This window comes from Phyllostomus hastatus, unplaced genomic scaffold, assembly GCF_019186645.2.
Source record: "Phyllostomus hastatus isolate PE091 unplaced genomic scaffold, TTU_PhHast_1.1 phas_contig_17, whole genome shotgun sequence".
Taxonomy (NCBI): domain Eukaryota; kingdom Metazoa; phylum Chordata; class Mammalia; order Chiroptera; family Phyllostomidae; genus Phyllostomus; species Phyllostomus hastatus.
Genome location: NW_025333664.1, coordinates 6918860 through 7040755, shown reverse-complemented (window position 1 = coordinate 7040755; position 121896 = coordinate 6918860). Strand labels below are relative to the sequence as shown.

The window sequence follows — 121896 nt, the reverse complement described above, 5'->3', positions numbered from 1 at the left end:
GCGGAATCCCAGCCCCGGCTGCCCTGGCTGCCGTGAACAGGTGTGTCTGCGAACAGGTGTGTCCGCTCCAACGTCAGGCTGTTCCCGGGACGCCCTTGGCTGCTTTGTGGCCGCGTCCTCAGCCCCAAGCAGCCCGAGTCAGTGCAACGAGCCTCAGCCAGCGGCACAGGCAACACACAAGGGCACACCACTGCACACGAGAGCACGCTCTCAAAGTTATGCACCTCTCAGGCATGAGAAATCACTTGAGAAGCAGAAGCCTGTCTGGCCATTTTCTCAGAGAAAAGGAGGGAGGGAAGGAGGAGGGGAAAGAAGAGAAACCAAACAGAACCCTCTCTTCCCCTGCACATGCACTGCTCACCAAAAGATACAACAAAAACAATCATGAATAACACACGTGCTTGCTTGCTCCGACACAAATACCTAGTGTGGTCGGAGGGCAGAGGGGGTGGAAAGCTTCATGTCAAGAAAGTGTTTAAACAGCTGACTGTGGCCACGGGGCCTCTGGCCTCAGGCACAAGGGGCTGGTGGAGACTGAGGTCCCGCTGAGTTCCAAGGCGAAGGGAAGACATTTCTGGACTCGAGAACCAAGGGAACCATCAAAAGAAGCCTTCTGGTCAAGGTTTATGTATGACCTTGGGAGTTTCCCCTCAAAATAGCTCGGGGGTTGTGTTTGTTTCTCGGTCCCCCTCCCCCACCCCAGACCACTCAGCTAGCCCCTGGGACGCCTGCACTGGTTCTCTGCTGGGATTCACGCTCGGACACAGTCTGAGAAGCTCATGCATGTGTGTGTGCGTGCATGCGTGCCTAGACACCCGAGGACCCCAGCGGGGGGGGGGGGGCGGGTGAGCAGGCTGCCCACTGCCGGGGTGGCTTTCACCGTGGTGGTCTCCACGTGGGTTTCAGTCGCTCTCGCCCGACTGCCTCCACCAGAGAGCAGCTCAGAAGACAGAACGAACAAGGACAGTTTTGGTGGCCCTGACGAGCAAACTTCGCCTCCCAGGGAAGGCTTCTTGAGCCCCTCCCAGGAGCTTCCTCCCTTTGCAACGTTATGGCACCATCTGCTGAGTCAACTCACGCACTGTGGTCAAAATTGGGAATTAAGGAAAAGACCGAAGAGACCACCTTCACTCCCAGTATTTGTTGGGAACGTCTAAAATCTCCTAACAAGGAATGCAGGAGACCCGCCTGCGGGGGCCATCCCCTGGCTGTGGGCAGGCCAGGCCCAGGGTTTGCCAGCGCAGAGCGGGGGTGACGGAAGTCGAACTTCCCATTGTTCCTCCTGACTCCCAAGGACAGGCCGCGGTGCAGACCCTCGGAGCCCAGCGCTCTCCTCCTCCTCCACCTTCCCCACGGCGCAAAACAACGCCGGGACGCACACAGCCAGACCGGCTCTCCCTTTCCGGAAGTTCTGGACCAAGGTCCTCTTCCAAAATCCCCATCCCTTCATTGCCAGATAGGGCGGGGTAAAAGTAGGTTCACACGGTTGTGAGTACGTGAAGTGGAGGTTATTACTTTATTATTGATGAACTGTCATGTGAACTTCCATACGGACCCCTGTAACCCTGCTCTTGCCCCACCCTGCATGCGTCTCTGTAGATCTTTGGGCGGGGGGTGGGGCTGGGCGGGGGGGGGCAGAAATGGCTGCCACAGAGAGGGGCCAGGACTGCAAAGGGGCAGCGTCTTACGACAAAACAGAAGGGAGGCCAATCGCCCGTTCCCCAGAGCCTGCACCTTGCTGTCATTTTACAGATGTAGAAGGGCGACAGAAACCCCAGGGCACACCAGGATGCCACGAAGGCAGGGAACGGTGGGCTCCTCGTGTCCCCAGCTCCCCAAGAGCAGGGCTGCCCTCTGCCAGTGGGTGTCAGCACCCAGGAGGGTACTTCCCTTGTGCAAGCACACACGGGAGGCGCCGTGCTGACGGGCGGAAGGGGGTGCACTCACAAGGAATGAATCGGGAGTCTAAGATCTCGAATGCAGTCGGCGCTTGAAGGTCAACCAAGACCCTGAACCCTTCCTCATGGCATGCACGTGTGGCTGCTGCAAGCAGGGACTGGGAAAACCAAGAACGCCCAGCCCTGTCACGTCCGGTGCTTGCAAACTCCCTTGTTGCCCTGAACCGAGAAGCTGCAGCTTCCTTCTCTCTCTCTCTCACACACTCTCTTACACACACACACACACACACACACACACACCATCCCAGTGGGGGAGGGGTCTCTACCGCTGGCTGCCTGTCAGAAGTTCCCCTCGAAATCCGTAGGCTGTGGACGGAGCCCGGGCCCCAGCGCTGCAGCCGGGCCTCCTTGCTTGAAGCTGCCGCCGTGCCCGGCCGCGTGGTAAGAGGCCCCTGCCCCTGTCCACTCATCCTCTATCGCTCCTCCTGATGGGATGCCCTGTGCGGGAGTAAAGAGCCCCCACCCCTGACCTTTCCCCTTGGACCCAGCGTCCGAGCCGCATGAGCTACGCTGTCTATGGAATTAGTTGCCTCTCTCATCACCCCGTCGACACACTTCAGGGCTGTCCAGGGGCCCAGTTCCTGCGAGAACAGCTCAGAAGGTGTCTGAGGGGCCCCTCAGACAGCCACGGGCTTGGTAATGGTTACCAGGTCCGAACAAAGCAGAAGAACCCCTTTGAAATTCGTTTACGAGGTGGCGGGTGACCTTAACTCCAGGGTCGTGGGTGTCGAATCGGACGCAGGATGACGTGGCCTTCGGGCCCCTGGCGTCTACCGGGCCCGGTGGAAGCCCAGGGCGCCCGTGCAGCTCAGGACTCGGGGCCGCCTGACAGAGCACGCCTGGCATTCCCACATCGAGACTGGCATCCGGACAGCTTTGTACCAGGTGCCACTGTCTCGTCCTCGAAACCTCCGCCGAGAGCTTTCCACTTCTCTACAGCCAGGTTTCAGGAGCGAGACAGACGTCGTCGAGAGTACAACAAACATTAGGACAGTTGCGGGGGGAAAGAAAAGCAAACCCAAAAATCCTCTACAATCTTCAACTACACAGAAACTTTTATCACAGGACAACAAAATTCAAGTCATAAGGGAGCTGGCACGGCGACCCTCAGAGAAGTCTCCTGGCCGGCCGCCTGGAAGGACGAATTCACGTTCACCCCAAGGGGCGCTGCGGGGAGTCCACCGGGCCTGCGCCGGCCCCTCCGAGCCGCCCTCCGGTCCCGTCCGTCCGTGCAGGGCTCCGGGCGGAGCCTCGCCACGTCCCCACGGCACGCGTCCGCAGCTCCGGCCAAGTCCTCGGCGGCGGTTCCAAGACACGGAACTCGCACTCTGTCCGTCTGTCCGTCAGGAGAGCAGGGGCCAGCGCCCCCTCCAGCGAGCGCGCCGCCTACGACGTGAGCTTCGAGTAGCTGGGGGGCGAGAACCGCCTGCGCAGATACTTGAGGATGTAGAGGGGGAGACAGCTGACCAGGGTGATCACAGAGACTTTCCACAGGAAGGACAGAGAGGCGATGAAGTACACGTCTGCGGCAAACGGGAAGACAGTGTGAGCGGGCGAGGGCGCGCCGGAGGGCGCGTGCGGTCCCCAGCCCAGGCGGCCGGCCGTGGCAGCTGCCTCCCGTCCCCAGCACGCAGGGCCCCCCCACCCCGGGCCTCGGCTCCCGGCCTCCGCTCGGCCTCTAAGGGGACGGCCGTGCCACCAGCTTGGTCTCCCTGCCCCCTGCCCTGCTTCTGGACTCCTACCACTCGACAAACCGCTCCTTTCCACAACCAGCAAAAGAAAACTGCAGAGAAACGACAGGTGTTTGTGATTTGGGATCTGACGGTTGGAGACTGACTTCTTAAACACGGCCGCCAGAGAGCAGAAAGTGGCCCTCCATGCACGTTTCTGCTTCCCAGCAGCTTTCCCCTCCACCTGAGTGCTGGTCAGAGCAGCCCACCAGGCAGACCCGAGGGTGGTATGAGGCGGGCTGAGCACCCCCCACCCCAGACAGGCACGCCCCCTCCTGTGACTTAGGATGTAAACCCTGCACTTACATGGTCTTAGAGAGAGAGAGAGAGAGAGACCTTCCCCAGCCTCAAGCCATTGAGCACATAGTAGGTGCTCACAAAACCCATTCTGAGAGACTTTTGGGGACAACGGTCAAACTATGCTAAGACTTCACTGTCCACAAGGATGCTCCTTTATCTTGACCAAAACCGTCTTAAGGAGTGCTCGCTGATACACAAGAGTTGTCATCAAAGACGGTTTCGTGGTACAGCAGCTTCTCAGCTGAGTAAGGGCTAAGTCCCTCCAGACTGCCGTGCACTCACGAGCAAGAACTGGAGGCTCACATCGCCACAGCTCCGCAGAGTGCGGCACAGTGGTCGGCTCCCGGAGAAACCCACCAGGTTGCCGTTCGCTTAGAAAGCATCCTCTCCTGAGCCACTTGGCGTAGCCCGGTTCTAAAGGAAAACACGCTACACAGAGACCACGCCTGCCAGCCTCGGTTCCGGGTGGCTGGGTCACAACTGCCACTTGTCCCAAGGGCACCAGTAAGACAACTCGGGCAGCAGAGTCCTGCCGGACAAAGGGCCCAGGACCCGAGGGCTGGGGAGGCCTCTGACCCCCCAGGACAGGCTCCCCCAGCAGAGGGGGGGGTCTCACCGATGAACTCGTGCAGGAACACCAGGGAGGCGATGTAGCAGGCCAGGCTGAGCAGCTCGGCCACGGTCATGAGCCAGTGCCAGGTCTGGATGGTCAGGGCCACCATCAGCAGCTCGGTGAGGATCAGCGACGTGAAGGAAATCGCCACGATGTGGACGAACTCCGACTCGAACAGCAGCAGCGCGCCGTACATGATGGTGCTGCCTGGGGGCGCGGAGAGACGTCCGGGTGGGGGGGGAGGCCGCGGCTCCCCCTGCAGCCCCCCCCCCGGGGCGCCGACCCTCCACGCGTCCCCACCCGAGGCTCACTCTGCTCATGCACACGGGACCCCCTTGTTGATTCCCCCCCCAATGTAAATATGAAAGACACCACTTGTTACATGAGTGGCGCTTTACGGAAGTTCTGAAGAGGCATCACGTTCTAGTTTCCTGATTTCCCCCTTAGATCTGGTAGAACAGTCTACAACTGCACGGGGCTTGGGGGAGGGGGAGGAGGGGGAGAGAGGAGGAGAGGGTCTGAACCCTAACTGTCTGAAGTGGATGGAAGAGGAAATACATTATTTAAAGTGGTAGAGGTGGGAAGTCAGGAAAAGATAAACACGTATGATCCCCCTAGACCCGGTTCTGCAGAGCCACGGTCAGACGCAGACAGCCGGTCGCCGCGGTTTCCAGGGGCGGCCAGGAGGGGAGAGGAGGGGTCTGGGGTCGAGTGGGCACAGTTTCAGTTCTGCCAGATGGAAAAGTCCTAGAGACCTGTCCCACGGACGTGTCAGTATACCAGACACTGCTGAACTGGACACCCCAAGAGCTCAGGTGGTAAACTTTATACGAAACGACAGAGGTGCCCTGGCTGGCGTAGCTCAGTGGATTGAGCTCGGGCTGCGAACCAAAGTGTCGCAGGTTCGATTCCCAGTCAGGGCACATGCCTGGGTTGTAGGTCATGACCCCCAGCAACCGCACACTGATGTTTCTCTCTCCCTGTCTATCTCCTTCCCTTCCCTCTCTAAAAACAAATAGATAAAATCTTAAAAAAAAATGACAGAGGTGACCCAGAGGGACACTCAAAGAACTGTGCACGGCGGAGACCGGACGGAGAGTGCCTCGCGCTGAGCAAAAACACTCTGGCACAAGAGCAGCACTCAGAGGCAGGGCCGGCAGGAAACCCCCAGGCGCCCCGGGTGCCTGCCTGTCACAACCTGTCACAACCTGTCAGTCATGACCGGCTGGAGATGCAGGGGGCGGGATGCAGCACCACTGCCCACTATCATGCACTTTCATCCAGGGTTTGCTTTCTTTAATGAGATGTGTACCTTGTGCCTTGATACACTCCTTAAAAATACCCCCTTTCGCTTTTACTAAAGGTTTTATTTTTATTTATTTTTAAAGGCAGGGGAAGGGAGGGAGGGAGAGAGGGAGAGAAACGCTGGCTGCCTCTTGTACACGCCCCACCCAGGACCGAACCCATAACCCAGGCATGTGGCTGGACCGGGAATCGAACCGGCAACTTTTCACTTTGCAGGACGATGCCGCACCGACTGAGCCACACTGGCCAGGGCTCCCCCTTTCACTGTTTAATGACGACTTAACCACCTGCCAGCACACTCAACGGTCTCTGCATGCTTTGTGCACCCGTCAGCAGAAAACACCAACAGTGACCCCGAACGTGTGTATTTACACGGTGTACACACACGTGCCGGCGTAGACCGGCATCAGGACCACGGTACACAACGCACACTGTAAAACATACAGAAAACACAGACATCTAAAAAGAGGGAGGAAAAATGACAACAAAACCAAGGGAAGCTTTGATATTTTCTTCTCAAACTCCAATAAATTGTCTTACAGCCTGAGCGGCGGACCCCTCCCTGGAGGCCGCTGAAATAAACATTCTTCAAAAACGACAACCTGACCTCAGAAAAAGGGATCGCCTTTTGTTGCCGAGGCTCAAACACCTCAGCAGGTTTGGATGAGGACTGAGCACATTTTTCCCCTGACTTCATCTCATTACGCCGACAGCACCGTCTCACACAGGGGACCCCCCCCCCACGGGGCGCACGCTGTCACGCTCCGCTCTGCTGTTTTGGGGGCCTGGCTGCTCCTCGTCCGACACACAGCAGGGCAGCGAGGCTGGCCCTGGGGTCGAGCCCAGAGCAGAAGACGGGCGGTGGTCTCGCCCTTCCTTACCTTGATAGATGCTGATCAAAACCCATATCAAGAACGTCTTGTAGGACAACGGCCGCCCCTGGATGGGAGGAAGACAGGACAGGTTACAGAGCGAGGCGCACCTGGGGTGCCCAGGCGGGGGGAGGCCGCCTGCCTGTCTCCACCGACGGAAGTTTTTTTAAAGAGAACTGATATCACACAGAAATAAACCTGCCCTTCAGTATAAAAACCCCTTGAGAACAAAGAAATGAAGCCGCGCACACACACACACACACACTTTTTAGCAGTGTGTGTACAAACACTTCTAGCGGCAGACTCAAGTGGCAGGTGCAAAATGGGGCTGTCAGGGGCTCTGCGGACGCTGTTGGAGGGTCTGTGTCCAGGTCACGTATCGCTGTGCCGTTTGACATTCTTCACGTGAGCCCACACGACTTTCTTAAGGACCCCACACCTTCCCACACCCTCCTCCCCAAAGCCATCGATCCAAGTGTGTTCGAATCACAAACCTTACACAGGAAACACAGCAGGAGGGATGGAAGAAGGGAAGGGGGAGGGGCAGGGAGAGGAGGGGGGAGGGGCTCGGCAGACCTTGAGGAGATCCTTGTAGAGCTCGGGATACAGCATGGCGACCTCCGACTTGACGTCTTTGTCCAAGACCAGCGAGAAGACGGGGAACATGGTGTAGATGGTGGAGTACCTGGACGAGAAAGCCGCCGCAGGTGAGGCGCGGCCCTGCAACGGGACCCGTGTGCCCGCCCAGCCTGTGGAGCCCGACTCCCACTCGGCCACCGACGGCGGCGTGCGCAGTGTCCGTGGCGAGCCAGGGCCAGTTCTGAGCACGGGAGGGTCAAGGTGAAGAGCAGACAGGAACATCTGCCCTCCGCGAGCCAGTGAGGGAGTGGGTCGCCAACCCCGGGAAACTGTGCCACGTGCTGGAGGTCAATGCTGAGGAGGACGGTATACGGGGGGGGAGGCGCAGGGGGCAACTTCAGAGAAGCGGCCAAGGCTGGCGACACTGGTGAACACCCAGAGGGTGGGGTGGGGGCCACGCAGACGTCGGCGGGAAGAGCGTCCCAGGCAGAGGGCACAGAGAGTGCAAAGGCCCTGGGGCGGGAACGTGTCTGTCCGGTCTGTAGGACAGACAGTGAGGCGGCCGGCGGGGGGCGGGGCGGGGGGCTGGAGCTGAGGGGCACAGGGAGGAGGAGATGAGGGTCTGGAGGGAACGGGGCCCAGGCCACAGGATGCCTCGTGGGGCAGAGAGGCCCTGGCTATACGCAGGCATGTTTTTCTTTTTCTTTTTTTGATTCTTCCAGAACTTAACGAAAGACATCCTCTTTTTTTTTTTTTTTTAATCCTCACCCAAGGACACTGTTCTCATTGCTTAATTTTTTGAGAGAGAGGAAGGGAGAGGGAGAGAGGAATGCCATGGTGAGAGAGAAACAGGGAACGGTTGCCTCCTGCACACACCCCAACCGGGGATCAAACCCACCACCTGGGTGTGTGCCCCAAATGGGGGTCAAATCCGTGAGCTTGTGGTCTACGGGATGACGCTCCCGCCGGCTGAGCCACACCGGCCGGGCAGAAGAGTCCATTTCTCTGATGGACCCACTCGCGGGCTGACTCTCAGAACAGAGGAGGGCGGAAGGCGCACTCGGTCGGAGTGTCCCCTGGGGCCGCGGGCCTCTCCGTGCCTCTTCGGGACCGGAAGTGCGCCCTGAGCCTCCCCACCTTGGGCACGTGGTAACCGACTCCACCGACCTGGGCACCTTCTCTGCACCAGGCAGAAGGAATGTCACGAATTCCAGGCCAGGGGTCGGTGGCAGCAAACGCCCAGGCGACACCCTTCTGACAGGTCAGCGGCACGGCACGCAGGGGCCGAGCCCCTCGGCATGCCCACGGGAGAGAGCGAGCGAGGCTCTGCCCGCCTCGCCCACCCAGCAGCGGGATGTCCCGCCAGGGTCAGCCCGCTCCAGGCCCGGCTTTTCTCTTTCTCCAGGGCGTCTGCGAACCCACGACCAGGCTCTGGTTGCCGGCCGGCCAGTCACCGCGGCCTGCTGTGGGCGCAAGCTGTCCCTCGCCAGCCCCACCCAACCCGGCACGCAGGCCCCAAGCCTGCCAGACCCGACCTCCTCGGTCTGGCGACGGCTCGGCCGTGCCAAAGCACAGCTATCCCGATGGATTTCCCAACAGCGCTGCTGGGCCCAGCCTGCCTGGCCACGTGGGGGCTGTTTACACGACGTTTCTCCTCTCTGTTGCGGCCCTTCTGGGTGGTTTCACGAACAGGTTCCTGCCTGCCTGGGTTTCCTTACCCAATGATGAGGAATCCTTGGTACAGGGGGACGGAGGCGAAGTAGAACACCGAGGAAAAGACGGCCTGTGCGGAGCAGAGAGGGGACAGGTCAGCAGACATCATGATGGAAGGAAGGCCTGGCTCGTGCTCCTAAAGTCAACGCCCAGCTCCTACCGAGAGGGCTCACTCCACACCGGAGTACGTCAGCGCATTTAGCGCTCACGACAACCTTGTGCCGTAGGTACCATTGCCATTGTCCCCATGTGACCAGTGAGAAAAGGCACAGAGCGGTTACGTGACTTGCCCAAGATCACACAGCTCACGACAGAGCCAGGACTCGCACCAGGGAGCTCCACACTCAGCCCCGCTGCGAGCACGTAATTAAGTTCCGTGAGCTCAGGGGGTCTCCAGAAGCACACGTGGGATTGAGTGCTAGTATCACCTGAACTGGGCGGAAGGGCAAACGGAGCAGGTAAAAGGCACGTTAGGACTCTGCCCCCCTCCCCACCCCCGTCTCCAGAGCCCACACCCCCAACAGCTCAGAAACCCGCCTCTCCGGACGTGCAGCCGATAAACACACGTGCAGCCGATAAACACACGTGCAGCCAATAAACGAGCTGACGTGGAACCTGATACGGAAAACCACCCTCCACCCTGAGAGTATCCACCCACCAGTTACCCTGGAGGCGAGAGTGGAAGAGAAGTCTTTACTTTTTTCCCTACGTGTTTTAATATTTTTGAAAATGTTACAAACCGCCACTAGACAAAAGCAATAAAGATATTCACAAACCCTTCCTGAAACCTCTGCTTCCTGATTCAGGAACTATTACCTACCGGTGGCGAAACCCTAGAGGGGAGATCGAATCAGGCCCGACGCCCTGCTACCGCCCCCTCCGCACCTCTCCATGTTCTCCAGGCTTGCAGAGGGGAAGCGGCCCCAAGCTCATTTCTATCAGTAAAAACCAAAGGGAAGCAGTGGGGGGTGGGGGGGGGGAGGGGAGGCGGGGACTGTTGCCTGAAGACTTGCCGAAAATGGAACACCGAGAGAAAGGCTGAGCCAGCCCAGTGATCAGAAAGAGTGTCTAACCTGAGACGTCTCCCCCTGTATCACCTGCTACAGGTGTCCGCTTGGCACAGAACCCAGACCCTAGGGCCATGGTCCCTGGCAGCCCTGGCCGCACCCTGGTCGTGACTTCAGACCTGAAAGGTGAAAGCCACTTTTCAAATAACTCCTCAGCCAGGCTGGGCCACTGCAGACAAGGGGCGGCTGTAAGGAGCTCAAAAACCTGGTGTTTGGTTTTGCAAATCACCACTGAGAGCCCTTCTCCAAAAGCACGGGGCTGACCACAAAGACGCCGTCTCGAAAAGAGCACTTCGGGGGGAGTGGGCGGGGAAAACCAATCCGCTCTGTCTGTATCTATCAAAGAGACCAAGGCCAAGGTCTAATTCTAACAGGTGCTTGCTCTTGGCCAGCCACTTTCAGCACAGTGGACAGGGGTTAAGGGCATTTTTCTAGCACAGAGGACGATCTCTCCCCGTGCAGTATTTTTTTCTGAACCGCTGTTCCCAGTTAACATGCGAGCCTCACAGAAGTCAGCTCACCCAGGCCGGCGGCTGTGTGCCGGCCCGGGGACGAGCTGGTTGATCTCCCAGGGATTAAACCACGGTACTATCCAGTTCAACTGCCGAGCCACATAAATTAGAAGCACAGGTGTGGTCGGACGAACCACACCAGCTGTTTGGGTTCAGAGCACGGGGAAGAAAGTCACTTTAAGGCCCCCACACGCACAGACGCAGCAGACATTAAACGCACCCAGTCGCCCCAAAGGGCAGGCGCGGACGAGGCCGCGAAGAGCGAACGCTAGCCAACGGAGCAGCACCGCCTGACTCACTCCGGAAGGCGGGAGCCTCGTGCCCTTTGTGTCTGACTCGTCACCTCTCCTACAAATGGAGATGTCGCCTTGTTTTACACGTGGTCCCACTTTGTTTTTATTAGTAATAGTAAAAATGCCTTCAGCACTTGGTCCCTGATAAAATTCTCTGCTTCTCAAAGGAACCCATCTGAGAGGCGAGGCTGGTCTTATCCCCGTGTCACAGGTGGAGAGACTGAGGCCCAGAGGGGCAAAGGGGTTTGCTCATGGCACCACAGACACAGTTAAGTCCTCCCTTAACTTCGGGGATAGGTTCTGTGCCTTTAATTGAAACGATACATAATGAAACAAGTTTTTACCATAGGCTGGGTTAAAAAGGAGTTAAGTTCTTATGACATTCAGTTCCTAATGTTATAATGAAACAATGTTGAACAAATGGACATTATACAAGGACCTGCTGTACTTAGTGATTTGGTCAGAAAATGATTTGAGTTCCAAGATACCTCACCTCTATGTTCTCACCATTTAACCAGGGGTATTTTCACCTAAATGCCTGTGGAGGAAAATCAGTAAGTTTGTCAACACCCCAAATGTTTTCTTTCCTCTGCTTTGGCCCTCTGCCTAGGACACAGCTAGCTGCCATGGCCACTCTGCACCGAGGGCTCCGAGGAGGAGACCCCGGTGAGGGCGCAGGCCTGGGGTCCCCCTGTCTGAGTAGACTGCACCCCTGAGCCTCAGACTCCCCCCATCTGTGGAGTGGACGCAGGCTACTGTGAACACGGAGTCCGATGCCCGGCGTACAGGAAGCTCTCGAGAACACACGGTTTTCTTCTTTTGTGGTTATTCGCTGTCGGCCCTTATTTCTGCCTGAGAAAAACTCAGCATCCACTCAGCATTTAACTGCTTTTTCCCCCCACTGGCAAACCAGTTACAATTCACTTCAAATTCTAACAACCGAGGTCATTGACACGACACCCCAAGAAATGAGGAGCCCGGGGCAATCCGAGGTCGACCAGCTGCCCGGAGCGGGCAACCGCTCCGAGACACCGCCTCCTCCTCGCCCCCAGGCTTTTCCCAGGAGAGCCACGCGCACCTGGGCAGAGGGGCCGGCCGCCCACCCACCTGCATGGTGCTGATGCACAGGCTCCGGTGGATGACGAACTGACTGAGGGCGGCAGACCGCTTGTAGCTGTTGCGCCCGTGCACCATGAGCAGCCGGCCGAGGTGCTTGAACTGCGTGATGGAGAAGTCTGCCGCCAGCGAGGCCTGCTTGCCCTCCTGCAATCCGATGAGATGGGGCGCCGTCAGAGGCACGCGAGGTCAAGGCAAACACACTTGTTTTAATTGAAAAGGCAAGACCCGGGAAGGAGATCTGTGAGGCACTTCTCGAAAGGGGCTCTTTGGTTTCCAGCTACACACAGCTGGCGGTCCACGTCTAAGTTTGATTTAAGAAGAGGAATTTATTTAAACGAGAAACATTCGGAATCTCAGGGAGTTGTAAGTTGGAGGTCAAACGGGTCTAGTCTGAGGCCCCGGGGGTACGGCCCGCTCCACCAGAATGTGCATCAGAAGCACAGGCTCGTCCAGAGACGGGCGATTCAGGGCGCTCGGTCCCCTAGGGGCTGCGCACACCGGGGAGCCGGGTGCCGCCAGCACTGTTAAACGGAACACCGAAGGGCGTGTTCATGGACATACAGCGCTGCACACTCACAGAAGCTGAAGCAATGCACGGTGCAGCCATACGACGGAGCTTTTTAAATCTTGTAGCTTTAAAAAGTGCACGACAGACGCCCCTCACGGGACAGGTGGACATCAGAGCCTCCTCGTTTCAGGCCCCAGGAAGACGAAGATTCCCCTCAGGAGGTACCCACGCCCGAAGCACAGACCGTGAATCGAACCAACCTGACGACCCACGGCAGCTGGGGGGCTGGCCCCACGGATCGTGGGGCTGACTCTACAGCTGGCCCGAATGCTTCCAAGAGAGCAATGTCACGAACACCGACCCCCCAAACAAGACAGAGAAAGCGCACAAAACACTAGAGAAAGAATTAAAGAGACATGAGGGCGTGCTGGTCACTGCAATGTGTGGCCTGTACATACTGCAGCTGGTTCCTGCAGATGTTTTTATCAGACGTTTGGAGGACAACGGGAGAAACTGAACGGTGAGAACTATGTGATATTCTATGACCGTGGCGTTTGGTGCGGGGAGAGAACGTGGTCTCGCACACGTAGGTGCCTGTGCTCTTACGAGGTCCACGCTGAAGCATCTGGGGTCACACACGACACCTGCACCTGACTTTCAGTGGGGTCAGGGCACGGGGTCGGGGGAGACAGAGATTGTGGCGATCGCTAGCGATCGGTAAACCGGATCGAAGAGGGTAGAGGTGCTCGCTGTCCCATTGCAACTTCCCCGAAGGGCTGACATTTTCAAAATGAAAGGTTTGAGAGAAGGTGAAAACGGATGGAGCTACACGTGCTGATGCGGAAAGAAATCCAAGGTGTAACAGATTTCAGGAAGCTGCATTAAAAGTGCATAATGTTTCCCATGTAAAACAGTACACACAAATAACACTTGTATCTGCAGGTACATATGTAAATGTGCCTGTATGTACATATGTAAATGTGTATATAGACTATATACAGAGGTGGACACCTACTCTGAAGGTTTAATGGGATTAAAAGTGGGAGTAAACCCACTTCTGTAGGTTTACAGTTGTTCTTATGGAAAACACTACAACAATCAACGAGCAATAACACAAGGATCGGCTCTGTTTCACATGCTCACTACTCCAAGCCTGCATTTGCTCACGCCGGCACATACACACTCATACCCAGTAACCCCACACACAGACACAAATTCTGAAGAACAACAGTGTCACCAGTTAGATGAAGTGACCTAGAAAAGGACACTAAATCCATGTCTCGATTGTTTTAATTTTTTACAGTGACCACTTCTTCCTTTTATACTCCCCCCCCCAAAAAAAAACAACAAAGGCATCGGAGTTTAATTTTAAAGGGAAATGCTTTAGTTCTACACAGACACATGCAAAGAATCCCACCTACTGATTAAATGAGCACGTGCTTCCTCAAACCTGCATGAAAGGCGCCTGCAGAACCCCCCCTTCAAGGGGCACTTACCTCCGCACCTTCAAACCACCGCCGCCGCGGACGAGGACGCAAAACCCGGGAAGGGTGAAGGAGGAAAGAAAGGGCTACAGGCCGGCCAAACGCACGGACACCCGGACCAAAAGGCACAGGGGAGCCTTGTGGGCCCTCGTGCACGGCCTCTGCCCTCTTACTTCAAACCCAGTTCTGGCAAAGTTCACGGCCAATAATATCTCTGCCAGCAGCGCAGGGCACTCATGAGAGGGGGAGGGTGAACCATGGGCAGCAAGCACGTGGTCAACGGGGAAGGAAATGGAAAAACCATCGCAACTGCGTGCGCGCCTGAGATCACTGCAGCCACCCACGTCTCTCGGTACGGGCCAGCCCTGTCGCGGGGCTCCACGGTCCCAAGGGAGCAGCGCACGGGGCGCTGGCTCGTGCCTCCTCTCAGCAAGGCCACTGCCAAGGAGAAGTCTGAAGGACATTCACCGTGCCCTAAGAGTATGGCAAAAACCTCTCTGTTTTAAACTGAGGTTTATGACAAGCAAAAAAAAAACCAAAAAACAAAAACCAGCATGTGTCTGTAACACACAGTGATGTGGGCTCTGGCTCCTGGGTAATGAGACCAGGTCATCAGGATACGCGGTTCCTTACAAGGTACAATTTCTAACGTGCAATTTCCAGAAGCACCAAAGCTGTGCCTTGGAGGGAAAGAGAGACCCCAGCTCGTGGGGCAGAGCAGGTCCCAGCCGAGGCCACGCCACCAGACCCTTCCACCCCGCGCCCGTGGCACCCCGTCCCGGCTCACCTTCCCCTCGACGCCCACGCCGCAGTCGGATTCCTGGATCATGCTGACGTCGTTGCCGCCGTCCCCTGCGGGCCGCGCAGAGCGGGGAGAGAAGCCGGGGAATTGGGGAGAGGCGAGAAACTTGGTTACTTGCAACAATCACACCTGATTATGAGACTTTGCCTTTTCACGGAGCGCTTACTCCACACTGCCGTTTCTGCACGGCTCCACCGGACCACACCAACAGCCTGCGGTGTGGGCCCTTACTGTACGTGAGGAGGAGCCAGAGGGACCGGGCGACGGGCACTGATTGTTGGACACTGACTGTGAAGAGTACTGTTTAAAAGGTACTCCGTTTCATCTCTTGAGGACCCGGGGGAAAAGGCCCTGGAATGATCCCACTCCTCCAACGAGCAGACCGAGGCTCAGACGGGTGAGGGGGCCCACCCGGGCACCCAGCCAGTAAAAACCAGCAGCGAGTGGGACCCACGTCCAGCTCCCGGGTGTGTGGTCCCCGCCCCACCCCCACCCCGGCTGCATCCCACGTCGCTGGCAAAGGCAGTGCAAGCTCGAGCTCGGGAGAGAGGCCCTCAGGCAAGCGTATCCGCTCTTTCTCCAAGGGAAACAGTAAAAATAGTAACTACGGCAAAAATAGAGCCGAGTCCCTGGGGAAAAATACAATGACCTAATAAACTAAGTGGCCCAGGGCAGTCTAAAGAACACGGCAGCGGGATCCCATTATCCTGCCCGAAAACAGACCCCACGTCCCAGCGGGGCAGGCCCGGGCCGCCGCCCACCTACCCACTGCACAGGTGAGCTTGCCAGTGCGCTCCTGCAGCAGCCGCACGATCTGGGCCTTCTGGGTGGGGGCGCAGCGGCAGCAGACCACGGCCGGGCACTGGCAGGCCAGCTCCATGAACTCGTACTCGTAATACTTGAGGCAGACCTGCAGGGGGAGGGAGGGGCCGGGTCAGCCCAGGTCACCTCCCCCAGGGCCGCAGGCAGGCGGGGGTGGGAGGCAGCCTACCTCCAGGGAGTCCCCAGAGATGACCAGGGCGCAGTCGTGTTTCCTGCGGAAGGCGTTCAGCTCGAGGTGCGCCTCACCACGGTTGGTCACCTGAGGGGGACAGAGGGGGGCGGAGGAGGCCTTGCTCTCTGGGGACCACAGCACGACAAACAGCAGTTTCCTGGAGCCGGAGCAAAGACAATGGCTGCCCGGCCAAGGGCTCCCGCCCCTGCCCTGCCTCTGGACTCGGAGCCAAATGAAATCCTGTTTGTGGTGATTCCGTGGGAATCGGGAGAGGCTGTGCACGGACCGTCCCCTTGCATTTCCCCACGACGGCTGTGACCCACATCGTAAATTAAGAGCGAAAAGCGACGGCGCTTTCATCCTGTGCCAGGCCCTTGCTCAGCACTCTGCACGGACTTTCCCTGTGCGTGTCTCACAGGGACGCCGGGGGTGCCAGGCATGACGGCTCTCCCCTGCACGTGAGGAAACCCAAGCAGGGCGAGATCGCCGGCCTGCCTGAAGAAACACAGCTGCGACCCCGGGGGCGGGCGCCTGGCGGCAGGGGCCAGCGTCCCGGCCAAGGACCTGACCTCAACCAACCGCTGCGGGCTCCGAGGGCCTGTGGCACCCGCGCTCAGCCCTGCCGCTGCCCCACCACTGCCCCGCCACGGCAGCCTCGGCCAACTGTGTGAGCACGTGGGCGTACCTGCGTTCAAGTTGAACGTCATTTGCCAGAAAGCGGGGGGGGGGGGGGGGGGGGGCGGCACGAGAGCCAGCAACCTGAGTTCTAGAACATGCAGGGCAATGCTCATGGTCTTAACTGTTCGTTCTCTACAGGGGTGTCTAACCTGTGGCCTGACACAAAATCGTAAATTTACTTAGAACATTATCAGTGGGTTTTTTTGTGTGTGATTCTATGTCACAGTGGATTTGATGGGTGGCCCAAGACAACTCTCCTTCCGGCGCAGCACAGAGACGCCCAAAGGCCGGACACCCCGTTACCGTGGACACAGAGCCAGCAAACACAGAGGCCCTGCTCCTGGGGACACACGGGCCAGGGGCCCACGAGCCTCTGCTCACTGTGTTTTTGTCAAGCGACCAGTGCCGAACCTCACTTTACGTGCGTTGCTGCCTGAAGACATCTTTCAAAACACGTATCTGCGGATGCATCAGCACCCAACGGCCGGCCAGAACTCACGCCCAGAAGCAGCCGATCGGACCCCTGTGCTCTCTCCGTGAGGCCCACCCCAGCCTCCCGGTGCTCGGGGACAGCAGCCAGCCCCTGGCCTCTGCGCTGGGGGCCACCGATATACACAGTGAAATCGCTAATAAGAAGCACAACAGTGCAAAATGGTGGCACTGAATCAACCGTGAAAAGGTCGCTTGTGCACAGAGTGAGAACTGAGACAGGGCAGCAGGGCGTCGCCCTGTCTGGCCTCGGCTGGGAACATGCACGCCGGGCGACTCCCACTTCGAGCCCCTGCCACCTGTCCACAGGTGACTCTGAAAGCACCTAGAGTATGGATTTCGGGGGACAGATATATTTTGGTGAGTAGGCGAATCTGCAGACATGGACACCATGACCATGAGGATCAACCCTATCTGCCCCTGAACGCCACTTGTGCTGCTCCCCAAACAGCTGGATTTCTAGAACCATCTATGTGCGATGGACCAAAGGCAGGGTGAAGGGGAGACCCCCAAAACACTTACAGTCCCTGCAGTTGCTTGGCATGGTGGCTCTGATCTCAGTAAGTGGGACATCCTGCCGCAGAGGGGACCCAGTGCTCCTCACTTCCCAACTCCATAAAGCCAACCCCAGTCCATGGCTTCCAGCCTTGGAGTAGCCACTGATACCTGAACTGCTTGGGTCAAGTGCCTGCCACAACAGCAGGACATTTCTCCTGAGCTCACCCAACACACTCCTTCTACAGTCTCCTAAAGCTCTGGCTGGTGTGGCTCAGTGGATTGAGCGCTGGCCAAAAGGTTGCAGGCTCAATTCCCAGTCAGGGCACTTGTCTGGGTTTGGGGCCAGGTTCCCAGTTGGGGGCGCTCAAGAGGCAACTGAGCAAAGTATCTCTTACACCACAGATGGCAAACACAAGGCCCTCCACCTTGTTTTATCCGGCCCAGCACCTTATTTCTACCCGGCAGCAGTGCTGAGCTCTCACTTAACTGTTAAGGAGCAGTTACATTTATGCAGTCCTAAAATTACATCCGGCCCCTTGAAGGCAACCATGAAGCTGATGTGGCCCCTGGTGAAAATGAGTTTGACACCTCTGTGTTACACATTGATGTTTATCTCCCTCTGTTTCTTCCCTCCCTTTCCCCTTCTCTAAAAATAAACAAATAAAATCTTTTAAAAATCATAAAATAAAATAAAGGCTCCTAAAGATATTCCTTCAAGAGGGCAGACGGGCCAGGATCTGAAAGCTGGAATTCATTTCTTGTCCCAGGACGGGACCTGCAAAGGCTCGGTGACATCCTGGACTCACACGGACAATGTCACGTGTACGAGCTCATCTGCATGCTTCACGCAGATCGGGCCCAACTGCATCGGCTTCTCGAAGGGGCCGCGACCCCCACCAGGTCAAGAATGCAACGCCAGCACACTGGGCTGGAGCGAGGTGCGCCTGAACCACCGGAAGGAGCCCTCCAGCTTCTCCTGGGTCTCTCGGTGGCTCCTCCCACACCGACGAGTGAGGCCCGCCCAGGCGGTTACTGCGCTCCCCTGCCCCTCCCTGAGGGGCCCACTGGGGGTCATGAGGTTACGGGGCAAACGGCTGCCACACTCCCACGAGGCCCCAGTGCAGAGGGCGCTTTACCAGCCGGAACACGTGGATGTCCTGGTTTCTGGTCACCAGATGTGCGTTCTTCGCCGTGCACGTGGCCGTCTCCAACTTGTCCCCCGTCAGCATCCAGACCTGGAATGACAGCGGGAGAGCGGTCCTCGCTGTGGACCTCAGGGCGTGAGGCCAGCCTGTCGCCTGCGTCGGCCGAGTTTCTGAGAACATCGAGCTGAACTTGCTACGTGTCCCTTTTACTCCTCAAGGCTCGTGGTGTCCCCCCCCCACACCACGGGAAGTGCCTGGGTCAAGGGCTTCCGGACGCTGAGTGACCGCGTCTGGCGGCAGCCAACACTGTGTGACACTTTCAGAGAACCTCGGGGCCACACGCTTCAGAAGATGTCACAAACCTTGGCCTCTGACCTCATAGTCACCTTTTGGGAATCTTTCTTTTGGAGTAAAGAAAAATTGGAGTAAGCCCTGGCTGGCGTAGCTCAGTGGATTGACCTCGGGCTGCGAACCAAAGCATCGCAGGTTCGATTCCCAGTCAGGGCACATGCCTGGGTTGCAGGCCACGGCCCCCAGCAACTGCACATTGATGTTTCTCTCTCTTTTTCTCCCTCCTTTTCCTCTCTAAAAATAAATAAATAAATCTTTTTTAAAAAGAAGAAAAATTGGAGTGAAATATCTTTTGGACAGAATGGTTTTGAATAGGAAAACAAACAAACCAACCTCAGGATGAAGCCAGCAGCAGAAACTAGAATCCTCAAACCTCCAAGAGGGCAGTGGCCCAGTGACAAACTGTAAACACCCCAATGCAGTGGAAACAGGCCTCTCTGACCCCAGACCAGTCTCCCAAAGGGGGCTCTCGAGGGCAATTCCCTGGGCACCAAGGGTACAGGACAGACGGCATGCAGCTAACAAAAATCCACACCCACGCGCAGGAGAGCTCTGCAGGCATGGACGTGCCCAGAGCCCCTTCACTGCGGGCCTAACCACAAGCTCCCACGGCCCCGCTCACGCTCGCCTTTACCAAACGCAGGCCCAGGGACCCGGCCGGAGCTGCTCTGGGGTGGAGGCAGGCGGCTACGCCCACAGGATTTCAGGTGCTTGGAGTCAGTGAGGTGGCCGCTCCTTTGCTAGGGTCCACTGAGGTGCCGCCTGCTCCTCAGGCGCCCCCTACTGGCCTCTCCCGATTGAACTACTGGACCAGTTTTTTGTTTTGTTTTGTTTTGTTTTGTTTGGGGGAGGGGGGATTAGCTCCAAACAGCAGAGTACAAACTATAAAAACAGCAGTTTGCTGGGGCAGGCTGGTGGTCACTCTGCTGGGTGGTCACCCATTCGCCCAGACTAAAAGAGAGATGGCTATCTGGCCGGTCACTTGACAAAAACATAAGGAACATACTGGACAGAGGGATGAAGGGACACAGGAGGCCCTGCCTTCCCGGAACCCAGCGTGGTTGGCGGCCGGGGGCAGGGGTGGGGGACAGCCCTGAAAAGCAGACACAAGCCACCTTCCAAACCAGGGCCGTCCGGGGGGAAGGGCTGACAGTGGAACCATGTGCGACAGGCTAGAGGCCCCTGCGTGCCCGGCTCCGTTACCACGTCCACCCTCTCCCGTCTGTCTGTCCTTTCACACCCTGCTCAGGGGACGACGGGTATAACCCCGGGGCTCCTCTCCCCGGGGGGCGGTCACGCAGGCAGCCCACCGCCCTCGGGCCCGCCCACCTTGATGCCGGCGTTCCGCAGCGTCTCCAGGGTGGGCCGCACGTCCGCCTGCAGCTGGTCCTCCACCCCCGTCAGGCACAGCAGCTCCATCTCCATCTCCAGGCTCTCGATCACGGTGGCCACTTTGAGGGAGCGGTCGTGCACGCTCAGCTTGGCCTGGACGTAGCGGGCCTGGGACACAGCGGGGACACAGTCGCCACTCAGCAAGGCTGTCTGACACGGAGAGTGGAGCAGGCCCTGCCCGGTGCCAGCACAGCCCGTGGTGCAGGCCTCAGAGAGATAAAACCGAGGCTTCCCGGTCCCCTTCCAAGTTCATCAGTCCAGGCTCTGCAGCTGGACCGACCTGAATTTGCACCCTTGGCTCTGCACTCACCTGCCGTGCAACCTCCAGCAAGTTGCTTAACCTCTCTGAGCCCCTATTGTTTTTATCCATGCATAGGTTCTCCCACACAAAACACATGCTTCGTAACCCAGGTCCTTGGCAAAGTCCCACTTCCAAAGACCATCGACCCAACCCTTCTCTTCCTCCTGTCTTCACAGTGTTGGCAAAGATCTGGAAGGAAGTCACACCCCCCACCCTCAATGGGCCGACCTAAGGCTGAGACCTGTAAAACTGGAAGGAAGGCAGAACAGACCAGGGCTACAACGCTTGTTAATAAAACTTCAGGAAGCACTCAAACACGTGAAAGAGACAGAGCCAAGCACAGCTCCCCGGGGCGGGACAGGACAAGGGTCCCAGAGCCTGCCCCCCAGCCTGTCCCTTCTCCTCCTGTGCGTGCGCATTTGGCTTTATGCTGGACTGGGGGTAGGAGGAGGGCCTTCCCTTCAAGGGGACCGTCTACGGGACAAGATAGTAAACAAGACCCATGTATGCTGGGACTCTTGGCCGTAAAAGTCAATGATCTAGTTCAACCCTAACATTTTCTATAGTTTAAAAAAAAACAACAGGGCCATAAGAGGGTAATTTATTCCCAATTTTCCAGGAGGTATACTATGTGCCAATGGCTATGCTACATGTTAGGGATGTAAGAGCCAAGCAGACTAGCCAAGTGCCTGTGCTCAAAAAGATTTTTTTCCAGAAAGGGGATATCAGGAATGTTAATATATATATGCAAGGTTATTACAGATTGTGGCAAGTGCAATGAAGAAAGTTAAATGGGGTGATGGGTGGAGAGGGATGAAACCGGGCTGCCTTGGGTGGGGAGCCCAGGAAGGCTTCTTGGAGGAGGCGGCATTTGAGCTGAGAGCTGAAGGAAACAAGAGTGTGGGCCATGGGGCAAGCAGTGTGAGGAAGGAGAGTCCCAGGCAGAGAGGAGAGGGAGTGCGAAGGCCTGGGGGCAGAAGTGAGCCTGTCTGTGCTCAGAATGACCTGAGGACGGCCGGAGCAGCGGGGGCCAGGGGGCGCTGGGAGGGGGTAGGGCTGGGAAGCGGGCGGGGCTGGAGAAAGAACACCAAGGTCGGAGAAGCACTTACTTCAAAGTCTTGGTACTGCTCCTCGGCTAGAGACTTCTTGGCCACCACGAGCACCCGCAGCCCCTCTCGGGCCATGTTCCCACACTGGAAAGCAGACGGCGGTCAGCGGAGAGTCGTGCCCAGGGCCCTGCCCCGAGCCCCCTGCCCCGAGTCCCCGACTCTTGCTGAGGGGGGCTGGTCGCTGAAGGGGACCCGGCCCTTCCCGAGGGGACAGGCAGACAGCAAATCAGAACACTGCCTTCCCCGAAGCAGTGTCCCCTGGGCAGCCCTTCTAAAGGGGAGGCCACCTTTGCTGTGACCGCCCGCGGGCCCCACACGGTTTCCTCTGGCACCACGCGTGTTCTGAAACCTAAGTCAATGCTGTACAGTTCCACAGACAAAGCTGAACCTCTGACAACGCCAACGCACTCTCCCGAAAAACTACAGTCGAGGCTGGTGAGATACGACACAACCACTTCTGTGGGCGCCCAAAAAACAGGTGTCAGTGGGGGCAAGAGGGCTCTGCCAATGCATTCGACGTGCGGAGTGTGGCCCTGCCAGGAATACTCGTCCCAGCCCGCTCCGTCCATCCGCGTCACCGGCCTGGCCCGTCGGCATCTGGGCTTGCAACCCACCTCCCCAGCTGAAGGTATAACGTTACTGAACGCAGCACGTGAACCCCCCGCCTGGGGCGGAGAGGCAGAGACAAAGGCGGCCCCCGGAACCTGAGAGCCCCGTCCCTCTCTGCGGCTGCCGATTCCGCGTCCCAACCTGGGACAGGAGCCTGTGACGCTGCCCCCAGGATCCCGCCTCCTGGTACCCACACCTTGTGCACCCGCCCCCCTCGAGTGTGCCCGGGACCCAGGGGCTTGCTCCCATCACACAATGTGGCACAAGTGAGCGGAGAACAAGTGACATCGTGTCTTCACCCTGCCCCGCTCCCGCACTTGGCCCCTCTGACAGAGCCAGCTGCCGCACCGGACCCTGTCCTGTGGGAGGGTCCTCGTGGCAAGGAACGTGGCAGCCCCCAACCACCAGCCACCAGCCACCAAGGAGCCGGACCCTGCCCACGACCACAGAGTGGGTCTGGAAGTGGGTCCTGCCCCAGTTGAGGCTTCTGATGAGACCCCAACTCCAGCCGAATGCTCACCCGCAGCCTGTGAGAGACCCTGGGCAGACACACGCTGTGCCCAGGCCCCCAGACCCACAGAATCTACGGCAAAGAGATGGGTCATCTCTAGCGGCAACGTTTTGGGGTGGCGTGTGACCAGCCACGGGTAAGGACTCCAGAGATGGTGTTCCTGCTCCTCGCAAGGACGGCCTCCAGGACAGGCTGCCCAGGCCGCTGCCCAGCCCCCGCCACGCTCACCTCCTCCTCCAGCCAGTCGTTGTACTGCACGATGCCGGCCATGACCACATCGGCGCCCTTGATGTAGAACGTGATTTCCCCCGTCGATTCATCCTAGGGGGCCGGAAGGGGAGAATGAGGGAGAGAACGCCCACTCCGGGCTGCAGTGCCCGCTTCCCACGACAGGGGGCGCAAGAGGGCACCCAGCAGACGCGGCTGTTTTTCACTTGGCCGGAGATAAAACACCGGTGGGGGGACTCACTTTGGGGCAAAGGCCACGGAACAGAGAAGAAAACTCAAAGCATTTGAGAAATTATTGCCTGATGAAAGCGAGATCAAAAGGATGTAAGAACTCTGTGTTTTTAAGTTACTGCCATCCCACCAGGAACAACGCCCACACTGTAAGACAACATTGAATTCGCACTCTGGACCGCCAAGTGTCACTAGACAGGGGCCCAGCCGCACGGCTGGGGAAGGTGACTCCCCAGCTCAGGCACCATGAGCACTGGGGCTGGAGAATTCCTTACCGGGGCAGGGGTGGGAGGGCAGCCCGTGCGTGGTGGGATTATGGCAGCATCCCTGGCCCTCTCACTTGATGCTGACATCGCCCGCCCCCCACCCCCCGCCCCAGGGTGACTGAGAAAATGTCTCCAGACATTAGCACATGTCCCCTGGGAGGCAAGACGCCTCTGCTGAGAACCACTGATCTAGACAACTCTGAGGCCCTGTGTGTCCCTGAGCACTCAGCTAGAGGTCTTGCAGTCTGACCAGCTTTTCTGGGGAGCAGGGAGCCCCCTGTATAGGCATCACAGGCTCCGTCGGACCTGGTGCCAGCTCCCAGCTGATCCCCACCCCACCCCCCAACTGAACAAGGTACTCCTTTCTTTTCTCTAACCCTGTTTCCTCGCCTGTGAAATGGGGATGCAGACAACTCCTCCAGCACGGGTTTTTGTGGCTTAGACAACATCATCCACACAGGGCACGCAGCGAAGGCCAGACACGCCGCAGATCAGATGCCCACTCTGTCTGGGTGACACTAACCCCCCAAGTCCCTCCGTCACACTGTGTATGGAGAACAAGCCTTATTAGCCCAGTAGGTTCTCAACGGGGTCAATTCCTCCCCCCCAGGGGGGCATGTGGCAGTGTCTGGAGACGTTTTTAGTTGTCACAGCGGTGCGGGGGGGTGCTGGCATGTAGTGGACAGAGGCCAAGGGTGCCGCTGAACAGCCCCCCTCCACCGGACAGCCCCCCACATCCAAGAATCATCCAGCCTCTGATGTCCGCAGCACCAGGGCCGAGAACCCCTGATTTGGGGAACGATGGGGAAACGGCTGGTTCTTGCCCCATGCAGGACTCTTTTCCCAATGATGCCACCGCGGGGAGTCTGGGGGCAGTGAGCCAGGCGGGGGACTGAGCGTGGCTCTCACCAGGATGGCATGCCTGAACTTCACTACCCCCGGGTGCCCAGACAGCACACACCTATAAACTCTTCCTACAAAATAAGGACACGCAGCCAAGTCAGGGGTCCAGTTTCCTCTTTTAAAACAACTTTCAAATGCCCTCTGATGACTGACAGCCCTCTGGAACAATGTGCTTACTCGTGAAAAGCCCTGCGCTTCCAGAGCTGCAGAGGGCGCGCCGCACCTCGGGGAGCTGGCGCCTGTGCTTACTTGCGCCTCGGGCCAAGCGGAGCCTCGGGGTGCGAACATGAAAGCATCCGAGGTGTTTTTTTCCCTTCCCCTTCACCCGAGAGGTGCTTCCCAACTCCGCTGTAGGAAACAAGGTCCCCTCCCCAGCTTCCTCCGCCCCCGAGGGACCCAGGGGAGCGGGGACAGCTCATCCAAGGCAAACACCGTGCCGACCGCCTCCTCCCGTTAGTCACTTCCTCCTGCCGAGTTCACCGCAAGGCTACTCCGTTCCCACATCACGGGGAGAGGACGCCGTGAATTCACAGCGACCCGCTGCCTGGGCGGCACCGTCTGGGGGGGCCTCATCTTTTCCCGCTGCGGCCCGGCGCTGGCACCTGTTCAAAGGCCTCCTCCGTTCAAACGATGACGAGGCCATCATCATCTGGACCAGGGCCCGACATCGCCGCGCCGCGCGGGGAGGGCCGTGGGGCATCGTGCGCACAGAACGAACAGAACAGGCGACCCTGCCTCCCTTCCGAAGGGGGAGCACCGGAGCCCCGAAGGAAGTGGCTTCTTCTCGGAGCCTCGCCGAGCTGCTCCCGCGGAGCCAGACGGCGAGGCGCAGGCCTGGCCTCGCTGCGTGAGCGCGAGAAGGCGCGGCCTCGTCCTGCCCGGGAGCCCGCGCGTGTTTAAGAGGGTTGACGACGAACCAGGAAACAGCAAAACCCTAACTGTCTCCAGTCACTGGACAAGCCAAGAGCCTTCATCACCGAGCTACCACTTCCTCCCACAGGTAGCCGGCAGTTACTGTCGGCCACCAAAAAAAAAAAATTGTCAGAACACAATCTCTACGACAGGTCAGGACTGAGGGTTCTCAGCCCCCACCACCCCCCCCCCCAGGGAACCCTGGCGGGGGGTGCTCCTAGGTCAGGAGGCCGCCCTGGCCTCTGCCCTCTGAGCTGGGACAACCAACGAAGCCTCCAGGTATCGTCAGGGGTCCCCTGCAGGGACGATGGCCCCAGGGTGACAGCCCCTTCGGCCGAGGGGCAGGCTGAGATCTGAGCAAAATGCAAAGCTGGTCCCAACGCCCTGGATGCCGACTCCCACCCGTCAGAGCAGAGACAAAGAGGAAGACGGGTCAGCCACCCAGAGACGTCAGCAAAACAACAGGCATTTCATCCAAGACGGCCTGGCACAGGGCTCCCCGGTGATGGGTCTCCGGCAGTGGAAAACGAGAGACGTGAGCACCCCAAAATATATACATTTAGTTAAGTAACGGTCCTTGTTTTTTTCCCCAACAAAACACCATGCACGCGTTAAAGTCACTAAAAACTCGTATTTAACACTGTGAGCGAATTTTCACCGTGTGTATCGTTCACTGGAGAGAGAGAAAGCCATACGTGGCGCTCAATGCCAACTTCAGAAACGTGTTTCTGGCTGTCTGCACTCACGCATGCTTAGGACAAAACTGAAGGGAAATTCCCCCAAAACCTAACAGTGGCTGTCTCTGGTGGGAAAAATAGAGATGAACAGTTTCGGTCTTCTTTACAGATTTATTTGCTCCAAATGTCTTAACCGAACGCTGATCATCTGTATAACCCGGGAAGGGTGGGGGGCTATTTTAAGATGGTCTATTTGCCCACCCAACAAACAGCACCCACACTTCCAGACACAAGTCCTGTGCTTGCCAGGGGAAGACACGGGGCCACCTCTGACGAAACAGGACGTGCGTCTGGGAACGGGAGACCTGTACCCCTGGAGGAAGGGTGGGGTGCCCTCGGCCCACTCACTCAAGGAGGGCTGGTACCAGGGACTCTTCGCTGATGACTCAGTCCTGACATGACTCTAGCAGAGCCCACAGCCCCCCAACTTGCCAAAACAAAGGCTGGAACACAATTAAAGGAACCACGGGAGGCGATGACGCTCACTCCCCAGGATACACCCACCCGCAGGAGGACTTCTGCAGCCGCTGCTCCCACGCCACGGGTGTGCCTGGTGTCAAGTGTGCACCAAAGACACAGAGGCCCCCAGCCAGGCCAGCGGAGGACCCAGGTGAAGGTGGCAGGTGCATGGGAGAAAGGCTCCCTCCGAGCCCCAGAGCTGTCAGGGATACACGAGCCTGCAGGTGCCTAAGGGCATCAGGGCCAGGCCAGTCCCCTAACGTGTGTCGCGGTCAGAGCGCGTTCACACGGTTGCCACCCGGTCACCAGGGAACTGTTTCTGTCCACACGGATAAAGCTCCCTCGGCCACCTCTGACGACCAGCAGGTTTAAGAACAAGGCGGCCCTGGGGGACCAGGCCTCCCGGGGTGGAGCGTGTGGTCTGAGTGAAAGAGCAGGTGGGAGAACGAGACGCGAATTCAGACTCTTCGGGCAGGCAAAACGTTTCGAGTCTGACGCCATCCAGTGTGGGCGAGCGTGGGGGGAGACCGAGACCAGCGCAGCCCTGCGGAGGAGGAGCTGGCGGTGCCCGGCAGAGGTCAAGACGGGCATGTCCTACAACCCGGCCACTCTCCCGCTGGGAAGGCTGCCGGGCAAACACTGACGTCCCGACGCCGGAGCCTCGCACGGAGGGCTCCTGCCAGGGGTGGCTGACCACGCCTATCGACAGAGACGCGCGGCAGCAGACCGAAGGGAGAGCGTCTGCGCGCCCAGCGCAGCACCAAAACCCAGCCAAGGCTGAGGGTGGGTGTACATGTGTGACGTTAAGTGTATTTAGTGTTAAGCAAAAAAAAACGGGAAGTAAAAAAAATGAAACATACACTACAGTGCCACTGAGGTAGAGAATGAAAACATGTAACACCACAGTGCACGCTATTTATCCTCAAACACGTCTGATGACGGCATTTTAAAACTCCTGAGAGCAAAGAGCCTGGTGTCGGAAGGACATCAAGGAGGGCCAGAGGGGGGACTTCGACGGAATGCACGCTGTATTTCTTTAAGAAATGTTTGGAGCTACAATCCATGCAAAAATATAGAGGAATCTTAGAAATGTACATTTTAGCAAATGGATTCAAATACAAAAGGGGTACCTACTGTACAATTCCTTCTACACAAAGTTCAACAAGAGACCAAATGAATCAGCGGTAGAAAGGGGGACAGAGGTTACATCCTGGTTGCGGGGTGGGGGTGGGGGGATGTAGTGCCCAGAAATGGGGTGCGAGGGAGCGGAAGGGTGCTGCTGGGTGGGCTTCGGTGCCTTGCTCTGGCTGCTGGCTGGTTACGTGGGTGTGCTCACTGTGCAAACACTTGGGGTGCATGCACTTATAATGTCAGTGCTTCCCTCTGTGTATGCTGTAGTTCAACAAAAGTTTCAAAAGTATAAAAAGAAATTCTGAAATAAATGTGGCACAATGACGACACTGAGCGAACGGTCTGACTTTAAAAGTAATTTCGTGGTTGTGCGAATGAACACTCACAGAAAATACTCACAAGAAGGGTGTCAGGACTGTTCAGTGGGGAAACAACAGTCTCTTCAACGAAGGCGCTGAGACAACCGGGTGTTCACGTGCGAACGATGAACTCCTACCGACACCGTGTACACAAATGAACTCAAAAGGGATCGGTGACCCAAACCCCCAAACTACCCAACTCTTAAAAGGAAATACAGGTGCAAATTCATGACCTTGGATGTAGCAACAAACTCTTACACGTGATACCTAGTCAAGATCAACAAAAGAAAAAAAAACAGACAAACTGGACTGAGTCGAAATTAGTGACTTCTGTGCACCAAAGAAATTTTATCAATAAGCTAAAAAGACAACCTACAGGATGAGAAAAAACTTTTCATTATAATACCTCTGATAAAGCTCTAGTGACCAGACTACATAAAAAACTCTCACAACCCAACAACGACAACAACAACGAAAAAGACGTCCCCGTGAGGAAGTGGGCACAGGACTTGAACAGACATCTCTCTCTCTCTCTCTCTCTCCGGGGAAGACACACCGGCGGCCACTCAGCCCACGCCGGTGTCCAGCAGCACGAGTCATTAGGGGGACACAACCCGAAACCCCAGTGCAATGCCGCTCCGCCACCGCTGGGGTGGCTGCCACTTGAAACGTGGAAAGTCACACGTGCTGAGGAGCACGTGCAGAAACCAGGACCTTCGTGTGCTGCAGGCTGGGTCGGCAGGTCGGACGGCAGTGCAGAAGGAGCGTGGAGGTGCCGCACGAGTTTGACAGACAGAACCACCCAGCACCTGAGGAACTGGTGGGCACGTCCCACTCCCGGGTGTGCCCCCGACAGAACTGGGAAAGGGTATTCGAGTTTTCGCGCATGCATGTGCACAGCAGCGCCGCTCATGACGACCAAAGGGCGGGGCCACCCCGAAAGCCCGCTGGCGGAGGAACAGATCAGCAGCATGGAATGTTACGTGGCCATGAAAAATAACGAAGTGCTGGCACCTGTCACAACATGGACAGACCCTGAAAACGTCACGCTAAGTGAAAAGAACCAGACACGAAAGGTCATTTGTACGAGAGGCCAATCCGCAGAGACAGGAAGCGGACTGGAGATTGCCAGGGGCGAGGAGGAAGGAAGGCTGGGCAACAGACTGCTTAATGGGCACCAGGTTTCCGTCTGGGGTGACAAAACTGTTGTGACACTTGACAGAAGGGTGCACATCATTGTGAATATACTAAATGGCACTGAGATGTACATTTAAAATGGTTAATTTATATCCTGTGAACTTCACCTCCATAAGAAATACACAATTAGCCCTGACTGCTGTGGCTCAGTAGATGGAGTGCCAGCCTGCAAACTAAAGGGTTGCTGGTTCGATTCCCAGTCAGGGCACAAGCCTGGGTTGGGGGCCAGGTCCCCAGCAGGGGGTGTGTGAGAGGCAACCACACATTGATGTTTCTGTCACTCTCTTTCTCCCTCCTTTTCCCTCTCTAAAAATAAGTAAAATCTTTTTAAAAAATACACAGTTAAACAAAAGAGCATACAATGGGAAATGTATGCGTGCCGACAAGGGCCCCGTCCACGCTCCTGAGACCTTGCCCTCTAGAACAACGGGGTCAACCAGAAGCCGGTCTGCTCCCGGAGGTTCTGTCCGACGGAGGAACTAAGGCCCCTTCTGCTTGGGGAATTCTGTTCCCTTGTGAGTTGGGCAACAGACGATGCGACAAAGGCGCTCGGAAAGGGGCGAGAAAGCGTGGCACGCCCCAGGGACGCCCGAGCACCCCCGGGCTCCGAACCTGCCGAGGCGCGCGCAGCGCAGCAGGGCACTCACCCGCACGATGATGCCCATGCGCTTGCTCTCGTAGGTGAAGGGGAAGATCTGCAAGATGGTGAAGTTCAGGATCTGGTCGCCAGGGGTCCTCAGCTGCATGGAAGACTGGTCTCGGCCCACCAGGGTTAGGCCCACGCTTTCGGTCCACTGAACCAGGGCCACCTGCATGTAACACAGGGTCGAAGGTCAGGCACAGGGCGGAGGGTCCCGGTTCACAGGGCAGGCGAACGAACGCCATGGCGGAAGGGGGAGCAGACCGGTGAAAGGCAAGCAGTCGCTGTGTGTCTGGGGAAGAAGACCCTGCCCCCCCAGTGCTGGCGTCTGCTCCTCTGGGTGCTGGGGGCCCTGCCCTCACGGCCGCCCTTTGTTTTAGGTACAGCTCACCTTCTCTTCCAGGGCCCACGGCAGGCCGAACGCCAGGGCCCAGGCAGAGAAAACTGCATGGGACTGAAGGTGGTTAGGGCGCCCACGGGTCCTTTCTGTTCCAGGCCAATTGGCGGGGCCATCTGACCTTCAGCCTCCGGCCTCCGTCTCACAGACACCCCGCCGGGTGGCACACACAGTAGTTCTCACCTGGGCCGTTCTGTGCTCGCCCCCCAAGGGGCATTCGGCAACGTCTGCGGACATTTGTGGTTGTCGCCACTGGGGCAGGGGTGCGTGCTGCTGGCCTCGGGGCAGGGGTGGGGGGGCGGTGGAGGCCCGGGACGTGGCTCAGCACAGCAGAGAACCGGCCCAGCCCAAACATCAGCCCTGCCGAGGCTGAGCACCCCAGCCGCACAGGGGAGGAGGCCCGGACTCGGGGAAGGGGAGTTGCCCCAGCGGTGCTGGTGGGAAGTGACAGAGGCCAGGCCAGGAGTGGACCCAGCCACCACTGTACTCCTGGAGGCGTGGTGTGTCAGGGATCCACCCAGACACACTGTCACCATCAGAAAGTTGAGGGGAGGTACGGTAGGCAGAGTCACAACAGCTCCCAAAGGTGCCCCTGTCCCAGGCCCCGGCACCTGTGACTGCATTACCTTCCACGGCAAAATGGACTTTGCAGACAGAATCAAGATGCAGGGCCTTGAAACGGGAGAACCGCCCTGGCTGTGGCCAGAAAGGTAGGTCAGGACAGGAGCAGGGTCAGAGGCAGGTGACACTGCTGCCTCGGAGGGTGGAGGAAGGGACCACGGACCCAGGAACGCGGGCAGCCCCTGGGAGCTGGGCACGGCAAGGACAGACTGTCCCTGGGGCCTCGGGGAGGGACACAGCCCTGCCCGCACCCTAACCACACCCCAGGAGACCCCTGGGACCTCTGACCTGCAGGACTAGAGCGCAACCAGTCCGTGTCGTGGGGAAACCCCCGATTACAGCACTGTGCTGCCACCGCAGCAGCAGGAAGCAAACAGAGGAGGCGTCCGGGTTCAGTGCCAAATAAGCTGCCACTTTATTCTGATCCAAGTTCGGGGGCATGGAGTCTACCCACCCCCCTTTCTTCTTATAGAACAATCTTTCAGAAAGAAAAGGGGGTGGGTTTTAGGAGAGTGCCCAGAGGAGTGAGGGGAGCCGGCAAAGGGGTACACAGGCGGCGTCCGCTCTACCTGGAATGTCTTTGGTATCTTTACGCCTGGAGGTGGGGGTAGGGCGTGCCTTGTGTGACTCGCTCGGTCTGCCTTTCTGAGACGTTTCCTAATGGCTGTTGTTTCATTGAGGGGCTGGCAGGTCAAGGTCACTTTTCCAGGAAATCGGGTAGCAGCCGCTGCCTTCGATGCCTCTGTTTTATTGGGGTTCACCCTGAGTCCCCATTCCTTCCACCAAGACACTGCAAGAGCCGCCCACAGCCTGACACCCCAAGCATCACCTCGGCTGAGATGCCACGCCCTATGGGGGCGGACGGGGGATCGAACCGGAGCCCAAACCTGGGGCTCCGACCCCGCTCCACCACCCACCCCACCCCCTCGCAGGCCCCTGAAATTCGGGGCCAGAAGTGGATTCTTTCTCCTTTCTGTCCCAGGTCTAAACATTGTGTTTATATATCCTGAGTTGGCGCTGTGCTCACAGATCTAATTAGGTTTCTGTTGCTGATATTAACTGAATTTACATTAGAAAAGAAGTTCTTCTTCGAGAATGGGAAACTCGACCCCGTTTTAATTATGTCACAGCCCGACGACCAGGTGAACAGGAACCAGCTTTGCAGCCCCACCAACGGCAGAAGCTGCCACACTGACCTCCCCCGGAGAAAGGGCTAATCGAGTAATGACGGGTTTTCTTTCCTCCTTTCCTATTTTTTTTTGCTGTTAGCCTGTGCAAGTCTTTGTAAACCCATCTGTTTGTTTAATTCAATATCCCCTCTTACCTCCTAACAATCTTTTTTCGAAGTTTAAAATTAACAGGCCAGTAAAGATCCATATATACAAAATAGTCCCATCTGTATATAAAATGTTTCTAGAATGATACCCATGAAGAGAAATACTTCTAGCTTTTACTTTTATCTGTCTATGCTGCTAAAGTATTTTAGCATATATATATATATATATGCATTTCTTTTATTTTTAATTAACTAGATAAATATCCCAACACCATACAAATACCTAGGTATACAAAAGCCCCAAAAAAGCTTAGCTAAATTTACATTCCTCTGCAAACCAGTTCGATGTAAAAAGAAAAAGAAAAATTCTTCTTTGCATGTTTTCAAGCAGCTGTTACTTCACCCCTAAAAACCTAACTTCACTGTTCGGGAAAGACGCAGACAGTCTGTGAATGTGGGCTTCGAGGGGACCTATTAGGTCCCCAGGGCCTGCCCGTGACCTCCCTGGAGAAGGGGTCTCCAACTCCAGAACGGGCAGGGGCCTTCCGCACAGGCGCCCCCGCCACAGCCCCCCAGGACTGTGTTGGAGAAGGAGCTGAACTGTCGCTCTGGACCGCGCAACGGCAAATGTTCCTGGCGGTGGGAGAGCCAAGGACTGTGAGTAAACCTCGTTTAACCCAGTTTTATTCCACAGAGAGCCTCTCAGTAGAGTTAAGGGGCCTACAGGAGACCATGCTTGTCTCAACACAACACGATAACGATTACATTGGCTGCCCTTCCCCCCACAGCCTGGGGTCCCACGTCCTAACCAAAACCTCATCACCTCCTCGGGGGCTGATTCCAACAGGATATAAGCCTTGCGGGGGGCTGTCCATTTCCACCTTCCACTCTCCTGCTGCGACTCGGTCAGCGTTCATTCCAAGCTGCTTCCTAACGGGGCACAGGAAACCGCGCCCCCCCCCCAGGTCCGACTGAGAAGAGACGGGCTGAGGATCGGGGTGCCCACCACCCTTCTGGGCTGCGCAGGCACACACACCCCGGGGCAAGGCGAGGAACCCCCCCCTTCACACAGCGAGGGGCCAGCAAACCAGGCTGCTTCTCTCGCTGACGGGTCTGCGCTTCCCCTCAGGGGCGTCACGCCCCGCCGCCGCTGAAGCACCAAGGGGTTCAGGCTCTCGAGTCTGGCTGCCCTCCACAGCCCGAGCTGGGGTCTCCGGGGACCTCGGGTCCGATCAGCAGGTCATCAGAGCAGCAGCAGGGAAAGAAACCTCGTTCAGGTAAGTGAATGAACAAACGGACAGTGAGACCCGAAGTTGATCAAATGCTAGACACCGGGAAGGGGACAGAGGGGCCGGTCCCAGCTCAGGGGCTGGCTTCGTGTTCCGCACTCGTCGGGAAATCCCTCCCTGGAACGCCCGTGGGAAGGGTCCCTGCAGGCGAACTGTCCCTGGCCACCCCTTTCCAGCGTGGGAGGGTCCGCCGTAAGCCACCTGTGACAAGAAGCTCCAGTGGTTTCCCTTTGTCCCTGGGAATGTGCGCCTGGGAGACGCGCCAGGCCAGGCTGAGGAAGGAGCCCTGAATTCTCGTCGGAAGCAAGGCCGCGCTATCGTGGGAACACGCGTGTGTCTGACCTCTGCTGGAGGGCGTTCTCTGGTGGCAGACAGGACACACTCGACAGCATCAACACGCCTGCCCACAAACCCAGCCTTTCGAGACTGCAGATCTACCCAGACCTGAGATACTCTTCACCCGAGTAGGGGATTCCACGATGCCCCACAGGGTGGTTACAGGTTCGAGTGCCGACAGGGGTTGGGCAGGTGGCGGACAGGAGAAGGGCGGGCCCTGCAGGGGCCAAGGGTAAACTGAGGCAGCGGCCACCCTTTTTGAACTGTTCTGAAACACAGCACGGAGCAAACGAGTCAGCATTCCGTGTTTAAGAACCAGAGGATCAGATGGTGGAATGAAGGCCACTGGTGTTCCCGATGTCCTTGATCCCGCGTTTGGATTTCAGGCCCCCGTCACTGAACTCTGATGAAAATTAGTATCTGAGAAGGAAGAAGGGCAGCATCGACAGAGGAATGTAGCCATTTCGAAAGGACTATTCACCAAGTGCGTGCGGGGCCAGCACTGACCCTCGGGGCGGAGCTCTGCGGCCCAGGGACGGGCTGTGTCCCCGGCTCATCCGACAGTGCTCTACGGTGTCCCCAAACCGCTCTGTCCTGCCTCCCGCAGCCCCCCCCCCACCCCCCTTCGGAGCAGCCACATCCCTGCTCTCAGACCCTGCCCCCTCAGTTAGTCAACAACACCAATGGAGGCATTTCTCCTTCCGTCCCCCTCTGGGCTCCAACCTCACCCTGGGGTCCCAGGCCATGGTGGGCGTAGGGGGCAAGCCCCACCGGCCACCTAAACCTTTCTGAGTCCACGCAGGTGGGCTTCCGGGGTCCAGCAGATGAAGGTTTATTACCGACAAGCCTGGAAGCTTCCCATGATGAGGAAAGAGGGAAGCTCCACTGAGCTTGGGAGAGCCCGGACTCTGAACGCGGGCCCAGAGCAGGGCACGCAAGGGGACCAGACAGGCAGGAGTCACCAGACACTCCGGAACCTCACCCAGTATCCGCCTGAGTCCCCCAAATGCAGGTGCTTAGCTCTTTGCTGCACTCAGGTGTCTAGAACGCACTTTCAAGCCACTCTCCGTGGGTGGAAAGGCAGTACTGCAGGGCTGGGAGCTGCCTGGGTTTCATCCTGCCGGCCACGTGGCTTTCGCCAACCACGTCATTGGCAAAATGGCACAGCCAGGAAACCGGGGGGGTGAGGGGTGCTGAAGTCCCGGTGCCCGGCACAGAGCAGGTGTGCCGCCGGTGCCGGTTCCTCGCCGCTGCCGGGACCACCGCTGTCCCTGCCGTCTCTTCTCTAAGGACCTGTGAGCTTCACGGTGTCGGCCCCTCTCCCCCTTCAGGAGGCCAAGTGCAGCGAAGGTTGACCCAAAGTCACGCCGCTCATCGAGCTGGACCCGGGAAGTCCACCACGGCCAGCTCCGCACGAGGAAGGCGAGGTGGGGCAACTCGGCGCCCTTGTCGTTTGGGAGAGTTACGGGGGGGGGGGGGGGGGGGGGTCCTGAAAGGCGGACTCTCACCCGCGCCCTTGGCCGAGGACAGGCACACGCGGCGGCCCGGGGTTGGCTGAAACCCGGCTCTCTGCTGCGGCCGGCACGGCGCCACGGCGCTCCACCGCTGAGACGCTTTAGAAAGACGAGGTACTAAAAGCGAGGGGCCAAGCTGTATCTATCGTGTATAATTGGGCTTTTAAGTTTTTTTAAATATTAATAATCAAAGGGCGAGGAAGACTGCCGTAGACACGAAGAATTCTCCCTGCCAGGCCGCTCAGGCACCGCTCACAGTGGGCGGCTCGGGGGAAGAGGCTGGGAGAGGGGGACCCACATGGAGACCTCGGGGACTGAGGTCTCGGGGCGGGAGAGAGACGGACGTCCCCCTCGTCGCCATGAGCACAGGGTGGCACCCAGGACATTCTAGACTTTACGGAGAATGTGTAGTTGGTGTCTCTGAAATGACTGAGCGAAGCAAGGTGTAGCCAATTACATCGAGAAACTTTTATTGACCCTCTCACGCACAAAGACCCACGTGCAAACACCCAGGCACGCCCCACCCATGCACACGCTCACGTGTGCACATGTGTGCACACCGCACATACATGTCTGCACCACATGCACACACGTGCGTGCATTGTGCGTGTGAACACACATGACATAACCATGTGACTTTCTAAAAGATGTTACTCAACTCACTTTACCTTCCCTCGGCAGTACAATTCTGTAGTACAGAAACATAAAATTATGTTTCTACACGTAAGTTTGGGAAAACCTATACCAGAACATAAGTAGTTGTCACCGCTAAGAATTACAGGTTATGTTTATCAACTTCTTTTTGGATCTACGGCATCTACTTTTCCTAGGGAGAACATTACTGCTTGCGATTTTTAAAGTTGGGGAATTTTTTTTTTTAATATGGAAGGGTTCATGGGAAAAACAAATCAGTGAGTCACAGGGTGGCCCTGCCTGCACCGCCTCGGCCGCTCACGCCAAGAAACGGATCCATTAGAAGCCCCACCGCCGCCACGATCTCTCCCGTCCCTACCACCGCCCGCCCCGGGGCGCCCCCGTATGCTGCCAGTGACAGGGTGTCACCAGGACTGCAGCCGGCCTGCCCGAGGAGACCCCCTCCCTCCCTCCCCCGGGAGCTACTGTACCGAGGGCCCCGAGGGCTGCAATCAACAGCTGAATGAAGACCCTTCAGGCTTCCCCGGCGGAAAGTGCACAGGAAACAAGTTTAGGAAACGCCGCTTTCTGTTACAGGAAATGAGCGCTGCCCCAGCCGGCAGAGATCACTCCGGCCGCTCCGCAGTAAAACGAGCCCCGGCCCCTCGATGTACTTCATAAACAGACCTTGCCTGGACCTGCGATGCTTTTATTGATACAGAATTTCAAAGCTGGGATTCCAGGCGCAGCCAGGTCTGCGGGAATCCCGCGGGGACCTGGAACCAGCACAGCCTTGCGACAGGCCGGGCTGTCACGGCAGAGGTTTCGCCTGCTCTCGGTCACGGGGTCTGTCTACAGTGGTTTGGTTTGCCTCGAGTGCTCCAGCGCTTCTGAAACCGTCTAGAAGGCTGGTCAGTCACTTACCAACAGCGGCTGTATACCTTCTGTTAGTAGGATTGTGGCTGACTTTTTTTTCTCACCTACGATCTTCACTGCATTCTGTCATAAACACGCAATAACTGCGCACCACGAAATAATCAAGTTGTGGGGGGCGGGGGGAGTACCATGAGGTAACACTGCGCCCTGTGAAGACACCGAAGGCCAAGAGAAAACACGCACCTCCTTTTTTCCCCCCAGATGTCACTCAGAAGCTCAGAGAAGCGAGACCCACCTGAAAACCCCAGCCCAACGGAAGGACAGAAGCACAACGGAAGGACAGAAGCGGTGAAGGCCTGTCACTGCAGCCGGAGGGGGCTGAGAAGCGCGGAGCAGTCATTCCGTGCAAGACTCGCCCTCGTGGGGACCGCCACGCACGGCCCTACAGCAAGCCTCTCGCAGCTCGGCGGGGCCGAGGGCGTGGGACGGGCCCGGCGGAGCTCCGCGCCTGCGCCGCAAGAGCTGACCAGGGCAGCGAAGCTCAGGGGCCGGAGGAGGACCGATCAGACCCCCAACATCGGGGGCTCGTCCAAATGCCACAGGTCCCCAGAGGCTGCTGGTTCCCCGCCGGTCAGCACCAAGGACCCGGCCCTTTCTCACATTTACTCTTCAGCAGTACCAGTGGTATCGTCCTCCCATTCCCAAACGGAAAATCGAGATCGAACTGGCTAAACCCGGTGAAGAAACAACACCCAACCTCCAGTCGCGGTGACTCGAGCCAGCCCGAGGAGATGGGCGGGAGCATCCGTGCACCCACTGTCCCTCCGTCCCCCCTCCTTCTGCACGCAGTCCCCACCCTGGCATTCGGCCCAGGGTCGCCACACTCTTCGCCCCCACAGAGCCCGGTTCAACTGTCCGTGGTCACGGGTGAAATGGGCGTCCCAGCTGGAGCAGTTCCACGAACACCAAGCAGGCTGCACGGAGGAGTCTCCTGGGGGATACATTCCACCGCCCACCCCCCACCCCCCGAAAAAGGGAGAGGAGTGACAACAGGCAAAGGCACATTCAAGAGGCGTTTCGTCTCCTGAGCTTCGGGAGGGCTCTGTGCCGCCCCCCTCCCGCTACCACTAGCGGGGGCTCGAGGACCTCTCTCTCAGAGGAGTCCAGACCTCTGACACGCTTCGTGCGCCAGAGAAGCCCCTTCCCTCTCACCGAGAACCAGGACGTAACGGGGAGCCCTGGAATACCGGTGGGAGAGCACGATGGTTTCATTTTTTTTCTGGGAAGCACTCTGGACGTTTAGATCACAGACATGAAAAAGACCCATTGGGTTTGACCCACGGGCTTTAATGCCTGCCTGGCAAGGCTTCGAGGCGCCCCGCCGTGGCCACTCCCCCCCCCCCCAGTCCCACCCACGGGAACCACCCCACGGCCCAGCCGCATGGAGGCACGAAGACGGGGACGGCGGCCGGCCCAGGTGCGGGGCTGAAACTCAAGGCTCGGGTGCTGGCTGTCTCCCTCCTGCCACCCGCTCGCCTCGGGGACACCCGCCGCAGGCACCCACACGTGCCGGCTGAGTTCGTGAACCCAAGCACACCACTGCCAGAGGCACTAGGTTTAAGGGTGCCCACTGCAACGTCTGTGAGTGTCACAGCTGCACGTCAGAAACGCCCTGCGTTCCAGTCACGTGAGAGCAGTTAAAGGTGTCAGGATACACATACATGTGCAGTAAATCTGAAAAACTGGGTTTTTTGAAATAATATGCAAGAGCCCTGACCGATGTGGCTCGGGTGGTGGGGTGATGCCCCCAAAGGAAAGGGCTCCCATTCGACGCCCCCGTCAGGGCACGTGCCTGGGTTGCTGACTTGGTGTCTGGTCTGAGGACACACGAGAAGCAACTGAATGATGATTCTCTCCCTCTCTTTCTCCCTCTCTTCCTCTCTCTCTAAATACAGATAAACGAAACCTTTTTAAAAATCACAATAGTCCAGAGACTTGGGAAACAGCCATGATAAGGTGTTAACTGAAAAAAGATGCTACGAAAGCACACCTGCATTAAAATCCCCACTTCTTATGAAAAAAAAAATAAGAAATTGGAAGGCTATCTACCCAAATGCTCTCAGGGGCTTCTGAAAAAGAAAACGGTTTAGTAAAAGGACTGAACTTGGGCTCTGAAATCAAACTCCCCAGGTCAGAACCCTGGCCCGGCTGCCTGACAAGGCAGGGGAGCCAGGAAGGGGGCGGAAGTCGTAAGATGAGCTAGAAGGAAAACGGCAACTTTACCAGGAAGAAACTCTGGGGACCCCATCCTGGCCCCGTGACCGAAGTTGGCATCTCCAAGAGCGGGGCACGCCGACCTCCTGTGTCTCCTGCTGACAACACGCAGGGAGGCCAGGGCCGCGGATGCACGCACCCCGCACGCACCAGAGAAACGCCGGGCGGACCCAAACCGGGGGGTGTGCTACTGCACAGGGTCACTGGCCCGAGACCCGGACAAGTGTCAAGGCGGAGGGAGAGAATCCAGGCAGGCGGAGCAACTGCCCCCCCCCCCCCCGGGCTGGAAGAGACTCCAGGGGCGTGGCAACTGAGTGCAGTCTGCGCTCCCGCAGGGGACCCTGCTCTGGGGGACCGCTTTGCCAGGGTTGGGGGGAGGGGGCGGCGGGAGGAGAGTAGAAATGTAAGCTGGCAGCACAGTTGTTGAAATCTGAGTGAGAGCAGCGGGTTAGATAACAGGACTGCGTCAACGTTCATTTCTCAATCTGGATAAATCTCAGTTTTTAGGTAAAAAAGGAAACATTTTCACAAGTAAATGAGGATCATGTCTGCGGCTGACTCTTCAAAGACAAAACGGGAGGATGATACAGAAAAGGTGCAAAAAATGTTAACATTGGAAGAATCCGAGTGAAGTTTGGGTGAATGGGAATTCTTTGTCCAAATTTCACAACTTTTCTGTAAGTCCGAAATTATTTCGAAACAAGAAAGTTTAAAAAATATCCTGGTGACTCCAGGCTAAAACCTATCTTGCTACCCTCTGAATTTTCTTTTCTGAAAATAGCAACAGTAACGGTGGCACTTAGGTGCTGGGGGATTACATAATACACTGAAAAAAAATGGCAACAGTAACAGTGCCACTTAGGTGCTGGGGCAATTACATAATACACCGAAAAAAATGGCAACAGTAACAGTGCCACTTAGGTGCTGGGGCAATTACATAATACACAGGAACGCACGTCAGATGGGACCAAACGCTCTGGGAAAGTTGCCTATTGTTGCCCTTTATGGGTAAGATTGCAATCAACCCGTTTTCCTCTTTATTGTCTTCCGAAATGTCCAAGTTTTCTATGCTAAAAAAAATAAAATGCTCCCTGACTGGTACAGCTCAGTGGATTGAGCACCAGCTTGCAAACCAAAAGGTCGCTGGTTTGACTCCCAGTCAGGACATGCGCCTGGGCTGCAGGCCAGATCCCCAGTGGGGGGCACGCGACAGAGGCAACCACACATTGATGTTTCTCTCCCTCTCTTTCTCCTTCCCTTCCCCTCTAAAAATAAATAAATAAAACCTAAAAAAAAAAAGGTTAAACATAGAGTTACCAGGTGACCCAGCAATCCCATTCCTAGATACACACCAAGAGATAAAACACGTGTCCCCTCACACACGTGTACCCAAATGTTCACAGCAGCATCACCCGTTATAGCACACACACACACACACACACACACACACACACACACAGTCCCAACGGCACCACCCAGTGGACGGATAAAGGGAACGCAGTGTCCCCGCACAACAGAATACCTCTCACCCATGCAGAGTCACGAAGTCTGACGCGCGGGACAACATGGAGAAGCCAGACAAAAAGGGTCCCCAACACGGAACGCCGTACGGAACGTCCAGAGAAGGCAATTCTGCACAGACAGGGAGTGGGTGTGGGGGCTGGGGGCTGGAGGGGGCTGGGGGAAAATGGGCACGGGGCACTTCCTGTTGGGGTGATGAAAAGGTACCCAGGCTGAGTGTGGTCGTGGTTACCTAACTCTGTGACTGTGCTTAAAAAACCTCTCACCTATGCAGGTTCGATGGACGGCTGTGTGGTGTGTGAGTTTTATCTCAATAACGCTGTTTGTTTTTAAAGGGGACGTGGTTTCAATGGGACCCTGTGCCCCCCGTAGGGGCTGGCCACCGGGATCACAAACAAGACCCCGTGCGATTTCCTCTGCCCTCGCCTCCTAGATGCCAGCAGCACCTCCCTTCCCTAGATGTATCAGCAGACGTTGCCCATGTCCCAGGAGACCGACACCACCCCTGGTTCAGAGCCGAGGAGAGCTCTCAAGTGCGTGACTCCTGCTTCTAGGAAAGACCAAGTCCTGCACGCACTTGAACATGCATTTGCCCGGCAGCCCTGCAGCTCCCTGGCTCCGGTCTGCCGGTCTCTCTGGCTCCCCTGCCCAGGGAACCCCTTGGGGGCCACACCTGTGGCCTGGCCCGTGGGGGTCGGGCAGGGCGTCTCTCTCAAACCACACCTGCCCCGGGCTCACCTCATCCGGGCTGGAGGCCTGGTACACGCGGCACGAGTCCTCGTACTGCTTCTCGGCCTCGGCCTGGTCGGTCACGCCGTTGGACTCGTACACGGGCGTCACGTTGTGGCAGAGCGCGATGGCCTTCACGGCTTCGTGCACGCGGCTGCTCATGGTCCGCCGCACCTTGGTGGTGATCGTGGGGCCCTTCTGAGCCGGCGGGTCCTGGGGTTGCTGCAGGGGGGAGAGACGAACACGGGAGGTGACCAGAGGCCCCAAAGCGCCTGGAGGGTGTGGAAGAAAAGCCAGGCGGGGGGACCTGCTTTCCCCATTGCGGGTCTAACAGGGAGCTCAGGCATGTCTGTGGCCATGCTGTGGTAAAGGGCATGAACTGCCAAGGATGCGATCATTTATGCTCAGGAAAAAGAAAACATGCAAAGTTAAGAGAAAGATAATTACAATGTAGTGAACAATGTAGTGTTCACGGGTGAACCAGTTCTACCCGTGAACAGGTGACTCTGTCTATCTTTGGGTGGGGCTGAGGGGCCCCCCACAGGGAGGGTCCCACCGTGCTATGAGCAATCCCGCTGTTTCGAACCAGGGTCTTCGGCCTCGGCACTCGGGACAGACTTTCTCCGTGCTGGCCCAGCCCTGTGCGCTGGAGGCTGTCTACCCACACCCCTGGCCTCGCCTCCTAGAGGCCAGGAGCACCTCTCTTCCCTGGATGGACCAGCGGATGTGGCCCAACGTCCCAGGGGGGCCCAGACCACCCCTGGTTCAGAATCGCCGTTTTAAAGGTACGCTCTTTGGTTTCAAATGAAAAGACAGCAGCGCTGGCGGGTGCTCCCAGGGGTACCAGCCGTCAGTCACAAGCAACTCGGGGCAGGGGCGGGGACAGTGACAACAGGAATGACACCTGCCCAGATGAACGCACCTCAGAATGGTACCCAGCCCTGCCCTCCAGGCAGGCTTTTCAGGAGTACCTTTTTTTGAAAGAGTCCTGCTGTGCACACGCTCAGTGTCTGCTTTCCACGCAGACATCAGACCCTTACGTAACCTGCCCAGGCAGCTGCTTCGCTGCTCCCACGGCCCTCGCCGTGCCCTCGTTCCAACGCCTCAGCACGTGCCTGAGCCTCCTTCACGGGGTGAGGCTTGGGGAAAACGGCTTCACGCGACACGGGGAAAAGCGTACTGCAGGTTCACGACTCTGAGCTTTACTCCTGGATGAGCCGTGAAAAGTCACATCGGCTCCCTGGGCCTCTCAGCGCCTGCCAATGACAGGAGTGGGCTCCGGGGTGGGGTTCAACCCAGGCTCCACGCTCGAGGAGCAGGGATTCCCGGGCACCCCCACACGGCATCCCCAGCGTGGAAGGCAAGCAGCCCAGTCCTCTCTACGTCACACATCGGGTACCATGAAGGCCTTCCTTAGAAAAAGGGTTTCTGATCTGACTGGGGTGGCCCAGTGGCTTGGGCATCGTCCTGCAAACCAAGAGGTCGCTGGTTCGATTCCCGGTCAGGGCACATGCCTGGGTTGCAGGCCAGGACCCCAGTTGGGAGTGTGCAAGAGGTAGCCGATTGATGTTTCTCTCCCTACCTTCCCCTCACTCTAAAAATTAATAAAATCTTAAAAGAAAAAAATATGGTTTCTGTTGCCTTGAAATATAATAAAAACTTAAGACCACTGAAAAATGACCACTGAGCTTACGGTGCAGTGCTCAACCAAACTGAGAGGCCTTCCCGTGGCCCACAGGGCCACTCGGGTCAGCCCCCGCCCACTCTGCAGCCGCCTTTCAAGACGCCGTCCTCCTTACTCCCTGCTCCGGCCATGCGGCCTCCTCCGCTCCTTGGACTGGGCCACGCCGCGCCCTGCCACGGGGCCTTTGCACTCGCTGCGCCCTCCGCCCAGGACACCACTTCCCAGACCTCCGTGGGGCTGGCTCGCCCTGCCTCACCAAGGAGGTCTAAGTTCAAATGTCCGCTCCTGAAAGAGGGCTTCTCTGAGCTCCCTGGTGCGCGTTACCCGCCTTGCCCTCCCCCACGGAAGTCAAAATTCCTGCGGGTTACTGTCCCCTCTGTCTACAAGTGACTCGTCTACCTGACGACTGTCCTCTTAGGCCACGAGAGCAGACAGCCTGTTTGCTGCGCCCCTGGTAAATAAACCATCTCCTGTCCCCCGAGGAGACGGCGGGGGCCCTCACTTTTCCATCTCCAAGAAGAAACGCACATCAAATGGACCAGCGGCAGGTCCAGACTTTAAATCGCGGTCTCGGACGAGGGACCTGCAGGCGTCTCCCTGCCTCCACAGCTGCGTCCCGGGGGCTCGGGAAGGTCACGGGCGCGCTGGGCGCTCCGTCCCATTAGAAACACATTGCGTCCGACGGGGGAGAGGCGGTCCGGTCTTGGAGAATGAATCGCGTTTTATACCCGTGAACACGCTGGTCGCCCGAAATAGAGAACAGATGGGTTACGGGAAACGGGAAAATGGCTTGCGTTTAATTTTTTAATACTATTTTTAGCAGTGGCATTCGACTCCTCGGGTAATTAGACAATTACTAAATTATTCTTGTCATGCAGGCACCCACACTGCTCCGGCTTCCTGCTCCGTTAACCTCTGGTGTCAAGAGGACACGGGTTTCACTTCCAGGCCAAAGGGCACTGCATGGCAACCATAATTAGAGTAATGAATCAGAACTACAGTTTAAATGAATCGTTATTGGCCAAGTGCTTCTGGTTATGAAGAATTTCACTCCCACATTACGAAGAGGACCGGGAAGTCTCTCTCGACCGGGGAGGCTAAATCCAGCATGCTTTTCCCTGAGTTCCGTCCTACCTAGGCACCCACGCGAGCCTTCGCTTTCGCCCACGTTCCTCAGCACCTGGACCAAATTAGGACCCAACAGGAGGGGCAGTAACGGGGCCTCTGACGAAGTCATTGCTCCGGCTGGCGAGGTTTCGCTCTAACCGTGCGCCGGAAGGCAAGGCCGCCTGCAGGGCGCCCTTCGCAAACCTTCGGCTTTTACACGCAGTCTGACTTCACGTCTGCGGAAGGCAAACGCTCCCACTGATGCTCCAAATGTGGGGTCGCACAGAGAGCCCCGATTTGTGCGAGGACCTCCCTTCCCTTTCGGAGCAGGGGGCCGTCTGACAACCGGTCAGAAGATGGGGTGACCGGCCCCGACCCACAGGCCGCTGGTTCCATGTCCCAGATTCATTTGTTTCCCTCTTAAATGAACGCGGATCCCCTCTCCCACTAAGTTGCTTCGGGGAGGAGGGGGTCGTAACCACTGATTCTGAAATTCTCTCTTAATTGCCGAGTAAAAGGCTCATTCGCACGCCAAATGGCCATCCGCACGTATCATTAAGGCCCTGGTAATTACCGGGGGCGCTGCCAGTATCGGCCGCAGGGCCCCATCCGCCAACATCCTCGCATTCCCCATATGGAAGAGTTTCACGTTGTACAGTGTTTATCTGTGGCCTCCTCCCCACGGGCCCTTTAACCTGCGCACATTTCTTCTTGCTTAAAAAATACCAGGGGAAAATCAAAACAGATGTGGCGTCCACAGAGGCAGGTTACGAGCCTTTCTGCCCTGGGGGAAGCAACCGCTGGCCCTCTGGGGCGGGGGTGGGGGAGGAGGGTGGCAGAGCCCCGCACGGGGTCAGGAGCGGGCAGGGGAAGCAAGGCCTCCGTGCACAAAGGCCCCCGACTCGGGCCCTCCCTGGGGCGGGCACCTCATGCCACCCAATGCTTCCAAGTCGTCCTGCGGCGTCCCGGCCACCCAGAGAGACCCAGGGAACCAATGAAAAACAGTCCCCGGCTCCTCATTAGTGACCCAGGGCAGGGGCAATCCCCACCGGGGGCTCCCTCCTGTGGAACAGGAAAGATCAACACAAAAACTAAATATAGAGTCACCACGGAGATCAATTTTCTTTCTAAATGCAACTGAAACGGCACCACCACCGCTGCACGCAGTATTCATGGACATCACAGGTGGGGGCGATGGGCAGGCACACACCGCTGAAGGGGAGGATTCCTGTTTCGATGGCCCCACCTCACTCCCCAAAGGACGCCCGGAGCTGGGGCCTCGCTAACCTCCGAGGGGCGCTTCCGCGCGGGCAGGCTCACAGCGGCTGGTTCCAAATGAGTCAGCTGAGCTACAGGCCGTTGGAGTGACTGCACAAACACAGTGCTCACTACTGAACAGTAGACATCTCAGGGCACGACCAAGGCAACACATTTCAATGCCTTGAAATGGAGCCCCAAGGGTCACAGGTTCAATTCCCAGGCAGGGCACAGGCCTGGGGCTGCCGGCCAGGTTCCCCAATAGGGGGCGCGTGAGAGGCAACCACACACTGATGTTTCTCTGCCTCTCTTTCTCCCTCCCTTCCTCTCTAAAAATAAAGAAATAAAATCTTTAAAGAATTTAAAAAAGACTTTAAAAAAAAAGAAATTGAACCCTAAATAACACAGGGGTTTTCCCCTTGGGTGATTCTGCCCCACCACTGATGGGCGAGGCTGCTACAAACATCTAGACAGTAGAGGGCAAGGACGATGCTAAAACCCTAACATGGCCCCGACTGCTATATAGCTCAGTGAGTTGGGCGTCCTCCCGCAAACTAGAAGGTCACCGGTTCAATTCCCGGTCAGGGCACATGCCTGGGTTGTGGGCCAGGTCCCAGCTGGGGGCGAGCCAGAGGTGACGGATTCTCCTGCACGTTGGTGTCTCTGCCTCTCTTTCCCCTAGAAGGCATAGGACGGCCCTCACAACAAAGAACTGTCCATCCTGCTACATCATGTGCCAAAGCAAAAAAACCACGACACAAAGCCACGGACACCACAAAACCGAGGCCAGGAAGTCTCGGGGGAGGCCCAACTGCATGGGTTGGATCCTGTCAATTTAAGATTTCACTATTGTGTTCATTGTGGATTTTCACATGAATTTTGAGTTTTGAAAATGTTGCATAAAGACTATGATTTATTTTGATTACTATGATTTTGGGGGGAGTCATTCCCATCAAATTTTGCTCTCAAGGTGGATACCCCCACTTTTCTAACCCTAGTTAGTCCGGGCCCTGTTATAAAACCATTAAAAATGATCGGAATCGCCGACATGAGTGAAAAAAGGAAGTTGGACGGTATTATTTTAACAGTGGTTCTTAAACCAGAAATGCTTCTCAAAATGAACAATAAATATGTTAAGAACTTGAAGAAATACAGGCATTGGATTCCCCTGCACTTAAGGAATGCAAGAGGGTCCAGCTCAACTCTAGTTAAAGAGGACTGCGGGAATATGATGCCTTCTTATTGGAAAGAAACCCAGCCCTGGTCGGGTGGCTCAGCTGGTTGGGGTGTCGTCGTGTGCACCGAAAAGCTATGGGTTCAATCCCCAGTCGGGACGCGGCCCAGAGGCAACCAACTGGTGTTTCTCTCTTCACGACGATGTTTCTCTCTCTCTCCCTTCCTCTCTCGCTCAAATCAATAAACATATATCCACGAGTGAGGATTAAAAAGAGAAAAACACACACACACACACATATCCAAAGAAACAAAGTAAACCATCATCTCTCTTGACACACAAAGGCAGAGAGAAAGTTTGGCATTTTAAACACGCAGGTGTTAACATTGGTATTTCTGCGTGATGTTAATACAGGTGATTTCAATGTTTTTTTTTCCTTTGTACTTACATATCATATGTCTTTTGTCTCCAGCCAAAAATAAATGCATCATAAAGGAACAATAGAAACTTTTTAAATGAGTGAAAAACAAAGCAAGCTGTGTCCCAGGGAAAAACGCACAGGTAAGAATATCTACGTCTCCGACGGAGGCAGGGAGCGGAAGGAGCACAGTCCGGGACGCAGGAAGGGGTCCCGGCGACCCGACGCCATCGTAGGCAGAAAAGAAACCAGAAACTCACAGTTTCACCACCAACAGATTCGTTAAAAAGGAACAGGGAAAAAGAGCTCAGTGAGTTCCAGTTCTAACAAGAATCCCGAAACAATACCGAGACAAGATATTAAGTGAAAACTGACAGTTCGAAGATCAAAGTGTGTGGCATTGTATCCATTGTGATTCCTGGAAAATGGGAATCTCCGAGCACAAACAGCTTCGCGGCGTTCACAGAAAAGCCCTGGTCTGGGCCTTCCGTGGGGACACGTATAGTAACAACAATCAAAGACGCTCCCACTGGCTGGGGGGAGTAAGATACAATAGATGACTCCGTCTTCCGGGTAGTACAGACCAGCCGTCTCCAAATATTTTGATCATGTAACACAGTGGGGGGAGAATGTTTGGGTGCCTCCATACACATACGTTTCACTTCGCGTAATGTATTTTGTCTTGCAAAACAATTAAAAGGTGAAATTCTAAAAAGATACGATAAAAATAAAAATAAAAAACTTCTCACAGTATTAGCTAATATCAAAGAAACCAACATCTAGTCAGGGAAAGGGAGGCTGGGAATTATAATCGGTTGAAAATTATAATTCAAGTTGTCACACCTGCTACTTAAGGACAACGGGGAATGAAGTTCCGGCGCACGCCACCCCCTGGAAGGGCCCCGCAGACACTCTGCTAAGCGAGGTGAGCCAGCCGCCAAACACACTGTGTGGTCTCCTCTCCGAGAAACGCCCGGCACTGGCCCATCTACGGAGGCAGAAGGTGGCTGGGGGGTTGCCAGCAGCTAAGGGAACAGGGAGTGGTGGGGGTGGGGATCCTTCTGGGGTGAGGGAACTGTTTGGCAATCACATAGTAGTGATGGAAGCACAATGTTGAGAATATACTGAAAAACGCTCAGAACTGCACACTTTGAAGGAGTACATTTTATGGTTGGGAGATTATACTCTCTCTCTCAAATTGTGGTTGAAAGGTAGCAATAAGTAAATAAGCCGGAGGGGAAAAATGGCCACATCGAAAGGCTGTCCTGGTTTGATCTCGTAAGGTGTTGGCCCTTTTCCCGAGGTTTACTGGGGCTTGTAGTAATACACTGAGCTTTTCCTGCCGGAATCTTTTCAAACCCCCTGCCTTCTTTCTGAGGTTACTTCCGTTAAATAACCTCCCTCAAGCCCGTCACCTGGACACTCCCTAACCTGCAAGCCACATTTCAACGTTCTGGAAAAACCCTGTAGAATTCCCACTCCTTCCACAGGGCACCCCAAGGGCCAGAGCCGACAAGACGCTGCTCTGATATGTGGGTGAAGGGGGGTGCAGTGGCGGGGGGGGTCCCTGGGTCAGTCTCAAGACCATGAATGAGTAAGATTTAAATGCTGCTGTAATTTTGAAAATGAAGCTAAAATGTGAATTCTGGAGCCCACAGAGGCAGACACTGATGTTCTGGAAAACGAGGGTGCGCCTCAGGTTCCTGGCAGGTACTCCCAGACTGTTGTACCTGGGGGCCACCTGGTTCACCTGTTGAAACCAGGTCTGGGGGTTCTGACCAGCCCTGGGGATCTGACCCCAGGGAGCCGAGCACCGTGCTCCACACAACACTTACAAAAGTAACACTGTTACCGACCCAGTGACACATTCTACAGGTCCGGTGAATGACGCTAATGGGCTGGAGGGACCCTCTGTGGGGTGGTGGGTGTGTCCTGACACGGACTTGTGCCGATGGCTCCGTAACTCTCTAGTTTACTAAAAAGTCACTGAACTGTGTGTACACTTACCACAGCTGACTTTCACAGTATGCAAGTTATACCCCAAGGAAGGTGGAAATCAAAACCCCACGGGGAAGCCTCCATACCTCTCATCGCGAAAACACTCATGTGTCCACTGCAGGGTTTTACACGTCCCGAGAGAACACGTCGGTGGGAGGGGTGCAATAATTCTGGGCTCACACCAACCTCGAGATGGCCTCACCCCGGGACACTGAGCTCTTTCAAACCCACAGCCAGGATGGGCAAATCGATTTATGAGCTTCGCTAAGCAAGATCAGAAGTTCAAGTTCACAGTAAGCAATGGCGTTTTCCAGCTTTGAGCACTTTACAAACAGCGTGGCCTGTGCTGAACCAAAAACGGACCACAAGCGCCGCACCACACAAACGTCCTGAGAAGGAACGGCTTCTGCAAACACCACGAGCTCTTAACACCACCATCCACACGGGCAAGGGCGTGTCCCCTGCCGGGGGGACACACCACGACGGCGAGACTGTCCGGTATGGTCATAGGCGGGCCAGCGGTGCTGCGAAGGGGGTGGAGGGGGCTCAGCCGAGAGCCAGCGAGCGTGACAAGCCACACGGTGGGCCCTCGGGACACACGTCTCAGTCCCCGTGAGGACAGCACCCGGGGGGGGGCGGGTCACAGGGCATGCTGAGCTGTATCCCGATGGAGGTGTGCGTGCACAGCGAGGACTGGCGTGGGCGGCGGGACCGAGGACGGCAGGTACCTGGGTGTACACGCTGAAGATGTGGCTCTGCACCTCGTCCATGGAGTCCAGGCCGTAGGCCACGGTGCCCAGGTGCAGCCGCTTGAACACCATCTCGTTCTGGGTCAGGGTTCCTGCAACGCAAAGCAGACGGGTGACGGGGCCGCATCCTGGAGCTGCTACTGGCCTTAGCGGCAGCGACAGATTGGTTTTGTTTCGTGGTTTGTTTGGAGCGTGTACTGTACGTCACACACTGGTTTTAGCCCCGCCCCTGCTTCTGCTGTGGGGTTTTGCTGGCCTGCAACCCTGATTCCCTGTCTTTTGAACTCGGCATCCGAGGGTTTCCTCGGGGGGCGGGGGGAATTACCCCTCCCCTCATTTCCTGGGATGGTCTGGAGGGAGTGTCAATCAGGGCGCCTGACCATTCCATTGGCCAAGAGGGTGGCCCGTGACACACACTAGTCCAATCACGTTCTATCTTGAAGGAGCCTGACCCCTGAGCAGACAGAGACCTGCACCCTACAGAGACCACCCGGGGTCCTGACCCTGCCACGCGGAACTTTCCTGAATCTCTCCTTCCTGACACCGGTTTTTCTCTGCTCTGGTGAGCCACTCCAATCTTTGCAACAGGTTCCCTTTCATCCCGTGGACACTGAATGGTAGAGACGGAGCTGGGACTCAGGCCTCCCCACCCCCCCGGTTCCCCAGTCCTGGCCCTTCACCCCTGTGACACTGAGCTGTGGCGCGGTAATTTGGGGTGCGAGGTCAGGACTTGAAGCCGATCTGCCTGAGTTCAACGGTGGCTTCTAAACAAACCAGTCAGCTTTTGTTTCGTTTCTCCGCCTTTAAACACACCAGGCTGGGATGAGGAATAACTAAGTGACTACACGTGAGCACTCCAGAACGGTGCTGTGCACAAAGGTGTTACGTAAAGCTTCACTGCTGTCATCATCATCATCGTCACCAAACAACTGCTCTCCATCAAAAGCTGGGGAAAGCGAAAGAGCAGCAGCAGCAGACATCTCTGTCACCTTGAAAAAGGATCCACGCACCTTCTCTCCCGTTGGGTCCTGGGGGTGTTGCGGGGGCAGGAGGAGGGGGGCAGGAAGCTCACCTGTCTTGTCAGTGAGCAGGTACGAGATCCGCCCCAGCTGCTCAGGGATCGTGCTGGACCGAACCACCGTCCCCGGGATTTTTGAATCCCTCCGGATCACCCAGCTGTACACGATCTTGCCCATGTCCAGGTTCACGCGCAAACTGGAGAGGAAACCAGAGCAAACCAGTTAACAGGGTCTACGTGGGGCTCCTCGCGTCTTTTTCTGTGACCAACAAGCACTCTGCATACACGTCACTGGGGCCACGGCACCTGGAGTCACTCCCCGGAGAGGCCCCAGCCGGGGCTGAGTCCCCAGACGCAGCCAGAGTCAACTCCGCTGTCCGGTCACCCGAGGGCCACTCGCCGTGCCCATGACACTGCTCTGGCGTGGACCACGGTCACTCACCATGCGGAAGGGGTGGTTGTGTGTCTCCCTGCTTCTTAACTCCTAAGCCCTCTGAGCTAATATGTTTTTGATACTACGCTCATTTTTTAAAAAATTTTTAATCCTCACCCAAGGTTAAGTTTATTGATTTTAGGAAGAGAGACAGAGGAACATCAATGTAAGAGAGAAACAGGGACCAGTTGCCTCCCATCCGCACCCTGGCTGGGGATCAAACCCACAACCTTTTGGTGCATGGGACGATGTTCCAGCCAACTGAGCCACCCAGCCAGCGCTACACTCATTGTTTTTTAAAGATTTTATTTATCTAGCCCTGGCTGGCGTAGCTCAGTGGATTGAGCTCGGGCTGCGAACCAAAGTATGGCAGGTTCCATTCCCAGTCAGGGCACATGCCTGGGTTGCAGGCCACGGCCCCCAGCAACCGCACATTGATGTTTCTCTCTTGCTCTCTTTCTCCCTCCCTTCCCTCTCTAAAAATAAATAAATAAATAAATCTTTAAAAAAAATTATTTATCTATTTTCGGGAGAGGGGTAGGGGAGGAGAAAGAAAGGGAGAGAAACACCAATACGTTCCCTCTCGTGTGTGCCCCAACCGGGGACCAGGGCACCCACGCATGTGCCCAGACCGGGAATCGAACAGGTGACCTTTGGCTTTGTGGGACGATGCTCCACCCACCGAGCCACGCACCAGGGCTACACTCATTTTTTTTTTAATTGAGGTAAAATATACACAACATAAAGTTTACTACCTAAAGCGGGCGGTTCAGGGGCGTTCGGGACGTTGACACTGCCGTGCGACCGTTCCCGTTGTCCGTCTCCACGAGTGTTCCATCTTTTCCGAACGGACCTACTGCAGTCCTCTGCGACTCTGAACCTCTGGCTTTTTTCCATGATGACCTATTGCTTTTATCATTTTCAAACTACTTATGCGGCCTCCAAACGAGGCAGACAATCTGTACCATGTTTCCATTGCTCACCGGTCACCATATTTTTCAAACTGTAAGATATACTCCCCCCACCCCACCCCCAAAAAAAATTTGGGAGGAAAGGGAGGGGGTGCATCTTGTTATCCAAATGTAGGTTTAGATTTACATTGGTGAAATATTATGTTATTTATGTCATTAAATATTTTAACACATTTTTTGCTTCAAAACTTTTTTTCCTATTTCCCCCTCTAAAACCTAGGTGCGTCTGATGGTCCGAAAAATACGGTGTTTCCTGTTGAGCCCAGACTGGGGCTCGGGATCCTTCTCAACACACGCTCCCCACGGCCACCACCACCAACCCCTGGGGGCTGGCCGACGAGATGCACTCCACTGGCATCCCTACTGTGGACTGGGCGAGGCACGGCACGGCCTTCCGAGCACAGAGTCCCTCAGGAAAGGATGGACCATGAAGCCACGTGCTTTTCAGACACTGCAGCCCCAGCGCGGCTCGCCCTCCCGCCCGGGACTGTCCCTGGTCCTCGCTCAGCCCAGGGGCCGGCTGGCGAGGAGAAGACACCGTCCCGGCGCCCAGACACAAGCTCGTCCCCTGCTCACCTGATGGGGATGATGTTGGAGAACAGGAGGAGGAAGCGGATGATCTGCAGGTACCAGCGGCCGGCGAAGTGCTGCAGGGCCACCATGACCAGGGACACCACCACCAGAGCGCCGAAGAGGATCTTCGTGAGGCAGTTCACTTCCAGGTCGAACAGGCCAATCTGGGGGGCGGGGCGCAAAGGGGGGCTCGGGATCCGCCGGTGCAACCCGCAGCCTGGCTGGAGAACGGCCCTTCGCCCGTGAGCACCTCCACCCAGGCGAGACCTCCACCCAGGTGAGACGGCGGGACCCATCGGTCCCTGCAGCTTTGGTCGAGGGCACTCAGCAAGGGGGGGGGGGGGGGGCGGGGCTGGGGTCCCTAACAGACATCCAGTCCAAGGGACCTCAGAGAATCTGCTATCGGGTTTTTCTTGGTGACTTAAGAAGACCTGGGCTTGGAAACCCACAAGCAGGTTCCGGCTGTGCCTGCTGGGGCCGCCTCACTGCTTGGTCGCTGCCCTGCACATTTTATTGGTCGCTGTCCTGCAGAGTGACCAGTAAAGTGGCTCAGCCCTCCACCTCGGCACTGCCCCACACCTTGATGCAGCCGACCCCGGAAGGTCAGGGCCCACGCTGCTGGCGGCTCCCGATTTTTAGGTGCTGCACAAATTAACATCATCAGTTTAATAATTACCTATTTATTTTAGCGTGTGTTTTTTAAAAATGTAACTAGCACAGCAAACCCGAAACTTCACAGACATATGGCCTAAGATAAGGCAAAGGCATGGAATAAATGACATCTCATTCATCATTTATTCGGGGTGGGGTGAAAATGACCGGAGTTTGGGAAACGCAGCACCTGTCGGAGGGAAATCGTCCTGCGATGCTCTGACCTAAAAACTGGAGGAGGGGCGGGGCTGGGAGGGAGGGCTGCAGTGCGAAATGGGCATCACGGAGCCGCTCGGCAGACTGACTGAAGACCTGGCCCCGCAGAGGGTGGAACCCAGGCTGGTCTGCCCCCGCCCCCCCGGCCCGACCGCCCCACCACACACTCAGGAAGCTCCTGCTCACGGGCGGGGGTAAGGGTTCGATGAGATGCGGGCAAAGGACCCCGCAAACAACGGTTTGCTTTCACGTAAAAGCTTGTAAAATGTTATGTGTTCAAAAATGTTTTGGTCGTAAATTTTTTTTTAATTTCAAAAAATAAAATAAAATTTAAAAAATACATTTTTTTAAATTGTGTGTATTCATATACATACATGAACACCTACTTGTGTATTACAGGTGTCACATGTGCGTAGCTGTGTCAAACTGTACACACGTGCAAGTGTGCAGAGAGACAGACAGTCGGTTTGCGAAAGCGAAACAACACTGTCAGGTGCCCCCCATTTCCAATCTGGCCCCTGGGCCCCGCCCGGCACGGCCGTCACAGCACATCAGCTCGCGAGGGCTGCCGAGCAGGGGCAGCGTCCAGGGCCGCGCACGCACCTTGCTCCGGGGGTTCGAGGTGTTCATGACGCTCCGCAGCTCTCTGCCCGTGTACAGAACGACGCCCACGACGGTCCCTGAAACGAGAGCAGCGCGGTCAACGCAGACCGGCGGGCTCAGAGCCCGCGCCCCCGGCAGGGCGTCCTCCGAATCCAGCGCCCGCGCCGGGTGCGTGTCGGCGTGCTCGCGCCAGGGCCCACCCTCGACCTACGGCCACACGGACCAGGGAGGTAGTGGCCGGCCGTGTGCAGCAACTTCAGCTTAAATCTGATGAAAACGGGATCCGATGCAGCCCCCCACCTTCCCCGGCCACACGGGGCAGGTGTCCGGCGCCACACAGGGCTGGCCGGTTAAGGCCCAGAACACTGCTATCCGCAGAAACTGCTGTGGGAACTTATGGGCACGCCACCCGTCTTCGACGTTTTTTGAAAATTCTTTATTTATTTTTAGAAGGAGGGGAACGGAAGGAGTAAGAGGAGAGAAACGTCCATGTGTGGCTGTCTCTCACGCGCTCCCCACTGAAGACCTGGCCTGGCCCGCAACCCAGGCTTGTGCCCGGACCGGGAATCCAACCAGCGACCCTTTGGTTCGCAGGCCCGCGCTCAACCCCCTGAGCCACTCCAGCCAGGGCTCACCCACCTTCTTACAGCTCATTCCTGCCGCTGAGTCCGGCTCCCGTCAGATTCTGTGTCTGACTAGCATGTCTGTGGGGAGTCTGTCCGTCCAGGTGACAAGTCCTTCCTGAGAACCACACCCACCCCCTGGCACAACACAACGTGGCGACGAATCAAAGAACTGCAGAACAAGCCATTTTTAGCCCCGTCATAATAAAGAAAATTCCAAAGACTGACATCCAGTGTTAGCCAACAGATGGGGTTTGGACCCTGTCGTACCTGCTGTTGGCGGGAGCATAAACTGGAACTACCTACTGGGGGGGCAGGGTGGGATTGAAATATCTATCAAAGATGTTCCTTTGTTTCCCTGTTCAGTATGTGCCAAGAGAATGCTCGACACCACAGCGGGGAAGGGAGACAGACCGTCAAGGAGGGAAGCGAGAAACACGGTGACCGTGGAAGGGCTGGGTGCTACGGTGGAGACAAGCAGAAGAGGAGACGGGAGAGGAGGGCGGGGCTGCGGTGGGTCCTGGGTGTCTGAGGAGCCGGCTCTGAGGTGAGGACATCTGAGCTGAAACTCGAAACACGAGGAGGGAGGGGCCGTCCCTGCTGAGCTCTCAGGGCAGGCCCCGGGGATACAAACAGACAGCCGGTCTCCGCTGGAAAACGCAAACCCCCGACCTCCCCCCCTAGAGCAGTGCTGGCGGGAGAACAGACAGAAACTCCGAGAGGCACACGCCCGGCCTCAGTAACCCCAGATGAAGGGCTGGCTGGGCCTGTGTCCCCTGGACAAAGAGCCCCCAGGTCCCTCGAGTGGAATGTTTAGTGCACGCAGCACTCTGCGCCCGGCAGATGGCAGGCCGGGGCGCGCGCCGGCCGCTCCCAGGCAGGTGGCCGGCTCCGGTGCACGCTGGCCTGTCGCCACGGCAGATGGTGGGACAGGGGGAGCCGAGCCTGGGCTGAGCTCCCTCACTGCACGTACTCTTGGTCTCGATGCCCGATGCCCAGGGTTCGAGAGGTTTCACGGGAAACTCACGGAACTCTCTCCTGGTTGCTCCTGTTCTCCTGAGACCTGTGTTACTACCGAGAGCTCCCGAAGGGGGGGGGGGGGTTCCCTCACTGGCACCAGCCAACCTCACCGCCTTTAATGCTGAAGGTGGCCTTCCCCTCAACATCTCCCTGCTCTCAAGGCTGAAACGGCCACCAGGAGATGTGACCCCGGCCTCGCCCCACAGAGAGAGCACAGGCCAGCACAGCGCTTTCAAGGGGCTGAATTCATTGGCAACTTTCAAAGACAGGGGCTTTCATGAAAATAATGGAGGTTTCTGGCTTCTCCTGGAAAACTAGAAGATCTGGTGACACTGGGCCCACGTGCCTCGTGGGACCCCAGCCTCTCCAGCCCAGCCCTCTGACCCCTGCCTCCTACGCTGTCACCTCTGCGGCCCCTCCTCGCGCTGCCGTCCACGTCCCTCTCACCCTCCGCAGCCTGCAGACCTGCCAGCCGGCCCCCGGCCAGTTCCTCCAAGGCCGTCATGGTCGGCATCTCACGAAGTTCTCCCTAATACTGCACAACGGTGTGGTCCCGGGGTCAGGCCTCACCGTGATCCCTTTGTTCCTGGTCAGCAACAAGAGAAACGCTGGACCCCGGAGAGTGAGCATTTGGCAGCGTTTAAGGCAACTAGGCACTGCTGTGACTCCCGAGCTGAGCAGGGGACGGATCAGCCGGGCATTACCCAACTCAGACCTCGAGGTAAGCAAGGGACGACCTGCACGCTGGTTGTACACAGCAGGGCCTGGACCCACCCGCTACGATTTGGGGGGAAGGGTTGGGGGAACCCAACAAATTGGTCCCTCACCACTGAGAGTCTCAGAAGAGCTGGACAGGAACACCTGGCCCCCGTCACCTCCAGGCCACCTTTCCTACCAAGCCTCCCCACCCCTTCCCTACCACCGCCCTGGTGACTCCTCAGCCGAGCAGCACGGTGTGGGGTTACCATGGCAACTGCATCCCTTACAGGTTGATGCTGAACCTCAGTAACCTACCCTGGCAAGCGTTATGATAGTTTAAACTTCCAACTAATACAAGCAGAGTGACCAAGACACAAGAGTTAGATTCTACAGGAAACACTGATGCAAAATGTCATATAATTAAGATTATCCTTGGCGGACATTTCTTGAGTGGAGCACCAGAAGGAAATGGCTCACGTTCAACTCCGTGTTTGCGTTAGAATCAGGCTGCAGCGAGAAGCCAGGGGGACCGAGGCCAGCTCCGGAAGTGCTAACCGCCCAGCTCCACAGCCTCCCTCCGAAACATGCTCCCGCTGAAGCGGACGGCAGGCAACGCCGGCAGATCAGGGGAATCCCTGCTCTCTCTCCCCCCATGTCGCCGAGAAGAAAGAGATTATTAATTCAAACAAGCGAAAAGAAAATGCCTGTTTTAACTCTACCACGCATGTCGAATGAACTGTCTCAAAGTCTTTTCCCCCCTCTTCAAGATTCCAACTTGCCTTCCACTCGCCTCCTGCCAGGAGACGACGGCTCCAAGGCTGTGTGACTTTGGGCAAGTTGCTTAACCTCTCTGAGTGTCCATTCTGCATCCCACTGAACGTCCTCATTTAATGTTGTGAGACCGACGTGAGAGAATGGCAGCAAGGCACTCAGTAAGTAAAAAGTGCCTGATAAACAGGATGGCTGTTCATCCCCGGGAGCAAAGCTGGCAACAAGCCTCTCCCCCTCACTCCCTCCGCCCCAGAATTCTCTGCCTCTGCCCCTCCATCCCTCGCCGTTTTACTGGCTTCAGAGGAAATTCACAGAGTTCGCTCCCGTTTCCTCTCCCCCCATACCTTTAGCGTGCATTGTTGGGAACCGCCCTGACTGGTATCAGAAGCTGAAACCCCCACCTAGGCTAAGGCTAAGGGAACGACCTTGGAACCGTAAGCCAGCAAGGAGACAAAAGCTTATCTCCCTGGCAGGAATGCTGCTTCTGCTGCTTCATTCATAACTGAACCCCAAAAAGCTTGGTCGGTTAGCCAAAGACAGGTAAGATTCCCCAAGGGGGGAATGACCTAAGACAGGCACGATCACTTTGGGAGGCCCCCCAAAAGAAGGACTTTGGGGGCTGCAGCAAAAGGGGATGATGGACCCTCGCTCCTCGGCTTTGACATAGCCTGAGTTCTCAGCGTCTGGGAGAAAACCTCCTTGTCTCTTGGCTGCCTTAGTTCCCTTGCTCCACCTAAGCCTGAAACAATGACAGAGTGATGCAGCTCTGTGCTGAAAAGGGCGGATTCCTTGGGTGATAAGGCCTAAGAAAGAATATGTAAATTACTGTGAAACCTTCTTTGTTTAGAATGCTCTCAGTGGAATGAGAAGGGTCCAAGGAGGAAGTTAGTTTGTTCCTCAGTCTTACAGCTCTTTGACCCCGACTCAATAGACCTGCAGAGTTCCTTGTTTTCTATAGTTCCTTACTTCCCCCTAATGAGGACTGTACTTTACCTGAATTATTATGCAGAATGAGCCCAATAAAAGCAGGTACTGTAAATCGGGCGCACTCACCACTGGGGGGGGTGGCCATTTCGTCCCTACTTCTCCACAGAAACTAGTCTGTCTCTGTGCATGTGTTTTTCTCGCGCGTGTTTTCATCGAGCCATCCGCAGCGTTCCGTGGTCACTGCTGGCCGGTGACCCACGCATCAGTGCATTACACTTACAGGAAACTACAAGCCCCAGGAGAGTGGAGACCAGGGTTTCCTGGCACATGGCATGGCACCGGGACCTAGCGAAGGAGACTGGCATCGTTAGATACAAGGGTTCGGTCAGGGTTTGCTTCATGGAAAGAGGGAAGGCAGGAAGGAAGGAGAGGAGGAAATCGCCAGAATGAAACCAGATGGGCGTCTACGCACACAGGTCCTGATTACTGAAACGTTTAGTTAACACGATGAGAACAAGGGCCGAACTAAACACATCGAGGCCATCAGAGGCCGGGCAGTGGCCGGGCAGCGGCCGTGCAGAATCTTAAGGACCAACTCCTCACGTCCGACGTCACCAGGGGAACCGAGAGACGGCCCAGACGACGCGGCCAGTGCAGGCGGGCGGGAGAAGAGCACCCCGGCGAGAGCCACAGGCAGAGCGCGTCTCTGTCCATCTGCGTTAACCGGTGCGTCTGTGGACGGTGACACCCGGCGGCCTGGGCCCTCCCTCGTGCTGGTCGTTCCCTCCCCTTGTCATACGGTGCCCGGGCTGCGTGTCTGTTGCACTGAGGGCCACAAAGAGCCATCAAACAGAGGCAAACGGGTTCACAGCAGGGAGATGCTAAAAGGGGAAAGATGGATTCCTCCCATAGTAAAGGCAGAAGGTTCGCGGCGGTGGAATTACGTTAACGATAGCCTGTGTTATTATGTATTACATACTATATGCTGGTAGCTGCACAATGAGTTCTGCTTCAGGAGTTCAAGTCCCAGCGCACCTTTCACCTGCTGTGTGGCCCTGGGTGAGGTACTCAACCTCACTGAGCCTCGGTTTCCTCATCCACAGAATGGGGACAATGCTGGCACCCACCCTCACGGCACCTTTGGGAGGGCTGAGTGAAAGGTGTGACACACAGGGAGGGTGTGCCGCACTGCTGACACCAACCAGGGCTGCTGCCCCCTGTGCCCGACCCCCGGGGCCCCTCCTCCTCAGTCTCACCCCAGTGCTCAAAACCGAAAGGCCCCGACCCGGTGCCACCCTGGCGTCTCCCGCATCGAGGCTCCAGCTCAGGCCCACGGCCCCTTTCGGCGCACGGAGCCCCTCGCACCAGGAGGCGCAGCCCGGCGGCCCTCACAGCCACGACTCGCAGCCAGAACGCCCGGGCGGACCCCATTTCTGGGACAGATTAGAACGTCAATCTGCAGGGGCAATTAAGGGCTATTCCCGGAGCGGACGCTGCTGAGAGGTCCCCGGGCCGGCGCGGCCGCTCCTCGCGGCGTCTCCGAGTGTCGGGGGGCAATTAGGTGTCGGCCGGATTCCCTGGAGGTGCCGGAACAAGTGGAAAACGCCGTTTGACCGACGCCTAATTGTCCCCACTGACAGATGATTGTTCTAATTGCACGAGAGGACTTTCCTCCCCTCGCAAATTGCTACCACGTTCCTCGGCACGGGCGCCCCCTCACCTGACGCGATGACGGTGCCGGCCCAGAGCGCGTTCTCGATGCTCAGGCTCTCGCTGATGGGCGGGTCGCTGTCCTCCTGGAAGAGGCCAAATGGACACGCGAGTGTCAGGCCGGGTTCGGACAACAGCGCATGCGCCGTCTCTACCCCGTTCTTCTCCCGACGGGCAGAGGAGGAGGATGAGCCCCGGGCAGACGCCCACGGTTCGGCCGGGACGGCGGGGACCACTGACCTTGGGCGCCCCCCCCCCCCAAGGGAAAAACCTGAAAAGGCTGGCTCGGGATTTAAGGAGGACAAGCCTCTGACCCGGAAGAAGTCTGATCAGGCAAGAACTAAAACGCAGAAGCAGATCAAGCAGGGACAGTGTCACACCTTATAAAAAGACATCGCGAACCGTTTACTGTGGGTCCCATAAATCTCCTGCCCCTGGTTCCTGAAGTGTCTCAACCCCAAATTTAATTCCCACTCCAAATGGTTGACAAGTGGCTTAGAAAGCGCGACAACAACGGCACGCAGGGCTCGTAGAGGCAACTGAGGGTGGGGGCCCGTCCGACGGAGACGGGGACTTCCGGACATGCGCGTTAATGCGAATCGTAACCACGCATGCGTCTACGCTGTCGGTCGTTCCGGCTGCGCAAAGGCCGAAGGAAACCTCGGGGGTGTGGACCCCGCTGAGCAACAACGTGTTAGCTGGCTGGGCGGGATTTCCTTCCCAGGGAGTCCCACCCCGGCCCCCGCCAGAAGCTCCTTCACGGCGACGGCCCGCGCCCGCTGGTCTGCGGGCTTCCACGGCGAACGCACACCCTAAGGCTGCAGAGTCCACAGCACGCCGCGCTCACTTACCCTGGTGAACGTCCCCACAAAATTGTGGATGTCGATGTTCGGCTCCTCTGCGTAGATGTACGATCGAATCTGAAGCAGATCCTGTTCCACGGAGGTGAGAACAAACTCAGTTTAGGATGAGAGAGACTGCAGGAGACAGCCAGCCGCTCTTTTTCAAAAGCGGCTGTATTTCCTGAACCGAGCAAATAGATAGGTGCTTAACTTTATGGGGCAGGTGGAAAAAAGAGGGGAAACCTTGCATTAGGTTAGTTTATGAAGTGCCGAATGCTATAACCCAGGGCGCTGAGAGGCGCGACGGTGAATATGCTGGTCCCCCAACTGCCCAACCACACGGAACCTCTTTGCCACACTCTGGGCCAGGGCCTTGCTCGTGGCCACCACAGTGCCCACCCACTCAACAGACGGCTGTTGGGCACCTGCCCCGTGCAAAGCCCTGGAAAGGGCAGAGATGGGAAAGTGAGCAAGGACGCCTCACACCCTTTAGGATGGCTGCTGTCAGAAAAAGGGAGAAGTGGGTGCTGGAGAGGGTGCGGTGAACGGGAAGCCTTGCGCGCTGTTGATGGGAGTGTAGAATGCTGCCACCGTGGAAAGCGGTGTGGCAGTTCCTCAAAAACATTAAACACAGAATTCCTGTGTGAGCAGCAATTCCATTTGCCGGAAATAGAAAGCGAAGTCTCAAAGAGGTTAGTTGGGTTCAAGATTCTGCGCTTCCCTCGGACCAGCCCCTTCCTGCATGCTGAGTCCGAGCTTCACGTGGCCACGGTACTTGGAACCGACCAGCGCTTAAGGCTCCCCAGGACCCCAAAACACCCCGGCAGCCCCACCTCACCTCGGACCTCCCATGCCTGGCCCCGGAGGATGCCCGAGTTTGAGAGCCCGGCCATGGCCGTGGCCAGTCTGTGCCTGGGCAGGGAAAGCTACTCACAGCAGCTGTGGGGAGCCTCTGCGTGCAGGCCACCGGGAGCCGCAGCTTCCAGTCCGTCTCCCCGTCCAGCTGGTCCGTCCGCAGAAAGCAAGACCCTGTGGAAGGAAGGTGGGGGCCATCCACTCGCCGGCAGTTCAAGAAGCCTTCCCTAGGCGGCTCTGGGGCCTTGTACAAACAGCCAACAAATGGCCGACCACCAAAAGGGAGAGTAAACATGTGCCTGATTTCCCACTCCCTCCATAAACTCTAGGGCCAGAGAGCTCTGGGCTCAAATCGTCGCTCCCCCACTCACTCACAGTGGGAGCCTGGGGTTGCTTCTCAACCTCGCTAACCCTCCGTGTAACCTCTCTGTAAAAAATGGGGAGAAACGCAGACCTCACGAGCCTGCTGTCAGGACTCAGTAGATGACAGCGGCTGGCATGCGATAACCAGCATTCGAGTCCGTTCTGGGCAGGGGTCAGGAGCACCCTCTCAGGGACCCAGCCTCCTGGGTTCAAGTCTGGGCTCCACCGCTTACTGCTAGCCACACGCCCTCTCGGAGCCTCGGTTTCCTCCAGTGTGAAAACGGAGATGACCAGCAGCAACCTCCCGCGGTGAGCACCAGAGGGCTGGTCCGCATAATGTGGAGAGGACTGCGGAAACCTGCTGTTAGGCCGGCCGGCACACCGCGAGGGCGCATGTTTGGGCCTCACTCCCGGGTCCCAGCTGCCGCTCAGCTGTGTGCTTCACCAGAAAATGCAATGACTTCGCCAGCGCTGCACTTAAGACTCTGAGGACTCTCCAGGAAGAACGCTTCTAATCTTTTTGGGGGGGATTTGTTTTTTTTTTTTTTTGAAGGGGAGAGAAGTTCAGGGACCCTAATCCACAACACCCCATTTCCATGGACCAAGACACAAGAACCCATCGGGTTGGAGGACAAAGCTGCAGTTTCTAAAAGACTGCTTTCACCCAGCGCCTCCCACCGCCCTCTCTGCATCACTTCGTGAGTTATTAGTGTAACGTTTCACCCATACTTTTATTCAATTTGTAATAAAATAGGCTGCAAGAACCTCAAAGGAATATAAACGTGCATTTTTTTTCTCCAGGGGTTCAAAGGTCTCTGATTGTGCCTGATAGGCAGGAGAAAAACCACTCTGTTCCCTCTGAGCAGCTTAAATAACAAAAAATAAAGAGAAAGGGGATGTGAGCCAGCTGATGGGGTGGGCGGGCTGGGGTGGCAGCTCCACGGTGGGGGAGGGGCCTGCAGGGAGAAGGGTCCTGTAAAGCCGTGAGCAGTGCCCACGCTCCCACGGGCTGTAACAGTAAACACACAGGTGGGCAAGGGCGGGCACCGCCCCGCCAGTCCTGCTGCAAGGGCTCGAAGGGCCACCTACCTCTCTGCCCCGTTCCTCCACCGCCCCATCTCATCACACACCTCCTGGCACCGTCTCGGAGTGCAGAGGATTTCTGTGTGCTCCCATTGGCCAGACACACTTCCACCTCCCGCCAGCTGCTGATGCGGAGCTGGACGCAGCCCAGAGAGGCAAAGCCAGGCGCGCGTGCGTGCGTGTGTGTGCGTGTGTGTGTGTGTGTGTGTGTGTGTGAGAGAGAGAGAGAGAGAGCGCTTCACCAGCTGGGACTCAGCAAAGGCCCCACTCACTGTACCTTTGTAATGCTCAACATCTACTTACTGACCTGTGAGCACGGGGAAAAAAAAATTTTTTTTGAAGACCGCTCTATTAAAAAGGCTGTTTGGATTCGCCTCCGTGGCTCCAAAATGATCATCTACTTCTGTTACATTTTCAAATGATTATTTTGCCAAATTACCACTGAAAGGTTAATGGTTATTTTCAAAATTGATCCCAGATGTTTACCGTTTTTTTCTGATGTCCTCAGGAAGATCATGTCAGCAGGCACCCGCTGGTTCTGTGTTAGGAAAAGAAAGACTCACTGTGAATGCCCATGGGGGGCGGGAGGTTCCGTCCCCTGGCCCCCTGGCCCCTCCAGGCCCCCCAGCCCCCTCGGTGGGGAGGGGGCCTCCGAAACCCACCGCCTCTTTTCAGAATCTGCCTTTGTCAAAGACAGACTGGGGGATTTAATTTGTTTTGAATCTGAAAAAAATCGTGCATGCTGCTGTTCCGTTTCTAATCCCCTACTGAAAGCTTATCTCGGAAAGAGAGCTTCTAGTTTTCTGGTAAATGCAACCATCGCCTCCCGAGATTCCAGCCCCGGAGACCCAGGGCCGAACGCCACGGCTCCTCTCGCTGGCTTCGGTCCAGGCTGTGTGCCGAAACGAAGGACACACACACACACACACGCCCTGCTCACGCTTCGGCTTCTGCCGATTTTTCTGGCTGGACGTTTGGCTTCCAGTGGGATTTGCATAAGGCAGTCAAGTCATGAGAGGCAACAAAAGCCATGTTCAAAAAGAGAGAGAGAGAGAGAGAGAGAAGCCCACAGCCGCCAGCGTTTAATTGTGAACAGAGGGAACTCTGTGCAAACACACGGGTGTGCGTTGTTCATCCGCGCTGCCACCCAGGAGAGGCTCACTTCACTGCAAATCGACTTTGAGTTCTTGGATTTAATCCTTTTAAAGGAGCACAGTTCACTTCCTACAGACACCGGTTTAAGACCCAGTCTTTTTCTAATCAAATATTATTCCAACACGTTCCAGGACCACCCCCAAAACCCAATTCCTTCCAAATGTACCCGGTAGGGAGAGATGGACGTTTGCTGAAGCAACGAGCAAATTCGTGGTGCTGCTTTTAAAGATGCAGTTTTTGGACCTTTTTACTGTTCTCACGTGAGCCCCTCCTCCCCATAAAAAATGGCTTTTTTAAAAAAGCACAAATATGATGTTTTAAAGTAAAAAAAAATGCAAGCTAAAACGGCTCAAAAGTAAGGAACGAACATTTTTCCATACTTACGTCATTAACAGACTTCTAGCAGACTTTTGCACGTTAAAAGAACAAGCACCCCCAAACAACCACACACACTTCAAACAGGAAATCAGAACTTGTGTTTGTCAGCAGGATTTCTGGCTAACCCTCCCACAGGCACTTCGAAACATATTTTGTGCGTGTGTCTCATGAGAAAAAAAGACGACCCTCCCCAGGCAGAGCTGCTGAACCGAAGTGCCAGCCACACACCATTGGTGAGTGTTGCCAGAGCCACAAATTACAGGTCGGGGTCCTGAAGCGGCGGTGGGGATGGCGGCAGGGACTGCCCACAGGCACATGCACGACCACGAGACCCCGCTCACCTTTTCCACGATGATCAGATCTCCAACTTGGATGCTGGCGCTCTTCACCTTCACGGTCCCTGCAAGGGAACGGGCCCGAGACACATCACAACTGAACTCCCTGCGACTCCGCATGTCTTTACGGAGCACCCCCCAGCCTCCCAAGTCCACGCAGCGCGCCAGATGTGCGCCCCGCCCCCTGCATCGCCGCCTCCTGCCTCTCTGAGAAGGGGCACACCTGTGGCAGGGACGGCTCCAGACACTACCCCCCGGCCCACACAGCACAGAGCTCCAGGGAGTGCTCGTGCCCTTCCAGTGAGACCTTCTGTCTCAGTGGTGCCTTAGAAACTCCAAGTCCACACCGTACGAGGTTCATCCAGCCTCAAACACACACACACACACACACACACACACACAGAAATGGGGAAGAAAATGAAGAGTTAGCTCCAAGGACAGAAGGACAACTCTTCATTTTCAATACCACCAAAAAGAAAGCAGCTAATCCAAAATGACTTTTTCTTTTTTGCATTTATTAGTATTTCTTTTATGTTGAATTTACCCTCCGGGCCATATAAGTTTCTTTCATTTCTTCTGGAATATCTTTTTCTCCTGTGCAACCTCCTCTTCTGGGTTAGGAACAACTTGCTTTTTTTGTCGGGAAGGACCGCGTCCACGTGGCAGAGAGAACGGAGAGGGGGCGGACCTGCCCGTGGCCCCGCCCTGCGCCGCCTCTTGGGGGCCGTGTTCTCCTGGATGCGCTCAGTGAGCAGAGATGCTGCATCTGAACCCTTCAGCGCAGCATCGCCCTCCGCATTTTTAAGCCCGTGCAGCAAAAATTCAAGCCCCCCTTTAGGAGCCACCGACCCCGTGTCCCACCCCACTGTTGGGCCTGGGCACACCTACCAGCTCCACCCTTGTAACTAAGGACAGAAGGGCACACTTTGCTTCTGTAAAGTGACACCCTTCAGATGCTTGGTGGCTCTTCCAATACGCACACCCTTGATGGCCTGGGCAGTTTCACGGGTGGTCGCAAGGCGCACATGGAGATTTGAACCTCTTGATTTGCATGATTTTGTGGGTCAAACGAATAAGGAATCGTTTTCAGAGGTCACCTCTGGCCATTTTCAGGAAGAGCAACTGATTTTTTTTTAATTTACAACTGGCATATAGTTTGGTTTATACGATGAATCGTTTATACGATTTGGTTTATAGATTCCTTTTGCTGGATGTCTACCTGGACACAAATGAAGGCTAACATTAGGCGCTGATTCTGTGCTCAGCACGGGCTCAGTAACGGACGTGTGGATGGCTCCGTCTCCTCCTCCTCCTCCTCCTCCTCCTCCTCGGAAGAAGGTGCAATCATCTTGTCTCAGATGAGAACAGGCTCCGAGACGCCCTATCTCAGCCTCACAGTTACAACAGATCAGCACCCGGATTCAAGCCACATCTGACTCCAGAGGAAGGAGTAAGAAACAGTAAGCTCAGTTCAACCTGCAGAACGTTTGTTGAGCGCGGCATCCTCAGAACTCAGGCATGAAAGTCTCGGGCAGGAGCCGACAGACGTGGCTACAAGAGGCCCCAGCAACAGCAGTTCGGGTGTGACAGGCCAAGAGACCATGTCTGCAGTTCTCCCAGGGTCTCCCTGACGAAGACGACCAGTTTTTGTCTATTTCCTACTTTAAAACGTTAAGAGCCATCCTCAGCTCCCAGGCCATGTTAAAAAAGAAAAAATAAAAAGGTGGTGGGCGGACTTGCGCCCACCAGCTGTAGTGTGCAAACCCACGAGCTTGTGAGGAAGACAGCCAGACAGATGCTGTTAGTGCAAAACAGTGTGTGAACTGATGGGCGTGCGTCCAGGGGGCTGGGGGAGGGGGGCAGACAGGAGGGAAAGCCCCGCCTTTGGAGAAGGGCAAGAACGGAGCCCTGATGACTCACTCACTCGGCATCCGAGCATCATCGTGCCTGCTGAATGCCAGGCGCAGCCTAAGGGCGGGGACCGTGCCGCTCACCTTCCGGGGGAGGCACGACTCCAATGAGGAGGGAATGGGGTGAGGGCTGTGCAGGGAGCCGCATCTACATGCTGGACCGGAGAGGCGGGGCCAGAATGAACCAGACGAAGGGGCTACCAGGAACAGAAGAAAGGGAGGCCCGGAGGTGAGGAAGCACGTGAGTAGCACAGGCGGGTGCGTGGCCGCAGGCTGGAGCGCCCTTGGCGAGACCGAGAACGTCACCGGAAGGCAGGGAGCAGAGAGAGGTGACGGTGGCACTGGCTGGTCAGGGCCAGGTGCCCAGCACCACACTCTGGTAATGGGTTGAAATCTTGCCCAAGGGAGCCACGCCATAAAGCATTTATGTTACTGGCGTCTCGCAATAGGCCCACTTCACGCACAAATGTTCAGCCGAGATAGAAAAGAAATAGTAATAATAACTCAATCACTTATTCAACAAATACCCAGCATTAAGGATGAGGATGTCAAGCTTTTGTCTCTTCAGCATTAAGAAGAACTTAAAAACACTAACGGAATAACCTGAGTGCACAACTCTCGATTTTTACAATTTTCACATAACTGAACGCCACCTGTCTCCTTCATAATTCTGCACCGTTGACACTTTTCAAAGCATTCCAGTATTTCTACGGAAACAGCTGTGAGAGGTTCCATTTGGGTTGTTTTCACTCATGTTTGTCTTTAATTCAAGTTTACCCCAGTAAGTAGAACTGGCACTGAAAGAACCGTCCATGGACCCTCCTGACTTCTGGAAAGCACGCAGCGGATGGTGGTGACTGGGGGGACCGACCCTCAGTTCCTCCCCAGGAATGAGCATCTCACCCCACGACGTGAGCCTTTAACAGTGTCTCGTTTTCATAAAACCCTGCGCTAGAACTGAGTCCAATGCCCTGGGCCCTGCTGTGCAGGAGGCTCAAGCGTTCATCTGTCTCGGGCTTTGGTCAATGCATTTACAGAGGGGATAAAGGACCCCCACTGATCCAGACAGTCAGAGCGTTGGAAGTGGGCGGAGACAGGGTCCAAGGTGCCGGATTCTTTTCCTGCCCGAACAATTCTCCTCGAACCACTAGGGGGCAACAGGACGGCCAGGCGCAGACCCGGGGTTCTTTCTGGGGAGCTGCTCAGGAAGGCGGTCCTGGGAGGGAGGCCGTAAATTCACCTCGGCCTCCGCGCCAGTGAACTTGCCTTCCCTGGAGCTGGGCCCAACTTTCCCTAACATAAATTTACATGTTGTCTTTCGTTTTATGACTAAAACGTATGCTGGCGGCCTGACCCAAACGATCACGCTTGGTGTTGGATCTCCGAGACCCAGTTACGTCTTTTACTATCTAACTGAAAGAGTGGCATGTGTTTTAGTCTTATGAAACAATAATTCTGTGTGTGTGTGTGTGTGTGTGTGTGTGTGTGTGTGGGTGTGTGTTGGTGGGACACAGGACAAAATCGAAGGATCATACTGAAAGGTGTGAGAGCAATTGCTTTCTGGGGATGCGGAGGTTTATCTTTTGGTCTGGCACACATACTTTCTAAGTTCTTCACGTTGATTTTTTTTTTTTTAAATAAGCACGAGGGGCTTTTCTAATCAGGAAAAAAAATAGTACATTCAGTGAGCGCAAACGTTTCAGGGAGCAGGCTCAGATTCTTCCCTGCTTATAATAGCGTCCTGATTTATGACGGGCTAGCGTGAACTCGGCCTCTCTCCGTCCATCTGCTCTGCCTCAGCAAACCCCTCCAATCCGCCGTGTTTGCAGAGCGGGCTGCGGCGGACCCAGCAGGCGGCCGACCTGCACACCGGCCCTCCTGCTGCAGGACCGGCAGTCACAGGCCCGGGCTCCCTCGCAGGAGGGGGGTGCCTGGGAGCCACGCCACCAGTGTGTTTCTCCAGCGAGGCTCCCTCACTGGCATGTACTAGGGGGTGTGGGGGGCCAACCTCGGCTTTGCAGCTTCAAAAAAGGGAGACCCCGTTCGCAACCACTCCAGCAAGCTCACACACAGTCCTGACCATAAACGTGGACTTCCCACCCCTCATCGTCCCTTTTTGGTGACCAAACCATGAGCGGTTCAGGCTTGGATGGAGGGCCCGTGTTTAGTGGGTGTCTGTGTACGCGTGTGTTCTGACGGAGGAAAGACAAATAAAAGCAAAAGAAAGAAAAGGAGAAACAACAGCAGGGAGAGGAGAGAAGGTGGAGCAGATACTGGTACTAATCTTCTAACGTTTACTGGGCTTTTTTTCCCAGCTCGGCTGAATGACATGTCCCTACCTGGGGCTCCCAAGTGGGTAGGAAAGAGTAGCTCGGGGGTGGGGGGAGGGCCGGTCAGACCAAGAGCCAAGCACCCAGTGGCTGGGACTGACAGAAGGAAGACACGCTTCAGTTATGGCAAGGACCCAGAACACAGCACTTCTAACCTTAATTTAACCACTGTTTCGAGTTTTCTGCCATGGTTCCTGCAACAACAACAACAAAAAAGGAAGAACAAGATACAGCTGCCCTCTGGCGGAGCTCCCTGTCTCCCTAACAAAGAAACGGGAGAAATAAAAAAACAGCACGTGTACAAGTGATTACACGGATCTCCCCACACACTCCCCCGACGCCTGCTGAGGAGTTAGCAGACACACTTTCCAAGTTTCATTTTCTCCCTCACCCACCCTAGAGATTCCTAAAACAGGAGTGCCACCCGCCAACCCTTGGGCTGATGACTGGCTGTTGCCATCTTACAATTCCTAGTCATTTCTGAACAGGGGGTCCCACCTTTTCCCTTGCGTGGGGCCCCAAGAGTGACGCAGCTGTCCTGGACAGATGTAGGAACTCCCAGGACATCGCCACCTTTGTAACGTGCACAGGAAGGCCTGGCCCGGTTCTAAGACCCAAAGCCACAGAACTCTTTCTTCCCTTCCCCCCTCCCCCCCAGTAAATCTCTCTTCTCCTTTGCACCCTGTAACCCCCCACTCCAACCTCTAGACGCCGGATGTTTTAAATGCATTTGCAGAAACTGGACAGAAGTTGACAGAGGGACTTGCACGAAGGTTAAGTGGACAATTCTCCGCCGGCCACATCCTCAATCATTAAATGCTCTCCACAAAATAAATTTATTCCTTTCAGCTTTCGCCACTTCACCCAAGCCCGCCTCTGAGCCGGGGCTTATCGCGGGGAACAAACTTTCAATTAGGAGAGCTGTTTATTTCTGTAGAGATGGACCCCAGGCCTTTCATAAGCAAGCCTATTGAGCCCAAACTACGCTTTTCATGGATGACAGCTTCAGAATAAGAGAGGTCTGTCCACACTGGGGGCAGAAACCAGATGTTTCCCTTGAGTGGAAACAAGCAAATGACAATTCAGTCAAAATGCAGACCAGCCTGCAAAAAGAAAAAAAAATTTTTTTTAAATAAATCCTGGGCACTCGTCTGTGTGGGCCTGTGTTTTGACCCCGAACCCCGCCGGCTTCACTCTGTTTCTCCCTGTGCGTGCAGGACACAGCTCGCTCCTGAAGACAGAGCTACAGCGGCAACCCGCATGCGCAGACCCTGGTTAATGGTTTACTTCGTCAGCTCATGCTCTGATCTGTGATGAGTTGTAAACTCGGCAGCATGTAGACACTTCCTGGCGGGTGACGTGCAAACGTCTCTGCAGGCCCAGCAGCCGTGTGCGCAGGGTCTAAAGTTGAACATAGCATATTCCCTGTGTCTGCACGCCCCAAAGCCTAAGGAAACACTGTTATCGGGGAAACAGGCAGAAGGGCTGAAAAACATTGCTGGAAACTCCATGGCCGCGTCCTGGGGCTTTTGTTTAAAACAGTGGGAACTTACAAAAGAAAAGCTGGGGTTTCGATGTGACAAGTTTATACCCAACAGAGGCTTTTAAAATAAATACATAAATGGTCCTCCTTGCTTCTCCTGCTCAGTGATGATGAAATAGACCAACATCCCCAGCAGGGGGGAAATACCTTCCGGGAAAGATAACGTTGCAATTTGCACGTGAGGTTTTTTTTCAGGATCTTTTTTTTTTTTTTGAACAAACAATAGATCAGTTCACCAATATTTGTAATAAAGCGAAATTGAGCACTTTGGAAGGGGGAAAAAAAACCTTAGGGTCTGAAAGAACAACCTTAAAGGTGCCAGAGAATGTGTAAGAAAGTGTTCGGCCAGATCTGTCTTCAATAAGACCCGTAAAAGCAGAGGCTCTGAATCTTAATGAGGGAAGCTCAGGAAGGGGAGTTCTTTGCTTACTGAACAGTGTTTGCGATCCTTAGTAAAGGACTTGTGCTAAAATAATATAAAAAAGACCATCCCTGTCATTCTCTTCTCTAAAGAATGCACAAAGCCTGTCTTCGCGTTCTCCCATGTCAGAACAGAGTTTATACTTGGAAAACATAAATGTGTTTATGCACATAGAGAATATAAACTCATGTTTAGAAATATAGAGTTTTGATGTTAATTCATTAACCAGTGGCTAAACGACTCCTCATTAATGAACACATCTCCCTTACGCTACCTTACCTTCTGATGGACTCTGAGAAAACACAACACCCCAAAAGGAACCCACCTGTGTCCTTTGCCCTCAAAATGCAGTCACATTACTTGCCATCCTGCACACAAGGGTCCCAAGTGGATTCTGAATTGAATTGGAAAAGATACCACTCTCAAATGGAGGCGAGAGATCCCTGAGATCCGTCTGTGGCTGGGGAACTATCTGGACAGAACTGGGAGGAGGAAAGGCTATCTCTGGTTTCGATGCCACGTGTATACTAAAAAGCTCAAGACCTTCCTTTCTGCAGAGACCTTTGGCTTCTGCCTTATGGCTCATGGCGTGCCCAGGTGTCCCCAGCAGGAAAGACACATCGGGGATTGTGTTAATTATGCTTCTGTTTGCAGTTTCTCGCCAGGCTAATGAGCCGCCTGCTTCATTTAGCCCTCGACTGCAAGTCGGTCTGGGGAAACATTCCTGGTATGAAGACCCTGGAATGCGTCCTGTGAAAATGCAAATCCAGCCGCCCTGGCCACCTGTGATACTCGAGGCAGACCCCACTCGGGAGTCGGAGTCGGAGTCGGAGTTAGACGTTTGGTTTGGGGAAGACGAGGATAAAGAGAAACCATTCATTTCCTCATGCTGCCTTCCTAACCCAACCCAAACCTTTCCAGTAACTAGGCTAAGTTTGGCTGCGTCAGCTCCGACTGCAAGACCCTCTCTCTTCGCTCGCTGCCTTTGGGGTGTCCAGTACCACTGCACGCTGTTAGTTTGGGGAGACAGCTCTATAGCTAGAGCCGCAAACCCCATAAAGGTCTAGGGGTTTCTCTTAAGCCTCTGACAATGCTGAAATGAGGATTTCCAGCAGGAGAAAAGGGGAGGCTTACACTGATCGGAGAGCATTATCCTGAAACAGCTTTCAAGTTTCTCCCCGTTAGAATGAGAAAGTTGAATTGATAGGTGTCTCTGAACTCAGAAATGTGTTTTAAAATCACTTCAATCGTAAAAGTCCTGCCCTGGCAGCTAGCTCACTTGGTTGGAGAATCATCCCAAGGCTGTGGGTTCAACCCCCGGTCAGGGCACATATAAGAATCAACCAATGCATGGATGGGTGGAGCAACAGATCCTCTCCCCACCCATCACCACCTTCCTCTTTCTCTCTAAAAATCAATCAATAAGAGAAGTGTTTGTTGTTTTTTTTTTCTTAACCTTGAAAGTCCTGCCCTGGCTGATGTGGCTCAGTAGATTGAGTGCCAGCCTACAAACCAAAGGGTCGCCGGTTCGATTCCCAGTCAGGCCACATGCCTGGGTTGTGGGCCAGGTCCCCACTAGCGGGCGCAAGAGAGGCAACCACACACTGATGTTTCCCTCTCTTTCTCCTTCCCTTCCCCTCTCTCTAAAAAGAAATAAAATCTTTTAAAAAAAATTAAAGTCTTAAAAGTCCCTCTGCAGCATATGTATTAAGGCTGAACACTACAGCAACGGGCTGAGCTCAGCTCCTGGCACACAGTAGGTGCCTGGACTTACAGGCGAAGGTTGCACATTCAGACCAGCCAGGGTCCCAGGCACTAACGAGCTACCTCACAGCCGAAGCTCTTTCCTTCTCTGAGCCCCAGTTCCTTGGAAAAGCTCCCCCTACAGGGCTGTTTGAGAATGACAGCCTAAGCCGCCTCCAGCCCCTGGCTGGTTCATGATCCGTAAACTTTCTCCATTTTTCCTTGCCTCCTGCTTGCCAATGTGGACAGCATTTCTTCAAACAGCTCCAGGGTCACACAGTCCCCACAGCATGCCTTGTATACAGATGCCTGGACCCCAGGGTCTCAGGTCCTCCCTGGCCGACATGGTCTTCTGTGTCCCCAGGACAGAGAGGCTCCCACAAGACCGACTCATTGGGAACAACAAGGTGGAGCCAGAACCTGGGGTTCCAACCCCCGCCCCAAACTTGGCCATCACGACCTGGGGCCTTTGGGGAACTCTTCATCAGGGCAACTTCGTGGGCGCGTGACCCCAGTGCTGACCAGAAGGGTCCCTCGCTTGGTTTCATGCCCTGCAATTATCATCTTGAAAATCGTAACAGTTTTGTAGCAAGGGCCCCCCCCACACCTGTTCATTTTGCAATGGACTCCACAAATCTCACAGGCAGTCAGTCCTGCTCTCTCCCATCCCGTGAGACTCGGGATGAAGGTCAGCTCTTCTGGGAGACATCATCAGCATCTCCCTGCTGGGCTCCCATAACCTCCAATACCCCCTGGCTAACACCTCTATTTATCTGCCCACCGACATGTAATGAACCCCCGGTGTGACGCATACACCAGCAGTGCCTCTCTCGAGCACACAGCACAGCCAGGCACAGCCCTGTGTTCTCCCCACGAAAGACTTCCATTTAAGCAGCTCCCTTAGGCAGGTGCTACGATAATGCCCAATGACTGACCAGTTGGGGGATCTACCCGCACAGGTGGGAGGGGCAGGCGCAGGAGGCTCACATCCAGGCATAGCACCGCCCAGAACCGGGAACCCGGGGGTCAGGAAAGGGGACCTTCCTCGTAAGGACCTCCCCACACTCACGCCCATACGGGACAACTGTTAGGTAGGTTTTTTAAATGATCCGCTTACATGCCCGGATGCCTCACTGGACCCTGAATTCCCTAAGCCCCGCCCCTTGTGTTTCCCTCTTTCCAACAGAAAACTATCACCCTGGCCGGTGTGGCTCAGCTGAGTGGAGCATTTCGTCCTGTGAACCAAAAGGTCACAGGTTTGATTCCCAGTCAGGGCACATGCCTAAGTTGTGGGTTTGGCCCCAGGTTGGGGCACACGAAAGAGGCAGTTGATTGGTGTTCAATAAGCATGTCCTTGGGCAGGGGGGGAAGAAAAACAGAAAAACAAAATGATCGTAGATTTGGGACAAAATGGAGTCTCAAACATTCTTAAAAGAATGACTAAAAAGTCATTCCCGTGCATATGACTAATTATGTTAATGAAATACTTCAAATCCTTATTAGACCATGACAATTAAATTAAAAATTAATCCCACTGGCCTGTTGTTTTAGATACACATTGAAGGAAGTAAAATGATCTAAAAATGTTGGGAGAAACCTAAGATCTCTTCACATGTATTTTCAGCATTTGTGTGTTTTTTTCTGTGGATTTTCATACACTCTGGGCATTGCTGCTATCTTGTTATTGTTTTACAGAAATTAAAAAATACATATACAACCTGGAAAAAAAAGGTTGGAAGCAGCTATTAAAAGAAACAAAATAGCTGTCATCTGGTCAGTTGTTCAAAATTGAATTCTTTTTTTCTCGAAGTTTGAAACATTTTCAATTTGATTAACACCATGCCTCCAACACCGGCAACACCCCGACAAAAATCCGTGCCTCCAACACTCTTACAGCTGCATTAACTCCTGCTGAAAATGCATGCCACACGTCTAACTGGGAGACAGCAGGCAGATGCAAATTGAGGGGGGCAAACCAAGAGGTAACTGACCTCAGACCAGCCTGTCCTCCCCAAAAATGGCAGCGTGGTGGCAACACACACCCAGGAGCCAGGCCAGGCTGGAAGGCCCGGAAGAAAGGACAACCGAGTGCAACTGGCAAACCTGGGCTGGTCCCCAGACCTCGGGGGGTGGGGGGGTGGGGATGCTACTAAAGGCCATGCGAGGGACAAACGGCAAATTCCGAGTCAGGACTCTAGAAGAGATTAATAGCGATGCCCCAACGTTAAACTTCCTGCTTTGGCCAACTGCACTGTGTTAGGTAAGAGAAGCGTCCTCTTAGGGATCAAACACAGAAGCATTCAGGGGCAAAACAGCACGCTGTCTGCACCTTCACTATCCCTCTGCTCACCCGGGGGGACCGGTGCAGCCGGAGTGTGAAAATGCCAGCAACTGCGGAAGCTGGCTGACAGGCATGAGCTCTCCGCGTGAGTTCTGCAACTCTCCGGTTAGAAATGATTACCAAAAAAAAAACAAAAATTCATTTTCACTCTGAGTACAAGTACTGTATTATTCATCAGGAAATGACCCAGAGTGGGAGATACATCTCATGGCCTGGAAGCTAGTGGTCAAGGACGTGATATTCTGGGTTCTAAACACTTCTAACTGCAAAAAGAGGGTTGAAAAGTCCACTTTAAGATATCATGTGACCCCCCCCAAGGAAACAGCCCCGCACAGAGCCACACAGACCCAGACTTATTTCATGTTGCTTTTGAACTTCACTAAATGAAACGTTCGGGGAAACGCCTCGCTCAGGCAAATATGATTAAGTCGTTAAAACAGTGACATGCAGGTCAGAGAAGGCCTCCTTTCTCTTCCTCTCTCTGCCGGTCTTCCAGCTTCGGCTTCTTTCTCTGGCCCTTCCCCCAAAGTGTATCAAATAACTAAACTCACCCCCCCACCCCATCACTTTCCAAGCTGACAGTTTCTTCAGTGCCCCCTTTGGGGGGCTTTCCAAACACACGGCAGGGCCCGGGGCTGGGGGCTGGGTCCCTATTCAGTGCCCTGCCCTGTCTGCCCCCGCTGTCCCATGGGCACGACAATGGAAACCGAGGGCCGCCCAAGGAGACCAAGAAAGGGAGACCCGTTTTTACGGCCAGAGCCATCTGCCAGTTCTCCTTTGGACCTCTTCAGGGACAGAGTGGAGTTCCAGCGGCCGCTGAGGAGGGGCCTGTGGGGAGGGCACAGGCATCGCTCCCCAGAAAAGCAGTCACCATGCGAAAAGCACCACAGGAAGGGAGGCGCCCGGAGACACCAATGGAGGGCACCCTGAGCCCCTCCTCCGGGCTCTACACCCACCCCTCCGGTGGGCCTTTTGTCCGCTGCCAAGCGTTCTAAATGTTACAGTCAGAACACGTCACTAAGAAAGGGTTTACCAGACACGGCCACAGAGAACACCCCCCGGAGAGGGCCTCTGATTACCCGCGTGCCAAGGCCAAGCCACCTGCCTTTGCAAAGATCACACTGAGTTTTTATTCTTAGGTGCGCAAAATGCTCTAAAATACGGTGGTTTGGCAATAACAGAGCACCTATTTCTATATCAATTCTCAATTCCCCTTCTCCCAGAGACTGGCAGATTTTTAAGACCACCAACTACAAAAGTCTATTCAATGCACTAAAACAAACATTTTCACGCCCTTAAGGAAATTTTGTTCAAAGAAAGAAAAAAATTTTTTGGAGCCCCAAACACAATTCTCTGACATTTTCCCCAAAAGGAAAGTTCTACTCAGAACCCTGAAACCGTGGATGGCCAGCTTCTCCAGAAGGCTCCCCACTCAGCAAAAGCAGTTCCTGCCCTGGATCAGGGACCAGCGCCCCCCCCAGTCCCCCCCCCACCCTGAACCCCACCTCTCTGTCCTTCAGAACCCCCCATTTCCTGCAGGCAAGGCCCTGCTCCAATTTCCTCCGCCTCCCCCGGACCATCACTAAGCCCTGAATGGCATCAGTGATCTCAGGGAACCGAAGGTCCCGTTCTCTCCTTCCGGAACACGGCCTCACAGGAGATCTCCTGCAGAACTGGAAGCTGGAAGCCCAAGTCAACTTCGGCTGGGTTGTTTGGCGGGGTTTTGGGTGGGTTTCCAAGGTCCGCCATTTAACACAATGGCGGCTCTCGAGGAGTTCAGCGGGGAAAGGCTATCAGGTCCCTTCCCTTTGGGTCAGGCCCTCTCCGCTCCCCAGTTCTGAGGATGTACGAGATGCCACCATGGAAATCGTCACAGATGCAGTATTGATGTAAGTCCGGTGCCTCTTTAAGGACAAATGTGTCTAATATTGCATGCCAACTGTAATTGGATGTTAAAGTAGATAAATAGATTCAGAGAAACTGCTGTTGTAACGTTGTCACATTAAGGGAGCCGTAACAAAGGGGAGGGCAGCTTTGTAACGTTGAAAGAGCATCTGTTGAAGCTGCGCTCCCTGGAAAGGGATGTAGGGCGGAGTTCGCAGCCTCCCACGTGAAGGGGGCCCGGGCGGACTCCCTCCCTCCCGGCCTGACCAGGTCAGGTAAGGAATTAGCGAGCAGAGCATCCCTAAAGCAGAGAATTCAGTTCCAGGTTGATGAGGCGCAGCCGACAGGCCCATTTCTCAGAGGACCCGGCAGCCTGGGGGTGCAGCCTGCGGCTCCCCAACATGTTAGCTCCCCAAGCCCCGGGGAACACGTTAGCCTCCCCAGTACCGGCAACTGAGTGACGGTCCCACCACGCAGCGCCCGCACCCACGCTGGCCCGAGGCCTTGAACTCTGCTCCCTGACTGTCAGCGACCCGTGATGGAGCTGCAACCCCGCAGCCCGGGCCGGGCGGCCGGAGGCTGACCTCTCACTGTGAGCCGGCTGTAGATCTGGGAGTTGACTTCCTTGTCCCGCAGGTAACAGCGGATCTCCTCCACAGCCTCTCGGATGATGGTGACGGCCAGCACGAAGCCCTGCGGAGAGAGGGGCCGGGGTGAGCCCTGCTGAAGCCCCCCTTCCCCTCCTGCGGCCGGGGACAGGGAAGGCCAGAGGGCGGCAGGGCGGGACCGGCTCGTTGTCCCAAGTGCACACGCCCCAGCTAGCCTCCTCCTTCACCAGCCTCCGACACACACACACACACACACACACACCCTGGCGGAACTCTCACTGACACACCCACACCAGGACGCCCCATTGACCACCTCCGCGGGGCTTCTGAGAGTGGAAAACGCACACGCACCTGAGCTGCCCATCCACAGACGGTGGCTGAGGCGTGGTGACGGCTAACGTGTGCATCTCGTCGCCACGTCTCTCACCCTCCCAACGACCCCACGCGACCCGCCACACCGGGTCCCCAGCCCCGAGATCGCCGTGCGGCAGAGGAGGACACGGAGGCACAGGGAGGGTGAGTGACGAGGCTCCTAGGTGAGATCAGCAGGAACTTCGAACTCAGGAAATGAGGCTCCAGAGCCCTTGCTCTGAAGAGTCACACTGTTGCCCTGGCTGGTGTAGCTCAATGGATCGAGTGCGAGCTGTGAACCAAAGTGTCGCAGGTTCGATTCCCAGTCAGGGTACATGCCTGGGTTGCAGGCCATAACCCCCAGCAACTGCACATTGATGTTTAAAAAAAAAAAAAAAGAGTCACACTGTTCTGCCTCAGGAGAACCCCGGGGGCGGGGGTGGGGAGCGGGGGACACCAGCAGACAGCTAGAATGAGACGACGCACACTGTTTGCGAGGCAGGGCCGAGGGGGGAATGGACCTTTCAGAACATATGATGTCACGCGGCTCTCAGAAACAACAAAGATTCCAACCCTGGTAAGGGCTTCCTTACCTGCCGGTTACACTCCTCTGCCAGGAAGGGACAAGGGTGGAGGGGGGCAGGGGCTGAAAGAGACTTCGGTCTACCTGTAATGTCCTAAACTTGTACACGGAAACCATTATGAAGTTTTCGCCGCGTGATGACCGACTAGTAAAAAAATTTAAAACGGCTTCATCTTCCCGAGTCAGGTACCCCAGCTCATGAACTATTCCCAGCTGGATTTTCCTCCTCTATCCACCCATGGAGGCGAGAACATGCATTCATTCATTCCTTTTTCTTATAAAACGCCCTTGCCATTCCTCCTTTTAAAAATATAAAGAACACGCCCTCACTGGTGTGGCTCAGTGGACTGAGCGCAGGCCTGCAAACCAAAGGGTTGCTGGTTCAATTCCCGGTCAGGGTACATGCCTGGGTTGTGGGCTATGACCCCCAGCAACCACACATTGATGTTTCTCTCTCTCTTTCTCCCTCCCTTCCCTCTCTAAAAGTGAATAAATAAAATCTTTAAAAAAAAAAGGAAAAAAAATATAAAGAACACACCCTGACTGATGTGGCTCAGTAGATTGAGCACAGGCCTGCAAACCAAAGGGTCGCTGGTTCAATTCCTGGTTAGGGCACATGCCTGGGTTTCGCATCAGGTCCCCAGTAGGGGGCGCATGAGAGGCAACCACACATTGAAGTTGCTCTCCCTCTCTTTCTCCCTCCCCTCCCCTCTCTAAAAATAAATAAATAGAATCTTAAAAGAGAGAGAGAGAGAGAGAGTCTCCGCCTTTGTGAGGCCCAAACACTTCCCATCCTAGTGGGATCTCAAGCACCTTCCTTGTCCTCCTTGGGTCCCCTGGTTCTTGCTTATCACAGGAAAAATCCTCTTCCCGCCCCGCATGTCTGGCCTCTCGTCCCCAGGACCCTCCGATGACCGCTCTGGAAGAATCCAACCGGACGGACCTCATTTCCTACCCAACTTTCTCAGGCACGCGAATTCCTGCGTGCACCCATCTCTCCTCAGTCGTATCTGCATGAATCTGGTTGAGAGAGTGAAAAACTTATGCCCCGTGTGGCCCGAGTCCCCTCCCCACCACAGGTGCCAGTGGTAAGGTGAATGAGGTTGTAGGGGGGCGAACAGGTCTGTACCCCAAGGTCCTTTCGGTTGACGGGTTTATGCCACAGGCCGGGCAGCTGGATACCGTGAGGGGAGACAGCACACACCTGATCCCAGGTACCACACCTGAGATGCAAGCGTCAGGAAAGAGCGGGAGACACACAGCCAGCTGCCTTTGTGGGCATCTCGGGATCCCAACTTAACGAAGCATGTACATTTACTATATATATATGTGTGTGTATATACACACACACACACTTATTCATATATATATATAATTCACTACACTGTATGCTAGAGTGCGTATGAAACACAGGCACATGGAAGAGGAGACTAAAAGGAAACCAGAAGTATAAATGGGGTAATGTCGGCGGTGGGCAGCAGGGGGCGCTGCACAGGCGATTTTTGTTTCTGTTTTTGTTTTTGTTTTTTTCCCCTTGGGTTGTTCTTCAAATTTTTCTCCAATTATAAAAAGCCCCTTTGTCACTGGAAAAAACAAAGAAAAGAAAAGAAAACTGAACAGGAGCCACCTGGGAGGCAGCAGAGAGCAGCAGGCCTGGTTTTGGGGAGGATGGAATACAGAAGCAGGTGAGGTGGGGGCAGGCCCACTCTGCGGCGCCCCAAGCACAAAGCCGCCCACCGGAGGGACGGAGGGACAGAGGGACGGAGGAACTCCCCGCCGCGCTGAGCGGAGCGCCAGGCGGAGTGTGATGGATTCGCTCGGTGCTTTACAAAATGAGCCGTCAATGTTTAAAAAGCAAGAAAAAGGGATGCTGGGAATCAGAAAGAAAGCTTACTCAGAACTGTAGATACCTTGTTACTTTTTTCTAAAAGGAGCAAAGGGGAGCAGGAACAGACTGTTGACTCACTGTCCTTTTTCATAATCTCCAGAAAGATAAACAAACAAAAAATGACAAGTGTTTTGGGGGTAGAACTGGATGGAAGGGAGATTGTTTTACTAGGAACATGTTTTTTTTTGTTTCTTGAATCACATGAATGCATCACCTTTCAAATAACTACACTTTAAACAGGTGATCAAGAAATGGTATTTTAGCTCTGGCTGGTGTGGCTCAGCGGGTTGAGTGTCGTCCCACAAACCCTATGGTCTGCGGTTCGATTCCCAGTCAGGGCACGTGCCTGGGTCGCGTGGGCCAGGTCCCTGGTTGGGGGTATGTGAGAGGCAACTGATTGATGTTTCTCTCTCTCTCAAAAATAAATAAATATAAATAAATAAATAAAATCTTTAAAAATGATTATTTTATATTTGGTATGGACTAACTTTTTAAAAATAAGTAAGGTAGGGTGGTTTTGACTTTATGTAACAAACAGGTGGAGAACTAAAAACCTAAATAAAATTAGGGCACTTCATATAAAACCCTGAAGTTTCTAACTCTCGGGGGGCCAGGCAACTCCAGGTCCACGTTTGCACCCCAGGGAACAGAGTGGCGCCTTCCACCTCTGGCCGGGGCAGGAGCTCCCCACTTCTCCCGACGCTCGGCCCCAGCAGCCGGGCCTCTGAGCCAGCCACACTCGGGATGCAAGAACACAGACACGCAGACGGGGTGTCTGCCATCTGCGGAAAGGGTGCTCGACAGAGGCTTGCTCCAGCGCCCGCCCACAGACGGCTCTGAGGAGGGAGGAACTCTTCTCACGTTCCACGGCACCTCCACTGCTCATGTGGAGGAAATCACACCCCGATCCCTCCCCACGGCTGCAGCTGCCGGCCCCACTTGCCTGGTAACTCGGCACTCGCGTGCGTGCGCACCCGCTCACGGCTCCCGCGGCAGCTGGCTCCCTCTACTCCCAAAATGCCCGTGCACCAAATCCTTCCCGTCTCCCACCCCTCACCAAGTAATATGCTTGTTTCTGTTCCTTTAAGGGGGACTTGGCTCTTTTCTACTTTAACCATCTTCTGTCCTGGCTCGGTGGCTCAGCTGGCTAGAGCATTGCCCCAGTGTGATGAGGTTGCAGGTTCGATCCCCACCCTTGCGGGACACATACAAGCAGCAACCAATGAATGCATGAGCAAGTGGAACAAAACAAACTGATGTTTTTCTCTCTGTGTGTCTCTCTCAAACCAGTAAAAAAAAAATCTTCCGATTAAAAATTTAACCACATTTGTGAAAAAGAGAATCTAAGCATTTTCCGAGTGCAGCTTGGAGAGAAATACGCAGTAACTGTGCTTCACGATGTCTCTGGAGAAAAAGAGACGTCAGTGCCGCCCTCTCCACAGCCCAGCCGTGCTGGGCTTCCTTCTGTCCTGCAAATGCCCTGAGCCAGTGGCCACCCCGGGGCCTCTGCACGGCTGCTCCCTGTGCCCGGAACACTCCCAGCCTCCCACTCTCCTTCCCATCACCTCCTCATGAGGCCTCTCACAGCCCCCCTGGCGAGGCCGCCCCTCCCGTTCTCCCACCGCCACCTTCATCCTTTCCACAGACGCTCGGTGTGCCTGGGGTCCCCCGTCTGTGCTGTGACCCTTCCCTCTACCTGCACAGCCCGTCTCACAGTTGCAAACAATCCTATCAGTTGGTTTATTCCCCGCTGAAAAGCAACTCCGGGGCGGCAGGAATCTGCACGTTTCATTCACTGCTGCAGCCCCAGCACTCAGCACCGTGCCTGGCACATAGCAGGTGCTCAATAACCACTTGCCAAAGGGACGGAAGAAAAGAAGGCAAGGGAAGGAATGAAGGGGCGTTCCAGTTGGTTCTGTCACATTGCATACACTTTAAACCCTCACGCTAAACACTCTAGAGAGTAAACACAACGTGGGATCTCAGGAAACAATTCAAATAGCACAATCCAGCAAGACGGAGGCTCTGTCTTCCGCACCTGCCACTGTGTCCCTGGCATCTAGAAATGGGGGACGCACGAGAAGCAAGCAGCAAAAGTTTGCTGAGATGATAGCCCTGGCTGGTGTAGCTCAGTGGATTGAGCGCGGGCTGCGAACCAAAGAGTCGCAGGTTCGATCCCTAGTCAGGGCACATGCCTGGGTTGCAGGCCACGACCCCCAGCAACTGCACATTGATGTTTCTCTCTATCTCCCTCCCTTGCCTCTCTAAAAATAAATAAATAAAATCTTTAAAAAAAACAACAACAACAACCACCAAAAAACGTTTGCTGAGATGAGGAACGGCGGGCGGAGGGGTGAGTGACAGAATGACGGGGCGGCACAGACCTCACCCTCCTCGGACCCCGCTGATGTGGGAAATGCGCTTCAACCTTGAGGACTGGGGGACGCTCGGTGTGTTGGTTCTGAGGGCGCCCCCTCTCCCTCAAAGGGCCGCTCTCCCATCCCGCAGGTGCAGGTGGGAGGGATGCAGGACTGTCTGTCGCCACGCCTCTGAGGCCACTGAGCAGACGACGCCGGTTGACTCACCAGGGGAACCCAGTAGGTGTAGAGCGCGCCCAGTCTCATCTCGGGCACAAACTGGGAGCAGGCGAGAAGCAAGAAGTAGAGGTTGAAAAAGTACTTGAACTGGTTAAACAGCACCTGGAAGGGAGGGAGGGAAGAGGAAGGAGACATTCAAATGCAAGGCTTGTCTGGTGAGGTTGGGCCGGTTTCGTGGGAGGCGACTGCTGGTTAAAACTTCCCCACAGAAGGACGCAACTCACCTGATACCTGTCACATAAAGATCAAGCAGTTCTACATGTGATAAGAGTATGATTTTTAAAAGTAAAAATGCAAATAATGCCCTGGCTGGTGTAGCTCAGTGGATTGAGCACGGGCTGCGAACCAAAGTGTCGCAGGTTCGATTCCCAGTCAGGGTACATGCCTGGGTTGCAGGCAATGACCCCCAGCAACCGCACATTGATGTTTCTCTCTCTCTCTCTCTCTCCCTTCCTTCCCTCTCTAAAAATAAATAAATGAAATCTTAAAAAAAAATGTAAATAATGACTCATGTGGAAATTGTACACTCCCGATTCAAGACAGCGGTTACCTCTGGGGGGGGGCGGGATGGGGCACTCCAGGGGCTTCAACTGTGTCTGTGGGGAACCACCCTGCCTGGTTTCAGAAGCTGTAACCCCCCTGGCCCCACCTCCCACCAGGGCTAAGGCTGAGTGACAGACCTTGGGACCATAAGCCACTAAGGAGATAAAGCTCATCTTCCCGGCTGGAGTGCCGCCTCTGCCCCCTTTACTGCCCCCCGCTTGGCCCCGAGAGGATGACCGGTTAGCCAATGGAGGGTAAGATTCCTCATGGGAGGGACTGCTTAAGACAGGCACGGTTGCAAAGGGGCCATCAGGGAAGGACTTGGGGGCTATAGAAAAAGGGGGTGATGGACCCTCATCCCTCGGCTTTGAGAGAGCCCGAGTCCTAATTCTGTGTGCGAGAAGTCTCCTAATCTCCTGGCTGCCCAGACCGCCCCCCCCTCCGCCGACTTAAGCCTGAAACAATGCCAGAGTGCTAAAAAGAGCAGTTTCCCAAGGCAATCAAGCCTAAGAAAGAATGCGTAAGATCCTGTGAAACCTGCTTTGCTAAGGATGCCCTCAATTTAAATGAGAAGGGTCCTGTCATAAAATGAGTTGGTTTCCCAAAGTTTTATGGCCCTTGAGCTAATGGACCCTGACTCAGGATAAGCCCTCAGAGTTCTTTGAATGTTATCTCTTGTTTGATCCTTACTGCCCGACAATGATTGATGAGCTTTACCTGTATTCCTGCGCAAATAGAACCCTATAAAAGCCCAATGAGGAACAGACTCACGGCCCTTCTCCTCTGAGAGATCGGCCACCTTTCCTCCCCACGCAGATCATGTCTTGGTAGACTTATTCTCACGCATGATGGACAGAGGTGCAGGGTAGGGGTGTGGAGGATGGGGGAATGACCCAGCAGGTGGAGCCCCCCTATATGTATCTGTTATGTTTTATTTCTTAAACTATTTTGTAAGTACTGGTAGGCCACTCAAAATGTTATTGTCTGCCCTGGCTGGTGAGGCTCAGTGGACTGAGTGCCGGTCTGTGAACCAAAGGGTCACTGGTTCGATTCCCAGTCAGGGCACATGCCTGGGTTGCGGGCCAGGTCCCCAGTAGGGGGGGGGTGTGTGAGGTAACCACACACTGATGTCGCTCTCCCTCTCTTTCTCCCCGCCTTCCCCTCTGTCTACAAAAATAAATACATAAAACCTTTTTTTAAAAAATGTTTTTAAGAACATGTTTTGGTGGAAAATGCTTATGCTGTAAAATTGATCAAAAAAGCAAGATGTTAACAAAAAGATTTAAAAATTTTTAAAGCAAGATAAACTGTCATTTCCATCATACGATCTCAGCACCGCAAAATACACACACACAGCGAAGAATCCCACCCTGCCACCCTGCGTGGCAGGTGGGCTCCGGCAGTTCCGACTGTTCCCAGGCCCCCTGGCAGGGAGACGGACAGCACGAGACTCGGCCACCGGGCAATGGGCGAAAGTGACGTGTCTCTCCAAGCCTAGGGCCGATAAGAGCCGTGGTGCAACCACCTGCTCCTGCCGGGTCCCGGGGACGTCCGTGGCCTGCATTCCAGAAGGCGAGGCTGCCAGCTAGAAGGAAGGGGCCCGGTGTGCATCGGAATGTCCAGGAAGGAGAAATAGACTTTTTCTTGACTTACGACACTGAGATTTGGGTGGAAGGGCAGGGAGGGTTGAGACAGTTTAGCAATGACTGTAGTCAAATCATCCTTAAAGGAAACAAACAAACATTAAATTGACCTTGGACTACAGTGTATCGCATTTTCTGCATGACCTCCAAAGAAATCACACATAGTAACTTTTTTTGTTTTCCTTTCCAGCTGTGGAACTGGCTGCTCCTGCTGCTTCCAAGGTCAATCAGAGTTTTTGGAGGCCGTGTTGCATAAAAATAGGTATTTAATTCACATGTTCGGGGGGAAGGCTTGAGGAGTACACGTCTGTGGATCTGTGTAACTTCATGTGAAAATGCCCTGACTCCAGAGTAACATATGAAGCAAATTGAAGCACTGATAAGCAAAAATGTTAACAGGAATTCTTTCTCTGATAGTAAGATTAAAATGTACCTTTTTAAACTTTCTTTGTACTCTCATCCTCCAACTTTCCTGTGGCTAAATATGTGTTTCATGGTGCTGGGGGAGAGATTTAAACACTGCTGGGGTTTCTGGTGCTTTGGCTTATAGTGCTAGGTTCCCATGATATCATCTTCATTCCTACATACAACACACCACGTATATGGAAGTTGCACTAACTGAGCAGGCAGGCTCACAACCGGACGGACAGAAGGCAGCCACCTCCAGGTGCTGAGGGCCAGGGAAGACGGACAGCCAGTGGCTGAGGTGACGACAGAGTGTATTCACACAGTCTGCCCTGGGGACCTCAGTCTCCCGGAACTGGCATCACGGCCTACATCCGGCGTGGGAAGGAAAAAAATGGGGGTGGTCCCTGCCTGTACATACCCCAGGAAGAAAGGTGAAGAAGTTGTACTTCTGATTGTTGATGACATTTCGGGGGTACCTCTGGTCCCTCTTCTCCGGGTGCCCCAACCAGACCGTGCGAGGCCTGGGCTCCCCTCCGCCACAGCATCTCAGCCACTCACAGCACCTGTGGGAAAGACAGGCCCCCAATGTCAAGGCCACGCCCACCGGTGAAGCCACGCCCACGCCTGCCCACCTCCTGGGAATGTTTTTCAAGCGCCTTCCCTGGACTGGCCCGCAGCCACATCTGGGTCCATCCTTCAGGGAGAGGGGAAACCAGGCTGAGGCTCCTAGGAAACCGTGTTCCAAATCAAAGATGCTTTGTGTCCAAGCCCAAGCTATTTATTTCAAAACACAGAATTCATTTTTTTAACTGGGAAGATTGTTCCTACTTTTACATTTTACAGACGAGAGAGAGGAAGAAAGCTCAGGGCGGCTGGATAAAGCACCCAGCTTTGCGGACACGTGAGAAACAGCCGGGTCTGGCCTCGAACCACGCCCGTCTTATTTGAAACCTGGTTTCTTTCCAGCACCCACGCCTGCCGTCAAGGTTGCTGGTTACACCAACGTTACCGGGTACAGGAGGAGGAGAAGGATCTCCTTTCGGCCCGGCTCTCCTCTTAGCGATACGGAAAGGCAGTGTGACTCAGGGCCCTGCGTGGCCTGGAGATGCGCCGGCGTGCAAGCTGCAGGCAGACGGTTGCCCCCCGAGTGCCCCCACCCCCCTGGCTGCCCCGAGAGAGGGCAGCTCATTAGCTGCCAGGTCACCTGCGCACAAGGTAAGGGAACACCTGGGAACATGGTCTGTTCTGGCAGCATGAAGCCCCTCTGAGGCCCGCCCCCCAACCTCCCCAAGAAAAAGGCAGCCTGTCCTTCCGGAGAACCTGCAGCCAAGGCGTGTGGAGAGTTACACGCCCTCTCGGGCACTCCCGTGGAAACACCCCACGGTCACCTCCCGGCCCCGCACAGACAGGCGGGCAGGAGGCACCCAGCGCTGCCAGCCCCTGGAGACACTGCCAGCCGCAGCGAAAGCAACCCGACGAGACTCACATAATCACTTGTCCGCCGAGGCCCTCCCTTCTCCCCTCGTCCTACAGACCCGGCAGGCCCCGGCGGGGTGCTGGGGTGCTGGGGTGCTGGGGTCCAGGGCGGAGCGAACACAGTCCCTGGGACTCAGGACTCTTGAGGTTAGCCAGCCAGCAGCAGCAGCAGCGAGCGACCTGCCTGATGCTCAAAATTTCCATGATGAAACACGATCCTGCTTCTTAAAAATAACATCCTCCTGCCAGTAAACGGGTGCTCGGGCAGGGCGGGGCTCCGATAAGGACAGATTTCACTTCTAGTAATTCATTCGCATCGTGGGCGCCCTTCTAGGTTGTCCAAAGGCCAGAGACACGCAGAGGCCTCAGGGGGTCCGCCCCCATTCCTGCCCTTGGGTGTGAATTACCCACGCTGGCCACCAGCGGACACGGTAAGTGTGGAATGAGGGAGGGAAGGCAGGAGTGGGTTCATTTGGTGGGAAGCACATCCTTCTATTAGCAGAGAACTTCTAGAACGGGGTGTCCAACCTGCAGCCCGAGGGCCACACGCAGCCCAGGATGGCTCTGAATGTGGCCCAACACAAAATCATAAATTTGCTTAAAACATTATGAGATTGTGTGTGTGTGTGTGATTACGTGTCACAATGTATTTAACGTGTGGCCCAAGACCACTCTTCTTCTTCCAGTGTGGCGCAGAGACGCCAGAAGGTCGGCCACCCCTGCAGAAGGTCAGGACTGACTGCTCCGTGAACCAGAAGTTCTCTCCCGTCCTGCAACGGTGTCCTGATGGGTCCCAGGGTTGTCTGCCTCTAATGAAAGCTAAAGAATGAAATTCGGAGGACCGCATTCTGACTGGCTGACGGTTCCTGTAAGCTCTGTCTGCTCTGTTTCAGCGGCAGGCTCCACGCACCAAGCGGCCAGGTGAGATGGCTGTGACTTGGTTTGCAGGTGTGTGTGCACGTGCCTGGTGCAGGAGCCCGCTCAGCGTGGCCTGCACTCTGGTGGCCAGAGACTGGACACAGGTCTGACCGTCCATCAAGCCGGGCTGGTCAAATAAACCGGGAACGCCCGCCAAAGAGAATTCCCGACAGCCTCTGAAGATTGAGATAGCGAGTTGTACCCACCAAGTGGCCCTAGTGCAAAACATGCACCGTTGAAAAGCAAGGAGCCGGTCTCAGCCAGATGCTATTCTCTGCATAGAAGCCAGAGCACACGTGTGCTGACACGTGCTTCCACGCACAGAGAAGCTCCGTGATGGTCTGTCCATTCTCTGCACCGTCTTAGGAATCAATAAATCTGTTTTGCTTTATTTTACTTCGCTCAAGTCAATGTTAGCTGGGTATCTGTTCACCACTACCCCAAACCTCCCATCTGACAGTCCCGCCTGCCACATGCCTGGACCCTCCTTAAAGGTGCATCCCGGGCCTGGCCAGTGTGGCTCAGTGGATTGAGCGCCAGCTGCAAACCAAAGAGTTGCTGGTTCAATTCCCAATCAGGGCACATGCCTGGGTTGCAGTATGTAGTACATGAGAGGCAACCACACATTAATATTTGTCTCCCTTTCTTTCTCCTTCTCTTCCCCTCTCACTAAAAAAAAACAAAAAAAACAAAAAAACAAATAAGTAAAATTTAAAAAAAAAAGTCATCCCAGACTTCCGGTCAAGATGGCGGCATAAGCAGACATGGCTTGCCTCTTAGCCCAACCACATCAAAATTACAACTAAAATATGTAACAACTATCACTCAGAACTGTCAGAAATCAAGTTGGATGGAAGTCTGACAACTCCGGAACTAAAGAAACCACATCCATCCACACTGAGCAGGCGAGCTGGTACCACACCTGAGACTCCACCGACCTGCCTAAAACTGTGTGATTTGCCTTGGAAACCCCCGGAGACTCTGCCCCACGCATCTGAGCGGCCCACCCAAGCTGTTTTTCCATGTGAACGGCTGCTCTTGGCTCTTGCTTCACTACTTCCTAAATCCTCTCAAACAAGCAGCAGCCGGTCTCAGGGAGCCCCAGGCCCAGCACTAGCAGCAGCCACCTTGGATTACTTTATAGCTTACTCAGGGTGGCCCTGGGCAAAACACAGGTGGGGGCTGACCTTGGCCTGCACCACCCAGGACACCCCAGGGCCAGCGCACCCAGTGGACAGCCACAGACCACCTCGGGACACCACCACCACCCTGCCCCTGCACAGCTGATCCTCCATGGAGGGCGGAGGTAGGTAGGTGGTCAGTGGTCACAGCCAATCGCTGCCCCTGATTGGTCTGGGTAAATCCCTCCCATTGATCACTGGGTGAGGGGGGCAAAGAGGGAAAAATTGGGACAACTGTCATAGCATAATCAATAAAATATAATTAAAAAAAAAAAGAAGATACATTCATACTGGATCTGTGTGTCTGCAATTCTAACCAACCTCTTAGACCCCCCATGCTTCCACCCTGACGGCTCCGTGCTGCCTCCCTGAGAGCTGAGCCGTCCCACCCGGTGGCTGCTAGGGCACACAGCCATTGGCCCTTTCAACTAGTTGAAATCAGAGAGCTCATCTGTGCCTCATCCTCACTAGGCACATTTCCCGTGCCCCACAGCCCCACGTGGCCCGTGGCTACGGACCGGCCTGTGCAGGTGCCGGACGCTGCAGCGTGACAGAAAGTTCTAGTGGACGATGTGGCTTTAGCGCATCGCTTTCGAGACACCTCCTTCCAGCCTGAGCCTTGCACCGACGTCAGTGCCCAAGAAGACACACGAGGGCATTAAGTAAGCCGACCGCACGAATAAAGGAAATTTCCGAAGCAGTTTCCCAGACTTCAGCCATTTTCATGCACACCCGGGATTTCTGTGAGATCCAACCACCTCTACTGTCTAAATTCAGGATTCTGCCTAAATTTGCATACCTGACATCAGGGATTTGCAGTCAGGGGGGCGGGCTAGCCACTGGGATGTGGGAGGCAGAGGCGGCCGGGCTGCTGCTGCTACGCGTCCTCCGAGGCCCAGGCCAGCCCCCACAGCTGGGAATGATCCGGAGCCAAACGCCAGCAGTGCCCGGGTCGGGGTCGAGAGCTCCATTTACACAAACTTATTTTAAAAGGCAACTTCACATCAGAGTCATAAACGGAAAACCAGCACTGCTTGTCACGCACAGAAGGCAAATATCAAAATCAATGCAATAAAAAGCCAACGACCCCCCCCCAACCCCCGAATTCCCACCAGACGCAGTGGCTGTGAGCCTGGCATGGGCGCCTGCCAGCGGCTTCCCCCTCCTGTGCCGGGAAGACACGAGCACACGTCTGCTGTTAAAAAGCGAGCCCGGACAGGGCTGGAAATACCGAAGGAACACTGGGTAAGGCAGTGAGTGTCTCCGTGCGGTTCAGTTCCTGTCCCCGAGTTACTCTGACTTTATCACTGCAGCACCAACAAACGCCACCTGCCCGTGTCCGGGGAACGGATGTCCTGCGGTTGCAGCCTTGGGCTCAGTGGCAGATTCACAAGGGACCGAGTGTCCCCCCACCTGCCCAAACAGAGGAGGTCGCGGCCGGGCTCCTCCTCAACTTCCGGATTTACAACCTGCAAACCTCTTCCCCTCGTGGCTGCTGCCACACCCTGTCTGTCTAGTGGGTGGACTTCAGGGCCCCCCCACCCCCACTCCAAGGTCTGGGAGGGGAGGTGCCCAGCGCTGTGTTCTGACGGCTGTCACCGGGGATTATGGATTACGACCACTGCTTCTTAACAACACCAAACTGAGCTGTTTGCCACTGGCCAGGACAAAGTAACTCCTATGCTACCTTCTGGACAGGCTGGAGAGACGGGCCACAGGACAGCGTCCCTGAGGGGGAGAAATTAATGGAGGGGCTGACAAAGAAGTAACAAGCGGGAGCCACCAATTCGAAACAGCAGGACCCCGTGGCTAGAGCTAGGAACACGGGCTTCCAAGGCACCTGCCATGTGCCTTGCCATCCTCTGTACCCCCACTGTCCCTCTTGTGAAAAGATGACAGTAAGACCCACCTTGCTGAATGACTACGAGGGTGAATGATTTGTACAGAAAGGACATAGGACAGTGCCTAGCACATAACAGGCACTCAATTAAAAGTAGATAGTATTAGCCCTGGCTGGCATAGCTCAGTGGATTGAGCATGGGCTGAGAACCAAAGTGTCGCAGGTTCAATTCCCAGTCAGGGCACATGCCTGGGTTGTAGGCCACGGCCCCCAGCAACCGCACATTGATGTTTCTCTCTCTCTTTCGTCCTCCCTTCCCTCTCTAAAAATAAATAAAATCTTAAAAAAAAAGTAGATAGTATTTTTCAAGTTATTTTTCTAGATTTAAAAAAATGAAACAGTTTTGCTACCTGTTCATAGCAACAGTTACTTATATAGGTTAAGATGTAAGGCTAGAAATAACTTCGTTTGCACTGCAATCAGCTTAGACCATTTAAACGAAGAAAACCCCAAGTCGATTTTCTTACAACGCGACTCTAACACACGCAAAGGTTACGAGGGCTGACCTGCAGCGGTTGCACACAGTCTGGGTGAAAGCAAGTGACAAGCAAACGCCGCAGGAGGAAGTGCCAAGGCAGCGGTGTGTCTGGAAAAGGCAACTCCTGGAACAAGGCGTGGGCCTCCACAGACGTGATCATCTCCGCTCTCGGAGCCACGGCCTCCGGCAGGCGCTCTGTCAACATTTGCTGGTTCACCTGCTACGGGACGCGCCCACCTTTCCGGAAGCCAGGCTCTGGGAAGCGACGGTCTCAGGGTTGACACTGAGAAGATTCCGGAAGAATATACAGATAAACTGAGAGCAGTATGAAGGAAAATAGTCTACAGCATGCGAAGGGCGGAGGAGGGTGGAGGAGGGGGGAGGAGGGCGGAGGAGGGGGGAGGAGGGTGAATCTACCCCAGGGACACCTGGCAATGTCCAGAGGGCTGTCTGGCTGTCACCACGGCAGGTGCAGGAAAGGTGCAGCTGGCATCGAGTGGGCGGAGGCCAGGGATGGTGCTGAACACCCACCACACACAGGACAGCCCCGCACAGAGCAAGCGTGTGAGAACCGGGTCCAGAGCAGCACCCCCGCACCCCCCCCCCCCAACCACACACACATTTCTGCAGTGATGGAACCGGTCTGTATCTGCATTGTCCAAGCAGCCAGTTAGCCACGTGTGACCACTGAGTCCCCAAGATGTAAAATGGAAACGTTATTCTACCAGTTTAATTATTCTGAGTAGCCGTGTGCAGCGCTGGCCGGGCTGCTCAGTCGGTCAGAGCATCGTCCCAATACGCCAGGGTTGCGGGTTTGGTCCCCGGCCAGGGCACAAACTAGAATCAACCAGTGAGTGCATAAACAAGTGGAACAACAAATCTCTCTCTCTCTCTCTCTCTCTCTTTCCCCCTCACCCTCTCTCTCTCTCTCAAATCAGTAAGTAGAAAATAAACAAATGGCCCCCATGTATCTATCTAGTGGTTGCTGAACTGGACTGCACGTCCAGAAGGATGGAGCCCAAACTGTTAGGCATGGGCACCTGGGCGGGGTGGGAAGAAGAGAGGGGTGCTGGAAAGAAGTAGAAGGGAGACACAAAAAGAAACTTTTACTCTGCTCTAAAAACATCTTAGTGGCTAGACTGTGTTTTTTCAACTACGAGAATGCAGAATCTCAGGTCAGAATGCAAAGAGAGGAGCGAGTTCACTGACCTCTAACCATATCTCTGGCCACAGGAGCAATGAGACCGTATCCGTGAAGAAAGTCAATGTGGCCGTTTCTCTTTAAATGCAGAGCTCAGCTCATGACCTCCTGAAGGGACCCGTCCTCCACAAATACCGGGACTGGTGAGCGACAGGAAATTCACGGGGATGCTCCCAGCAGCACTGAGAGGGAGGGAGCACGACCTGGAAATGCCCACGCGTCCACTGGGGAGGGACGCCCGGTGGCAGGAAAAGAATGAGGTCACACACAAGCAGGTCAAGATGCAAGTGGCGAAGTGGGAGGAGAAACCATAAAGCGAAAGATACGCAGTGTATTATGCTGTATCTTCACAAAACCTATGTGCCAATATAGGTAAGTCTGGGGTACAAACGCTGGGAAACCAAGACACATACCCCCACCGGCATTTCTGGTTCTCCTGGGGGAAGGGCAGGCGCGGGTGCTGGTAGGAACTGCCCGACTTCTCCTGCCTCCCAACTTCCCCTACTGGCCTCTTTCTGCCCAGCAGCCGACAAGCCTCCCACCGCGTCCCACCCCCCGCCGCCACTGTGATTCCACAATTACAGACTCCAGTGCAGGCCTCTTCCCCTCGCCGCCCAGGTCCTCCCTGATCGGGCCACCGACGGCAGCCAAGGCAGGTGAGCTCCAGAATTCCAACGCTCAGGTCTTGCCCCGCTGGTCCACGCTTCTCCCACTCCCAGACCCTCGGCACAATGCACGCACACCACAGCTCTGGCGGCCAGCCCATCCCCCACCGACTCACCGGTCAAAACCCAACTCTCTGTTCTTCTTCACCAGAGGAGAGGAAGTGGTGTTTACACTGTGCTCGTCTGTTCGCTCCAGACAAGGACGGGCCAGCTCGCAGCGACAGACGCCTAGCCAGCATCGCAGAATAAACGAGCAGAAACCAGCTTGGGGTCTGGTGGGCCGAGGCACCACGTGGGAAGGAAGTGGTGGCCCCCACCCCGCCCCGCCCCACCCCTGGCAGGATGTGTTCCTGCGCTAGTCCGGCAGGACCGACCACCCGATTCGTCGAGACAGAGCTGAACCACGGGCTCTGACGCCCCAACGCTTCATGAGTGGCGACTGATCCAACTTTTAAAGGTAATGCAAAACCGAACCCACGCTGAGGTATCATCGCTTTCTATTTCAGACGATGACCTCGAAGAGCCTAACAACACCTGTGTGGGCTGGGGTGGCAGACACACAGTCACGGCTGGGAGGGGTCTGCATCGGCGTCCCCAGGAGGGAGGGCGCCCTGGTGACGGGGATCGAAACCACAGATGCGCGTTCACGACGTCCCCTTTGCCTGTTCCCGTATGTCCCAACGGGGACACGAAGACTCACGACCGAGGTCGCTCACTGTTACCTTGCTGGCAGCAGAAAGCCACTAGAAATAACCCACGTGTCCGTCAGCGGCAGGCTGGCTAAATGAAGCGTGGTATATCTACTCCATAGAACGCTATAAAACCATTGAGAAGGGGGGAAGTTTTTTATGTCTTGAAGTGGAACGAGTCCGGGGAATATTATTAAGAAAAATCATGCTGTACTCTGTAAGGTGTATTAACAATTAAATTAAAAAGGGATAAATCTATGTGTGTGTCTAGAGGGAAGGGAAGGGAAGGGAAGGGAAGGGAAGGGAAGGGAAGGGAAGGGAAGGGAAGGGAAGGGAAGAGGGAAGGGAAGGGAAGAAAGAAAAGAGAAAAATAATTCGTGGGCTTTTTTAAAAAGCAAATGCTTTAAAACTCTCTGGAATGACCTGAACAGTGACGGCCTCAGGACAGCACAGGGCACCTGAGCGGGGAGGTGGAAGGGAGACCGAGTTCCCGACGTGTGAGCTTATGCACCTTTGAAACACCGAACCACGTGACACTACGCGACTCTGCGGATCGAACGTTCCCATTTAGACGCAGAACAACACCCCGACCTGCCCTGCCACCCAAACAGCACACGGCTCCGAGAGTGCAGCCTGGAACCTCAGCCATGAGCTCGTGGGCTAGAGACCAGACGCTGCTCACCACCCCCCACCCCCCGCCCCCGCCCCTGGCCTGTATACAGAAGGCGCTCATTCACTCTGTGCAGGCTGAAGACTCTCTCCTGCCCCAGGCACCCAGCACTCACGGGCCCTCCGCCTCACCTCATGCACTAGCAGTCGATGTAGGTCATCCACTCGCAGGTTCTAACAGGCCTGGTGCCAGAGGACCCAGCGTGTCCCAGTATGGCCCACAAAACACCAGAGAACTGAGTGGAATTAAGTGATTACATGGAAGGCAATTTGTCAGACGCCTAACAACAAGCAAACACACCTTTTTGCCCTGGCTGGTGCGGCTCAGTGGATTGAGAGCCAGCCTGAAAACCGAAAGGTCGCCAGTTTGATTCCCAGTCAGGGCATGTGCCTGGTCCGTGGTTGGGGATATGCAGGAGGCAACTGACTGAAGTTTCTCTTACATACGGATGTTTCTTCTCCTCTCTTTCTCCCTCCCTTCCCCTCTCTCTAAAAAGAAATATCTTTTAAAAAAACTAAAATTTAAAAAATCCTCTTTATCAGAAATTAGAGGGGGTTTTTTTAAAGATTTTATTTATTTTTAGAGAGGGGGGAAGGGAAGTAGAAAAAGAGAGAAACATCAGTGGTGGTTGCCTCCTGTGTACCCCTTACTGGGGACCTGGCCCACAACCCAGGCATGTGCCCTGACTGGGAACCGAACCAGCAACTCTTTGGTTCGCAGGCCAGCACTCAATCCACTGAGCCACACCAGCCAGGGCTAAAAAAAAAAAAAAACATCTTTAAAGTGCCCAGCCTGGGTCAGGGGCTGTGGCAGAGTCCTCCACGTGAATGACCCCCTCACTGCTCACCACAGCACCGCAGGTGGGTGCTCGCAGGTGGGGAAACAGCACCTCGGACTGTCCAGCGGCTGAAGGTGGGCGGAGCCTCCTGCGGGTCCAGCGCTCCTCACACAGCGTTGGGCCATACAGCCAGCAGGACACGGCAGAGCCCAAACTTGATCAGAGACAGTCTTGCTTAAACCCACGTTCTCAGCCCCTCCAGGTCCTTGGCAGCCGACCCTGGCTGTGGGGAACTACTGCTTGGTTAGTAACCCTTCCTCCTTCCCAGGCTCTGACTCCGCCCCTGTTCCCATGGAGACCTGGGCAGCAGCCACTGCCACATGGGGCCCCACCTTGGGTATGGCTTTGGCACTGAAACGGCCCCAGGAAGGCCAAGAGCACTTGTAGCGACACCTGTCCCTCTGGAAACAGGCAGTGCAGGTGCCGAGGGTCGGGTACAACGCCAGCTCCGGTGTGGAAGGGCGCTCGCCAGGGAGCGCAGTCCGGTCCCGCCTCTTCTGGTGCTGGTGCTGCCCGGCGATGCTGCCCTGGGCTCCCACCACGGTGGTGCCGCCGGCCTCCACCCTCCGCAGGGAAGCCAGATGTTGCGCTCTCCACTCTGTTCCGTACACGCGGCTTTCATCGTGAGGAAGTGCACGTGGACTTTCCTTTTTTCATTCCACAAACGTTGGTTGAATGCTTGCAGACTGCCAAACGCGCCACCATGAGGGGTCAAGTTCACCCATGTGGACATGCACAGAGCATTTACTGTGTCCACAATCAAGCACAGGCCCCTCCTGCCCTCCGCCCCCACCCCCTCACTCACCGATCAACAGGAAGCCCAACTGGTGGTCGACGGAGAAAGGAAAGCTGATGTTTTTACTTCTTTCTCTCTCCTTTCTAAACTTTCCCGACCTGGCAGGCAGGCACGGGGCAGAAGCGAGATTAAATCAGCAGGCGGGGGCATCGCCCCCACCCCGCCCCTGCAATGTGGGGTGAGTCAGGGTTTCACGGGGCGTAAGATGACGGAGCCCTCCCACAGACAGCGCCTGAACGCCCACGTGCTCCTTTTAACCCGGGGACCTGAGATTCCGGCCCGTGAAAATTCTCAATATGTAACAGCACGTTCACGCATCAAGACATCCTCTCGAGACGAAGTTCTAGTTTATAACGGCAAAAATGAATGGAAATCGTGTCACTTCATCGCCGCTCGCCAAAAACACAGGCCGAGGGATCGTGCGCCTCTATGTTAACAGGGTGGAGACCTTTAAATAATTCTAGCTACTGCATCTTTAAGTTTTCTATAACCGGAACCGCTACTTTTTTTTTGCTTTAGAAATTATTTCTTTCCTAATGGAAAAAATAAACCTCTGCTACCTGGAAGGCCCCTGCAGGGCCCCAGAGCTGGGAAGGACACTCCGGCACGGCTATGAGAGGGTCAGGCCCTCCTGGGCCTCGCCCGCCCTCTCTCGCTTGGCAGGGCTCTTTGTGCAGCAAACCCCTGTGCCCCATGCTGCCAGTGCCCTCCTTTGGCTCCAAACGGCCCACTGCTACTGAGCGGGATGCTTGCGACGGGCAGAGGCGCAGCCCCGGGGAATGCCGCCGCCTGGAGACGCCAGACATCTCGGTGATGCAGCAGACGTCGCCGAGAGCCCGTAAGGGCTGAAACAGGGGCAGCTCGGGCCAAGTGGCAAATCCGGGATCGATCTGAGATCTGTAATGCAAACCTGGAGACAAGATGCTGCTGTGGCTAGTTTCTTAAAGAAACAGGCTAAGTGAATGAGAAAGGGGCAGGGAGAAGAGGGCCGGAGGGGAAGGAGGAGAGGGAAGGACCTGCCTTTTCTTTCCGGCTGTTCCACTGCTTCTCCTCCCGCTGGCTCCAATGCCCGGCACCCGCCTGCACTGAGAGGCCCCCGCTGGCCCGCCCACCACCGACACCCCGATGAATGGGGAACGCAGAGTCCCTTGGGGATCTTAATGACTCCGAATAAAACCCAGGGCCCCGGAAGCAGGCAGACCTGCCCGGAGCTGGGACTCCTGTTCTCCGTCGCCCACTCAACAAATGCTGACAGTCAGAGCACCTGCTCCGCGCCCGTCTCCGTGCTGAGCCCTGGGGTGTCAGCAAGACAGAGGAGGGGCCTGCTTTCATGGAGCCTACGATTTTGCAGGTGGACAGGGTGGCAACAGAAAACAAGCAGAATAACAATAATTAATGGGAATATGTCACCAGGTGAGAGGCGGCTCCTTCAGAGCGGGCGGCCTGGGAAGGCCTGGCTGAAGGAGAGCCGAGGGCACTGAGACCTGTGAGAGCAGCAGGCAGCGGCTTAAGAGCGGTGTGGCCTGGGCTGGCTGGTTCTTGACCCCTCTCGGCCTCAGCTTCCTGGGAAACGGAGAAAGGGCGGGACTATGTGTCCATGCCACAAGACAATCCGCGGTGGTACCACCTACAAAACCACAGAGTTAAGCCCTGGCTGGTGTGGCTCAGTGGTTTGAGCACAGCCTGTAAACCAAAGGGTCACCGGTTCAATTCCCGGTCAGGGCACATGTCTGGGTTGCAGGCCAGGTCCCCAGTAGGGAGCGCACAGGAGGCAACCACCACTGATGTTTCTCTCTTTCTCCTTCCCTTCCCCTCTCTCTATATAATAGAGAGATGATACGTCACACAGTGTCTACCTGTGGCCATAGACACGAACAAAACCACCAGGTGGGGCAAAAGCAGGTTTACAGTTGTGACTACGCAAAACACAGTTGTTAGTTATTAGTTACTGGATTAATAACTACTGCATTATTTTCCATGTGCATAACTGTAAACCTACTTCTGCCCCACCCTGTATAATGCACATGCAACATGGTCTGATCTTATGGACAGAACATCGACCCAGGGAAGCCAGGCACGAGCTCTGGCAGAAGGACCCTCTGCTGCTGGCCATCGGGGTACAGGTTAGGGCGGGAGGACGGGGGGAGGCTCCTGCTGCTGGTGATGTGAGTGTGTTCGCTTTATGGAAATTCGCTGAGCTGTGTGTACTTAGGACCTGTGCCCTTTAATCAGTGTGAATGAGTGTGAATGTGTGTGTGTGTACATGGGTGCCTGTGCATCATCTTTTAAAATCAGCTCATTTCAGGGGAAAAAAACCCACCAGGTGGGACAAGAGGTCTCAACTGTTTACTCCCTGGTCCTTTGATTTACCTGAACACTGTAGTCATTCCTGGTCTGAGAGCCTCTAATTGGCTTTGACTTGGGGGCGTACAAAAATGAGGAGAGAAGATGGGTGGGTGAAGTTCTCCAGTTTTACATTTTATTTGGGTTTTTATGGAGACTGTACAAATGCTAAAAAGCATTCAGATTCAAATGATTTCCTCTTACGGGGTGAGGACAGCCCTCTGAGCAATAGATGCTCTGCCCTTTCTCCCCCACCGGCCTCATCGAGAGAGGGTGAGAGAGGAAAAACAGACTGCTACAGAACTCTGAAAACAGACACCACGTTTCTGAAAAATGGACAGTTGCTAGGATAATTTGAAGTTTCTAGAACTTTCCTCTGGCATGTCATTTCTGCTACTAATCAGCCTTCACGAGGAACAATGGAACACACACACACACACACACACACGTCCTTCCAAGTCACAGAAGCCTCGAAAGACCCCAAGGCCTTTCCCCTGGACAAAAATCACCTGCTCCGCATGGAGAGTTTGGAAAACCTCACCTAGGACAGGGCATTGAGACAGGTTGGAAATGCATTCTGCGGCCTAAGTTCAAAATAAAAACGAGTCTCCCCACCCACCCTGCAGAGCACACGGTGAGAGTCTTCGGTCACCGGGGGTGGGGCACAGCCCACGTGACTGGGCAGCATGCTCACAGAGAGCTCTTGAGACTGGACTGTCAGAAAAACACCGAAGAACTCGTCAACAACAGTTGGAAATAAAGGTTTATTAACACTATCGAGAGATACACCACACCGGCCAACACAGCCACCAACGAGACGCTTTTTCGGCGTCAGCCTCCTGGGGCGGCCGTGACGAAATCGCACGGATGGGCATTATTTCCGCGGCACAGGTCTGGGGGTCCAAGCGCCAGGTGTCAGTGGGCCCGGGCTGTCCTGAGGCCTCTCCCCTTGGCTGGCAGACCTCACTGTGTCCCCAGGTGGCCTTTCCTTCGTCTCCTCTTTTCACAAGGACGCCAGGGAGACGGAATCCGGGCTCGTTCCAACGTCACCTTTCCTTCGAAGGTGCTCTCTCTCCAAACACGGCCACGTTCTGGGGGGCTGGGGGGTCAGCTCTCCAACGTACGGCTTTGGGGAAGGGGCGCAAGTCGGCCCACGACCCGTCCCAAATGTTCCCTGCCCACAGCTCAAGGATTCCTCAGCTCTTAAATCAGCAGGCTGAGCTCAGAGCTGAGAACACTCACCCAAGCGTGGTTTCTCGTCCAACAGGTTTTCCTTTTTCCTTCTTTCTTTTTTTTTTTTTTTTTTAAAGACGAGATGAGTCACCTCATAAAGGCCATACGGGGCCCAGCCACTCAGGGTGCATTCCTGCCATTGGTCCAGAGGTTCCTAAAGGTGCAGCCCTGTCCCCTCCCCTGCCCACGGGACACCTGGTCTGGAGACGTCTGTGGTTGTCACGCCCGGGGTGGGGGGGGAGGGTGCTCCTGGCACCCAGTGGGAGGAGGCAGGGAAGGTGCGGGACAGCAGACCAAGGACAGGGCGGCCCCGCTGAACAGAGAACAACCAGACCCGAAGTGTCCACAGTGCCGAGGCCGGGTCGGACCTCACCTGCCTCACAGCAGAGCCCGGCGGGCGTGGGAGCCCCCGCCAGGCCCCGTTCGGTGGGGCGGGCGCTGAGAGCACGTCACACGGCTGCTTCCTTGAGGAGGGCGGCCGCAGGCTCGTCCCTGGCATTCCGCAAATGCCACGGAGATCCGACCGGGAGGAGGCAACGGCACCCGCCCCTTCTCTCCACGAGCCCCCTCTGACCGGGCGCCCCCCCCATAGTCCCCGAGAACCATGTGGAGGACGACAGAAACAGCATTAAGATCCCTAGTCAACCTGGTACACCGGCCACGGTTTAAAAAATCACGTTTTTCAGAAAACTTGGCACAAATAAACTTTTTAATCTATTGGCACAACCATGTTACATTTTTAGACAGAAAGCGCTGTGTCCTAAATGTCAGGCACGACCTGGGGCCTGTTTACAAACCTCGTGAACTATGACTGCCTTCCTACTTTTCTTTCAGTCGATACTTGTTTTCACTTAAATGTATCTTTTCTTAAATTTTTTATGCATTGACTTGAGAGACAGACAAACAGACACTGATTTGTTGTTCCAGTTACTGATGCATTCATTGGTTGACTCTTATATGTGTCCTGACTGGGGATCGAACCACAACCTGGCGTAGCAGGACTGTTACAGAACAAACAAGGGGGGCCTGGGACGATATCCTGTTACTGAAAGAAGCCCCCAGGTCCGTTATGTCCGCCGCCAGAGGAAAGACGTCTCTCAATGCCAGAGATTCGTGAAAAGGAAAGGAAATGTTTATTTAATGCTATACAGGCTTAAAGTAGTGACCTAATGTCTTCACCAAAAAATCCTAAAATCTCTTAAAAACATCCACAGACACAGTCCTTCCTTCCCCCTTTGCCCAGTTCAGAGTACCGTATCTCAGGAAAGGAAATAGAAGTCCATGGCTCAGGCAGGCTTCTGGTTATTCCCAGTTAGTACTCCGTCTTGACTGGGAGACCTCCCTGGGTTCCTGGCACCTCAGCTGAGTCGCCGGGATCTCTACTAAAACCAGGTGGTGGTTACCCTTCTAAAGCTGTGGGAGTCCCCACTCTGGCAAAGGCACGTGGTCCTCTCTCCCAGGACCACAGGAGTCCCCACTCAGCCAAAACTGCATGCTTCTCTCTCTGCGCAATGGCTGCAAAGGGCGGGGGGGGGAGGGGTCGCCACTCTGCCAAAGCCGAGTGGCAGTTCTCTGCTAAAGCCGCATGGTGATTCTCTCTCAAAGGCCTGCGGGAGTCTCCATTCTGCCAAAGCCATGTGGTTCTCTCTTCTCAATAGCTGTGATCCTCTCTGCACTGCCACAGCCGCATGGTTCTCCACCCCAATGGCTGCTGCGTCTGGGTTTAAATCCCCGCGCCAATCTTCCTCTGCAGCCCCATTTCTGACTCCTCCCACACTCGGCCTCACGTGCCAGAACTCACATCCTTCCAGCTTCACTGGGCTGCCATCATGAGTCTGGGCAGGTGTGGCCCAATGCCATGGAGCCAATCATCTCCAAGCTCCCACGCAGGCGCTGTAAACTCAGGGGACCTGCCCCTCAGTCACATCTTGGGTGGGAGAGTCCCTTTCCAGCCCCCTGGCCCAGAGCATGGCCATAGCTATTTAGCATATCTAAGTGACCAGCCAAAGGCTATAGGTATGTTAAATGACCATGCCATGGATTACCTGCAAAGCTGCCCTGCATGTTCTTGCTCTGTGTGCCCCTTCCCCCACCTCACACCTGTGGGGGGAAGGGGTGAAGACATCTTAAAAATCTCCTGGACACCTTGAGTTCTGGACCCCATTTCAAATGCCCAGTTGGGGTCCCCCCTCTTGGCTGCACCCTGTAACAGGATGACACTCCAACGGACAGAACTCCCCGACCAGGGCTTCACTCAAAAGTATCTTAGGAGGAAACTTCCCATCAGTAGCGCAAAGAGAAAACAAGTATCACTTGGAACGAACAGTAGGAACCATGAAAACAACTGCTAACCTTTCCACCTCCGGCCCAGGGGTCCGTGGAGAGACGTCCCACAGGCCAGCCTTCGAATTCCTGCCACAATCTCTCAAAACACACCAAGGAGGGAAAGCAGACCTCGCTTGAGAAATCAACCCCATCCCACCTCCAGGTAAAGGTCACCGTCGGAAAAACCTCACCACTAGCTTTTCCTTTCTAAGTTGAACCTAAGTTCACTCACTGTCGGGAGTGAAGCTTTGGGAAACTTCGTGCCTATTTCCAAAGCCGGCTGTAAAGTGATGAAATGACTTGCGCCATCTCCATCTGGGTTAAAGATTGTAAAAGAACGTTCTGAAAAGTCACCGACAAAAATCCGGGCTGACCGGGTTCTGGAGGGAGGGGCGGGGGGATTGGACGAAAGAGAGGGAGAGGGAGAGAGGTGGAGGGGGGAAGAGGGAGAGAGCGAGAGAGAGAGAGAGAGAGAGAGAGAAAGCTCATGGGCACGGACTGAACAGGGTGGTGGCCATAGGGGAGGGGTGTGGGTGCAGAAGGAAGAGGGTACAGGAGGGATAAATGATAAATAGTAATGGAAAAACAGGATAAAAAAGAATGTAGAAATTAAATTAAAAAAAATAAAAGTTAAAAAAAAAGGCCACAGGTGGATTTGTTCAGCACTCGCCTCCTTCTTCCGACCCGTCGTTCAAGTCCAAGGGCCGTGGCTGGCCTCTTTCCTCAGGGACGCCCCGCAGGCCTGGCTCCTGCACCCACCACGCTCCACCCTTCGGCGGCCCTACTTGGCTTTGCAACTCCACATCCCGTGGTGTCACTGCCTGTGACAGGCAGCGCAGGGCCGGGCCTCCGTCCGGCAGGGACTCTGCGACAGGAAACGATGGCACAAGTGCAGCTGGGCTGGCCGGTGGGGGACGCGGCGGGCAGCACTTCCCGACGGGCCACTCACTGCCAAGGCTCGTCCCGACTGTTCTCCTCCCGGGGAGCTACGAGCTGCTCATGCCGCCGTGCGTCCGCCTCGGGCAGGGGTCTCTGCATGTCCCCCGCGAGCACCGCCCCCCACAGACTCCCCCAAACACCCCCCTATCTGCTGTATCTACCCACCCCCACCTCCACTGTGTCGATGGAGAGACAATGAGAAAACACGCCTGCATACAGTCGATCCCCACCGTTCGTGGCTTCTGTAGGTGCAAGTTCACCTTCTGCCTCAGGTGTGTCGACTCCAAACCAGCGCCCGCCGCACCCTCGCCGTCACTCACAGACCAGTGAGCGGAGTGCAGAACACTCGAATCACCCACTCGCACGCCCAGCGGAGGTCACACAAGGGGGCACTGTGCCTTTTGTCAGAGCTCCCGAGCCACACCAGGTGTCCTTTCCACTGCCTACTTAATGCCACGTTTTCCTCATTATCATGCCTTCTGTGAGCGGTGTCACTGCTCACTGGCCCCCAGCCCGGGGCTGACTAGTGCTCCCAAGAATGAGAAGCCAGCCCTGACCGGTGGGTGTGGTTCGGTGGGTTAGGCATCATCCCGCAAAGCGAGAGGTCGCCGGTTCGCTTCCCAGTCAGCGCTCGTGCCGGGGGTGCGGGTTCGGTGCCCCATCGGTCAACCTGTTTCTCTCTCACACCACTGTTTCTCTCCCGCTCTTCCTTCCTCCCTTCCCCACCTCTAAAAAAATAAATAAAATCTTTGTTTAAAAAAAAATAAGCTATGATGGGTCTCACAAAGAAAACACACACGTGTGTGTCTGATGCACTTCCTTCCAGCGTGAGTCGAGTGCTGTGAGTTGTGAGTTCACCGTTAACGCATCGACCACACACGTCACACACGGTGCCTTTAAACACGAATACGCCTCAAACGAGGTCTGTATTGATCGGCTGACAAGAGTGCTGTGGGCCCGGGCTCCCAGGCACCTGACCCCGCACCTTCCCCAGGAGCAATAACTCACCAGTCGTTCATTCAAGGGGCGCAGGGACTTCAGAGAACCTAAGGGCTGTGACTGATGAGGGTCAGCCGTGCTCTGTGCCTAACATGACCTCCGTCGTACCCAAAGACAAAGGGCACTGTGGTCCCACAAATTAGACGTAATGGCCTCAATAAAGAGAGTTCAGACTTTAAAGTTTAATGTGCGCACCTTTAAGAAGAACAACTCCTCACAGAGGCATTATGGTTCTTAATCCCCATAGACAGTGACATTCAGGCCCTGGCTGGTGTGGCTCAGTGGACTGAGCACCAGCCTGTGAACCAAAAGGTCGCCGGTTCGATTCCCAGTCAGGGCACGTGCCTGGGCTGCATGTCAGGTCCCCAGTTGAGGGTGTGCAAGAGGCAACAAACCAATGTATCTCTTGCACATCGATGCTTCTCTCCCTGTCTTTCTCCCTCCCTTGCCCTCTCTCTAGAAATAAATAAAATCTTTTAAAGAGAAAAAAAGAAAAATGCTTCATTAAAAAAAAAAAAAGACCTAGAAGGAAGAAGAGATGTCATCCAACACAAGACCACACTGAGAGAAGAACAATTTCTGATGCGCTCCAGGGGCGCATACACTACCGCAGAGGCACTCAGACAGGGGAGGAAACTGAGGCACAGAAGAGACGAGGCACTGGCCTGGAGCTACACAAGCAGGAAAACAGCAGAGCTGGTACATTAACCCAAGTCTGCGTGGCCCTGGAATCCAAATGCTTAACCACAGAGCAAGGAGCCCGCATCTGCTGCTGAGGCTTTGAAATTGTAAGCTACTATGTTCTCATCTTTATTCTCACTGCATTTTTCTAGACAGGAAATACCTCCACTGCCACTCCCCCCTTCTCCCTCCTGCAACACTGGGCAGAAGAACAATGCGCTGCTACCGGAGGAGAAGACTGGCACTGGAGACACAGAGCTGATGGAATGCCCTCCAGCTGCCGTGCCGGCTGCTCCAGCACGCCCTCCCCGCCCCTCGCTTCCTGCCATGCGTTCTTGGCCCCCAATAACCGCCTCATCTTCCTTGGCCTCAGTTCCCTTAGCAATGAAACAAGGATTAAAAACAACATCCAAGGGGCCACTCTGTAGCACGAGAGAACCCTAGTTCACAGCAAAACGCTGCAGATCCTAAATAAATATCTGTGTCCTGCCTCCATGGTCAGGGTATGAGTCAGGCAGCATTCCCGATTCAATCCTGCACCCTGGAGCCTTGAGGGGCCCTGCTGCGCCCACCAGGCGGGTGGCCCCCAGCCGCCCCGGCGGGATGGGAACCCTGGTGGGAGCACCCCTTCTCCGGGCCTACAGGACACACCCCTCCGCATGAGCTTCCCCTTCCTGCTACAGCAGGCTACCACAGTCACCTCTCCGGCAGCGCTGGGGGGCCAGGAGTCCACGGTGGTGTTGTGGGGCTCAAGTCAAGGTGTGGGCAGGACCAGTCCCTTCCCTGACTGTTCTGGACGCCCCTGCGCGCCCTCACTCTGGGCCCCGCCTCCACCCCCAAACCAGCAGCTGGGTGTCTTCCGGTCTCGCTCCAGCTCCAAGACTCACTCTTCTGCCCCGTGCAAGGATGCTTGTGATTATGCCGGGCCCACCCGAGTCATCCAGGACACTCCCCCATCCCAGTGTCACCTTCACATTGGGGAAGTCCCCTAGGCCATGCAAGGTCACATATTCACAGGTCACACGTGGACATTGCGGGGGGAGCAGGATGCCCCCCAGTAGACACCAAGGTGTATTGAGTGCTTAGTGTTCTAAACTGGACATAAATTGAGCCTCCAAACAACCCCCCAAGGTATACGGAATTGTCACTCCCACTTTACAGATGAAAAAACCTGAGACCCGGGGAGGTTAAAATAATGCCCCAAGTCACAGAGCTAGCAAGGGGCGGAGCCTGGGCTTGAACCCACCTCCTCCATTCCCAAACCCACACCTTTAGCAACCACTCTCCGGAGTTTCACCAAGAAGAAGGGAACCCCATTCAGCCGAGAGCAAAGCACGCGGTGCCAGACAGTGGCTCCCAGCAACATGGGGCAAACGTCTTGTTTCCTGACCAAACGATGGCGACAGTTTCCTCAACGGCAGGACGTGCAACTTTCTCAAAGAGAAGGGGCGCCGGGCTACACGGGATTCCTCCGGCAAGTCAACGTCGCCTCTTGGCAACGTGACATGACTCACACAGGGGAACACTGCCTCCTGGGACTCGTGGCACCCATGGTTTTCGGGTTTTTAACCACAAAACCCACCAATCACCCTACCGCTTAGAGCCATCAGGGGAAATGGGCGGACAGATGCAAACCCCGCCCCTCGCGGTGACTGCTAGCTGGGCGACGTCCAGCCGAGTATGTGACATCCCTGAACCTTGGTTTTCGTGTCTGCAAAGTGGGGAGATTAATTCCCAGAACGCGCACAGTTGTTGACGAGGATTAAAACAGAGCTGTTGAACCTCAAGTGCCGCGCAGAGAGCCTGACCCGCTGTATATGAATTTCTTCTTCCTTTAGCTCACCTCCCCCCATTGTGCTGCAGGAAGCCTCGCCACCACTGTTCTCCAAAGTGTTTCCATGCGCCAAGATTCCCACCTGGGCTCGGCTACTTGCAAAGCTGCTGGTTACATGCAAGAACACATCCCCAAGTGCCTGGCTCTCTGATACAGGACTTGAACCTGAATCTGTGTCACTTGTAGGAAATAAATTAATTCCAAAGTGACGAGTTCTAAAGGGGGTGTGATCCTCCATCCCAATACCAAACAGAAACCCTTTTGTTTTGTTTTGTTTTGTTTTGTTAACTGTCTGTACCACTCTCTCTGGATCCCCACATTAACAGGGCCTATTTCTTTCTTGGTAACTACCCCTTCTAAATAATTATTTGCATCTTTCTCTCACGCACTGAATCAGAGGTTCTCGACCGAGACTGCAATTAAAATCGTCTGGGAGCTTTGAGAGAATGCAACACTGATAAGCTACCTAGGTCCCATCCCCGATTCTCATTTCTGCGGCCTAACCCGGGGCTGGAATGACAGCTGGTTCAGCTCCCCAGGCGGTTCCAGCACCGACAGGCTCAGGACGCCAGCACCTGTCGGGCAGGTCTTAGGTAATTCGTCTTGGGATCTCCAGGAAGGGACCTGTGCACGGTGCGCCTTCCACAATTGTTCGCAGCATGAATTAATAACTAACCACCGATCGCATAAATTAAAATATTTACTCAGGGTGTATACTGCATGCAGGCACCACACCAGGCACAGTGCTCACGTCATCCTTCTCCAGAATCCGGAGTGGTCAGGATTAAAACACCAAACAGGGAAGGCAGCGGGGGAGGGCCGGCTGACCGCCCTTGGGTTGGACCATCCTAAATTCCATCTCCCTTCGCGGCCGGCGTCTTCCCGGCAGTCCTTAATCACCTCGCTGAGCGCTCTCCTCCTGTTACACCAATGGGGCCTCACCGCAAGACGCAAGGAAAGCAGGGACAAAGACCCCACAAAATGGCAGCTGACAGCATTTCTTCCCCCCACCCCCAACACCACGCACACCTGAAGAAGCCACCCCAGGCGTTCCCTCTCCCCTCCCCCTGCACCCAGCGACTGACGCCGCAATTAGCCGCGGCCACAGGGAAGCGCCAGATAAGACAGGATGCCAAAGGCAAAGGCCAGTCGGAGGCCGCAGGCCCCCCCGCCCCCCCCAGCTGCCGTTCTCAGCTTTGGGGGCGCCAGGGCCTCACCTGGGCGGCCTGGCGGAATGCACCCCCAAGAACTCTGATGGGCGGGGTCTGGGCAGGGGACTGGAAATCTGCATTTTAACCTAGCTCCCCTCCCCCTCGGTAAATCTGTCGCAGTTGGTGCCACAGTCCCTCAAAACCTCAACAGGTCATTGCCATCCTCGGAACAGGAAGACGGAAGGGCGCAATACATGTACCCGTCCCCTCTCCAAGTGGGGGAAGCCCACGCCTAGGCTGCCCAGGGTCTGTCACTGCCAGAAAGCCGCAGCAGGTGGCAACCCTGCCTGCCAGGGGCTCGTTCTCTCAAATTGTGGGGAGCCGAGTGGGGGGGGTCTCAATTCGGCCAGTTAGAGCCCCTCCCGCCCTCCTGCGGCTGCTAGTTCGGGTCCACCCAGGGCCGGGAGCTGAGGGCGGCCGTTTTAGGGCTGAAACCTGGAGGCGCTGATGGGGGACCCCGGTGGGAGCGGGGGCTGCAGAGGACCCTGAGCCCCCACCGCAATAAGCCGGGCACATCCAGGCGTCCGAGGGTTGTTCCACGCGCGGAGCACGGTTTGGTAGTGACCACATCATAATCACAACGACGAGGAGAAATCAACAAACGAAACGGCCAAAAGGTACGACTGATCCCAGTTCCGTGCGACTGTAAACAGCGCCGGGCGGGCCCGGATTCTCGGGGTTTCTCAAGGAAGGTGGACAGGGGCACAAGGCAGCGGGGCGCTTAGGCCCAAAAGGACAGGATCGCGCGGGGCACCCGGCCCAGGGTAGAGCTGAGAGGAGCCAGCTCCCGGCCCGCCGCCCGCCCGCCCCGCGCCTCCCCAGCCCGGCCGCCGGCTCATGGCGCCGGGCGCGGCCGAGCTGTCAGGCCCGGCCAGGCTCCGGCCCGAGCGCCAGGCTCCGGCCGCGCGCCGACAAAGAGGTGACCCCGGTCCCCGCTCACCCGGCACGGGGCCTGCTGTCCATCCGCTTCTTCTGGCGCACCGGCTGCAGCGGGATGTTGTCCGTCATGTCGCCGGCGCCGCCCGCCTTGCCTGCCGCGCCCCCAGCGCCGCCTGGGCCGCCGCCCGGTCCGGCCTCCGCGCCGCCGCCCGCCGGCGCCGCGCTGCCCCGAGGGAGGAGGCGGCGGCAGCGGGCGGGCCGGGACCGCTGCGAGGGGGCGAGCTCGCGAGCGCCGGGCCACGCGCGGAGCCGCCCGCGCGGCCCGACCGATGGACACGGGCGCACCATGGACCTGAGCTCCGCGCTGCGCCCGCTCGCCCCGCGCGCCAGCCACGGGGGGCGGCTGGCTGGGTCCGCGCCGCCGCAGTGTCCCCGCCCCCGGCCCGCGCCGCGCGCCCCCCACACACACGCCCACCCGGCCACGCGCCCCCCGCCCACGCCCCGCCGTGCGCGCACGCGCCCGGCCACCGCCCGCCCACCGGCCTCCTACAGTCGCCAGCGCACATGCATCCCCCCGCCCACATGCAGCCCCCCGCCACGCTCACCCCGCCACGTCCCGTACATTGTCTGACAGGCTCACTCCCGCACCAGCGGGCGTTCGCATGCAGGCGCTGCACACGCTCTCATTCTTACGGGCTCACCGTCCGACTCTCACAATCACACACGCCTGCACACGTCCGCATTGGTCATGCACCTCATGTACCCCCCATCTCATGCCTCACACGCACAGTGTGTCCCCCAGAATCACAGGAGCACAGGGACACACCCTACCTGACTCCCCTGGCCCACCTTCCTTCACCATCGCCGACGGCCACTCTCCCGCCTGGACCCCCAGGACTCGTAATCACACACGTGCACACACCCAGACCTGCACACACTTCCTCAGACGCCTCTGGGGCTCACACACGTACCCTCTCAGTCCCGCGCACATTCAACCACACTGATTCAGTCTCACCCACCCCCAGCTCCTTCCCCCAGGCCCTCAGCCACACTGGCTCTCGCATTCTCCCAGTGTCCTGGCCTGCACCAGCTTTCCAAGGGCCTGGCAAAATTTTGCGAACAGAAAGAAAATGAATAGCGGTGAAAAGAGAGGGGAGAGTTCCGAATCCCTATGTAATTAAAGCACCTCTGAATGGGATGTCTTTATATATGAACCCACTGCAACTGAAGTAACCTTTTAAGTAGTTACACCTGTGTATTTCATGCGACGGTCTGGTGCCTTTTAATTAGTTTGCTACAAATAAGGGAGGAACCACCAAAAATATGTGTCTGGGGTCCTGAGTGACAGAAGGAGGTGCTGGAAGGATCCCAAACCAAAAAGTGTGACTTATCTCGTGTTCCGATTAAGTTCCTCAAGAAGAGAAGTGTGTTATTAGAAGTTGCTGCATCACACATTTGAAGGGAGAATAGCATTCTGTGGCTAACAGATGTGGTTTGCTTTGCCTTTCTCTTTCTCTCTGCATCTAAGGCTGCAATCGATATGGCGCATGGCACACAGTGGGCGCACAGTGGGCACACAGTGGGCACTCAGTAGATGCTTGAGTGGAAGAAATGGTAACACCTTGGTCCCCAACCGTGGATCAGAGTAGGCCCCACCCTGCACCAGCCCCTCTGAAACCCTACCCACCTCAGACCAGCTGATGACCCTCTTCTCCACCCCACCACGACACCCAGTGACAGAAAAGAACAAGGAGATGGTGATCCTTTAACCCAGTGCCCCCCCCACCCAGCTGGGGTTCGAGAACGATGAGCTATGTTTTTATCAAGCACCTAAAACACACACAGAGAACCACACCCAATCCTCTCAGCTTTGCAAGGTAAATCTAAATAATCGTGCCCATTTTACAGGTGAGGAACCAGGAGCTCAGAGCGCCCTGCACCAAGTCTCGTGGTGAGGATCAGGCTGGCCTTTCAGGCTCCTGAAGGCAGGAAAAATGGCCCCCATGACCAATCAAACCCGTGATTATGACACTCCAGGCACCTACTAATCCAGGTTCCCGGTATCTTCATGTTCCCTGCAGCACTCATGGAACACACCTGTGTCCACCGTCACCGGACTGGGCCCTCATTTGCTAGAATATGGAGTGATAATTCTGGCGTCCTGGTCTGGGATCCTCTTCACTCGCAAACTACTGGGCCTCGGTTTCCTCATCTGTAAAATGGACTCACTGGGTTGTTGGAAGGATTACATGAGTTAATCACACAGGAAGCAGCGTGTGGGGGTCATTATTTTAGGGTTGTTTGAAGAATTCAGAGCAGTCATGAGAACAGATAAAGCACTTAATACAATGCACGCCGTGTCATAAATACTCATCAAAGTGTAGCAATTCCTCCTCCTACTATTACCATGGATATCATTTCACCCAAAATAAAACAGGAACACCATAGCATTATCAAGTGGATGTCTCTGAACCAAAAGAAGAATAATTCTTTTAAATATAATTAAATAGGCTATTTTTTCATAGTTTTCCACTTATAGAAAACTTGAGCAGACAGTACAGAGAGCTCTGTATACCCAGCCCACTTCCACCCCCACCCCGAACTCAGAAATCTCCCTTACTGCTGGGGTGGCCAAAAAGTGTGTTTAGTTTTTTCCATACGATGGCTCTAGTGGTGATTAGTTGTCTTTAACTTCATTTGAAACAATTTTGTTAGGCTGTATTGTGACAGCTGTCATAGCCACGTGCATTTAAAAACTTATCATAATTGGTGACTTTTTGTGTAGCCATTTTAATAATGAAGATGAAACACACAACAGCGTGGGTATATTATGCTTTATTATTTCAAGAAAGGTAAAAATGTACCTGCACCACCAAAAAAGATTTGTGCATTGTGTGGAGAAGGTGCTGTGACTGAAGGAACGTGTCAAATGTGATTTGCGAAGTTTCTTGGTTACTACTGACATTTTGGCCAAATAATTCTCTGCTGTGGGGCTGTCTTATGCATTGGGAGATGTTTAGCAGCACCCCTGGCCTCTGCCCACTAGAAGCCAATAGCAGGAGATAGCTGACATATTCAAAATATCCAAATCAATAAAGTTATTGGTAAAAATGAAAAATGTATATTTTATTTTATGGAAAAAATCCATACTGACTTTTTTGACCAACCCAATATTAACATCATGCATTAGTATGGTACAGCCAGCCAAATCTTTAAATGTTCCTTCTTCTTGTTTTGTCTATACTTTCTTCTTTTTTCTAGTAAACATATATCACATTTACAATAATGCTTTTATTGAATACATTTTTATCTTATTTTTTAAAAAGATTTCATTTCTCCCCTGGCTGGGGAGAAACGGGTAGCTCAGTGGTTTGAGCGCAGGCTGCGAACCAAAGTGTCACAGGTTCGATTCCCAGTCAGGGTACATGCCTGGGTTGCAGGCCATAACCCCCAGCAACCGCACATTGATGTTTCTCTCTCTCTCTCCCTCCCTTCCCTCTCTAAAAATAAATAAATAAAATCTTTAAAAAAAAAAGATTTTATTTCTGTTTAGAGAGAGGGAAAAGGAGAGAGAAAGAGAGAGAGAGAAACATCATCGTGAGATAGAAACAACAGTTGCCTCTCGTACATGCGCAGATCAGGGACCGAATCCGCCACCCAAGACCAGGAATCAAACCAGTGACCTTTCGCTTTGTGGGACAATGGCCAACCAGCTGAGCCACACTGGTCTGGGCTTTAATACACTCTTTAAAGACCAAAGGAGCCCCCTCTTAATCTCCAAGAGTTAATCACATTTTCATATAAAGATAGGGATGATTTTTATAGCCTTCGCATTCTCCAAGTTTTCTTCAGAGCACTTTTACAGTCATTGGAGAAGACACTGTTTAAGACTCCCTTTCAGCAAGGCGATCCCGCAGGATGAGGAGCACTCAGAGGCTGTTATCTCATCTCGGGAGAGCCCCAGACGCTTGCGTGAGAGCGGAGGGAGGCCCGTGGGGCCCCCACAAGCAGCGCCAGGGTTCAGGAGAGGAGGAGAGCAGGGGCAGCGATGGGATGAGAGGTAATACTGGGTCCTACTCAGGGGGTGGCACAGCGCCCCTCTTTCCGGCCCAGACCTGCCTTCTCCCCATGGTGCTGGGAACGGTCACCTCAGGGCTCTGCTCTCTGAGGAGTTAACCCCTTCCAGTGGCCTAGGCTGCCCTCACTGTCCATCAGCCCTGCGTGCAGTAAGCTGCCAACTCCTAGGTACCCGGGGCAGAAAGGGCCCTAAGAGGCAAACCAACACGGTCCATAAATCAGAGAAACTGAGGCCCACAGACGTTGCCCAGCCTTGCCCACCGATGGCAGACCCAGGCCATTATCTACTATGAGACTCTGTCCAGCCCACCCCTCAGCCTCATTTCCACAGATGTGCACGCGGGCTGCTCCTGCCAACCGAGTGCTGGAGGACCAGACGTCGTGGGCACTTAGCTGGGACGACACAGACGCAGGGACATTGGGAACTCAATTTAAAAAAAAATGTTTGGGGAAAACTCGGGCTGGGCCAAGAAGTAATGAAGTCCTTCTGGCGTCTAGAATCTTCTCTCTGAATGAATGCTCCAGGTGGTCCCCAGAGCCCTACTTGGTCCCCTGCTGACACGTGGGCTGAATGTTTCTCCATCGGGCAGCCACCCTGTGTTAGCCATACCCCCAGCCTCCACCCGCTGAGATGCCAGCAGCAGTCCCCAGCCCCTCCCCAGTTGCGACAACCACAGACAACTTCAGATGTTGCAAAATCATTCCTGGAGGGCAAAATTGTCCCTGGCGGAGACTCACTGGGCTAGAGTGTGATGTAAGGTAGCTTTCAAATCCTTCCTAAGGCTGAGCCTCTGACACTAATCTCATTCCCCGCCCCTCTTTTTTGGAAAAAAAAGAACTTGTGGGAGAGCAGGACCCACAAAATGGCATTGGTCCGATCAAGATAGCAGAAAGTATATCAAACAAGGTGGAGTCACTCGTGTCAACCAAGATGGCTGCCAGTCAGCCATGACACTTTGGTTCAAGAGGGAAACTACGTAAATCAGAGCAGACCCATCTGGCAAGGAGACACGCCTAAACTATCTGTACACGTGAGCAGAAGAGCCACGTCGGCAGAGCGGGACCACCCCGCTCTGGTGGACAGGTTCCTGGGGAGACTCCACACCTGCCATCGGGGGTGTCAAGCAGAACAGCCTTGTAGCGCCCGTGGGTGCCTGGGCAAATTCCCTACTTGGCATCGGGTGCTAAGATGCTTATCAAGAGACCCAGAAGGGTGGAGTGTGCTACTCTCAAGGGTATAACTGAGGCAGCTCCAGACCACTGCTGAGACAGCTGAGCCCCACACCCCAGGGGGCTGCTCCACGCCACGCTGATCTCCCTTGGCATCGGCCACCAGAGGCTCTGCCCCGCTGGCTGCCCACCTGGCTCCGGAGGTCCTTCCTTGTAAGACAGTGACCACTCCCTTCTCCACCACGCCCTCTTCCAGACCTGCAGACGGACACTCTGGGCCTCGGGTGCCTGGTCCCCATTGATTGCTGTGTGTGTATGATATTTCTCTTAGATCGTTAGAGTGTGAGCAAGATCTTCATGTGGTTGATGTTCCACTCTGAGTGAAGCTGCCTTCAATAAAAGCTGAGTGAACAGCACAGTTACTGTGTGTTTGTGAGTGAGACTCTGGTCTATTCCTCGGTGCCGGGCTGCTCAGTGGGCAGCCAGCCGAGCAGCTGCCCAGCTGGCGTATGGGAAAGACTGTATCACAAATCTAGGCTCATGACACTCCTTAGGAGCACTGCACAGCAACAGGCTCCTCCAAAAGGACCCTAGGAGCTTAGGGGAAATTCCACAGAACGTTCACTCATTCGAGTAACCTTCACAGAGGAACTACGGTGTTCCTGAGGCACTGGGAGTTCCATTAACAAGACAGACACAGTCCCTGCTTCCCGGTGGCCAGGGCTCTAGGTTATAAATGACCTTGAGAAGGGCAAGGAGGAGGACTGGGTGAGCCCACCTCTCTTCCAGGTCCCCTGTGCCCTTCCTCGTCTCAGAGGCACAAAGGATTCTTAGCCATAGAAATGCAAATGAACCCCATCCCTGCGGAGGCACGGGATTCTAGCCCTGTGGGCGCTGACCACGATTTGGGTCTATGTGTAAATTCCCTTCCACATTCCTCATTGCCTAAAATGTGGGAGTTCTTTCCATTCTTACCTGAATCTCTTGTCAATCTGTTAAAATCTTTGACACATGTTCGTTTTATATTTGTAGGATTCATGATGTTCCTCCTTTAAACTGTTGTATGTTAACAGGGCAGAAGGGAAAGAAACAAGTAAACATTTTAGAGTGTGGAGTGTCGTGTGGATAATTAAACAGGATAATGTGAAAGGGATGCTTGTGAATCACCCTAGCGTGCTAGAAACAAAAAGTTGGCATCCCTGAGCAGCCCTCTCCTATTTCTCCCCCACCCCATGCCAATGTTTTCTAAAAAACAATTTCGCTGGCCCATGGAATCCCATCCATTAGCGCTTTTAAATTCCATTCATTTCTTCTTCTTCTCCCCTCACTGTGGTCTTCGCCACAGGAGAGGTTGAAGATGAAGACGGAGCCCAGCGCTCTACTCGGGACATTTAAGAAGGTCAGCGGAGAGGATTTCTCCTTTCAGGATGGCCTGAGAGCCATCAGGGCAGTCCGCAAGCAGGAGGGAAAACCACCCCACAAAACCCCTCCAAACAGAGAAGCAGGGAAGCTTCTCCGAGATCAGGGATAGCCGTGGCTTTGCCAGTGGCTGATATGGAAGGTCATTGGTGTCACTGCTTTTTATTTATTTTTTAATATATTTTATTATGTTATTACAGTTGTCCCATTACCCCCCTTCATTCCCCTCCACCCTGCACACCCTCTCCCACCCACATTCCCCCTTTAGTTCATGTCCATGTGTCATAAGTTCTTCGGCTTCTACATTTCCCATAGTATTCTTGCCCTCCCCCTGTCTATTTTCTACCTACCATCCATGCTATTTATTCTCTGTGCCTTCCCCCCCCCCTCCTCCCACTCCCCTGTGGCTAACCCTCCATGTGTTCTCCATTTCTGTGGGTCTGTTCCTGTTCTAGTTGTGTGCTTAGTTTCTTTTTGTTTTTGTTTTAGGTGTGGTTGTTAATAATCGTGAGTTTGCTGTCATTTTACTATACATGTTTTCTAGGGCTGGAAAGAAGTATTCCAAGTCATGAAAGGCACGGACCTACATCCCAGATTGCTCTATATAGCAAAGCTTTCATTTAGAATGGAAGGGCAGAGAAAGCACTTCTCAGATAAGGTCATGTTCAAGGAGTTCATTGTCACCAAGCCCTTATTTTATGAAATGTTAAAGGGACTTATCTAAGAAAAAGAAGATAAAAAAATCATGAATAGTAAAATGAGGGCTTCACTGCTTTTCATCTGAAGACCACCAGCTATCCCATCAGGATAAAACCAGCCTTCTTGTCCTTTGTTTCTTCGGGCCTTGGTCTTTAGAACACTAGTATTCCTTTCAGTGTACTTCCGCTTTGCTTAAAACAATAGGCAGTTTACAAAGGTTTGGAGCGCTGGGCGGAGAGCAAACACAAGAGGAGAAAGGGAAGTCATTTGGGGAGTTCCTGCTCCTCCAGGGAAGTCCACTTTCAAATCTACTTTAGATTTTAAAAGACAGAACTTGAAGCTTTTGTGTGTGTTTTTTTTTAAACACATTTGCAAGGTCTTATCTTACTATCTTCATACTGAAGTATACTTCTGAGAGGTCAATGTATTTCCTGTCTGCTTTTAGCCCAGTTTCCTAATGCTCTATCTCCCTTTTGGTATTTAGAAAGAGTGGGAATTGGTGACAGCAAAGGTCTGGGGCGTTGGTTTGTTTTAAGGCAAAAGCCTGCATTTTCATGAGTAGCGAGAATGTATATCCCCAGACAATAGCCGTGCTTTGCCAAAAGCAATAGTTTCTTGGGGCAAATGAGGTGACTTCCACCACTTTCAAATCCAGCCCAGTCTCTCGGGCGGAATCAGGCCTCCCTACTACTCATTGCGACCATCTCCCAATGCCTGTGCTCACCTGAGATTAATGTCATGCCCAACACACTTCAATAAAAAAAAAAAAAAAACTCAATCTAGCCCTGGCTGGCATAGCTCAGTGGATTGAGTGCGGGCTGCGAACCAAAGCATCGCAGGTTCGATTCCCAGTCAGGATACATGCCTGGGTTGCAGGCCATGGCCCCCAGCAACTGCACATTGATGTTTCTCTGTTTCTCTCTCTCTCTCTCTCTCTCTCTCTCCTTCCCTCTCTAAAAATAAATAAATAAAATATTTTTTAAAAACTCAATCTAATCATAATTCATACTTGGATTCATGCCACTTTGACTGTTATATTTTATGGCCCCATGTCCTTTAATTTTATAATCGAACATTTACCAGCTTTTCTTAGAGGATTTGCTTTTAAATTTATGATACTCTGTCACTCACGTGTAATGTATTGCCCATAACTTAAGTAAATAAAATAAGCGGCCAAAAGAGATGCATTTGTTAGGTAGAAGTCATAAAATAACAGAAAAAAAAACTTTGAAAAGAAACGGGCTTTCCTTACTTAGGTGGCGAATGATTTTATCTGGAAAGGAAAGCACAGACCTGGGGGGGGTACCGACAGGGCCAAGCCCCTTTAAATGAGCCCATAGTGGGCGCAGAATCCGTACAATGAACGAGTGATTCCGGCGAGAGGAGGAAGCCCGGGTGCGGATGCACAGCTGGATCTCACCTTAATCAGTCCAAGGCCAGGAGCACAGAGTTAGCCAAACAGAGCTTCCTGGCAGACTCTAAACGGGCTTCCCCAACGCCAAGGGAGAGCCTCGAATCAGCAGGGCCCTGCTATTTTGTAACTTCCAACCACCTGCGTTCCAGTGTCCCGGGGTGTTTGTCGAGGGCAATGTGGTGAAGAAGAAACGCACAGGAAGGATCCACGAAACGTGGCAACCCCTGCTGAAATCCCGTGTGGCTTCTGTGACCGTACTGGAAGTCACGGGGAAAACCCACCTTAACGATGACCTCTACCAGCTTGGCGTTCGGCGTTGTGTTACATCCCTCTGCAGCGACCAGCGGGCGCTGAGACAAGCTGGAGCGTGCATGCCCCCCTCGTGTGTGAGATGCAGAGAAGGACGTTATCCGAGATGAAGGAGTTGCCCACTGCAGGGGTACCCCCCTGACCCACGTGACCTCCTCCCTCAGTCAAGAGACCGAACCAAGAGAGGCCACCTGGTCCGCACAGCTGGAACCAATTCTGCCCAACCACGCAGGGCGGGGCAGATTTGCTGGGCCCAACAGGGGAAACAGGGACGGGTCACCACACTGGAAGGTTTCCCGGGGCCCCAGATCGGGTGATTTCATCCTCTCCTCTCATCCCACCCGGCTCTGATCCAGGTGTTGTCCCCCCTGTGCAGGTGAGTGATCGGAGGTTCCGTAATCAGCTTGCCCTACGGCACCCAGCCTCCGGGCTGGCGTGGGCCTCCTTTCCCAAGTGAAGGGGGCCGGGTACTTCCTCATGAACCCACGCCTTCCTGATTGGAAATGTACCTCCCTCCCTACTTTGTTTCTGGACTTCCTGCACGTGCTGACTCTGCTGTCTGGGCTCAAGCCACCTGCTGCGTTGTAAACCAACAGGTCTGGCCCTGTGGGAGTTGCCTTTGAAACTCTATAAACGGGCAGGCTTCCTGCAAACGGGCAGGTGTTCCAACACCTTCCTCGTGGGCTAGCGACACTGTCACCTGGGCCAACCTGGCGCAGTCTCCCTTCCCCCCTCTTGACGGCTCTTCCGCAGGTTCTGCCGCCAAAGGGAACAGCAGCCTCTCCAAATGCATCTGCACCAGACAAGTCCCTTCCCAGAACACGGAAGTTTACCCAGGCTCTGGGGTAAAACCTAGTGGGCCAGGGGGAAAGGGGAAGTTTGCCACGCCCCGGTTTTTCTTTTTTAATCCTCACCTGAGGACATGTTTTTCTTCCATTGATTTTAGAGACAGGAAGGAAAGGAGAGAAACGTTGATGGGAGAGAAACATCCATCAGTTGCTGCCCGTGTGGGCCCTGACCAGGAATCAAACCCACAACCTTCTAGTGCACAGGACGATGCTCCAACCAACTGCACAACTCGGACAGCCCTTCACACCCCGCACCCTGCCGTTTTATTGAGATATAACTGGCCATTTATTCAAGATGTTGAGACTCCCTTAAATCACCTATCACAGGGGTGTCACACTCATTTTAACTGGGGGCCACATCAGCCTGGTTGGGCCAACTGTAATTTCAACTCCTTAACAGTTAAGGAGGAGTTACACTTGCACCTGGCTGGTATAGCTCAGTGGATTGAGTGTGGACTGCGAACCAAAGCATCCCAGGTTCGATTCCCAGTCAGGGCCCATGCTTGGGTTGCAGGGCATGGCCCCCAGCAACTGCACATTGATGTTTCTCTCTCTTTCTCCCTCCCTTCTCTAAAAATAAATAAATAAAAATCCTTTAAAAAAAAAGAAGTACTTATTTGCAAACGCACATTGATGTTTCTTTCTCTTCCTCCCTTCCTTCTCTAAAAATAAATAAATAAAAATCTTAAAAAAAAAGAAGTACTTATTTGCAAACATAATTAAAAATAAAAAAGAGTAGTTACACTTATACAGTCTCTAAAATTATTTCGGCCCTTTGAAGGCAACCATGAGGCTGATGTGGCCCCCCCCCCATGAAAATGAGTTCGACACCCCTGATCTATCAAGTAGCAAAACAGCCCTGAATCTTCGGAGCCCGTAGAGCGAGCCACAAGAGGACGGGCAGGCCTCCAGTTCAAAGAGCAAGACCTACCGCAGCTGCGCTGCTCACCTCCTGTGCTCCATAAACTCGGAGGCCCCACTGCATGATGGGGGCGTGCTCACATCACAACCTGCTCCCCAAGAGTGGGCTTCCGAACCCGAAACACTAACTCAGAAGAATGTCTGCACTCCCATGTTTGTTGTAGCGCTAGTCACACAGTTGCCGAGGCCGGGGTGCAGCCCGAGCGCTCATCTGTAGATGAGTGGGTAAAGCTGTGGTGCATTTACACAGTGGAATACTACTTCAGCTGTAAGAAAGAAAGAAAAAGAAAACCTTACCTTTTGCCAACAGCATGGATGGACCTGGAGAACATTACACTGAGTGAAATTAGCCAGTCAGAGAAAGACAAGTACCATGTAATGTCACTTATATATGGAATCTCACGAACAAATGGAACTAACAAGAAAACCAGAGTCAGACTCAGGGATCAGAGAGCGGGCTGCCAGCTGTGGGTGTGTTGGGGGCGTGGCAGGATGGAGCACAAGAGAAAAAACTCGTGGACGGGGACAGCAGTCGAGTGACCGCAGGAGGAGGGGGGCAGTGGCGGTGGACCAAGACCTGGGGGGGCGGCAAGCACAGCACAGCGTACAGACGACACGTGGAATCGTGCACCTGAAACCTGTGTAACCTTGTTAGCCGGTCTCACCGCGATACATTCAGTAAGAAAGGAAAACACGGAAAGCCTTTGCCAAGGAAGTGAAAAGGGCTCTCGAGATCAGGGCCGAGAGAACAGACACGCGCACAACCTCAGACGGAGCACGTGCCTGGGGAGAGTGCCGGTGTTTGTGCTCCTGACCTCTCTCTCAAGCAGGAGTCCACCCTGAGTCACTTCAAGTGCAAAAGAGAGAAAGAAAAAAAAAAACTGCCAGAGATCAAAATCCTTCAAGAAAATAGTCTGAGGAAGACAGGAGTGCAGGTCTAGCGAGAGCTAATTTAACGTTTTTGTATCATTGCAGATATGGGAGCAGGACCAGCCAGAAACGGGCTTTCCTTCGGAAAGATGTCTGAAGTCTATTTGAGAGGGGGAAAAAAGACATACTCTTTTCCTTAAGTAAAATAACGATCAGACACTCGAATCAAGGAAGACCCGACATGGAATGCTGGGCTGGTGTCCAGCAGAGAAAGGGTGTACACGGCGGACACACGGGACAGACACGCAGAGCTGGGGAGGGCCCCACCCCCATTATCTGAGGGACGGGCTTCGTCTCGCTCTGTGCGTGGAGCGGCTGCTTCACCCCGAGTTTAGATGAGCTGAGGCCGAAGGATAGACAACCTTGAAGTTCTCGTCAGGTCAAAAGTCACCAGAACACAACCCCCAGCCCTTTCCTGGGTGTCAGAATGCCCTCCGGGACAACGTGGGGTCCACAGCCCCTAACATTCTCCTGGGACCTGATGCTGGTTCTTCTTGCCACTGGGTTCACAAAGACCAGTGTAGCAAGTGGGCAGGAGGCAGCTGACTGGTTGGTCCTGAAACTGCTCTTGCCTCGGGTCTTCCTCCAATGAGCTTTTCCCCCCACTCCCCTGAGAACTTGCAGCCTATTCCTCCCTAAGAAGCCCCCAAGTATGAGATGGTTAAAAATATTCTCTGTCCGCCGACTTGTGCCAGAATGGGACAATGAGACGTGGGGTAGTCTAGGGCACACTAAGCCCTTCATGGTTATAAGCAAACCCCAGCAAAAAATTCTTCAGCGAGATTCCTCTCATTACTTTTTTTTTTAAAGATTTTTATTTATTTATTTTTAGAGATGGGAAGGGAGAAAGAGAAACACCCATGTGTGGTTGCTTCTCATGTGGCCCCCACTGGGGACCTGGCCCGCAACCCAGGCATGTGCCTTGACTGGGAATCAAACCCGCGACACTATGGTTCACAGCCCACGCTCAACCCACTGAGCTATGC

General features: G+C 54.9%; 1 protein-coding gene across 1 annotated transcript; it reads right to left on the bottom strand.

Annotated features, from left to right (window-relative positions):
• Positions 1-2983: 2983 nt before the first annotated feature.
• On the bottom strand, positions 2984-109483 carry ATP9A (ATPase phospholipid transporting 9A (putative)). The gene is made up of 28 exons (XM_045832798.1): positions 109185-109483; positions 86286-86430; positions 83262-83375; positions 77831-77939; positions 65081-65139; positions 63693-63744; positions 61840-61934; positions 60915-60995; positions 60074-60149; positions 54314-54390; positions 52847-53007; positions 50921-51063; positions 49828-49940; positions 41471-41683; positions 30003-30164; positions 23161-23253; positions 21813-21896; positions 20340-20510; positions 18651-18749; positions 15847-15936; positions 15621-15765; positions 14841-14905; positions 12050-12205; positions 9076-9140; positions 7355-7463; positions 6788-6845; positions 4605-4808; positions 2984-3481 (listed from the first exon to the last, which is right to left on the bottom strand). The coding sequence occupies exons 1-28, from the start codon at positions 109469-109471 to the stop codon at positions 3345-3347; spliced, it is 3363 nt and encodes a 1120-aa protein (XP_045688754.1). The 5' UTR covers positions 109472-109483; the 3' UTR covers positions 2984-3344.
• Between the last annotated feature and the right edge of the window lie 12413 nt (positions 109484-121896).

Bases quoted from the DNA above. Each gene is read 5' to 3' on its own strand.
- ATP9A (XM_045832798.1), bottom strand. From the start codon at position 109,471: ATGGTGCGCCCGTGTCCATCGGTCGGGCCGCGCGGGCGGCTCCGCGCG. The intron at 65,140-77,830 runs GTCAGCCTCCGG...GTTCCCTTGCAG, and splicing joins CAGCCGGCTCACAGTGAGAG to GGACCGTGAAGGTGAAGAGC. The intron at 9,141-12,049 runs GTGGGTGGGCGG...TGCTCCGCACAG, and splicing joins TGTGCATCAGCACCATGCAG to GCCGTCTTTTCCTCGGTGTT.